General features: G+C 43.2%; 6 protein-coding genes and 1 pseudogene across 24 annotated transcripts; 4 read left to right on the top strand and 3 right to left on the bottom strand.

The window, feature by feature from the left end:
• Nucleotides 1-38,502: 38,502 nt before the first annotated feature.
• nupr1b (nuclear protein 1b) lies at nt 38,503-39,835 on the bottom strand. Of its 2 annotated transcripts, XM_020486189.2 has the most exons (3): nt 39,591-39,833; nt 39,232-39,369; nt 38,503-38,997 (listed from the first exon to the last, which is right to left on the bottom strand). In XM_020486189.2, exons 1-2 carry the CDS (start codon nt 39,688-39,690, stop codon nt 39,242-39,244), a joined length of 228 nt encoding a protein of 75 aa, XP_020341778.1. In that variant the 5' UTR covers nt 39,691-39,833; the 3' UTR covers nt 38,503-38,997; nt 39,232-39,241. The 2 variants fall into 2 exon arrangements, with proteins under 2 accessions (XP_020341778.1, XP_031682962.1); XM_031827102.1 differs by lacking the exon at nt 38,503-38,997 and having other exon boundaries at nt 39,231-39,369; nt 39,591-39,835.
• A 2,296-nt stretch (nt 39,836-42,131) lies between these two features.
• Nucleotides 42,132-50,328, top strand: LOC109893116 (SAGA-associated factor 29). 2 transcript variants are annotated; one of them, XM_020486174.2, is made up of 10 exons: nt 42,132-42,256; nt 43,970-44,043; nt 47,171-47,246; nt 47,745-47,817; nt 48,155-48,219; nt 48,360-48,489; nt 48,728-48,874; nt 49,026-49,061; nt 49,216-49,378; nt 49,639-50,328. In XM_020486174.2, exons 2-10 carry the CDS (start codon nt 43,978-43,980, stop codon nt 49,753-49,755), a joined length of 873 nt encoding a protein of 290 aa, XP_020341763.1. In that variant the 5' UTR covers nt 42,132-42,256; nt 43,970-43,977; the 3' UTR covers nt 49,756-50,328. The 2 variants fall into 2 exon arrangements, with proteins under 2 accessions (XP_020341763.1, XP_020341764.1); XM_020486175.2 differs by having other exon boundaries at nt 42,148-42,262.
• Nucleotides 50,329-58,568: 8,240 nt separating this feature from the next.
• nfatc2ip (nuclear factor of activated T cells 2 interacting protein) lies at nt 58,569-64,902 on the top strand. 2 transcript variants are annotated; one of them, XM_020486157.2, is made up of 9 exons: nt 58,569-58,883; nt 59,575-59,688; nt 60,056-60,110; nt 60,552-60,669; nt 61,278-61,361; nt 61,515-61,767; nt 63,162-63,306; nt 63,986-64,101; nt 64,321-64,902. In XM_020486157.2, the coding sequence occupies exons 1-9, from the start codon at nt 58,803-58,805 to the stop codon at nt 64,480-64,482; spliced, it is 1,128 nt and encodes a 375-aa protein (XP_020341746.1). In that variant the 5' UTR covers nt 58,569-58,802; the 3' UTR covers nt 64,483-64,902. The 2 variants fall into 2 exon arrangements, with proteins under 2 accessions (XP_020341746.1, XP_031682960.1); XM_031827100.1 differs by lacking the exon at nt 58,569-58,883 and adding an exon at nt 58,936-59,331.
• A 1,123-nt stretch (nt 64,903-66,025) lies between these two features.
• Nucleotides 66,026-97,333, top strand: LOC109893118 (protein spinster homolog 1). 7 transcript variants are annotated; one of them, XM_031827095.1, is made up of 23 exons: nt 66,363-66,647; nt 67,928-68,140; nt 69,701-69,903; nt 72,124-72,275; nt 72,408-72,474; nt 72,691-72,833; nt 73,106-73,258; nt 73,658-73,847; nt 74,877-74,942; nt 75,367-75,465; nt 76,174-76,342; nt 81,614-81,653; nt 81,872-81,903; nt 81,997-82,054; nt 82,173-82,222; nt 82,349-82,381; nt 84,282-84,324; nt 85,056-85,132; nt 86,356-86,373; nt 86,496-86,591; nt 88,144-88,230; nt 90,170-90,259; nt 96,134-96,485. In XM_031827095.1, the coding sequence occupies exons 2-23, from the start codon at nt 67,933-67,935 to the stop codon at nt 96,139-96,141; spliced, it is 2,082 nt and encodes a 693-aa protein (XP_031682955.1). In that variant the 5' UTR covers nt 66,363-66,647; nt 67,928-67,932; the 3' UTR covers nt 96,142-96,485. The 7 variants fall into 7 exon arrangements, with proteins under 7 accessions (XP_020341731.1, XP_031682955.1, XP_031682954.1 ...); XM_031827094.1 differs by having other exon boundaries at nt 66,365-66,647; nt 67,925-68,140; nt 96,134-97,333; XM_031827098.1 differs by lacking the exon at nt 88,144-88,230 and having other exon boundaries at nt 66,365-66,647; nt 67,925-68,140; nt 96,134-97,333.
• A 66-nt stretch (nt 97,334-97,399) lies between these two features.
• atxn2l (ataxin 2-like) lies at nt 97,400-118,567 on the bottom strand. 3 transcript variants are annotated; one of them, XM_020486125.2, is made up of 24 exons: nt 118,257-118,567; nt 117,869-117,975; nt 116,605-116,644; nt 116,308-116,364; nt 116,074-116,145; nt 114,879-115,062; nt 114,591-114,712; nt 113,652-113,743; nt 113,159-113,377; nt 110,622-110,929; nt 110,449-110,535; nt 110,219-110,344; nt 110,000-110,077; nt 109,830-109,891; nt 109,454-109,752; nt 106,963-107,029; nt 106,602-106,751; nt 106,410-106,473; nt 106,076-106,239; nt 105,728-105,860; nt 105,412-105,527; nt 99,419-99,601; nt 98,061-98,232; nt 97,400-97,971 (listed from the first exon to the last, which is right to left on the bottom strand). In XM_020486125.2, the coding sequence occupies exons 1-24, from the start codon at nt 118,275-118,277 to the stop codon at nt 97,913-97,915; spliced, it is 2,982 nt and encodes a 993-aa protein (XP_020341714.2). In that variant the 5' UTR covers nt 118,278-118,567; the 3' UTR covers nt 97,400-97,912. The 3 variants fall into 3 exon arrangements, with proteins under 3 accessions (XP_020341714.2, XP_031682953.1, XP_031682952.1); XM_031827093.1 differs by lacking the exon at nt 117,869-117,975 and having other exon boundaries at nt 118,257-118,431; XM_031827092.1 differs by lacking the exons at nt 117,869-117,975; nt 118,257-118,567 and adding an exon at nt 117,449-117,559.
• Nucleotides 118,568-118,831: 264 nt separating this feature from the next.
• Nucleotides 118,832-137,129, bottom strand: sh2b1 (SH2B adaptor protein 1). Of its 8 annotated transcripts, none has more exons than XM_020486130.2 (11): nt 136,894-137,129; nt 135,645-135,696; nt 132,809-135,001; nt 131,995-132,096; nt 131,656-131,747; nt 131,389-131,471; nt 127,203-127,349; nt 126,850-127,055; nt 123,140-123,314; nt 122,466-122,556; nt 118,832-120,527 (listed from the first exon to the last, which is right to left on the bottom strand). In XM_020486130.2, exons 3-11 carry the CDS (start codon nt 134,582-134,584, stop codon nt 120,506-120,508), a joined length of 2,694 nt encoding a protein of 897 aa, XP_020341719.1. In that variant the 5' UTR covers nt 134,585-135,001; nt 135,645-135,696; nt 136,894-137,129; the 3' UTR covers nt 118,832-120,505. The 8 variants fall into 8 exon arrangements, with proteins under 8 accessions (XP_020341719.1, XP_020341717.1, XP_031682949.1 ...); XM_020486128.2 differs by lacking the exon at nt 136,894-137,129 and adding an exon at nt 136,160-136,654; XM_031827089.1 differs by lacking the exon at nt 136,894-137,129 and adding an exon at nt 136,196-136,654.
• A 2,590-nt stretch (nt 137,130-139,719) lies between these two features.
• Nucleotides 139,720-141,418, top strand: LOC109893093 (heat shock 70 kDa protein-like; annotated as a pseudogene).
• The last annotated feature ends 1,928 nt before the right edge of the window (nt 141,419-143,346 follow it).

Below are 143,346 nucleotides of genomic sequence, written 5' to 3'. Positions count from 1 at the left end.
ATCAGGGTTGGTAACTGGCCTCACGGTCGTGCCCGATGTTGAGCTGGCCCACCATTGCACAGGAAGCCTGATGGGTCAGTCGATGGAGAGGCCAGCTACTGGTTGTGGACCGAGGTTGGAAGCTGGCCTCCCGACAAGATCAGTCCTCAGTCGTGAACTAGGGTTGAGCTGAAGGCCAACCACCGGCCGTAAGCCTAGGTTGTGCTGGCCCCCCTGCTGGCTGGCCCTTCATTGCGCAGGAAGCCTGGAGGGTGAGTCGATGGGGAGGCCGACCCTTGATCGTGGACAGAGGTTGGTAGCTGGCCTCCCGACAGGATCAGGCCCCAGTTGTGATCCTGCTGGTAGGGCCAACCCTCCAGCAGTAAGCCAAGGTTGTGCTGGCCCCTCTGCTGGCAGGGCCAGCCCCCGGTCGTGGGGTTGAGCTGGCCCGCCATTGTGCAGGAAGTCTGGAGGGTGACTCAATGGGGAGGAGGCCGGGATGGTGGTGGGTCAATGGATTAGTACAAACTTGCAGTACGGACTCTTTGTGAGGCAAATGTACAAAAGAGTGAAGAAGGATACCGTTTAAAAACTATGAGGGTGGTTGACCAAGCAAGCGGATTCATGTGAGTGAGGTGGGCTTGTGGCTAATACAGTAGGCTCCCGAGTGGCGCAGCAATCTAAGGCACTGCATCTCCATGCTAGAGGTGTCAATAGAGACCCTGATTCAATTCCAGGCTGTATCACAACTGGCAGTGATTGGGAATCCCATAGGGCATTGCACAATTGGACCAACGTCGTCCGGGCTTGGCCGTCATTGTAAATAATAATTTGTTCTTAATTGACTTGCTTAGTTAAATAAAGGTAAAATAAAATTTTAAAAAGAGTTCAATCGAACTCTACCAAAACAATGGAATTGCCATGGAAACGTGTGGGGAAAGAGCCGTGTGTGAAAGATGCCGGCCAGCTACATTAGCCTACATTTAGGCTATTGTTTATATGTGTATTTCACAATATGTTGAGGTAAATCAGAGTATAATGTTTGTATGGATGTCAACCCCAACACATGTCCATGTCATCAAATCAAATCAAATTTTATTTGTCACATACACATGGTTAGCAGATGTTAATGCAAGTTTAGCGAAATGCTTGTGCTTCTAGTTCCGACAATGCAGTAATAACCAACAAGTAATCTAGCTAACAATTGTCCATGTCATCGTTAGCTAAATGCGTTACAGTTAAACAAATTTGAGTACCACCACCGATTTCTGTATGCTAGCTATGCTAACCAGCTTATTTAGCAGTCACTTCTTCTAAAACTGAAACGGGACAACTTGTGCATTTTATACAGTAAAAACAGCCAAATATATCCAAATCGGACTCAAGTCACCACATTATGGGTCTGTTACAATACACCAATCATGACGGATTTGACAAATATCCACTTCGTTACATCAGATTTGTTGAATGTGCACCAATCTGACTCCTTTACCGCATCCATGTATGGAGGTTCTGCTCTGGTCGCATCCCAATATGAAAGTCGGTGCCCATATATGGAGTTCCTGCTCAAAAGCTGCATTCCAATATATATACATATTTTTATTTAACCTTTATTTAACTAGGCAAGTCTGTTAATTAAGAACAAATTCTTATTTACAATGACGGCCTACACCGGCCAAACCCGGATGCCGCTGGGCCTATTGTGTGCCATCCTATGGGACTCCCAATCACGGCTGGTTGTGATACAGCCTGGATAGGGAAGAACAATGCCCGTATATGGACGTTCCTGCTGTGGATTATGCTGCATTCATAGCCAAGTGGGAAGGTGGCATTTACCACATACGACTGGGAAAATCATGCCTCTCCAACTCGTATTTACTAGCGGTAAACTTGTCTATCATCCCTAAGCTCCGACTTCTCCCACATGCTGACCTCTGACGTCACCTACGAAGAAAAGGACCTCAGAAATAGACATGAATGATCCGTTCCCGAAAGAAATTGCAGAACGGCGTAAAGTTCTGTATTCAATCTTCCAGTAAAATAGATTGAAAGAGAAACGCGTAGAAACGCGTGATAACAAAATGTTCAGAGACACAAAGACTACTCTATGGCTATTCTAAAAATTACAAAGTTCTCATAGAGGTGGCGAATAATGGAACACACAATACTAGCCATGGTAGGGATTGTAATAACACAACAACAAAAAAACAGAAAAACAAATATAACTAATTGGAACACAAAAGTACTAATTCAACACGGTGGATATAAAAAAACAGCAGACAGAAGGCACAGTATGTGGGTATGTGTGGATGTATTGTGATGGAAGGTGTGATGTGTTTTTTGGTGTTTGGGAAAGTGTGGCATTAAGTGAGTGAGAAAGGAAATGGTTGCATATCCTTTCTCACTCACTTAATGCCACATTTTCCCAAACACCAGAAAACACACACACCACACTCTGAGCAGGGGTTGTGAGAGAGCTTTAAATTTTGTGCAGATGAGCGATATACATTTTATAATGAATTATACATCTTATTTATTTATTTATTCTCCTATCATGGTGGAACTGCATTTAAAAATAAATGATACATCTAATGTATTTATTTATTGTCCACAACCCTGTACACTAGACACCCACCTGAACAACTCAGATACTAAAGAGAAGTCCCGATCTGTTTTATGGGCCTGCTGTAAGCTGCCTGTACGCAGCCAAAATGCTGTCAGAGACCTTCTAGAGCAACACCGCCCTCTCAAGAGTCTTTCTGGCAGGGTTGGTCCTGCAAAGCCAGAGCCCCCTGATGGGAGAGCATAATATACAAGGATATTCTCAAAGCTGCTAATGAGAACGTTGACGACCTTGTTCCTAGCCGGTATGGATTCCGGTGGGGAGCCCCCACCCAGACAGTGTCAGTGCTGGCAACACTAGCTGCAGTAATCAAATCAAATCAAATCGAATCAACGTTTATTTGTCACATGCGCCGAATACAACAGGTGTAGACCTTACAGTGAAATGCTTACTTACAGGCTCTAACCAATAGTGCAGAGAAAAAAAAGTGTGTGTGTGTGTGTTTGTGTGTGTAGGTAAGTAAAGAAATAAAACAACAGTAAAAAGACATTTGAAAATAAGAGTAGCAAGGCTTTGTACAGACACCGGTTAGTCAGGCTTATTGAGGTAGTATGTACATGTGGGTATGGTTAAAGTGACTATGCATATATGATGAACAGAGAGTAGCAGTAGAGTAAAAAGAGGGGTTGGCGGGTGGTGGGACACAATGCAGATAGCCCGGTTAGAAAATGTGCGGGAGCACTGGTTGGTCGGGCCAATTGAGGTAGTATGTACATGTAAAACAGACTGTATATATAGTTAAAGTGACTATGCATATAAGATAAACAGAGAGTAGCAGCAGCGTAAAAGAGGGGTTGGGAGGGGCACACAATGCAAATAGTCCGGGTAACCATTTGGTTACATGTTCAGGAGACTTATGGCTTGGAGGTAAAAACTGTTGAGAAGCCTTTTTGTCCTAGACTTGGCACTCCCAATACCGCTTGCCATTAGGTAGTAGAGAGAACAGTCTATGACTGGGGTGGCTGGGGTATTTGACCATTTTCAGGGCCTTCCTCTGACACCGCCTGGTGTAGAGGTCCTGGATGGCAGGCAGCTTTGCCCCAGTGATGTACTGGGCCGTACGCACTACCCTCTGAAGTGCCTCGCGGTCGGAGGCCGAGCAATTGCCATACCAGGCCCGGAGCACACGTCCTGGTAATCCACCTGTCCCCGCATTCTTGTGAATGTTGACCTGTTTAAAGGTCTTACTCACGTCGGGTACGGAGAGCGTGATCACACAGTTGTCCGTAACAGCTGATGCTCTCATGCATGCCTCAGTGTTGCTTGCCTCGAAGAGAGCATAGAAGTGATTTAGCTCGTCTTGTAGGCTCGTGTCACTGGGCAGCTCACGGCTGTGCTTCCCTTTGTAGTCTGTAAACGTTTGCAAGCCCTGCCACATCCGACGAGCGTCGGAGCCGATGTAGTATGATTCAATCTTAGCCCTGTATTGATGCTTTGCCTGTTTGATGGTTCGTCGCAGGGCATAGCGGGATTTCTTGTAAGCTTCCCGCACCTAGAAAGCAGCAGATCTACCCTTTAGTTCAGTGTGAATGTTAACTGTAATCCATGGCTTCTGGTTGGGGTATGTACGTACAGTCAGTGTGGGGACGACATCCTCAATGCACTTATTGATAAAGCCAGTGACTGATGTGGTGTATTCCTCAATGTCATCGGAAGAATCCCGGAACATGTTCCAATCTGTGATAGCAAAGCAGTCCTGTAGTTTAGCAGCTGCTTCATCAGACCATTTTTTTATAGACCGAGTCACTGGTGCTTCCTGCTTTAATTTTTTATTGTAAGCAGGAATCAGGAGAATAGAGTTGTGGTCGGATTTACCAAATGGAGGGAGAGGGAGAGCTCTGTACGCATCTCTGTTTGTGGAGTACAGGTGATCTAGAATTTTTTTCCCTCTGGTTGCACATTTAACACCTTGATAGAGATTTGGTATAAATTATTTATGTTTCCATGCATTAAAGTCTCCGGCCACTAGGAGCGCTGCCTCTGGGTGAGTGGTTTCCTGTTTGTTTATTTCCTTATATAGCGGGCTGAGTGCGGTCTTAGTGCTGGCATCTGTCTGTGCTGCTAAATAAACAGCCACGAAAAATATAGCTGAGAACTCTCTAGGCAAGTAGTGTGGCCTGCAATTTATCATAAAATAATCTACTTCAAGCGAGCAAAATCTAGAGAATTCCTTAGATTTTGTGCACCAGCTGTTGTTTACAAATATGCACAGACCGCCCCCCCCCCTGCTCTTACCAGAGTGTGCTGCTCTATCCTGCCGGTACAGCGTGTATCCTGCTAGCTGAATATCCATGTCGTCATTCAGCTACGATTCCGTGAAACATAGGATATTACAGTTTTTGATGTCCTGTTGGTAGGATATTTGTGATCGTACCTCGTCTAGTTTATTCTCCAATGATTGCATGTTGGCGAGTAATATTGACGGTAACGGCAGCTTTCCTATTTGTCTTCTGCGGGTCCGGACGAGGCATCCGGCTCTTCTTCCTCTGCGTAGCTTCCTTTTGCGAATAATTGGGTTGTCTGCCCTGTGGGGTGTTCGGAGAATATTGTGTGAGTCCTGCTTGCTGCTGTTGTTGTTGTTGTTGTTGTTGAAAAAATGTTTGTCTAATCTGAGGTGAGTGATCGCTGTCCTGATATCTAGAAGATCTTTTCTGTCGTAAGATACGGTTGCAGAATCATTATTTCCAAAATAATTTCCAAATATTGTCGTGGCTGAATCAGAATTAGTTAGGTAACATTGATAAATAAGATTATTTACCTAATAATGCTTATGTGAGATATTTGTCATTAGGATGTTTTCTTTGGATAATACTGTTGGCAGTTGCATTTTCCTCTCTCTTCTCCAGGGCTTAGTCACTAGGGGCCCAGAGAGGGGAGAGGTCAGGCTTGTCTTCATATGTCAATATATCTGTTAAACCATGTGATGCTATGAAGAATATCAGAAGGGGAGGAGGACCGAATGGAGGCTTGTCTTCTTATGGGAATGTCCCCTCTGAGGTTGCCTTTATCTTGATTTAGTATATGACCTAAGAGGCTCACTGTCTTTTCTGATCTTGTCCAGGAGGGGTTGTATTTGAGATGGAAGTATCTAGAATTTACCAATGATATATGCCATTGGATGAGGTAATGGTTTGGTACTATGTTGTACCAAGAACGAGATTAGAACATTGTTTAAGAGACCAAACTGAATGATAATTTATAGTTAATGCTGTCTGGCTATGGGATACTCCTCTCTCAAGTAAAGTCTTCCTTTGTAATGTTCCTAAGATCTGTTATTTGTCATGGGAGTTGAGAGGGGTGTGTCTTGGCTATAAATGATACTAAGAATTGTTTTGTAAGCACTCTCAGAGAAATCATTTATAGACACTGAATTGATCTGAGAGTCACAGGGCTATGGTGAAGCTCATATATAATTAAAGATGGACTTTATAATATACTCTAACTTGTGTGTGGTTTGCTCTCTCAATGTTTAGTAATACAGGAAATGACCACGACAATATCGCAAAAAAAAACACATAATAGCACAATTGGTTAGGAGACCGTAAAACGGTGGCCATCTCCTCCGGTGCCATTACCCCATGGGGAGGGGGGTCACACTCGGACATTCAGAGAGGAGGCATATTATTGTGGCCCTGGTGGCACAAAATCATCAAAGGTCTGACTGCACGGAGATGCTAGGGAATATGGTCACAATGGGGGTCCAGCGTGTGTGTTTCAGAGGAAGGGGGTATATCTGATCTCCATCACCCTGGACATGACTTTTGCCCATTTTTGCAGGCCTTCTCATACAGCTGCAACTGGATATGCATTTGTAAATAAAGACCTTTCTTGAGTTGGGCTCTGGGATGGTGTAACTGTTGAGAATCTGTATTACAACTGGCCGTAATTGGGAGTCCCATAGGGCGTTGCACAATTGGGAGTTGCACAAAAGTTTTTAAAAAGTGTTGATTTAGAGGACAGAATGTGGTCGGATCATCACATAATTGGCAAAAATATTACTCTTACAGAATTTCCACATGGGTGAGGATATTGTAAATTTAATTGAAGCCTACCGGATGATAACTTGTTTTTAACTAGGGCAGACTCATTTATAACTGATCCCCCTTATTGTATTGGACACTTTTAAATGTGCCTTTAGAGGCCATGCATTTCAGAACTCATCTATAAAACAAAAGCAATTTTGGTCAAAAGAGTCCATACTAACAAAGGAAATTGAAGGACTAACAGTACAGATGGACAGCAATAAAGACTGTACCATAGAGGCTCAGAGTAAGGCTCAGAGGAAAAACAAAAGAAATGTAGTGACTTATTCAAGAAAGATCCAGTGTAATATATTATAATAAATAAAGTGAACTGGATAGAATATGTGGTAAAATGCACCAAATTATTTTTCAATCTTTAACATAGAAATGCTACCAAATTATTTTTTTACTGAAACTTGTTACAAATGATGGAGTCACTCATGATTCACCAAACTATATTTTGAAAGAGGAAGTCAAGTACTTTAAGAATATGTTTTCATTTCAGTCTCCTCCATCTCCACTAACCGAAGATAATTGTATGCATATTTTTTTTACTATTAATCATGTAAAATTAACCTCTGTACAAAAATACTAATGTGGAAGGCCAAATTACAGAGGAACTTCTTGATGCAATTAAGCCTTTAAGTCTGGGAAAACTCCAGGGCTGGATAGCATACCAGTGGAAGTATACCAAACTTTTTTTTATAAACTCAGAGGATCATTATTAGAATGTTTTCACCACTCCTATATAAATGGTAGATTATCGGACACTCAACAAGAAGATTGAATTATTACTGAAACAGGATATACATATAAAGATCCAGTCCATTTAAAAAACTGGAGGTCTCTTACACTTCAGTGTTGTGATGCAAAAATTATTGCTAAATGTTTAGTGCATAGTTTTTAAAAGGTTTTGTAAGATATTATTCATCCTAATCAAACAGGTTTTTTACATGCCCGATACATTGGAGATAATACAAGACAAGTACTTGAAACAATAGAACACTATGAAATATCGGAAAAACCAGGCTTGGTTTTCATAGCTGACTTTGAAAAGGCTTTTGATAAAGTACAACTGGAGATTATATATAAATACCTGGAATATTTCAATTTTGGAGAATCACTTATAAAATCGGTTAAAGTTATGTATAGTAACTCTCGGTGTAAAATAGTAAATAATGGCTACATCTCAGAAAATGTTTAACTGTCAAGAGGAGTAAAACAAGGTTGTCCACTATTGGCATATCTATTTATTTTTGCCTTTGAAATATTAGCTAATAAAATTAGATGCAACAATAATATTAAGGGATTAGAAATCCATGACTTAAGAACAAAAGTGTCATTGTATGCTGATGATTTATGTTTTCTTTTAAATCCACAATTAGAATCCCTCCACAGCCTCATAGAGGATCAGATACATTTTATAACCTCTCTGGATTAAAACCAAGTGTACTATATGACATATTGGATAACAAAATAGTGCTACTTTTACATTACCGTGTAGTTTACCAATAAAATGGTCTGACGGGGATGTGGACATACTTGGTATACATATCCTGAAAGAAAGAAATGAATAGAAAGTTAGAAAAAATAGATAAGATCTTGCTACCATGGAAAGGAAAATACTTGTCTATTTGTGGAAAAATCACCCTGATTAACTCTTTAGTCATATCACAGTTTACCTAAATGCTTGTGGTTTTGCCTAAACCTAGCAACCTGCTTTTTAAATACCATGAGAAAAACATTTTCAATTTAAATTGGAATGGCAAGATAGACAAAATAAAAAAAGTCTTATTCAGATAAGGCATATGAATTCAGATGGCAGAAATGATTAAATATTAAAGTATTTGACCTCTCACTAAAGAAAGCAGTCATACAAAAGTTGTACTTAAATCCAAAATGAATCTCTAGTAAATTAGTAAGTCGGAAGTTTACATACACTTAGGTTGCAGTCATTAAAACTCGTTTTCAACCCCTCTACCCTGTACATGACACAAGTCCTTTTTCCAACAATTGTTTACAGACAGATTATTTCACTTATAATTCATTGTATAACAATTCCAGTGAGTCAGAAGTTCACATACACTAAGTTGACTGTGCCTTTAAACAGCTTGGAAAATTCCAGAAAATTATGTCATGGCTTTAGAAGCTTCTGATAGGCTAATTGACATAATTTGAGTCAATTGGAGGTGTACCTGTGGATGTATTTCAAGGCCTACCTTCAAACTCAGTGCCCTTTTGCTTGACATCATGGGAAAATCAAGAGAAATCAGCCAAGAACTCCTAAAAAATATTGTAGACCTCCACAAGTCTGGATCATCCTTGGGTGCAATTTTCAAACGCCTGAATGTAACACATTCATCTGTACAAACAATATTACGCAAGTATAAACACCATGAGACCACACAGCCGTCATACCGCTCAGGAAGGAGAAACGTTCTGTCTCCTAGAGATGAAGGTACTTTGGTGCAAAAAGTGCAAATCAATCCCAGAACAACAGCAAAGGACCTTGTAAAGATGCTGGAGGAAACAGAAAGTATCTATATCTATACAAAAGTATCTATATCCACAGTAAAACGAGTCCTATATCGACATAACCTGAAAGACCACTGCTCCAAAACCACCATAAAAAAGCCAGACTATGGTTGGCAACTGCACATGTGGACAAAGATCGTACTTTTTGGAGAAATGTCCTCTGTCAGCATCATGTTGTTGGGGTGCTTTGCTGCAGGAGGAACTGGTGCACTTCACAAAATAGATGGCATCATCAGAAGGGGAAATTATTAAAACTTGGTCGCAAATGGGTCTTCCAAATGGACAATGACCCGAAGCATACTTCCAAAGTTGTTGCAAAATGGCATAAGGACAACAAAGTCAAGGTATTGGAGTGGCCATCACAAAGCGCTGACCTCAATCCCATAGAAAATTTGTGGGCAGAACTGAAAAAGCGTGTGCGAGCAAGGAGGCCTACAAACCTGACTCAGTTACACCAGATCTGTCAGGAGGAATGGGCCAAAATTCACCAAACGTATTGTGGGAAGCTTGTGGAAGGCTACCCGAAACATTTGACACAAGTTAAACAATTTAAAGACAATGCTACCAAATACTAATTGAGTGTATGTAAACTTCTGACCCACTGGGAATTTGATTAAATAAATCATTCTCTCTACTATTTTTCTGACATTTCACATTCTTAAAATAAAGTGGCGATCCTAGCTGACCTAAAACAGGGAATTTTTACTAGGATTAAATGTCAGGAACTGTGAAAAACAGCTAAGGTGTATGTACATTTCCCTATTTCAACTCTGTTTGTGTGTGTGTGTGTGTGTGTGTGTGTGTGTGTGTGTGTGTGTGTGTGTGTGTGTGTGTGTGTGTGTGTGTGTGTGTGTGTGTGTGTGTGTGTGTGTGTGTGTGTGTGTGTGTGTGTTTGCAAAAAAATTATGAGAAGGGATGCAGACAATTACATAGATGGATGCTACAATCTATTTGCAATATGAAAGCTGACCTACCCCCTAAAATATGTTATTTATTTAAATAAATAAATAAATAAATATACATAGCAATGCAGAATAGGAAAGATATGCAGAGATCAAATTAAATCTCATTGCCAAAACATAAGTCAGTGTAATACATTGATATTTTGTGTGCACATGACATGTTATTCTTGCTGATATACTGCGTTATGTTGCACCTATGCAACAACCACATTGTAATATGAATCCCTTTCCTTCTCTTTTTCAGGAGGACATTTCTGACATTTGGTGATCCTAACTGACAGGGAATTTTTACTAGGATTAAATGTCAGGAATTGTGATGTATTGGGCTAAGGTGTATGTAAGCTTCCAACTTCAACTGTACGTGTATGTATGTATGTATGTATGTATGTATGTATGTATGTATGTATGTATGTATGTATGTATGTATGTATGTATGTATATGTGTATGTATGTATGTATGTATGTATGTATGTATGTATGTATGTATGTATGTATATATACTACCGTTCAAAAGTTTGATGTCACTTTGATGTCAAGTTTGATGTCACACAATATCCTTGTTTTTGAAAGAAAAGCTCATTTTTGTCTATTAAAATAACATCAAATAAATCAGAAATACAGTGTAGACCTTGTTAATGTTGTTAATTACTATTGTAGCTGGAAACAGCAGATTGTTTATGGAATATCTACATAGGCATACACAGCCCCATTATCAGCAAACATCATTCCTGTGTTCCAATAGCACGTTGTCTTAGCTAATCCAAGTTTATCATTTTAAAAGGCTAATTGATCATTAGAAAACCCTTTTTCAATTATGTTAGCACAGCTGAAAACTGTCGTTCTGGCTAAAGAAGCAATACAACTGGGCTTCTTTAGACTAGTTGAGTATCTGGAGCATCAGCATTTGTGGGTTCAATTTCAGGCTCAAAATGGCCAGAAATAAAGAATTTTCTTCTTAAACTCGTCAGTCTATTCTTGTTCTGAGAAATGAAGGCTATTCCATGCAAGAAATTGCCAAGAAACTGAAGATCTCGTACAATGCTGTGTACTACTCCCTTCACAGAACAGCACAAACTAACCAGAATAGAACAAGAAGTAGGAGGCCCTGGTGCACAACTGAGCAAGAGAACAAGGACATTAGAGTGTCTAGTTTGAGAAACAGACGCCTCAAGTCCTCAACTGGCAGCTTCACTAAATAGTACCCGCAAAACACCAGTCTCAATGTCAACAGTGATGAGGCGACTCCGGGTTTCTGGCCTTCTAGGCCGAGTTGCAAAGAAAAAGCCATATCTCAGACTGGTCAATAAAAATAAAATATTAAGATGGCCAAAAGAAGACAGACACTGGACAGAGGAAGATTGGAAAAAAGTTTTGTGGACAGACGAATCTAAGCTTGAAGTGTTCGGATCACAAAGAAGAACATTTGTGAGACGCAGAAAAAATGTAAAGATGTTGGAGGAGTGCTTGACGCCATCTGTCAAGCATGGTGGAGGCAATGTGATGGTCTAGGGGTTCTTTGGTGGTGGTAAAGTAGGTTTTTTGTAAAGGGGAAAAGGGATCTTGAAGAAGGAAGGCTATCACTCCATTTTGAAACACCATGCCATACCCTGTTGACGGCGCTTATGTGGAGCCAATTTCCTCCTATGAACCAAAGCACAGCTCCAAACTATGCAATAACTATTTAGGGAAGAAGCAGTCAGCTGGTATTCTGTCTATAATGGAGTGGCCAGCACAGTCACCCGATTTCAACCCTATTGAGCTGTTGTGGGAGTAGCTTGACAATATGGTGCGTAAGAACTGTCCATCAAGCCGATCCAACTTGTGAGAGGTGCTTCAGGAAGCATGGGGTGAAATCTCTTCAGATTTCCTCAACAAATTGACAACTAGAATGCCAAAGGTCTGCAAGGCTGTAATTAATGCAAATGGGGGATTCTTTGACAAAGCAAAGTTTGAAGGACACAATTATTATTTCAATTAAAAATAATTATTTATAACCTTGTCAACTTCTTGATTATATTTCCTATTCATTTTGCAACTCATTCCATGTATGTTTTCATTGTCCACCCTCCCTCCCAGAAGCCTGGAAGGGATGAGAGAGCCAAGCCTATGAGTTCGTAGCCTCAACACCGCAGCACACACACACCAATTGATTAATGGACTGCTGAACATATATTTTTTTCTCTTGCTTTGTCTGCTCTTTTCAATATTATGTCTATCTCTGATAAGCTACCCAGGAAAGGGCTGAAAATAGCCCATATTAACATATGTAGCCTTAGAAATGAAGTTCATGAAATCAATAAATTGCTAACATCAGATAACGTTCATATATTAGCCATTTCTGAGACTCTCTTAGATAATTCATTTGATGATACATCAGTAGCAATAAAAGGATATAACATTTATAGAAGAGACAGAACTGCTTATGGGGGAGGAGTTGCTGTAGTATATTCAGAGCCATATCCCTGTAATGCTTAGAGAAGATCTTATATCAAGTGTTATTGAAGTGTTGTGGTTGCAGGTTCACTTGGCACATCTAAAACATTTTCTTTTGGGGTGTTGCTATAGGCCACAAAGTGCTAACAGTCAGTATCTAAATAATATGTGTGAAATGCTTGATAGTGTGTGGTGTAAACAGAGAGGTCGACTTTCTTGGGGACCTGAATATTGACTGGTTTTCATCAAGCTATCCGCTCAAGAGGAAGCTTCTTACTGTAACCAGTGCCTGTAATCTGGTTCAGGTTATTAATCAACCTACCAGGGTGTTTACAAACGCTACAGCAACAAGATCATCCACATGTATCGATCACATTTTTACTAATGCTGTAGAACTTTGTTCTAAAGCTATATCCATACCCATTGGATGCAGTGATCACAATATAGTGGCTATATCCAGGAAAGCCAAAGTTCCCAACAGCTGGGCCTAAAATAGTGTATAAGAGATCACAAAATATTTTGCTGTGACTCTTATGTGGATGATGTTAGAAATATTTGTTGGTCTCACGCTGCACTTGATGAATTTATGAAATTGCTTCTTCCCATTATTGATAAATATGCACCTGTTAAGAAACAGACTGTTAGAACTGTTAAGGCTCCATCGGTTGATGAGGAATTGAAAAACTGTATGGTTGAAAGAGATGGGGCAAAAGGAGTGGCTAATAAGTCTGACTGCACATCTGGCTGGCTTACTTATTGCAAATTGAGAAATGATGTGACTAAACTCAACAAAAAGAAGAAGAAACTTTAGTATGAAGTCGAGATCAATGATATAAAGAATTATGGAAAAAAACTTTGGAGTCCTTTACATGTAATTATTGGCAGAAAGACAAATTCAACTCCATCTTTCATCGAATCAAATGTCTTATTCAATCACAAGATCAATTGATGTAGCCAATTATTTTAATGATTATTTAATTGGCAAAGTGGGCAAGCTTGGGCAGGAAATACCCCTGACAAACAAAGAGCAATTATAATTATGCATAAAAAAACTAATAATGAAAGAAAAGGAGTGCAAGTTTGAATTTTGTAAAGTTAGTGTGGAAGAGGTGGAAAAATTACTGTTAACGACCAATAATGACAAACCTCCTGGCATTGACAACTTAGATGTAAAGCTACTGAGGATGATAGCTGCCTCTATAGCCACTCCTATCTGTCATATTTTTTATGTGAGCCTAGAGGAAAGTCTTTGTCCTCAGGCCTGGAGGGAAGCCAAAGTATTTCCGCTACCCAAGAGTGGTAAATCAGCTTTTATTGGTTCTAACAGCAGACCTATAAGCGTGCTGCCAGCTCTTAGCAAACTGGTCAAACAAAAAATTGTGTTTGACCAAATACAATACTATTTCTCTGTAAACAAATTAGCAAAATACTTTCAGCATGCTTATAGAGAAGGGCACTCAACATGTACTGCACTGACACAAATGACTGATTGTTGGTTGAAAGAAATTGATAAGAAGAAGATTGTGGGAGTTGTACTGTTAGATTTCAGTGCAGCCTTTATTATTGACCATAACCTGTTGTTGAAAAAACTTGTGTTATGGCTTTTCAACCTCTACCATATCGTGGATTCAGAGCTATCTATCTAATAGAACTCAAAGGGTTTTCTTTAATGGAAGCGTCTCTAATGTCAAACATGTAAAGTGTGGTGTACTGCAGGGCAGCTCTCAAGGCCCTCTAATCTTTTCTATTTTTACCAATGACCTGCCACTGGCATTAAACAAAGCATGTGTGTCCATGTATGCTGATGATTCAACCATATACGCATCAGCAACCACAGCTAATGAAGTCACTGAAACCCTTAACAAAGAGTTGCAGTCTGTTTTGGAATGGGTGGCCAGTAATACACTGGTCCGACTCATCTCTAAAACGAAGAGCATTGAATTTGGTAAAAATCATTCCTTAAATGCGAGACCTCAGCTGAATCTGGTAATGAATGGTGTGGCTGTTGAACAAGTTGAGGAGACTAAATTACTTGGCGTTACCTTAGATTGTAAACTGTCATGGTCAAAACATATAGATTCAATGGCTGCAAAGATGAGTAGAGGTCTAGCCATAATAAAGAGATGCTCTGCTTTTTTGACACCACACTCCAAAAAGCAAGTTCTGCAGGCACTAGTTTTGTCTAATCTTGATTATTGTCCAGTCATGTGGTCCATTGCTGCAAGAAAAGATCTAGTTAAGCAGCAGCTGGCCAAGAACAGAGTGGTTTTGTTCTTAATTGTAATCAGGCTCTATAGCCACTCCTATAAATACTATGCATGACAGTCTCTCTTGGCTAAGAGTCGAGGAGAGACTGACTGCATCACTTCTTCTTTTTATAAGAAACATTAATGTGTTGAAAATCCCAAATTGTTTGCATAGTCAACTTACACACAGCTCTGACACACACACTTATCCCACCAGGCATGCCACCAGGGGTCTTTACATTGTCCCCGAATCCAGAACAAATTCAAGAAAACTATTATATAGTATTATAAAGAGCCCTTATTGCATGGAACTTCCTTCCATCTCATATTGCTCAAATAAACAGCAAACCTGGTTTCAAAAAACAGATAAAGCAAAATCTCGCGGCACAACGCCTCTCCCCTATTTGACCTAGATAGTTTGTGCGTATGCCTTGGTATGTATGCTGCGTGTGCCTTTTTAAAAATGTATGTAGTTCTGTCCTTGAGCTGTCTAATGCTGTTCTGTATTCTGTCATTCTGTATTATGTTGCTTTTGCAACAGTTAATGGGGATCCTAATAAAATACCAAATAGCACACAGAAGAAGGCCACACAAGGAATGGATCAAACTAGAAACATCGGGAATGATCACGGAAAGAAGGGACCTGAAAAATAAAACAACAGACGTCAAATCACAAAGGCTAAAACAGAAATTGGAGGAGCAGTACAGAAAAATCAACACACACGTCTAAAGAGTAAGAAGAGTAAGAAGAAGAGACAAAAGGGCCTACCTGGAGGAGCTGGCATGTGCAGCTGAAAAAGCAAGCAGCATGAAACCAGCAAGGAACAGTTTACAAAATCACTAACCTAATCTGTGGCAGAAAATTCAAGTCAAATACTCAAATCAAAGACAAGCAAGGCAATCTCCTGACTACAGAAAATTAACAGGAAGCATGATGGACACAACATTTCAGAGATAAACATACCTGAAGCTGCTCCAGAAGATCTAGACATAAACCCACACACCAAATAATAAATCATCACAACCATGAAGTCATTGGGAAAGCTCTAGGTCCTAACAACCTCAATACAGAGCTGTTCAAAATTGAGTGTTGGCTGAAAACATCCTTCTTCCACTCTTCACTGATATCTGGATGAAGGGAAAGATACCTTCAGACTGGACCAAGAGGGTCATCATACAGGTCAAGGGCACACTATCCGATTGCAACACCTGGAGAGGCTTTTATCTGTTCCCAGCAAGATCCTTTGCAAGATTATCGTACAAAGGATGCCTTCAGCTATAGACAAAGTGCATAGGAATGAACAAAGCAGGTTTTAAGGGAGGAAAGAGCTGTACAGACCAGATCTTCACCCTCAGGAACATCATTGATCAACGGAATGAGTGGCAACGGAAACTACATAAACTTAATTGACTTCCAGAAGGCTTTTGACAGCATTCCCCGTGAAAGCCTATGGAAGATCTTACGGATTTATGGAATCCCCACCCATGTTGTTAAGAACATCATAAAACAGTTCTAAAGCGCTGTTTCATGCACTGTGGAAACGAGCAACATGAGCTTTGCTGTGAAGTCTGGAGTTTGTCAAGGTTGTGTGACGAACGGCCTTACTCTTCAACCTGGCGGTAGACTAGGTCATGTGGCGAACAACAGAAGATCAAGCAAGAGAAATACGATGGACCTTGTATTCTACTCTAGAAGACCTTGACTTCGCCGATGACCAATGTTTCCTCAGCAAATGTTAGGTCTTGTGAGCGCAAACTTGAATGTTAAGAAAATGTTTTGCAACTTCCGGCGTGCGTTTACAGTGAACATTGAGGCTGTACCCTTAAAGTTTTAGACAGTAGCCAATAGGCTATTGCGGCTATTTGATGATAATGTAGGTCTACCAACAAAACCAATGGAGCAGATCCCATAACATGTTCACATGGGAACAGCTTTTGATTTCTATGATATAGCCAACAGTAATTTATATGTGGTGTTCAATGCAGGTCTACTTTGCTTGAGCCTTTTAAAAGGTTTTTACATTTTGAAGGGCTCGACATTAATTACAGATTTTGTACTTGGTCTGTAACACCATGTTTCAAATATGCGACTGTAAATAGGTGATTATTACCATACAGAGAATTAGAAAATGTATGCTATTGGCTTATTTGCATATACAAGCCTGTCTCAAAATAAAACATTGCCCAATTAATTAAGACAGTAACACAGTGTTTTACGTGACTTGCTTTTCAAAGACAGCAATGAAATGTGGCCTGCATGTTTTGGGCTCTTGTAGGAAGCAGTAACACCTCATTTGTGACCTATACTTATCTATAACTGTGCTAATAACTGCTAACTATAAAAGAATATCAACAAATGTGCACACATGCGGCTCTGCGCTCTGATCTGAACTGATCAGAACTGATCTGAACTGATCTGAACTGATCTGATCTGAAAAGCGCATTCACTTGCTACCCCCGCCAACAATATCACTGACTAAATCTTGCAAAGTTAGCTTTGTTTTGGTTTGTTGCATTGAAAAGTGGCTGATATATTGTTGATTTGAACACAGAAAAAACATTGATCTATATAGTGAAGACTAATGGGCCAACTCAGTGTAGTTCAATCTCTTGCATCTCTGCACAGAATAGCATTTATTCTGAGCGGCATTGCTGATAACCTTGCTCTTTTATCACACACACCAACATCTACAAGATAAAACTGACCTGCTAGTCGGCCTGTTTATCAACTGCAGCAAGGAAAAGGTCATGCCCATCAGCATCAACACAGCAAAAGCAGTACAAATCAACAAACATGACCTGGAGTTAACCCAGCAATTCTACTTACCTTGGGAGAACCATATGCCATGATGGAGGCACCAGACATCTGTACCAGAATCAATAAAGCAAGAGCCATCTTTATGAATAAAGTCTTGAAATCCGGACAATATGGCCCAATACAAAACTTGAAATCTACCAGAGCTGTGTACTGGCAACTCTCCTTTATGGTTCAGAATGTTGGAAAATGACAGAAGCAGACCTGAAAAAATTATCTACCTTCCACACAACTCGTCTCCGGAGAATCATGCACATCTTCTGGCCAATATCAAACACCAACCTCCTTAGACAAAAGAAGCAGGAAGCCATGGATGCCATACTTAAGAAACAACGCTGGAGCTGGATTGGACACGTCCTGAGAAAGAGTACAGACTCTATCCCATTGGACTCCAGAGGGCAGACGTAAGAGGCGGAGGCCCAAGACAACGTGGCGGAGAACAATCGAGTCCGAGCTTCAACAGCATCAGCAGAGTTGGGGCACGGTGGAGATGGCCAGAGACAGAGAGAAATTGAGTGCCTCTGTTGCTGCCCTATGCACCAGCCGAGGCGATGGAGATGAGTGAGTGAGTGACCCAGACTGACCAGACGGTCAAAGTGCTGATGTGACGTCCACTTACTCCAGACAAGCCATCGCCATGGAAACAAGTTGGTCATAAAACATTCTGGAGTATTCCTGAGTCATTTGTTCATTATTACCCAGTGAATTAGGAACAAACTGAGGAGACACCCCCTGGCCAGAGGAGATAGAGGAGAGAGGAAGAGAAAGAGAAGAAAATATGAAGAGAAGATAATAAAAGGAGAAAGGAGGAGAGGATAGAGAGTGGAGAGAAAGGGGGAGAGGTAGAGAGAGAGAAAGAAAGAAAGAAAGAAAGAAAGAAAGAAAGAAAGAAAGAAAGAAAGAAAGAAAGAAAGAAAGAAAGAAAGAAAGAAAGAAAGAAAGAAAGAAAGAAAGAAAGAAAGAAAGAAAGAAAGAGAGGAGAGAGACAGAGGAGTGAGAGCAGTGAGTGTCTGATCACTGACATGTGTTAAATAAAGGTCAACTGCCCCTTAGGCCGTTTAAAACCAAAGAAGTTGGTTCTAAACAGCCTATGTGGCATCGGTATGAGTTCATTCTAGTGTCAAAATTGATTACAAAGGGTAAATAGTATAACTTTGGTCATAAAGTCAGTCTCATCCAAAACTGAGTTTTGTAAGGGACTGAAAGTTATTTCTAATCAAATCAAAATCAAATCAAATTTTATTGATTGTAGTAGGGGCTGGAATGTCACTGGAAGCTTTCGGAAGCCTAGGGATTCTTTAGCCAGCATGTGTATTCAATAAAAGGCTTTTAGTACTTTATATTAAACAGTTTAAGCGTACAGAAGTAGTCTGTATCTTCGTAAAGTAACCTACACGACGTGGTGTCAGAAGTGGCCACTGAAATACTTTGAAAAGAGTTCAGAGGACTGAACGCGGCGGAGGGAGGAGAGTGGCTAGCAGCGAGGCAGCACTATGGATTGCCAGCAGCAGACTGGCGTACACCAGCATGAAAGAAAGCTTTGAAAGATTTTTTGGTACAATTTTTTTTTTCTTTACGAACAAGCTAGTTTTAGTCAGAGGATGCAACAGGCAAATGAGACTGTAGACTCGTTTATCACATCACTGTATACATTGGCTGAAAACTGCAACTTTACGGGCCATTACATGAAAACGCTCACGAGGGACAGACTAGTTGTAGGTCTGAAAACAACATTGTCAGAGGGAATGCAGTTACACAAAGACTTGACTCTAACAAAATACACTAATATGGCGACACAATCTGAGGTAATAAAAAGACAACAAACTGACTTGAGGGTAGAGATAGTAGTGCTAGAAAAGCAATTACTGTGGATGCAGTGCATGCTGAAAAACGCTTCAAACAAAGTAAGTTCAAGAAAAAGGGAAAAGCACACACACAGAGAAAAAGTAAACAGGATGCACTTAGCGAGCAAGGACAGAAAATATGCTCCAATTGTGGGAAAACGCCTCATTCAGTGCCACAACTGTGGTAAGAGAGGACATTATGGAAAAGTGTGTACGTCAGGTATCGCAGTAAATGCCGTCTCAGTAGACAATAGTAGACTTTTCCTTGGCACAGTGAATGCAGGAGAAGACCCATGGTCCGTACGGATACAAATCAGAAATACCAATGTCAGGTTTAAGATCGATACAGGAGCTGACCTGACTGTTATACCAGAGGAGGTGTACAAAGAGATCACCAAAGAGGACAATGTAGACAATCTAACCTCTGTCAACAAACCACTGTCTGGGCCAGGGGGAGCTTGACTTAGTGTAGTTGGGGTAGCAAACAAATACATTTATGTAGTGAAAAACCTACACACAGCTTTAACTAAGCTGAAGTTAGTGGATAGGCTAGATAGCATAGGCATGGACACAGTTAAAGGAACATACCCCAAGCTCTGTGGTGGTTTAGGTTTAGTGCAGCAGCCTTACACAATTAAACTCAAGCCAGATGCCAAATAGTTCTCACTCAAGGTGCCATGGAGAGTTCCCCTGCTGTTGTTCCCCTACCGTTGATGGAAAAGGTGTAGGAATTGAAGCGAATGGAACAGTGGGACGTCAATACCAAGATAGAGGAGCCTACTGACTGGTGCTCAGGGATGGTTGTTGTTCCTGAGAAAGATGGTAACGGTTCGCATCTGCGTGGATCTAACCTCGCTGAATGAGTTTGTGTGCAGATAGAAATTCATCCTGCCAACACTGGAGCAAACACTGGGAATGTTGGCAGGAGTACAGATATTTACCAAGCTTGATGTTAACATGGGATTTTGGCAAATACCACTAACAAAGGAGTCGGCACACTACACTACATTTACCATTCCATTCGGAAGGTACTTTTTCAACCGTCTTCCATTTGGGATAGCCTACGCTCCAGAACACTTCCAGAAATAGATGAGGACGGAGTTGATGGAGGGTCTCGATGGAGTGGTGTGCCACATGGATGACGTGCTAGTCTGGGGGAGAGATCAAGCTGAGTACGACGCGAGAGTACACACAGTCCTGGAAAAAAGCCAAAAAGGTAGGCGTCACAAAAGTGCAAGTTTGGGAAAAGAGAGGTAAAGTTCCTCGGTCATATCATCTCCACAGATGTTGTCAAAGAAAAACCAGCGGTACTGGGGATGTGAGCAGCTGAAAGTGTTCCAGTGACTTTATCATAGGACGAGAGATTCTGAATGAGGCTCATTAAGTATTCTTTCTTCATCACTCATGTTCCAGGGAAGAGCCTTAAAACAGCCGATACGCTCTCAAGCGCAACTGTGTTGAACAGTGAGAGTAGAGCCGATGGTGAACTGCTGGAGGATACAAACACCTATATCGACACAATAATAGAGAACTTACCCACGAGTGATCACTTGTCTGCCGGGTTCAGAAGTGATGAGACACTGCATAGAAGGATGGCCGGACCCCAGCACACTGGACGGGGCACTAAAGCACTACTGGACTGAGAGAGCTCTGTTGATTGTGCATGAGGGTCTTCTGTTACAGGGCACTAGGTTAGGGATGCCATCTACAATGAGAAACAGTGTGCTCGAGAAAACACATGAGGGACACCAGGCAGTAGTCTAATGCAGAGAAGGTGCTAGACAATCAAGTATGGTTGCCAGGCCTTTGCAGTCAGTTAAGCGAGTTAGTCTTGCACTGCAGGGTGTGAGTCAAGGAGTGGACAAATGTCAGAGAGCCACTCATGCCAACCAAACTACCAGACCGACCATGGCAGAAACTAGGTGCAGACCTATTCACATTGAGTGGCACTAACTACTTACTGGTGGTCAAGTATTTCTCAAGATACTGTATGTAGACATAGCTGAGCTCAGTCTTTCGAGGTCCAAAGATGTCCTTGTACATTTGAAATCTTTGTTTGCCCGCCACGGGATAGCAGAGACGTTGGTCACAGATAATGGGCCACAGTTTTCAGGGATAGACCAGCAAAGCCTTCGCAACAGACTACGGTTTGAGCATGTGACGAGCAGCCTTCAGTTTCCCCAGAGCAACGGGGAGGCCGAAACAAGCCATTCAGACGGTCGAAAACCTGCTGAAGAAGGCTGCGAATCCATATCTGGAATTGCTTGCCTAGAGATCTTACAGGTCTGAGCAATGGATTCAGTCTAGCAGAACTAGTCGTATTACCTTACCAGCCACATTAGAGCCAGTACTTCCAGACTTCAAGAAAGTTCAACTCAAGGAAAGAGGGAAGAGGTGGATGGAAGCAAAAGGCTACTTCAAGAGACATTGGGTGAGAGACCTTTCCAGACTGTCACCAGGAGACAACGAAGCAAAAGCAAAGGGCACAGTGGCATCTCCACAACACAATCCCTGCTCTTACCTTATCAGCGAGCCACAAAGCACACTGGCACTCCGCCATCATTTGGTGCCTATGCCAGCTACAAAGAACAACTGTGAAGACAGCCAACAGTTGCAGCTACCTGAGGAGGACATACTGACATAAACTGTCAGGTCACACCTGCCTTTGTGAGAACAAGATCAGGCAGAGAAGTGATAAAACCAGAGATTTAATCTTTGACTGAATGAAAGTAACATGTATAAAAGTTGAATGTAGTGCGAACGGTTCAACATAAATATTTGTTAAATAAAATAACAGTGAAATGTTCACGTGATATACTGAGCTTTAGTAAAAAGCCAGACTAGGAACAGGTCTGTTTTACAAGGGCAGAATAACCCCTTATGACCTGCTGAGACAAAGGTACTACCACCCTTTGTTCTTCAGAAAGGGGGATGTGGTGTAATGTTAATGTTGAGCAGTGTCATAGGGGGGGCTGGAATGTCACGGGAAGAAGGCGGAAGCCTAAGGATCCTTTACATGCTGACAAGACCGGGCGCGCGTGTGTCCGCATGCGCCATTGCGCGTAATTTAATTTTGTCCAGTCACACCACACGCCATCAAGACACGAAGGTATAAATATAAAAACAAACTCTGAACCAACTATATTCATTTGGGGACAGGTCGAAACGCATGAAACATTCATGGCAATTGAGCTAGCTAGCTTACTGTTGCTAGCTAATTTGTCCTGGTATATGAACATTGGGTCGTTATTTTATCTGAAATGCACAAGGTTCTCTCTACTCTGACAATTAATGCAAAGATAAAAGGGTATACCCAGTTAGTTTATAGTAATCTCTCCTCATTCAGTCTTCTTCTTCTTTGGACTTTATATAGCGGTTGGCAACCAACTTTAAGGTGCATTACCACCACCAACTGGACTGGAGTGTGGACCTCAGTTCATATTTAAATCATCCACGTGGGTATATGCTGCTAAAAACCAATGAGGAGATGGGAAAGGCGGGACTTGCAGCACGTCACGCGTCAAAAATAGAACCAAGTTATATTTTAGTGCCTGGCTACGCAGACTCTCATTGACGCACACGAGCAGTTTGGATAAAATGATTGATTAACATGTATGTGTACATTTATTTTGCAATGCTACCTCACGTAACGCGAGCGGTGTGGTCAGCATGTGTGTTCAATACAAGGCTTTTATTACTTTATATTAAACAATATAAATGTACAGAAGTAGTCTGTGTCTTCATAAAGTAACTTACAAAAAGTATATACAGTATCAGACAAAAGTTTGGACACACCTAATCATTCAAGGGGTTTTCTTTATTTTTACCATTTTCTACATTGTAGAATAATAGTGAAGACATCAAAACTATGAAATAACATAAATGGAATCATGTAGTAACATAGAAAGTGTCAAACAAATCAAACTATATTTAACATTTTAGATTCTTCAAAGTGGCCACCGTTTACCTTGATGACAGCTTTGCACACTCTTGGCATTCTCTCAACCAGCTTCATGAGGAATGCTTTTTCAACAGTCTTGAAGGAGTTCCCACATATGCTGAGCACTTGTTGGCTGCTTTTCCTTCACCCTGCGGTCCAACTCATCCATAACCATCTCAATTGCGTTGAGATCGGGTGATTGTGGAGGCCAGATCATCTTATGCAGCACTCCATCACTCTCCTTCCTGGTCAAATAGCCCTTACACAGCCTGGAGGTGTGTTTTGGGTCATTGTCCTGTTGAAAAACAAATGATAGTAACACTACGAGCAAACCATATGGGATGACATATCGCTGAACAAATTCTGTTGTAGCCATGCTGGTTAAGTGTACCTTGAATTCTAAATATATCCCTGACAATGTCACCAGCAAAGCAATCCACACCATCACACCTCCTCCTCCATGCTTCACGGTTGGAACCACACATGTGGAGATAATCCATTCACCTACTCTGCGTCTCACAAAGACACGCCGGTTGGAACCAAAAATCTCAAATTTGGACTCAACAGACCAAAGGACAGATGGGCATCTAGGATATAGGGTTGGGCCCCGTTCCATCCTAATAGGACAATAAAAACATGATATATTTGTAATTTATTTTAAAATGTAAAGTTGAGGTCAGAAGGTTACATACACCTAAGCCAAATACATTTAAACTCGGTTTTTCACAGTTCCTGACATCTAATCCTAGTAAAAATTCCCTGCCTTAGGTCAGTTAGGATCAACACTTTAAGAATGTGAAATGTCAGAATAATAGTAGAGAGAATGATTTATTTCAGCCTTTACTTCTTTCATCACATTCCCAGTGGGTCAGAAGTGTACATACACTCAATTAGTATTTGGTAGCATTGCCTTTAAATTGTTTAACTTGGGTCAAATGTTTTGGGTAGCCTTCCACAAGCTTCCCACAATAAGTTGGGTGAATTTGGGCCCATTCCTCCTGACAGAGCTGGTGTAACTGAATCGGGTTCATAGGCCTCCTTGCTCGCACACGCTTTTTCAGTTCTACCCACAAATCTTCTGTTGGATTGAGGTCAGGGCTTTGTGATGGCCACTCCAATACCTTGACTTTGTTATCCTTAAGCCATTTTGCCACATCTTTGGAAGTATGCTTGGGGTCATTATCCATTTGGAAGACCCATTTGCGACCAAGCTTTAACTTCCTGACTGATGTCTTGAGCGCTTGAGAGCTTCAATATATCCACATTATTTCCCTCCCTCCTGCAGCAAAGCTGCCACCCCATGCTTCACGGTTGGGATGGTGTTCTTCGGCTTGCAAGCCTCCCCCTTTTTCACCCAAACATAACGATAGTCATCATGGCCAAACAGTTCTATTTTTGTTTCATCAGAACAGAGGACATTTCTCCAAAAAGTATGATATTTGTCCCCATATGCAGTTGCAAACCATAGTCAGGCTTTTTTTATGGTGGTTTTGGAGCAGTGGCTTCTTTCTTGCTGAGCGGCCTTTCAGGCTATGTCAATATAGGACTCGTTTTACTGTGGATATAGATACCTTTGTACCAGTTTCCTCCAGCACCTTCACAAGATCCTTTGCTGTTGTTCTGGGATTGATTTGCACTTTTCACACCTAAGTACATTCATCTCTAGGAGACAAAACGTGTCTCCTTCCTGAGCGGTATGACGGCTGCATGGTCCCATGGTGTTTATACTTGCGTACTATTGTTTGTACAGATGAACGTGGTAGCTTCAGGCATTTGGAAATTGCTCCCAATGATGAACCAGACTTGTGGAGATCTAAAATGTGTTCTCTGAGGTCTTGGCTGATTTCTTTAGATTTTCCCATGATGTCAAGCAAAGAGGCACTGAGTTTGAAGGTAGGCCTTGAAATACATCCACATGTACATGTACATCCAATTGACTCAAATGATATTAATTAGTCTATCAGAAGATTCTAAAGCCACGACATAATTTTCTGGAATTTTCCAAGCTGTTTAAAGGCACAGTCAACTTAGTGTATGGGAACTTCTGACCCACTGGAATTGTGATACAGGGAATTATAAATAAAATAATCTGTCAGTGAACAATTGTTGGAAAATTACTATCCTAACCGACTTGCCAAAACTACAGTTTGTTAACAAGAAATGTGTGGAGCGGTTGACCTACAGTGGGGCAAAAAAGTATTTAGTCAGCCACCAATTGTGCAAGTTCTCCCACTTAAAAAGATGAGAGAGGCCTGTAATTGTCATCATAGGTACACTTCAACTATGACAGACAAAATGAGAAAAAAAATCCAGGAAATCACATTGTAGGATTTTTAATGAATTTATTTGCAAATTATGGTGGAAAATAAGTATTTGGTCAATAACAAAAGTTTATCTCAATACTTTGTTTTCTGTAAGTCTTCACAAGGTTTTCACACACTGTTGCTGGTATTTTGGCCCATTCCTCCATGCAGATCTGCTCTAGAGCAGTGATGTTTTGGGGCTGTTGATAGGCAACATGGACTTTCAACTCCCTCCAAAGATTTTCTCTGGGGTTGAGATCTGGAGACTGGCTAGGCCACTCCAGGACCTTGAAATGCTTCTTACGAAGCCACTCCTTCGTTGCCCAGGCGGTGTGTTTGGGATCATTGTCATGCTGAAAGACCCAGCCACGGACAACACGCTGGTAAGACTTGACAATACGAACTGGCAACAGAAAACAGAAAAGACTGGTATAAATACAAGGGGATAATGGGAGATAATGGTGGGGGTGGAGACAAGCACAAGAAAGGTGAAAGATCAGTGTGTGAAAGGTGAAAGACCAGGGACGCCACCTGGTGTCCTACCCGGGCACATACCTGGTTGAACGGGTGCCATCGGCGGAACTCAGCAATAAGGGCTGAGTCCAGGATGTTCCAAGTGGGGACCCAGCACCTCTCCTCTGGGCAATAACCCTCCCAGTCAACCAGATACTCTTCCTGGGGTCCAGCAAAATTAAAGCAGCTTATACAATTTTAAAACTGGAAACTGGAAACCCCTGCCCAGAGGTCGAACACTCAGGAGGCGCCTCACCGTGTACGCCGGATGGCCATCGATAAGACGGGGGGGGATGGGCGGCTTCAGAAAACCTATCCATCACTGTAAGGATGGTGGTGTTGCCATTAGATGGAGGGAGACCAGTGTCAAAGTCCATGGATATATGGGACCAGGGGCGATGAGGAACAAGGAGTGGTTGAAGGAGGCTAGCCAGAGTTTGCCGTGGAGTCTTATTCTGAGCACACGCCATGCATGCTCAACGAATGTGTAGACGTCAGAAACCATATTGGGCCACTAAAAGCATTGTTGGAGGAAGGCCAGGTTTCAGCGGAAGCAGAGATGGCAGGTTAGCTTAGAGGAATGAGCCCACTCCAGGACCAGGGACCGAGCTAAATCTGGGACAAACATTGGGAACATTGGCTGGGAATGTTGCACCTTGCAGACCAGGCTCTCAACACCGCAGACTAGTGTAACTGCTAGACAGGAGGTAGTGAGGATGGACTCCGAGTCAGATGATGTGGCAACAGAACTGTACAGGTGAGAGAGAGCATCAGGGTTCACATTCTTGGACCCTGGGTCGTAGGAGATGGCTTGCCTGTCTTGAGTTGAGGCACTTTGTGGTGCGGAGATATTCTAAATTCTTATGGTCGATCCACACCGACAATGGATGTTGCGCCCCTTCAAGCCAATGCCTCGAATCCTCCAAAGCCATATCGACTGCTAGAAGTTTCCGATTTCCTACATCATAGTTCCTCACAGCGGGATTGAGACAATGGGTCAGGAAGGTACAGGGATGCAGCTTTTAGTCCCAGGCAGAATGCTGAGACAGGACGGCCCCCACTCCAACGTCAGAAGTGTTGACCTCTACCACAAACTAACGTAACGGGTCCGGATGGACGGGGGTGGGGGCTGTGGTGAACAGATGCTTCAGATTCAAGAAACGACCGGTCAGCAGCTGGGGACCACGTGAACGGAACCTTGGGAGAGGTGAGAGCAGAGAGGGGGGAGGCCAGGGTGCTGTAGTCCCGAATGAAGCGTCGGTAGAAATGTGAAAATCCCAGAAAACATTGCAGCTGAACTCTGGATGTGGGTTGAGGCCAATCAACCACTGCTCTCACCTTGTCAGGATCAATTTGAATGTTCCCCCTGCGATGACGTATCCCAGAAAGGACATGTCACATAGCACATCATTGACCAGAGCCTGGAACACTGTGGGAGTGTTGGTCAATCTGAATGGAGTCACCAGATACTCATAGCGCCCACTAGCTGTGTTAAAGGCTGTTTTCCATTTGTCTCTTTCCCATATCCGAACCAGATGGTACGCATTCCGAATGTCCAAATTCAAAAATACAGTCGCCCCCTGAAGAGGCTCGAACACAGAGGAGAAGAGTGGTAGCGGATAACGGTTCTTTACCATGATGTCATTGAGCCCCGGTAGTCGATACACGGGCACAGGGTTTTGTCTTTCTCCACAAAGAAAAACCCTGCGCTGGAAGGGGAGGACAAAGGACAAATGTTCACAACAGCCAGAGAGCCCTCAATGTACTCCTCCATAGCCTTGGTTTCCGGACCAGACATGGAATTGAGCCGCCCCCGAGGCGGTGTAGTACCAGGGAGGATGTCAATTGTGCAATCATAGGGTCGATGCGGAGGAAGAGATGCCACACGGCCTTGTTGAAAACCTTCCGGGGGTCCTGATACTCAGCGGGGATGGTGGAGCGATCCAAGGCTTTACCCAAGCCCACGGGAGAACGTCCAGGGGCAGGCTGCGCCGCCTTGAGGCAATGTGCATGGCAGAACTGGCTCTACCCCAGGATAGAACCCGTAGCCCAGTCAAACGGGGGGTTGTGCCTCTGGAGCCAAGACAATCCCAAAACAATGGGTGCATGAAGAGATTCAATGAGTACGGACTGCATGGACTCACTGTGATTCCTTGACACTCTCAGGTTGATAGGCAATTGATCCTCGTGCGATTGATCCTGCCAATAGTGCACCGGTTCAATGCTTTGGCATCCATGGGAACGGAGAGGGGTTGTGTGGAGATCCCCAGCTCCGACACCAGGGCAGTGTCCATAAAACTCATTGGCCCCAGAGTCCAGAAGCACCTGGAGAGATTTAGACCGGTCACCTCACAGAGGAGTGCGAGTAAAGAGAGATGGGAGACTCCCTGTATGGCTCACCAGCGTACTCATAACTACTGATGGGCCTGGGCTTTTTATTGGACAGGTGGATATGCAATGTCCCGAAGTTCCACAATATAGACAGCTTTAAGAGCTCAGTCTGCATGAACATTCTTCAGGGGATAATCTAGCCTTGCCCAGTTGCATGGGCGCCGGAGGAGACAAGGCGACAGTCCTCGATGATTCCGAGGGAACTCAGGTAACTTTGGATTCTCTTGGGAGTGTAGGTGTCAGGGACCTCGGAAAAACCGAGGCCAAACGAGGGTGTTCGGGAACAGACTTCCTCTCCCTCCTGCGCTCCCAAGCTCATCTTTAACCCTCTCCAATAATCCATGAAGGAAGGTGTTGAATAGGGACTCCGGATTCCAGGCATTCTCGGCGGCCAACGTGCGAAAGTCTACCGCGTAGTCAGCCACACTACGGGAATCCTGACGCAGTTGCTTTAGCTTCCGAGCCGCCTCTCTCCCTGACACCGGAGAATAGAACACCTTCCTTACCTCCGCCACGAACGCCTCCAGATTATGGCACACGGCGGTTTGTTACTCCCACACCACCATAGGCCAGCTACCCCCCCAGACATTAGCATTATAAGAGCGTTATAAGAACATTATAAGATACGCTATCTTCAAGCGATCTGAAGGAAACAAAGAGCGCTGCAGCTCGAAGATGAGGGAGCACTGGGAGAGAAATGCCCAGCATGTTTCAGGATCCCCAGCGTAGCACTCTGGAGGTGGTAAGTATGGTTCTCGGAGACCCTGGGTAGGAAGGGGAGAAGCCCCGCTAGTAGCGGGGTTACTGACAGTCTGGGCGGGTACCGTTGTGGCTTGCTGCCTATTAGATAGCCTGCAGAATGGCTCCAGTAAGGTGTGGAAGGTTTGGTCATGGTGTTCTGCCACAGTGTGGAATCCTTCCATAAGGTTCTGTAGCAACTCATTGTGTCTTCTAATGGTGGCTCCTTAAGAGGAGACAGTGTTGCAGAGCTAGTCTGAGTCTGCTGGGTCAGTCATGGCCAGTTCGTACTATCACGACTCAGGATATGACCCAGATGCAGACTCAGGAGGCGGTAGTACAGTTCTCATAATATTTATTACATAAGGAGACAGGCCAGGGCAGGTTGAGGGCAGGCAGAGATAAGTAAACCAGGGCAGAGTCAATGAGGTACAGAACGGCAGGCAGGGTTAGGACAGGCAGAATGCTCAGAACCGGGAAGACTAGAAAACAGTAAATAGACAGCCTCGAAAATGGGAAAGCACGCTGGTAAGACTTGACGGGACAAGATGAACTGGCAACAGACAAACAGAAAAGACTAGTATAAATACACAGGGGATAATGGGGACAAATGGGAGACACCTGGTGGGGGGTGGAGACAAGCACAAGACATGTAAAACAGATCAGGGTGTGACATCAGGTGCCAGACTTATTATGGACAGCTCAGTGGACTGATAAACAGTGCCAGTCTTGTTCTAATACATGTTGATCTCAGAAAGTTGATCTCTTCCCTTCTGAATTGGCCAATGTATTTTATAAATTCAGGACATTACATGTTAATTTTAAAATAGTATACATTTAACAAGTGTGAAGCAGAAAGTGAATATTCAACAGAAATTGGTAATAAATATATAGAGTAACATTGCTACGGTAGACTAAAATGCCATCTAATATGAAGAAAGTTATCTTGTTTGTTTTGTTTTTAAAGCTTACAGTAGGGGTAAAAGCAGAACATTGTTTGAGAGTGATCCGTGTGTATTAGCAGTAGTGATTGTGAGGGTCTTGCTATTGGGACGTCCTAGAAAGAAACAGATATGGAGACTAGTCAAAGTAACAAAGTTAATGGTAATATTAGTGTCTTTCAGATAGGACTCTAATAATGCAATATCTTAGTAATTTGAGTAAGTAAATGTTTCAATACAAGGTCACATGACGAACAGGGGCTTGAGTCTTGGGACATTATATTAGAGGCTGCCATCTGGTGTTTGGGTTAGAGAAACGCTTCCTCTGGACAAAAAGATCATAAAGAAGAATAAAATAAGTGTACTCACTGAACTCAAACAGTAAAGGACATTTGAATAATTGAATAAGATACTTTTTTGACAATTTCCATTACTCAATAGTTTGGGTAACACTAGTGATTTAAGTAAGAAGGTAATGTCATCTAAAACAATAATAGTTTCCATCACGTGGAACTGTGTCCAACATTTAAGTAGATCTCCAAGTAAATGTTTTTAGTAACGAATATTGGGCTGATAAGCCAGAACCTAGCAGATTTGTTAAACAACAGGTTTCAAATCAAATCCAATTTGATTGGTCACATACAAATGGTTAGCAAATGTTAATGCGAGGGTAGCAAAATGCTTGTGCTTCTAGTTCCAAAAGTGCAGTAATATCTAACAAGTAATCTAACAATTCCCCAACAACTACCTAATACACACAAATCTAAATGGGTGGAATAAGAAGATGTACATATTGATATATGGATGACCGATGGCCGAGCGTCATAGGCAAGATGCAATAGATGGTATAAGATGCAGTATATACATATGAGATGAGTGATGTAAGATATGTAAACATTATTAAAGTTGCATTGTAGTGACTATTGAGTCTCTATGTAGGCAGCAGCCTCTCTGAATTAGTGATTGCTGTTAAGCAGTCTGATTGCCTAGAGACAAATACAAAATAAAATAAATATACCTCTGTATTTAAATATACCTCTAAATACACCTCTGCTGTTTTCAACCAAGATCTCAGCAATCACTGCCTCATTGCCTGCATCCGTAATGGGTCAGCGGTCAAACGACCTCCACTCATCACTATCAAACACTCCCTGAAACACTTCAGCGAGCAGGCCTTTCTAATCGACCTGGCCTGGGTATCCTGGAAGGATATCAACCTCATCCCGTCAGTAGAGGATACCTGGTTATTTTTTTTAAATGCCTTCCTCACCATCTTAAATAAGCATGACCCATTCAAGAAATTTAGAACCAGGAACAGATATAGCCCTTGGTTCTCTCCAGACCTGACTGCCCTTAACCAACACAAAAACATTCTGTGTCGTTCTGCATTAGCATTGAACAGCCCCCGTGAAATGCAACTTGTTAGGGAAGTTAGAAACCAATATACACAGGCAGTTAGAAATGCCAAGGCTAGCTTTTTCAAGCAGAAATTTGCTTCCTGCAACACAAACTCAAAAAGGTTCTGGAACATTGTAAAGTCCATGGAGAATAAGAGCACCTCCTCCCAGCTGCCCTCTGCACTGAAGATAGGAAACTCTGTCACCACTGATAAATCTACTATAATTGAGAATTTTAATAAGCATTTTTCTACGGCTGGCCATGCTTTCCACCTGGCCACCCTAACCCGGTCAACAGCACTACACCCCCCACAGCAACTCACCCAAGCCTTCCCCATTTCTCCTTCTCCCAAATCCAGTCAGCTGATGTTCTCTCTCTCGGAGGACCTGAGCCCTAGGACCATGCCCCAGGACTACCTGACATGATGACTCCTTGCTGTCCCCAGTCCATCTGACCGTGCTGCTGCTCCAGTTTCAACTGTTCTGCCTTATTATTATACGACCATGCTGGTCATTTATGAACCTTTGAACATCTTGGCCATGTTCTGTTATAATCTCCACCCGGCACAGCCAGAAGAGGACTGGCCACCCCACATAGCCTGGTTCTATGGTTTTGTCCTTTCTAGGGAGTTTTTCCTAGCCACCGTGCTTCTACACCTGCATTGCTTGCTGTTTGGGGTTTTAGGCTGGGTTTCTGTACAGCACTTTGAGATATCAGCTGATGTACGAAGGGCTATATAAATAAATTTGATTTGATTTGATTCTGAAAGAGCTGCAAAATCTGGACCCCCACAAATCAGCAGGGCTAGACAATCTGGACCCTTTCTTTCTAAAATCATCTGCCGAAATTGTTGCCACCCCTATTACTAGCCTGTTCAACCTCTCTTTCGTGTCGTCTGAGATTCCCAAAGATTGGAAAGCAACTGCGGTCACCCCCCTCTTCAAAGGGGGGGACACTCTTGACCCAAACTGCTACAGACCTACATCTATCCTACCTTGCCTTTCAAGGTCTTCGAACGCCAAGTTAACAAACAGATCACCGACCATTTCGAATCCCACCGTACCTTCTCCGCTATGCAATCTGGTTTCGGAGCAGGTCATGGGTGCACCTCAGCCACGCTCAAGGTTCTAAATGATATCTTAACCGCCATCAATAAGAAACAATACTGTGTAGCCGTATTCATTGACCTGGCCAAGGCTTTCGACTCTGTCAATCACCACATCCTCATCGGCAGACTCAACAGCCTTGATTTCTCAAATGATTGCCTCGCCTGGTTCACCAACTACTTCTCTGATAGAGTTCAGTGTGTCAAATCTGAGGACCTGTTGTCCGGGCCTCTGGCAGTCTCTATGGGGGTGCCACAGGGTTCAATTCTTGGGCCGACTCTCTTCTCTGTATATATCAATGATGTCGCTCTTGCTGCTGGTGAGTCTCTGATTCACCTCTACGCAGACGACACCATTCTGTATACTTCTGGCCCTTCTTTGGACACTGTGTTAACAACCCTCCAGACGAGCTTCAATGCCTTACAACTCTCCTTCTGTGGCCTCCAACTGCTCTTAAATACAAGTAAAACTAAATGCATGCTCTTCAACCGATCGCTACCTTGACCTGCCTGCCCGTTCAGCATCACTACTCTGGACAACTACAAATACCTAGGTGTCTGATTAGACTGTAAACTCTCCTTCCAGACTCACATAAAACATCTCCAATCCAAAGTTAAATCTAGAATTGGCTTCCTATTTCACAACAAAGCATCCTTCACTCATGCTGCCAAACATACCCTCGTAAAACTGACCATCTTACCGATCCTCGACTTCGGCGATGTCATTTACAAAATAGCCTCCAACACCCTACTCAACAAATTGTTTGCAGTCTATCACAGTGCCATCCGTTTTGTCACCAAAGCCCCATATACTACCCACCACTGCGACTAGTACGCTCTCGTTGGCTGGCCCTCGCTTCATACTCGTCGCCAAACCCACTGGCTCCAGGTCATCTACAAGACCCTGCTAGGTAAAGTCCCACCTTATCTCTGCTCTCTGGTCACCATAGCTGCACCCACCCATAGCACGCGTTCCAGCAGGTATATCTCACTTGTCACCCCCAAAGCCAATTCCTCCTTTGGCCGCCTCTCCTTCCAGTTCTCTGCTGCCAATGACTGGAACTAACTACAAAAATCTCTGAAACTGGAAACACTTATCTCCCTCACTAGCTTTAAGCACCAGCTGTCAGAGCAGTTCACAGATCACTGCACCTGTACATAGCCCATCTATAAATAGCCCAAACAACTACCTCTTCCCCTACTGTATTTATTTATTTATTTTGCTCCTTTGCATCCCAGTATTTCTACTTTGCACACTCATCTACTGTCAAATCTACCATTCCAGTGTTTTAATTGCTATATTGCATTTACTTTGCCACCATGGCCTATTTATTATTGCCTTTACCTCCCTTATCTCACCTAATTTGCTCACATTGTATATAAACCAATTTTTCTACTGTATTATTGACTGTATGTTTGTTTTACTCTATGTGCAACTCTGGTCTGCGCATGTTCTGAGAACGCGGCTAGGGATGCCGTCTGGGCCAGCAGCCTTGTGAGGGTTCAAATCAAATCAAATCAAATCAAATGTATTTATATAGCCCTTCGTACATCAGCTGATATCTCAAAGTGCTGTACAGAAACCGAGCCTAAAACCCCAAACAGCAAGCAATGCAGGTGTAGAAGCACGGTGGTTAACTCGTTTAAATGTCTTACTCACGTCGGCCAAGGAGAAGAAGAATGGGGTCCAGCAGTCCTAGTTAGCGGGCAGAGTCGGTGGCACTGTATTTATTTACTATCCTCATAGAGGGCAAAGAAGGTGTTTAATTTGTCTGGAAGCAATACGTCGGTGTCCGTGACTTGGCTGGTTTTGTTTTTGTAGTCCGTAATTGCCTGTAGACCCTGCCACATACGTCTCGTGGCTGAGCCGTTGAATTGTGACTCCACTTTGTCCCTATACCAACATTTCGGTTGTTTGATTGCCTTGCGGAGGGAATAACTCCACTGTTTATTTTCTGCCAGTCCTCTTTCAATGGTTAAATGCGGTGGTTCGCGCTTTCAGTTTTGCGCAAATGCCGCCATCCATCCATGGTTTTTGGTTAGGGTAGGTTTTGATAGTCACAGTGGGCACAACATCTCCAATGCAATTCCTTATAAACTCATTCACTGAGTCAGCGTATAGATTTATGTCATTCTCTGAGGCTGCCCAGAACATTTCCCAGTCCGCGTGATCAAAGCAATCTTGAAGCGTGGATTCCGATTGGTCAGACCAGCGTTGAATGGTTCTAGTCACGGGTACATCCTGTTTGAGTTTCTGCCTATAGAAGCAAGATGGAGTCGTGGTCGGATTTCCCGAAGGGAGGGCGGGGGAGGGTCTTGTATGCATCGTGGAAGTTAGAGTAGCAATGGTCCAGTATATTGCCCGTGCGGGTGCAGCAATCAATATGCTGATAGATTTTAGGTAGCCTTGTTCTCAAATTTGCTTTGTTAAAATCCCCAGCTTACAATAAATGCAGTCTCAGAATGTATGGTTTCCAGTTTACATAGAGTCCAGTGAAGTTCCTTGAGGGACGTCGTGGTATCTGCTTGAGGGGTTATATATACAGCTGTGACGATAACAGACAATCATTTTCTTTTGCGTGTAGATTGGTAAGGAAATTTTTTTATTTAATCCATTTTAGAATAAATCTGTAAAGTAACAAAATGTGGAAGAGGGAAAGAGGTCTGAATACTTTCCGAATGCACTGTATAGTGTATAATACAACAGCAACATGTGCACAGACATACACACATGATCTCTCTAACACACTACAACATGCACTCACCATGGTCTCAGTGGTCTCTTTCAGGAATTTCCAATGGCTAGTTGCTAGGCAACCAGGGCAACTTCTAAATTCACCGGTAACTCCACTGCAGATGGGGGGGGGGGGGGGCACACCGTTTGGGCGAGTGTTCTCTTCTTTCCCATTCCTCTAAACCAGTTGATGTGATGATGCACAAGTCATGCAACAATCTGACAAATTGTTTATATATCTGCCTTTCTATGCATATTTTTAACCCCTGATTTTATATAAGCCTAAATCCTATTGGCACCTATGTCATGAGTGAGTGGAGGGGAGTAGTGAATTTGTGATTTCTCCTGTCGTTACACATCGAGCCTGAATAACTGACAAGTCAATGCATAGGCTATGTATTGAACAACTCTAATGGGATCTGGATCTGGCATGACAATGACAAGTTGGCTGAAGCAGAAACAGACCATAGCATCCAGACCATTGGATGCTTATCTTCTGTTAGCTTATTTATGTATGTATAATGCCAGAAACATCTATAATTCATCAACAAACCAATCACTTGTCCCAGACTATGGTTGCATTTACACAGGCAGTCAAATTCTGATATTTTGCCCAATGGCAAAACAGCTGATCTGACCAATTAGTGAAAAAAAGAACCGAATTGGGCTGCCTGTGTAAATGCAGCCTTGTCTTCTGTTTTTATCCGCTGTTAAGTACGAACATGAAATGAGCTAACATCTGTCTGTTTGTTGACAATATCTCTGTTTGTTTGATCATGCAAGTGTGTGTGTGTGTGTCTATTTTCAAGAGGCCATGATGGGGTGATTTATATAATCCGATTAGTTAGTATTACGCTGAGGTACACTCCCCGAAGACAGCAGGGGGAATTTGACAACTGTGTGTGTGCATGTACATGCAGTAAAAGGCTACAGTGTGTGTATATGAATGTATATTCCCCTGTGTTTCATGTATACGTGTTCATTACATGATCATGTTTTCATTTCTACTAATGGTTATTTTTATAAATATAAATGGGGCCAATGTGTGACACTGGGACCAACATTTAATATGATTTGAAACAAAAATAAAACGTATTGTCATGCAGTTAGACATGTGTATATACAGGAATTAAAATGAATATATGCAAATTGGCCCATAACTCTACCAACACAACATAGACCTAGCACTACACATTCTTTAAGCAGGGTTCATACAGACATTGTCAAGTCAAATGCAAGGACTTTAAGGGACTTTTTCAAGCACTTAATTGTACATTTCAAGGACCTCAATGTTATACAATTGTAAAATGTATATAATTGTACATATAGGACCTAATATAGAACCTCACCTCCCCCAAAAAGCATGCAAAAAGTATAAAAAATAAATTAAACAGGTTCCTATTTTAATGGAAGAATTTGTATGGAAAGCCAAGTTGAAGCCAGCATTAGATGTTGCCATCCACATAACAGAATGTGGTTTCACCGCAACAGAGGAGCACAACATCCTTCAATTGAAGCCGCGGGAAACAAACGAAAGTGGCCATGTCACTCACAAAAACGAAATCACGGTATAAGGAGTACTTTTAAATTGGCAACAATAATTACAATGACTTTTCCAAGTACTGAATTGAGGAAGTGTCTGATTTTAAAAAGGTAGGCCTATTCCAGTGTTTGCATTTCTGAGCTCCAAATTCAAGTAGGCTACTTCAAGCCCTTTGTATTGTTTAAAATTGCAGGTGTAACATGGAAAACAAAATGTATTTGACATGTTCTTTCATTACCAGATCATATTGTGAATAAACCCACTAGGCTATGTAATTTGTCATTATATCCAGAATAATTCATAGGAAAAGCGTTGGGTGTTGCACAATAGTTTATCCGATATTCACCCCCAGTAGACTCGTGTCCAATCCAAGGCACAAAAACATGTGAAAAAAAAATGACCTTGATGCTTTTTCTGTTAAAGCTAATGAGACCCTGCTGTAAAACAGATGGACACCAAATGCACATCCAACAAGTATTATGCATAATTTTTGAAGAACCACAATGACAGTATCGATTTAGGTATCAAGTAGTGGAGGCTTCTCAGAGGACAGGGAGGACCATCCTCAGTGTATTTAATAAAAAAATAAAAATAGTGAAACATTGTCAGATAAAACTATTAAATATTCACGTCACCAAATAATTGATTAAAACACTTTTGTATTGAAGGTAACCGCAACAGCACTGTATCTAATCAAAAGCTAATTGTCACACTTGTTAGTGCATTTGACAGCAAGTTTCTCTTCAATTTAGAAATAGGGAATTACTTTCAAAACAAGACAAACTGCCATGTAGGCTGTGCTGCCTTGAAAGGCATGTGATACTAACCGAATATAAAAACCTGTCCAATATAAACTCATTTCAGTGCAAGAGTAGCCTTCATTTTCAGATGAGATTCAAAGCACCACTTCAGTTATTCTCATTATCTATTTAGTTTAAACAGTTGAATGAGCAGTCATACACATTGCTTTTCTTTTGCATTTTTTGTTATTTGTCAAGGGCTCTTCAAATCGTCAATTTCTTGACAGTAATCCTTTGGCACAAATTTTCTAAAATAGCGCATTCCCAAAGAGAGGACTAACTTGACACAAATCTGTTCCTGCCACCTAGTGGCTTGTTTGAAGATTGCAGCCCATGACACCGTCCATGAAGACAAATTCATAATTAAAGACGTCCTCCAGTGATGTTGGAAAAGTAATATCCCAAGTATAAAGACAGTAAACTACACACACCAGAAGGTTAAAAAAAAAAAAAAAGGTTTAGAAAAATAGTGTTTAGGCTGCAAACTTCAAGGAATAGGGCATTCAAAGAGTTGGTTGGATGGAAAGTTGTGACGTCAGCCTCCCCCCTGCTATGTCGTGACTTACCTGGACCACCTATTGAGATGTGCCTTTTGTTAAGTAAATTGAGTTAAATGGACATGAAAAGGAGACTGGGGTACCACTTTACACCAAGACTTTTAATATATTTTATGAAAGCATTTATTTTCAATACACTTAAAAAATCAATACATTTTCAGAACCTCTTTGGTTTATAAAAACATTAAGCATCGTCAATTAAGACTTAAAAACAATACCACATTGATACTGAAAAGCGATGCAGCCTGCCAACACCCCCATTTACTCTCCACTTGCGTGGGAAGGTCGTTCAGAAGCCGCTTGCACAAGTAGTCTACATCACCTTCAGCAGAGATCTACCTATGAATGAGGTGAACAACCAATATGGGGGCCACTACCACCGACCGTACCATCAGTTCTATGAAGGAGAGGACTGAAATCTCCCTTCACTGAAGCTACAGTCAAACTCGTTGGCAGCATGTGACCCGTCCTCATATTCACCTCCCTCTACAGCAGAGTTCACCGTCTGCCTGCCCATTTGGTTTTGTCGCCAAAGCGGCCATGGTCGGTTGCCAGGGTTAGCCGTCCGATTTGTCCTGAACGGAAAGACAAATGCACTTTGGTTACGTTCTGCCTACTTGACCGTTTGCTACATGAGGGTGGTAGGAACAGACTACTGATATAGGATCAAAACAATGCCTTAAAAATAGTATTTAGTAGGCCAATAAGCATACAAACAAAAACAAAAATCACTGTAGATCAAATGTTGAATATTCACTTTCTCAAACTTTGTATTTAATCCCACACCTGAGGGGGGGGGGGGGGCTTACCTCCATTTACTCACGCCTTGGCTTTCTTTTCAGTGTTCTGAAGTTTCTCTACGAGCTTGCGCTCGTGGCCTCCGGGGTTGGGTCGGTTGGTATTGTCGCTGGCTTCCTTCTTTGACCGCCCCTTGCGGCTAGCGCCACCTGAAAACAGTGCGAGTTGACAGTTCAGATTGAGACTTTGAAAACAATAAAAAAACACACCCACTTGCCCCCAATGCAACGTCATAGCAGTCAACATGTGCCACTTACGACACGTTGAGGAGTTTGAAATGTATTTTATAATTCTTTGCGGTGACCATTAGTTGGTGGGCGTAATTTGATAATCCATTGCACAAACAAGTATAAGAATTACTGATACTTACATGTGTATTTTTCTGAAAGGTTATAGTATTCATATTCGTCATAGTGTTGTTCTTCAAAGTAAGTTGGCTCAACATTCTTCACGTCTACGAAGCTTGACATAGCGACTCTTCTATTGAACAGATAAACAGTAACTGAACACTAACTTTTCGCCGGACAGCAACAAAAACAACTTTAGAAAGCAGTTCTTTTCCACGGGTGTTTCTTTTTTTTCAACTCTCGAAATGAGTGGTTTATGCGCTTTCCCGTGTGCTTTATAAAGCATGGTCGCTCCTCCCTTTCTCCATGTCTCCCAGTTTTGTTATGAGTCATTGGCCCTTGCCTGAGTCTGTGAACGTTGCATGAGTTTTTGGTAAATGTTTGACGCCAACTTTCAATAAAATATGTCACTGTAGTTTAAGGTCACCCATGTTTGTTTATTTTCATCAGGTGCCCTTTATTGATTTAATTTGCTCTACATCTCGTGGTACATGTTGTTTTTCTCTTTATTAGTAGCCTGTTTGTATTTGTGTAACCTATTCCATTGCACAATTATGCTTTATCCTTTCTTTCTATTGGTAATCTTCCAATGGTCATTTATTTTACATGGGCAATTAACTCTTTTCTTAATTCTAAATGGACCTAGTTTCCTTCACTGACATGGTTTCTCTGCCCTATCAACTCCTCCCTCCTCGGAGACAAAGATTAGATTAACAATGTTTTTCCTTCAGTCTTATCAACACCTGTGGTTCAAAGCTCACACTTCTCACGTTTTCTAACAGCCCCCCTTTCTTTGCATGACCTCCATTTGTCTGTCAAGGCCAATCCAAAGGGTGCTTGAAGGTGAGGTGTGTGAATGTGAGCAGGGGGAACCAACTTTTGGTGACAATGCTAAGTTGTTCGACAGATTTTGATTGTTCAGTAGCCATGAAATCCCATTATGTGTGTGTTCTCACCTGTGCATGTTAATAGAGGGGAAAGTAAATGTATGTTGTACTGTAGGCCTACATAAAGGAATATATGTATATATGTGTATATATGTGTATATATATATATATATGTATATATATATATATATATATATATATATATATATGTGTATATATATATATATATATATGTGTGTGTGTGTGTGTCCTAGATAGAATGATTCAGACTGTAGTCATGACAAATAAACACATGACTGTCTGTATCTGTGAAAACGATGAGGAAAGGCCCTTCCCTCACATAAATATACTCATGTTCTGACGCTGTCGAATAAATTACAGGCCTTGAACCAGGAGTTATGAGTAAAACTTCTCAAAGTAGCCTCTTCTCCTAAAGCCTGGCTTGAATATTCCACAAACCAGTCCTTTTGGATATGACCTAATTGTTTTTGAGCAAGATCGGTTTGACGCAGGCGTACTGAAGCAGGGAGAGAGTTCTTGGCATGTTTTACTTCCCTCGCTGCCTCCATAAACAGTCATAAACAGTACTGTACTGGCCATAAACTGGAGTCAGAGCTGAGAGGGGCGGGGTGACATGTTTAGGCTTCACTCTCTCTTTCTCCCAGTCTCTCTTTCACTCCCACTATTCATATTTCTTACATTTGTGCTTGTTTCCTTTCAACGGCTATCTCTCAGCTGTCTAACAACATTCCTGTTTTTTATTTCACTGTTTTCTCCTTCTCCCCTTACTCTTTCTGTGACTCCTCCTTCCACACTTTCTTGGCATTTCTCAGTCATGTGGGCGCTCTGTTCAATAAATATTTGCTGAAATATGAGCTTACCCATATGAGCTGTGACTAAGCCTACACTCAACAAACTCACTGAACACACAAATACTCACACACACACACGCACACATTATTATAAACAGCACAGAGCGTCCCAGACAGTTTTGACACATGGCAGATAAGCCAACACTTATCTGCGTCTGTCTATGGTCCATTTTACGACCTCATTTTCTCTATGACAGTGTTGAATATTAACTTTTCAGTATCTCCACCTCACCACCCTGTGCCCCCCTTCCACACACACCCAACTAGTAATATCAAATATATACAATATATTGCTTTACATTAGGGCACTGTCTACCTAGCTTTACATTCATATTAGTTGTCTATTGAGTTTTGTTTTTAGTGATTGTTTTGCTGTTTGTGTAGCTGTTTTCTTCACCATTGTGTTTATAGCTGGTGTTTTTTTTTTCCAGAGGCCAAACCTCCCTCCACTCCCTCGCAGAATTCTGCTGACGGAACATTTTACACAAGCTTCAGAAAAAGAACAGAACATTACAGTCCGATTTAATGTGTTTACAAGAGAACGCCTCAAAAGAACTGTCTGTATGTTTCAATATGTAAACATTGAGGAGAGATGTTTGGAAGATGGAATGAAAGTTGTGAAGTAAATTACATGGGTTGTAAACATTTACTAAACGAATTCAAACAATTATATTTACGTGTGATTATTATATATATATATATATATATCATATTATATATATATATATATATATATATATATAATTATTATTTTTACATTAGAACACCCATATGGTAGAGAGAGGCCTTATTTGTATACAGCCTATGGCCGAGATGCAATATTGAAAGACACGTAGGACAAACATTTGGGGTAGTACGGTTTGTCCTCGTTGCCAGTCCGTAGTAGGCCTTGAAACGAATGAAAGCTAACAAGCTACCTAACTACCAAAGGTAAAGGTAGGGAATGTATAGTTCTAAACATGTTGTATAACAATTTACCAAAATGTAACGTTACTCCACAAAATAAACTGCGTTTGGCGGTTGATAAAAAGGAAAGATCACGTTTAAGTCATCATAGAAGCTAGCTAGCTAGCTATTTAGCCAGCGAAGCTAGCTTGCTAGATCTTTACAATTTAGCTGGCTAGCTTCCTGCAATATGTTTGTTCTGACCACGTTAGCTAACTTTTGCAGACAACTTGCAAGTACAAAGTAAATGTGACGTACGTTGCGAACAATAAAACTACCTAGTAATGTAACCTTACTGTTAGCTAGCTAGCTATGTTAGCCAGAAGATTCCAACCCTACCGTTATACTTGTTTACATTGAGCTGCACTGGGGTCAGAACGCAATCACGGTTAGATTAAAGGCCCATTGCAGTCAAAAATGTGATTTCCTGAGTTGTGTATATATATATATATATATAGATATTCCCACACGATGTAGTTGGAATAATATTGTGAAAATTATGATAATGGCTTTAGTGTATTTTTGCCTGCCTGGTGACATTACTAGGTGGTAAATTAGTTAATAGACCAATGGGCGGTATTAGGTTATGCTGAGCTGCCGGGCACGGATCTATGGCCCGTGACATGAATGGGGAAAGCGGTTAGGGGGGAGCACCCTTCTAAAATTGAGTAGTGATCTATGCCGGTCATGTTGTCAAAAAGGCAGCATGGTACATCATCCAGTAACATACATCTCTTTTCCATAAAATCTATGTTTGAATTTTCAAAAAAGCAATCACTTTTGATTGCAATCACTTTTGAATGTGAAAACACAGAATCCTACTCATTACTCCACGTGCTTAAAATACGTCACTTTTGTTTTGAGCCAACTTCGCCGTGGGCTTTGAACGGGGCACATGGCTCAGGCAGCTTGGTTAAAAAACAAATGCAATCAACATTCAGCCGTTGAATAACACACCTATCCGGGCGCCCAGGCCAGATAAATCGAATTCCCCCAGTAAGCGAGTGCGTTCCAAACCTCCCTGCTAATAATAGCTAGTTTTCCATTTTCCCTGCCCCACATAGACCACTCACAGACAGTCCTAACAAATCTGGCTAAAGAAATTGCTATTTGCTAATAAGCTATTTTTGTTTCTTGTTGACCATTTTAATTGAAAACAGCCACAATAAGGTACTTAATTGTTACCCAGAAGTTATTTGATATTTAGAGAAAAACGGCAGCATTAGACCAAAGTGATTCATCGAGAAGATTGAAATACTGCTAGCTTTCTGGCAAAACTGCCCTTTTTGTCCTCATGCTAGCTAGCAGTAGCCACCGCCACCATTTTGGAATGGTAGTGTCAGCCAATCAGCTCCTTTGTTGTCTAATGCAACATGTCATTCCATAATGGCTACTGCTGGATAGCATGAGCACGAAAAGGGCAGCTTTCCGGGGGAAAAAAGCAGTTGTTCAATCTTCCCGGTGTAACAGTTGGGATAATGGGGTAATTCGGAGTACAACACAATTTCTCATCCCCAGAGTCTTAATCTAACCATGATGATGTTCCGACCCCAGTGCAACTCAGTGTAAACAAGCGTAACAGTAGGGTTGGAATCTGCTGGCTAGCTATCATGTCTGCAAGGCATGTCTATCATGTTGCTGCTTAAACTCAATTGAAACTAATTTGATGAATTCATTTTGGACATTTCGTTACCACAGGCAAAATCATGTCGGCAGACACCAAAATCGCAGAGCTTTTAACAGAGCTCCATCAACTCATCAAGCAGACGCAGGTAAGTCTCAAACAATGATTGCTACGCCCAAGTGATGTTGTCATCAGGAGCACTGACCAGTGACTCAAGGACCACAGTGGAGGACGGTTATATGATAAATAGCAACCTAGCTAGTAATATTCACACGTGACTCCTATGGCTCATATTTTTACATCATACCATCATAGGGATTAAAGTCACATTTGGGAGTAATGTAATAGCAACAAAAAAAAATGCCCTGAAAACGCTTTAGTCATATCCCAGTTTACTATTTGCTTATAGTCTTGCCTACACCTAGCGAACAGTTTTTAAATTATATGAGAAAAAAATATTCAATTTTATTTGGAATGGCAAGCCAGACAAAATTAAACGGGCCTATTTATACAATGAATATGAATTCGGAGGGCAGAAATGATTAAATATTAAAGCATTAGACCTCTCAATAAAGGCTGCAGTCATACAAAAGTTATACTTAAATCCGAACTGGTTCTCTAGCAAATTAGTAAGAATGTTTCACCTTATATTCAAGAAATGTTCCATTTACTTAATTCTTGCAATGAACAGAATGTTATTTGTATGGGGGATACAACCTTCCCAGCTCTGCAGATTTTGCTGGGAAGAGGCAGAATCATGAGATCATTTGTTTTGGTACTGTCCATATGTAGCTTGTTTTGGGACTAATAACCACAAGATAACTAATATGAAAAATACTGTGCCCGTAAAACGTATAAGAACTTTTAAGAACTTTTTTGAAAGAGCACAGTTTGAAAGATATGACAAATAGAAATCAAACCGGATGGACATCAGAAATATATGGGAGAGGTTGAGGGTAGAGGAATGACAAGTTGAAACAAAATAAAATGTATAAAATAGACTGTGTCTATGAAATATATATAGTATGTATAAGCTGGAAAGACAGGCCTAAGGCACCAACATTGCACCAACATGGTTTAAATTAATCTAGGATTAACCCACCCATATGTGTTGTTGTTCACTCGTTTGCTCTAATTGGGGGAGGGGTGGTAGGGTAGAAGGGTAATACAGGAAATATCTATTTTTTAAAGATGTGTGTGTGTATGTATGTATGTGTATATACAGTGCCTTGCGAAAGTATTCAAATAATTTTGCACGCCCAATTTTTCAGTTTTTGATTTGTTAAAAAAGTTTGAAATATCCAATAAATGTCGTTCCACTCCATGATTGTGTCCCACTTGTGGTTGATTCTTCACAAAAAAATACAGTTTTATATCTTTATGTTTGAAGCCTGAAATGTGGCAAAAGGTCGCAAAGTTCAAGGGGGTCGAATACTTTCGCAAGGCACTGTATGTATGTGTGTGTATATATATATATATATATATATATATATATATATATATATACACACACGTGTGTACAGTTGAAGTCGGAGGTTTACATACAGTTAGGTTGGAGTAATTCAAACTTGTTTTTCAACCACTCCACAAATTTCTTGTTAACAAACTATAGTTTTGGCAAGTCGGTTAGTACATCTACTTTGTGCATGACACAAGTCATTTTTCCAACAATTGTTTACAGACAGATTATTTTACTTATAATTCACTGTATCACAATTCAAGTGGGTCAGAAGTTTACATACACTAAGTTGACTGCCTTTAAACAGCTTGGAAAATTCCAGAAAATGATGTCATGGCTATAGAAGCTTCTGATAGAATAATTGGCATCATTTGAGTCATTTGGGGGTGTACCTGTGGATGTATTTCAAGACCTACCTTCAAACTCAGTGCCTCTTTGCTTGACATTATGGGACAAGCAAAAGAAATCAGCCAAGACCTCAGAAAAAAATGGTAGACCTCCACAAGTCTGGTTCATCCTTGGAAGCAATTTCCAAACGCCTGAAGGTACCACGTTCATCTGTACAAACACTAGTACGCAAGTATAAACACCATGGGACCACGTAGCCGTCATATCGCTCAGGAAGGAGACGCGTTCTGTCTCCTAGAGATGAATGTACTTTGGTGCGAAAAGTGCAAATCAATCTATATCCACAGTAAAACGAGTCCTATATCAACATGACCATCGTTATGTTTGGAGGAAAAAGGGGGAGGCTTGCAAGCCGACGAAACCATCCCAACCATGAAGCACGTGGGTGGCAGCATCATGTTGTGTGGGTTCTTTGCTGCAGGAGGGACTGGTGCACTTCACAAAATAGATGGCATCATGAGGCAGTAAAAGTATATGGATATATTGAAGAAACTTCTCAAGACATCAGTCAGGAAGTTAAAGCTTGGTTGCAAATGGGTCTTCCAAATGGACAATGACCCCAAGCATACTTCCAAAGTTGTGGCAAATGGCTTAAGGACAACAAAGTCAAGGTATTGGAGTGGCCATCACAAAGCCCTGACCTCAATCCTATAGAAAATGTGTGGGCAGAACTGAAAAAGCGTGTGTGAGCAAGGAGGCCTACAAACCTGACTCGGTTACACCAGCTCTGTCAGGAGAAATGGGCCAAAATTCACCCAACATATTGTGGGAAGCTTGTAGAAGTCTACCCAAAACGTTTGACCCAAGTGAACCAATTTAACGGCAATGCTACCAAATACTAATTGAGTGTATGTACACTTCTGACCCACTGGGAATGTGATGAAAGAAATAAGAGCTGAAATAAATAATTCTCTCTACTATTATTCTGACATTTCACATTCTTAAAATAAAGTGGTGATCCTAACTGACCTAAGATGGAATTTTTACTAGGATTAAATGTCAGGAATTGTGAAACTGAGTTTAGATGTATTTGGCTAAGGTGTATGTACATTTCCGACTTCAAGTGTGTGTGTGTATATTTATATATTTATTTGCAAGGAAATATATGGGCAATTGGAAGTGATGCAGACAATTACATTGATGGTTAGCTACAATCTATCTGCAATATTAAAGCTGATCTACCCCATAAAATATTTTATTTATAACAATTTAAAAAAGATACCTAAGCAATGCAGAATAGGAATGATATGCAGAGATCAAATTAAATCTCATTGCCAAAACATAAGTCAGTGTAATACATTGATATTTTGTGTGCACATGACATGTTATTCTTGCTGATATGCTGCATCATGTTGCACCTATGCAACAACCACATTGTAATATGAATCCCTTTCCTTCACTTTTTCAGGAGGAGCGGTCGCGCAGTGAACACAACCTGCTCAACATCCAGAAAACACATGAGAGGATGCAGACTGAGAACAAGAGTGAGCCTCTACCTCGCCTCCCCACATTCCCCTTTGTCCATCAACACTGCAACACTATTTTAGACCTCTTCATATTATAGTTACACACCGTTTCTATTCATGTGTCGTCTGGCTAACTCTTTACCCCACACACACACACACGGTATGTTCTTCCAACCTCGTGGGGACCTAAAATGAATTTCCATTCAAAATCCTGTTTTCCCTGACCCCTAAACCTAACCCTTACTTGTAACCCTAAACCTTACCACTAACCTCTTATCCTAACCCTAATTGTAACCCTAACCCTAAACCCTAAGATTAAAATAGCCTTTGTTCTCATGGGGACGTGGGAGAATGTTCTTTATTTTACTATCTTTGTGGGGACTTTTGGGGATTTTAGATGCCCACAAGGATAGACAACAACACACACACACACAATATATACACACACACACACACAATATATATACACACACACAGAGTGTAATAAGGTGTTATTCTTGTCCCCATCTCCCCCAGCCTCCCCTTATTACCGGACTAAGCTGAGGGGACTCTACACCACAGCCAGAGCAGATGCTGAGGCAGAGTGCAGGTCGGTAGCCTACACTTGAAAAGGAAAAGGCGAGCCGCCCACTCTAGGAGCTCAGATGCAATAATTGAATAACCAACGTTTTGACAGACATGCTGTCTTCATCAGGGTAGCCTACACTGACATCCCTATGCCCCTTGGGGTGTCTGCTGATCTGACATGATAGGTTTGGTGTAAGCCATTTAATGTAATGTTTCCTTTCACCTATGCAACTGTGGTAGTTCAGTGATTAGATGTGTTTTTGTCTTGCGTTCAGAAATCATCGCCACCATGTGGAGTAAATAAGTACAGCTCCATTCCAAAGTAATAACTCAGGCACCACTCTCTCTCACTCCCACAGTATTCTTCGTCATGCCCTCGACAAAATTGCAGAGATCAAATCCTTATTGGAGGAGAGGCGAATAGGTAAGGGGAGTATGGCTGTGACTGAATTCTCATAATAGCCTACATCCTATTTAGGAAGGAGAGGAGACGAGGAGAAGCCACTGTGTACTATTGAGATGCAGCCCATGCTTCACTATCTCCTCCTCTCTCCTCTCCCCCAGCGGCTAAGATGGCAGGGGTGAACAGCGACAATGACCCCCCCAGGAAGACCATGCGGAGGGGTGTGCTGATGACACTGCTCCAACAGTCAGCCATGACGCTCCCGCTGTGGATCGGCAAGCCAGGAGACAGGTAGGGTCTGATGATTCAGTCTCTCTCCTGAGCCCTGTTCAGTACTGCACAACATAGCAAAATGTTTTACAACGGTAAATGAAAATCTGTGTTCTTATTGTGCACAGTTTAAGTTCAGTACCTCCCCCACTTTTCTTCCACCTGCCCCCTTTTTTCTGTCCTCCGTTACTATATTACTCCCCCCAACCCTAAACCCCTCCGCCCTTCCCTGTATCCCCCCTCTCCTCCTCCTCTCCAGTCCTCCTCCCCTGTGTGGGGCGATGCCAGCCAGCAGTGACTACGTGGCCAAGCAGGGGGACAAGGTGGCAGCGCGGGTCAAGGCCGTGGACGGAGACGAACAGTGGATCCTGGCCGAGGTGGTCAGCTACAGCCACTCCGCCAACAAGTAACTATCAGCAAATCAGCTCCAGCCACTGCTAGCCAATCAAGTACAGCCATATCCCACTGTTACCAATCAGCTACAGCCTTTAACACTTTTAGCCAATCAGCTTTAACACAGACTGTTTTGAGTTGTATTCTTCTGCTCTGTCCTTCAGGTACGAAGTGGATGACATTGATGAGGAAGGAAAAGAGTAAGTCATTGTCTTCATTTTCTATATTTCTCTTTCTACTATTTTGTCTTGTAGTACATTATATTTTATGCCCTGAAAATCTTACCTCGGATATGACAATTATCTACTCTACTCCCCCCCCCCCCCCCCCCATTCGCCCGTCCTCCTCCTCCAGGAGACACACCCTGAGCAGGCGGCGTATCATCCCCCTGCCCCAGTGGAAGGCCAACCCAGAGACGGACCCGGAGGCCCTGTTCAGTAAAGACCAGCTGGTGCTGGCCCTCTACCCCCAGACCACCTGCTTCTACAGAGCCCTCATCCACACACACCCACACCGGGTGAGACAAGGAAAGAGGGGGGGGGGGGCTGATTGATGTCATTTGAATACATTTTATTTGACGGCGAAACTACATGAAGCTTGTTCAGTTGGAGATAATGTTACTGTACACCAAACCCTGCATCCAGGCAGGCCCCTCGCTTGGCAGCTTCCCCTCCATCAATTCTAACCTTAATCATTAGTGGTGCAAATGCTAAACTGACCCCAAATCAGTGAACCCTGTTCTCTCCACTAACCACCATGCTCTCTCTGCCCTCTCAGCCCCAGGACGACTACTCAGTGCTGTTTGAGGACACGTCGTATGCAGACGGCTACTCCCCGCCCCTCAACGTGGCTCAGAGATACGTGGTGGCCTGCAAAGAGAACAAAAAGAAGTAAAGAAGAGAAGAGGGAGTCAGTCGAAATCAAGGGGACTGAAGATGCTGTGTAGACAAGTGTTTCCAACCACCCCTCTCCTCAAAATAACAATGGGCTCCTTACCCAAGCCACAACGTATGGACACACTGAGGGCAGGTTTGGGCAGCTATCTGTGAGGCTCAGTCAATCTAGGGAGTTGTATTGATATCCAACGGTGTGTTATCATGGCTCATCTGTTTGATCATCGTGAGACGTGCAGGATGTTCTGTGCTCTGTTCTGTCTGTATTGGCCTGGTGGTGACATGACTATGCTTCTTGTGGAACGGGCTATGCTGCATGTGTGATGTAAAAAAAAAAATGTACACAAAATGTTTTTTTGTTCAAATTTGTATGTTGACTATGGACACTGAGTAAGAATAAATGTTTTTTTATATATACAGTACCAGTCAAATGTTTGGACACAGCTACTCATTCAATGGTTTTTTCTTTATTTGTACTATTTTCTACATTGTAGAATAATGAAATAACACACGGAGAGATTATTCTGTATGTAACCAAAAAATTGTTAAACAAATTAAAATATATTACACATTTGAGATTCTTCAAAGTAGCCACCCCTTGCCTTGATGACAGCTTTGCACACTCTTGGCATTCTCTCAACCAGCTTCATGAGGTAGCCACCTGTAATGCATTTCAATTAACAGGTGTGCCTTGGTAAATGTTCCTTTGTGAAATGCCTCCTTAATGCATTTCAGCCAATCAAGGTAGGGGTGGTATACAGAAGATAGCTCTATTTGGTAAAAGACCAAGTCCATATTATGGCAAGAACAGCTCAAATAAGCAAGTAGAAACGACAGTCCATCATTACTTTAAGACATGAAGGTCAGTCAATCTGGAAAATCTCAAGAACTTTGAATGTTTCTTCAAGTGCAGTCGCAAAAACCATCAAGCACTATGATGAAACTGGCTCTCATGAGGACCGCCACAGGAAAGGAAGACCCAGAGTTACCTCTGCTGCAGAGGATAAGTTCATTAAGTTACCAGCCTCAGGAATTGCAGCCCAAATAAATGCTTCATGTAGTTCAAGTAACGGACGCATCTCAACATCAACTGTTCAGAGGAGAATGCGTGAATCAGGCCTTCATGGTCTAATTTATGAAAAGAAACCACTACTAAAAGGATACCAATAAGAAGACGAGACTTCCTTGGGCCAAGAAACATGAGCAATGGACATTAGACCAGTGGAAATCTATCATTTGGTCCGAGTACAAATTTGAGATTTTTGGTTCCAACCTCCATGTCTTTGTGAGACGCAGAGTAGGTGAACGGATGATCTCCGCATATGTGGTTCCCACCGTGAAGCATGGAGGAGGTGGTGTGGGGATGCTTTGCTGGTAAAACTGTCTGTGATTTATTTAGAATTCAAGGCACACTTAACCAGCATGGCTACCACAGCATTCTGCAGCGATACACCATCCCATCTGATTTGCGCTTAGTGGGACTATCATTTGTTTTTCAACAGGACAATGACCCAACACACCTCCAGGCTGTGTAAGGGCTATTTGACCAAGAAGGAGAGTGATGGAGTGCTGCATCAGATGATCTGGCCTCCACAATCACCCGACCTCAACCCAATTGAAATGGTTTGGGATGAGTTGGACCGCAGAGTGAAGGAAAAGCAGCCAACAAGTGCTCAGCATATGTGGGAACTCCTTCTAGACTGCTGGAAAAGTATTCCAGGTGAAGCTGGTTGAGAGAATGCCAAGAGTGTGCAAAGCTGTCATCAAGGCAAAGGTGTCCAAACTTTTGACTGGTACTGTACACATACATAAACTCAGCAAAAAAATAATTGTCCTCTCGCAAACTTACAAAAATATTTGTAAGAACATAATGTGTCCCTGAACAAAGGGGGGTCAAAATCAAAAGTAACAGTCAGTATCTGGTGTGGCCACCAGCTGCATTAAGTATTGCAGTGCATCTCCTTATGGACTGCACCAGATTTGCCAGTTCTGCTGTGAGATGTTACGCCACTCTTCCACCAAGGCACCTGCAAGTTCCCGGACATTTCTGGGGAGAATGGCCCTAGCCCTCACCCTACGATCCAACAGGTCCCAGACTTGCTCAGTGGGATTGAGATCCGGGCTCTTCTCTGGCCATGGCAGAACACTGACATTCCTGTCTTGCAGGAAATCACGCACAGAACAAGCAGTATGGCTGGTGGCATTGTCATGCTGGAGGGTCATGTCAGGATGAGCTTGCAGGAAGGGTACTACATGAGGGAGGAGGATGTCTTCCCTGTAACACACAGCGTTGAGATTGCCTGCAATGACAACAAGCTCAGTCCGATGATGCTGTAACACACCGCCCCAGACCATGACGGACCCTCCATCTTCAAATCGATTTCGCTCCAGAGTACTGGCCTCGGTGTAACGCTTATTCCTTCGACGATAAACCGAGTCCGGCCAGGCCAGACTCCGGCCAGTGACTTGTTTTGTCAGTCCTGTCTGGTCCAGTGACGGTGGGTTTGTGCCCATATGTGATGTTGTTGCCGGTGATGTCTGGTGAGGACCAGCCTTACAACAGGCCTACAAGCTCTCAGTCCAGCCTCTCTCAGCCTTTTGTGGACAGTCTGAGGACTGATGGAGGGATTGTGCATTCCTGGTGTAACTTGGGCAGTTGTTGCCACCCTGTACCTGTCCCGCAAGTGTGCTGTTCAGATGTACTGATCCTGTGAAGGTGTTGTTACACGTGGTCTGCCATTACGAGGACAATCAGCTGCCCGTCTGGTCTCCCTGTAGTGCTGTCTTAGGCGTCTCACAGTACAGACATTGCAATTTATTACCCTGGCCACATCTGCAGTCCTCATGCCTTCTTGCAGCATGCCTAAGGCATGTTCACGCAGATGAGAAGGGACCCTGGGCATCTTTCTTTAGATTTTTTCCAGAGTCAGTAGAAATGCCTCTTTAGTGTCCTAAGTTTTCATAACTGTGACCTTAATTTCCTACCGTCTGTAAGCTGTTAGTGTCTTAACGACCACCATGCATGTTCATTAATTGTTTATGGTTCATTGACCAAGCATGGGAAACAGTGTTTAAACCCTTTACAACGAAGATCTGTGAAGTTATTTTTACGAATTATCTTTGAAAGACAGGGTCCTGAAAAAGGGATGTTTCTTTTATTTTTTTATTTTTTTGCTGTTTACATACAGTTGAAGTCGGAGGTTTACATACACCTTAGCCAAACACATTTAAACTCAGTATTTCACATGATGCCATCTATTTTGTGAAGAGCACCAGTCCCTCCTGCAGCAAAGCACCCACACAACATGATGCTGCCACCCCCGTGCTTCACGGTTGGGACAATGTTCTTCGGCTTGCAAGCCCCCCCCCCCCCCTTTTCCTCCAAACACAACGATGGTCATTATGGCAAAATAGTTTCTGTTTGGCCACATTTCTCCAAAAAGTACGATCTTTGTCCCCATGTGCAGTTGCAAACCGTAGTCTGGCTTTTTTATGGCGGTTTTGGAGCAGTGGCTTCTTCCTTGCTGAGCGGCCTTTCAGGTTATGTCAATATAAGACTTGTTTTACTGTGGATATAGATACTTTCGGAACTGTTTCCTTGTGATACAGTGAATTATAAGTAAAATAATCTGTCTGTAAACAATTGTTGGAAAATGACTTGTGTCATTCACAAAGTAGATGTCCTAACCGACTTGTCAAAACTATAGTTTGTTAACAATACATTTGTGTAGTGGTTGAAAAACAAGTTTTAATGACTCCAACTTAAGTGTATGTAAACTTCAGACTTCAACTGTATATAAATACACACACACACTACCGTTCAAAAGTTTGGGGTTACTTAGACATTTTCCCGGAGTCGCCTCTTCACTGTTGGCGTTGAGATTGGTGTTTTGCAGGTACTATTTAATGAAGCTGCCAGTTGAGGACTTGTGAGGCGTCTGTTCCTCAAACTAGACACTAATATACTTGTCCTCTTGCTCAGTTGTGCACCGGGGCCTCCCACTCCTCTTTCTATTCTGGTTAGAGCCAGTTTGCGCTGTTCTGTGAAGGGAGTAGTCACAGCGTTGTACGAGATATTCAGTTTCTTGGCAATTTCTTACATGAAATAGCCTTCATTTCTCAGAACAAGAATAGACTGACGAGTTTCAGGAGAAATGTCTTTGTTTCTGGCCATTTTGAGCCTGTAATCGAACCTACAAATGCTGATGCTCCAGATACTCAACTAGTCTGAAGAAAGCCAGTTTTATTGCTTCTATAATCAGAACAACATTTTTCAGCTGTGCTAACATAATTGCAAAAGGGTTTTCAAATGATCAATTGGCCTTTTAAAATGATCATCTTGGACTAGCTAATACAACGTGCCATTGGAACATAGGAGTGATGTATTCTGATAATGGGCCTCTGTACGCCTATATAGATATTCCATTAAAAATCAGTCGTTTCCAGCTACTATAGTAATGTACAATGTCTACACTGTATTTATGATAAATTTTATGTTATTTTAAATGGACAAAAAAAATCATTTTCTTTCAAAAACAATGACATTTCGAAGTGACCCCAAACTTTTGAATGGTTGTGTATATCAATCAATCAAATGTATTTATAAAGCCCTTTTTTACATCAGCCAATGTCACAAAGTGCTGTACAGAGACCCAGCCTAAAACCCCAAACAGCAAGCAATGCAGATGTAGAAGTACGGTGGCTAGGAAAAACTCCCTAGAAAGGCTGTAACCTAGGAAGAAGCTTAGAGAGGAACCAGGATCTGAGGGGTGGCCAGTTCTCTTCTGGCTGTGCCGGGTGGAGATTATAACAGAACATGGCCAAGATGTTCAAACGTTCATAGATGACCAGCAGGGTCAGATAATAATAATCACAGTGGTTGTAGAGGGTGCAACAGGTCAGCACCTCGGGTAAATGTCAGTTGGCTTTTCATAGCCGATCATTCAGAGTTAGAGACAGCAGGTGCGGTAGAGAGAGAGTCCAAAACAGCAGGTCCGGGATAAGGTAGCACGTCCGGTGAACAGGTCAGGGTTCCATAGCTGCAGGCAGAACAGTTGAAACTGGAGCAGCATGACGAGGTGGACTGGGGACAGCAAGGAGTCATCAGGCCAGGTAGTCCTGAGGCATGGTCCTAAGGCTCAGGTCCTCCAAGAGAAGTGAGAGAATGAGAGAGAAAAGGAGAGAGAGAGAATTAGAGGGAGCGTACTTAAATTCACACAGGACACCGGATAAGACAGGGGAAATAATCCAGATATAACAGACTGACCCTAGCCCCCCGACACGTAAACTATTGCAGCATAAATACTGAGCTCTATTTGGGTACACATGAAAAGTGTTTTTAACATTTTGTTGGATTTACTAACGAGTGGTGAGTGGCTGGGAATCTTACACAAATCTTGTACAACCATATTGTTAGAATATAGAGTAGACTGTTCAATCTCTTTAATGAAATCAATCATTTTTCTTAAATGATTGAAGATGAAATATAGTAGTGTTTTTCCTTTGCCCCTGAAAGCAAGCACATCATTTGGTTCTAAGATGAAGCATCTTAATTGGGCTAATTAGAACCATAGGATAGTTCTAACGATTAACTTAGCCTTAAGATGTTTTTCGGAAACCAGGCCCAGAACAGAACAAAAGACAGTACAGCATAAAGAAGCACATTTGTAGGCAATGTCATAGCGACGTTGGCTAGCAAAGCTCATGCATAGAAACACGACAAGTCTAGCGATCGTCTCGTGCCAAACTGAGCATGTGCAGGCCTTCAAATCAATGGCACTCCTATATAAAGTTGTTTTTGACAAAAATGTCAGTTTGCACATTTCACGAGGTTGGAGTAATAACATGCGGTGGTGTAAAGTACTTTATGTAAAAAATAGTTTAAAGCTGGGGCGCAACTTTGGTTTTAAAAGTAGGGGGGACATAGTTATTACATAATTATTACTCCAGACAGCCTACCCGACCACTCGGAGGCGTCCGCATGGTCCTAAACCACACCGTTGCCTCGTTTTGTATCACAATGGCAAAACTAGGAGGGACAAAAATGCAATTTCGGAATGTGGGGGGGACATGTCCCCAGTGAAAGTTATGACCCTGCTTTAAAGTACTACTTAAGTAGTTTTTGGGGTATCTGTACTTTACTATTTATATTTTTTGACAACTTTTACTTCACTTACATTCCTAAAGAAAACAATGTACTTCTTACTCCATACATTTTCCCTGATACCCAAAGTACTCGTTATATTTTGAATGCTTAGCAGAAATGGACCAATTCACACACTTATCAAGAGAACATCCCTGGTCATCTATACTGCCTCTGATTTGGCGACTCACTAAACACAAATGCTTTGTTTCTGAATAATGTCTGAGTGTTGGAGTGTGCCCCTGGCTATCCGTAAATTTTAAAACACGAACAATTGTGCCATCTGGTTTGCTTAATATAAGTAATTTGAAATGTATTTATTTTATTTTTATTGAACCTTTATTTAACTAGGCAAGTCAATTAAGAATCAATTCTTATTTACAATGACGGCCTTCCCCGGCCAAATGGTAACCCGGACGACTCTGGGCCAAATGTGCGCCGCCCTTTGGGACTCCCAATCATGGCCGGTTGTGATACAGCCTGGAATCGAACCAGGGTCTGTAGTGACACCTCTAGCACGGAGATGCAGTGCCTTAGAACTGCAATCTGGTTTCCGCTCAGGTAATGGATGTGTCACTGCAACCTTAAAGGTCCTCAATGATGTCACCATTGCACTTGATTCTAAGCAATGTTGTGCTGCTAATTTTATTGACTTGGCCAAAGCTTTTTGAATCGGTAGACCATTCCATTCTTGTGGGCCGGCTAAGGAGTATTGGTGTCTCTGAGGGGTCTTTGGCCTGGTTTGCTAACTACCTCTCTCAAAGAATGCAGTGTATAAAGTCAGATCTACAAATCTTCTGTCTCAGCCACTGCCTATCACCAAGGGAGTACCTCAAGGCTTGATCCTAGGCTCCACGCTCTTCTTAGTTTACATCAACAACATAGCTCAGGCAGTAGGAAGCTCTCTCATCAATTTATATGCAGATGATACAGTCTTATACTCAGCTGGCCCCTCCCCGGATTTTGTGTTAAATGCTCTACAACAAAGCTTTCTTAGTGTCCAACAAGCTTTCTCTACCCTTCACCTTGTTCTGAACACCTCCAAACAAAAGTCCTGGGGTTTGGTAAGAAGAATGCCCCTCTCCCCACCGGTGTGATTACTACCTCTGAGGGTTTAGAGCTTGAGGTAGTCACCTCATACAAATACTTGGAAGAATGGCTAGATGGTACACCGTCCTTCTCTCAGCACATATAAAGCTGCAGGCTAAAGTTACATCTAGACTTGGTTTCCTCTATCGTAATGGCTCCTTTTTCACCCCAGCTGCCAAACTAACCCTGATTCAGATGACCATCCTTCCCATGCTAGATTACAGAGACATAATTTATAGATCGGCAGGTAAAGGTGCTCTTGAGCAGCTAGATGTTCTTTACCATTCGGCCATCAGATTTGCCACCTCCTTATAGGACACATCACTGCACTCTTATACTCCTCTGTAAACTGGTCACCTCTGTATACCCGTCGCAAAACCCACTCCACTGGTTGATGCTTATTTATAAAACCCTCTTAGGCCTCACTCCTCCCTGTCTGAGAGATCTACTGCAGCCCTCATCCTCCACATACAACACCCGTTCTGCCAGTCACATTCTGTTAAAGGTCCCCAAAGCACACACATCCCTAGGTCGCTTCAGCTAGCGACTGGAAGGAGCTGCAACAAACACTCAAACTGAGCAGTTTTATCTCAATCTCTTCATTCAAAGACTCAATCATGGACACTCTTACTGACATTTGTGGCTGCTTTGTGTGATGTATTATTGTCTCTACCTTCTTGACCTTTGTGCTGTTGTCTGTCCCCAATAATATTTGTACCATGTTGTGTTGCTACCATGTTGTTGTTATATTGCTAACATGCTGTGTTGTCATATGTTGCTGCCTTGCTATGTTTTTGTCTTAGGTCTCTCTTTATGTAGTGTTGTGTTGTCTCTCTCGTCGTGTGTGTGTTTTGTCCTATATTTATATTTGATTAATTTTTTATGTTTTATCCGCAGGAGGTCTTTTGACGGGTTTGGCCAGGGTAGGCCGTCATTGTAAATAAGAATTTGTTCTTAAACTGACTTGCCTTGTTAAATAAAGGTTAAATTATAAAAATTATAAAAAAAGACAGCTGCGGCACTCGGGAAATTATGTATACTTATTACTTTTGATACTAAAGTTAAAAAAATTCAATTACATTTACTTCTGATACTTAAGTTTACTTAAAACCAAATACTTTTAGACTTTTTCTCAAGTAGTATGTTACTGGGTGACTTTCACTTTTGAGTAATTTCCTATCAAGTATGACAATTGGGTAATTTTTCCACCGCTGATAACATGTTCAACTACCTAGGACATTGGCTCGAATCTAGGTTGTGCCTTTAGATTTTGAGAAAACGAACAACTCAGGAAGAACTTTTCACATATCTTATGGACTTCTCATACCCCAAACCCCGGCCTAGTCTGTTTGGTCTGTTTCGTAAGCGTTCCCAGAAGTCTTGCAATATTGCGCCTATGGGTTTAGAAACTCTGTGACATGCGATGACGCGTCCCTGGGTTTAGAAAAGCTACGACCACGTCTTCTTTTTTTTATCTTTTTTTTTTCTTTTTTTTCTTTTTTTTTTTCTTTTTTTTTTTATTAACAACAAATCAATACATAAAGCACATGAGGGAACACAAGCATACATAGATTACAAATAATAGACAATCGAGCTAGGGGGTACAATATCACATTACAATTACACAAGGACCTTAAGGGACATGCATATACTTACAATTCTAACTGCTTTTTTGTTAGTAGAGCATTTAACCGTCTTAAAATACAGTTCAATTTCTTTTTGTAGGGTACGAAAATGTGGTTTTCTGTTTGTAAATTTACATTTGTGTATATGAAATTTGTCTTCCACGTCTTCTTCCCAGAGATGATTGGTCCAGAATGAGGTCACAACCTCCCCCCAGAAAACACTGCGATTGGTTGGTGAAATCATCACATTGGAGGGAAACAATGGCTGAAGTGGTAAATATTTTCCAGGACGTCCAAAAGTAAAGATATCATCGATAAGCCCGTTTAGTGTAGAAAGCAATCTAGCACAAAAGTATGCAAACGAGTCTTTACTAGAGTAGACAGCTAGCTAAAACAATAGCGCGATCTGTGCTAGCATAAGATAGCTAGGTTTACTTGTGCTGCTAGCGTCAATGTTTATTTTCATCATTTGCGTGCTTAATATGCTATGTTTATGCTAAATTCTAACCAAGCCAGCCGCCCCCAACCGGCTGTTTTTGGGCCGATCAAACTAGACATGCTGAGTGAGATGGTTGGTGTATGGCAGGGGTATTCAAATCTTACCTCACGTGGTCCGGACTACTGCTTTGTTTTCTGTTCTACCTGATAATGAATTGCACCCATATCAGTCGCTGATTAGATGGGAAGAATGGAGAAAAAAAGCAAGAGAACTGGCTTCGAGGTCCATATTTTAATTTGAAGGGTGTATGGTGTCATCGATGAAAGTTTGCTAGTTTGTCAAATGTTTACAAGTTTATCCAACTTACAGTAACGTTAATTCAGCATGTAAGGCATTGATCAAAGTTTGTGTGTGTGTGTGTGTGTGTGTGTGTGTGTGTGTGTGTGTGTGTGTGTGTGTGTGTGTGTGTGTGTGTGTGTGTGTGTGTGTGTGTGTGTGTGTGTGATCTCCCCCCCCTTCGTTCAGAATTCTGACAGTGACAGCGACCTTGAGTCGACCGCCCCCGTGAAGCCTCAACCCAAACGGCGTCGTATCATCGACCCCTCGTCGATTACCACCGTGCCTATCTACTCGAACAAGGTGTGGCCCATAGAGATCCTATTAAATGAGTCATATTCCTGTTCCTATTTAATTATTCAAATTCTATGGTGTGAAGCTATTTACTACTCTGCTACTGGCATAGTCAATTCTATTTAAATTTGCTTTAATGATTTTATTGACTGGCAAAGTCTGTGTCTGTGATTCTCTGTATCAGTGTGTTGCCTGAGTGTATCAAAGTAGATTGATCCCATCCACACACATATTTGTATATGTACATCAACTGCTGCAGATGAACAATTGCAAAACTCCCACACAGATGTTTTGCCTTGCCAATGCAACGGGGCTGGGCTATTTGTAAAATCTATTTCATTACCAAATACGGGTCATTTTGTATTTATGTTTGTAGGTGAACAGCAGCTTACAGCTGAATCCAACTCTCTTCGCCTGTGATGTTAACGCAGGTATGAACTACAGACGGACTGACAGAGGCTACTAGTTAATGCTACTAGTTAATTCCTGTTCAATTCCTGTCTGTTGAACTGAACATGGAGTTTGATGGGTGGGTGTAATTTCTGGAACGTTCCAACAAGATTCTGTTACAAAGGTTGCAAGGTTGCCAACCAAGTAGTATGATCAATTCACCTCACCTTCACCTGCCGAATAGGCATCAACTCACCACGTAGCTTATTCTTAATGTTTGTCCAGAGACATTTTTCAGAATAAATGTGGTGAGTAAAAACTTTATGAAATAGCCCACTCCCTACCCGGTATCTTATTCGGCCGCTATACAACTTTCTATGCGTTATTGTTTGACAACCTTGTTATTTACAACGTTTTTGGAACAGATTCCTGTTGGAACGTTCCACAAATTATGCCCACCCAAATTTGATTTCTCTACCTAGGTGACAATGCAGAGGAGGTCAGTTTGTGGGCCAAGTCTCCACCCTCAAAGAAAAAGAAGCCAATCATCATTACCTTGAATGACTCAGAGGATGAGTCTGAGCCAGAGGACAAAGATCCGTGAGTTACTTGCTGCTAAAGGTGTACTCTGCCCTGCTTTCATTTACTGTGTTTACTGTATATGTAGCATGTTTTTGTACTACCCCAGGCAACCAGAAGGTGGCAGTAGTGTATTTAATTTGTATTTATGTACAATATTTCAAGTATGGTTTTAAAGCTGCAATATTTAACTTTTTTGGGGACTTGACCAAATTCACATGTAAATGTGTGTTATAGAGCTGTCATTTTCATGGAAAGCACTGAATCTGTTCTATGTGTACCATTTCTATGCTCCCTGTTCTTAAGTTTTGTTTTTGCGTTTTTTTTACTTTCAGTTTTGCACACCAACTTCAAACCACTGAAAATACAATATTTTTGGTTATGGAAAAGATATTTCACAGCGGTTTAGATGGTACAATGATTCTCTACACTATACTTGCTTATTTTGTCACACAAACTGAAATTAGGCAAACTAATTAGAATTTTAGCAACCAGGAAATAGTGTCCGATTTCTGCAAGTAGCCTTGCATGAGCTTTGGCTTGTGCGAGCCAGAGCGGCTCACAATTCTTAGTGTAGTAACCTCTTCCCCCCCCCCCCCCCACCCTCTAAAATACTCTCTCTCTCTCAGGGTAGACATCCGTTCCCCCTCTCCACCCCCACCTCCAGGCAGCCCTTTTGTCAAAGTATCCAATCGGGCCAATCGAAAGATTCTGTGAGTTGATGTTTTGTCTATGTCCGAGACAGAAATACAATGCCCTTTCAGTAATGCAATTACAATATCATCACCAGTCACTTTATCGGTCTCTCTTACGCCTGTCCCCGGTGGCTCTCTCTTTCTTTCGCTCTCTCTCACTCTCACTCTCAGAGAGATCAACAGAAAGCTAAAGGCTGTGGGCTCTCTCCTCTCTCCCGAGGCCAAGGAGCGGTCTGGACGCCGCGGCTGCCACTCCCCTCCTCTCACCGAGTACGACGATGATGATATCATCCTCGTGTCCCCAAACTCCCGGCCCAGGAGCCAGCCCCTCGCCCCCTCCCAAGATCACAGCCCCCTGACATCCAGAGAGATCGCCCTCAAGTTCCGCAGCCGGACAGACCTCTACAAGATCCCTGTGTTAACTGTAAGAATCAGGAAGAGCACCACTTCCTGTTGTGTCATAGTGATGCTCAAGTGAGTGTGTCGTGATTCAGGTAAAAGATGTAGGTTGTCATTAACAGGTTGGTCCAGGATCGGTTTTGGACATTAACTTCTAGGGGCCAGTTTCCCAGATTCAGAGTAAATCTATTCCTAGACTAAAAATCTCCTTTAACAGAGGATCATCTAGAGGATCAAAGAGGGCTTTTGTGTTCAATTCAGGCTGAATGTATGCTGAACAAAAATATAAATGCAACATGTAGAGTGTTCGTCCCAAAAGATCCCAGAATTGTTTCATACGCACAAAAAGCTTATTTCTCTCAAATGTTGTACACATTTGTTTACATCCCTGTTAGTGAACTTTTCTCCTTTGCCAAGAGAATCCATCCACCTGACAGGTGTGGCATATCAAGAAGCTGATTAAACAGCATGATCATTACACAGGTGCACTTTGTGCTGGGGGGAATAAAAAGCCAATGTGCAATTTTGTCATACAACATAATGCCACAGATGTCTCAAGCTTTGAGGGAGTGTGCAATTGGCATGCTGACTGCAGGAATGTCCACCAGAGCTTTTGCCAGATAATGTAATGTTAATTTCTCTACCATAAGCTGCCTCCAACTTTGTTTTAGCGAATTTGGCAGTATGTCAAACAAACCTCCCAACCACAGACCATGTGTAAACATGCCAGCCCAGGACCTTCACATCTGGCTTCTTCACCTGTGGGAATGTCTGAGATCAGCCACCCAGACAGCTGATGAAACTGAGGAGAATTTCTGTCTGTAATAAAGGCCTTTTGTGGGGAAACACTCATTCTGATTGACTGGACATAGTTCGACAGTGGGTGGGCCTGGCTCACCCACCCAAAGTGGGTGTGCCTATGCCCTTCCAGGCCAACCCATGGCTGCACCCCTACCCAGTCGGGAAATCCATAGTTTAGGGCTTAGTTAATTTATTTATATTGACTAATGTCCTTAAGTGAACTGTAACTCAGTAAAAAATTTGAAATTGTTGCATGTTGTGTTTATATTTTTGTTCAGTAGTTATGAAATTCAATTAGGAAAACTGTTACCTTGGCGACAGTGTAATTTTTATTGCAAGAATCAGGAGACTTCTGAGTGTGCCAGAACTGAGATCAGTTACAGCCGGATGTGAGCATTGTGATGAGTGTGACTGCTTTTTAATCCTGTGCGCCACAAGACTCTCAAAGCCTACTAAGCTAAAGCCTTTGGCGTTATTAACTCGCGGTGCTAACACATGTTTTCTGGTGTCAGGCAAGGTTACTCATCATCACGTTAGCTTAGCTAAGTGAGCCACCGCTACTACACAAGTACACTGGAAGTTTCTTCTAGTTCCTAACTTGAGGCTCTTCATTCCCAGACGGTGCCTCTGAGCAAAGCGGTGGAGCAGCTGTCAGTCAAGCTCAAAGTACCGCCCTCCCGCATCCTGTTACTGAGGAGAGACATAGAGCTTCCTGTCCACTCCACAGCCAATGAGCTGGGCCTGGGCATCGCTGACATCATAGGTGAGATGACTCATAGTGGCGTACATTAGTGGGATGCACACTTGGATGTCTCACACAGTCGTTACAATGGGGAAAGTGTTGCACCTCACCTTCTAATGCAGTGGTTCACAACTGGTGTTGCCTCGGGAAACAAATTGAGCCAGGTTGTCTGAGTCACAACCCAATATTAGCATTGCGTAAAAGAGTGCTTTTGTGCTAGATTGCTTTCTACACTAAACGATGAAATGCTATAGTCGCCAAATCTGGAAAACTATTTTTATGCTATATTGTATGTAAATGTAGCAATTTTATGACAAGGGAACAACATTCCCACCTGTTTCATTGTCAATGATAAAATGTTGACCACATTCTTGATGAAGAATGATAATAAACTGGTTTGAGACTCAAAAATCTACCAAAAATAGTGCTGCTAATAGCTCTATATTGAAAAAATCATAATCTGAGATTGAATTATATATAGATTTTTAAATTCATTATCATTTCTACATACTTTCTAGCTGATTTAAGTCGTTTAAGTTCAGACTGGAGTATAATTTTATTTCATTTTTACAGCCACAAGTTGAGAAACAGTGTTCTAATATAATGCTTCATAATTTAAGGCAGCAACTCCACTCTCAATGTTTGATCACAAACCCTCTTTTCTGTGCTGTTGTTTTAACTTTGCCCTCCCTTCTGTCAGACTGTGTTGTCATAGCAGCAGATGATAAACACGAGTCTGAGCAAAGTGGTGACATGCTCACTGTGCGACTGCAGGCCAAGGAGAAAGGCTCAGCACAGGAATATTCCCTACACAAAGTGAGCATTATCCAATGTTTCTCACAATTAAGAATTTGGGGTTGAGCACAAAGGTGTAAGGTTCAAGGGCAGAGGGAACAAAGCTGTTTGGAGTACAGCCTTGGTCTTAAACTCACCTTTTCTTCTCAACTGTTCATAAAGAATAGAAGGAACACAGTTCATCCTAATTCCCTTACTCTCATTTTCCCCTTCTCTCGCATCTCTCACTCTCTTCCTCAGGATGCCCCCCTGGGCTCCATTCTCTCCCAGTATGTGTCCAGTATGTCCGTGGATGCCAGACGCAAGGTGCGCTTCCAGTTTGACGGGTCAAAGGTCGTCCACAGCCAGACGCCCTCCCAGTTGGACATGGAGGACGGTGATGTCATTGAGGTGTGGGTGTAAACACCTGTGGTATTTTCATAGAGCTGTGGTTTTCAAACCTCTCCTCTGGGATCCCCAGACGTTTCAAAATTGTGTTGTAGCCCTATACTAACTCACCTGATTCACTTAGCCAAGGACTTGATTAGTTAACCATTTTAATCAGGTGTGTTAGCTGATATAGTTAAAATACATGAAACGGCTGGAGGTCCCCAAGGAAATGTTTGAGAACCCCTGTCATAGATGATTTAGTTGTATATGCGATGGACACAACAAACAAAAAAAGGATAGAAAGATGTCCCAGTGCAATGTTCTTTTAAGATGCACTTACTGCACTTGGTCCAAATAAGACTCTTCAATATTGCCACTGTCAATTTATGATTGTTTATTTACAAGATGTGTTTTGAACCGATTTTGAAATAAAAATGTCTCTGTTCAAATGAATGCACTGTAATGTTGTCTGAATTGATTTTAAATGGACCTGTACACTGGTGTGGTGAGAACTCAATCCGTTGGTATATGACAATACGGCACTTATTTCAAAGAGCGTTCCGTAATCATGCCCCAGTGAGCTGAGCTAGGCATGTTTCACTGTGACATGTTTTAGTGTGGAGAAATGCCTCTTGTGGTTATGCCTAGTATGTAGCCTAGTTATGCTAAAATATTTCAGACCAGTGTATTGCAGTTAATTTAATCTTTGACTTAACCACTCAAAAATATTTTACCTATTAACAGTGAAACAACAACCAGTCCCAGACATTTCACAATAGGACATACCAGAGGGGGGCATCATAGTAGTTAGGCTACCTACATTATTGGGATTATATGGTTACCACCAGTGTTTGGAATAGATTGTTGATTAAAAAAAACACCATGGGACGCCTTTTCACACAGATGTATTTGTCAAAGGTCCACGCTGGGTCTGTGTAAACTATGCGATTATATTGGAGACAGGTTTATGGCAGTGAATGTCATCTATTAATTTACTGTTATAGTATTTATAAGTAGCAGCCATATAACAGCAAGGGAAACTAATTGTTCTCACTTTGTAATCGAACATTCAGATTTGTCTGCGTGACTGCCGCTCTTTACCTGAATTGTTAAGATTTTCTTGTGATCACAACTTATTTTGCTCAAATAAAGATGGAAATAAATTGTGTTTCTTTAAAAAGATGGGCTTGGCTGACATGGACTTTTTCCTAGCCTTATTCTCCTTGTGGTTACCCAGCATTGTTGCTTATTTACCAGGTAATAATAAGTGAAAACGAATCAAGGACTGAAGCAATAGACTCAACGAGAGCTTTAAATAAATGCTGTATCTTTGAAAAGCTGGGCCTGGCTGACATGAATCGTACATTAATGGGAAAGGATCCACAGACACAAGAGGCTGATTATCTTTCTGCACATCTCTTTATTTACAATGCTGATTGCCATGGTTAACAAGACATTGAATGCTACCTGAATTGACTCATTGAAGTAACATAAGTAGGCCTACAGTATCACAGCGAGGTTGAACAGGTTGTTTGTGTGTGTTAGTCAGATGATCCAGTGTCCACAACAACACTATTGATTATTATCTAACCCCAGTGCATGTGGTGTACTATGGTCTTAGCCATGCTCTCACTAACCCGCATCTTTTCTCTTTCTCCCTTTCCGGAGGCCCTGAGACTGTCGCTGTCGGTGGGATCGAAGCGTTGGACCGTAACTGATGACACTCTGGCCTGACACCTGGACAAACCTGGCCCAATCTCCCCTGGCCCCCCTCTACCTTCCTGTTGCTGCCTCCACTGGTTCTTTCTTTGTGGATGTATTATTAAACTATTTACTTGTACTATTTGCCAATGAAATGTATTTTGGTTTTGCTATCTATTTAGTGTTCAGTCTCTGGTATCAGTTTCATTGTTGGTCGATTTCCAAGGGAGGTGGTGTTGTAATAAGTCATGTGAGTAAGGGGCGGAAGTTGGATACAATTTCAACATGGCTGCGCCGTGATGATTAAGAGTGCCTAGTTGCGCCTCACAAAAACAGCGTTTTACCTTCGTACGACCAGTTTTTCAGAAATGTTGACGCTGGTGTGTTTTTAGCTAATGCCACAAATCCCCAGAGCAGATCTGACATCAACACAGGACCCGAGACAGATATAAATTCGCGAAGACGCATCAATCCCGACTCATCACTGCGTTGACCAGGTAAACAATGACAAAAAGTAGCTCTGACTCACACAGCCACAAAGCTATTATGGACATATGTTACAAAGTATACGAGAGTCGGTATGATTACACTACTGGGTTGCTAGTTAGGGAATACAGTTGTTACATATTATTAACTAGCTAGCGTACTGACATTGATGACTGACCAAATATGTTAGGTAGCTTTAGTTTTGTAGCTAGCTGGCCAGCTAACAAGGCGATTGGTAATTGTTTACGGTGCCACTGGTTGCTAGCAACAAGCTAACCAATCAACGTCCCATGACTATAGGGTCGGAATAGCTAGCTACATAATTTGCTGTCCAGCAATCACGTAACGATAGCCAGCTAACTTAACGTTAACTACATGTCTACTTCTGCAACCTTACAAAAAACAATGGAACCCTGCTCAAACTAGATCAAATTAATATAGTCAACCATAATTGAAAGAACATCCATTATTTCTTGCATTCACTGTGTGTGTGCGTGCAAACAGTCTGTGATATTATCTAGTTTAACTTGCTAAGTATTTTATTTAGCCATCTGTAAACGGACGATGCATTTTAACCCTCTACTCTAGACATAGTTTTGTGGTTAATTATGCACAGTTTAGCTTGTTGTTTTGAAGAGGATGTTCGTGTATTAGCCTGCCTGTCAGCACAACTTGACCCGACAGTCTGGTGACCAGCTGGAGTTAGTCTTTGTCTGACGTAAAAAAACACTTGAGGAAATGGGGAAAACCATACAGAAACCAGACTCAAGTCGTAACTCATGGTTCTATCTATGGTATCTTTCATTACATGGGTTTCCTCATGTACTCTTTCTAAAAAAGCGTAAATTCTTGCTGATACAAATGCACACACACACACACACACAGTCTTAACACTGCGCACAGACACACACGCACATTCAGACACGTGCTGTCCATGTTCACATGACAGTAAGCTAGTTTCGTTGACGTACATCACAAGACTACATCGCTATACTCCCCCCTTCTCCCACATTATCTCTGACTGTCTTGTTCCCCTGGCTCTAAATGACATTACTTTCCCTTTAGCCAAATAACACAACCACACCACTCAAATTAGCTTTGGTTTTACAATGACACACTTTTGAAATGCAATTTGTGTGTCTGCCATTAATTTCGGTTTTTTTCCTCTTATTTTCCCTCCTTTTTTTTTGCCAGGACTCTTTGCACATGACTTCAATTTAACTCAAGGTGCCTACTTTGTTGAGCCAAAATGACCTCGTCATTCTGTTTCCTTCCTTAATCTCTCCAGCAGCTGTGATGTCTCTAGCCGACCCCACCTCAGACACCACGCCCTTCTTCTCCGATGACAGCGAGGCAGAGGGTTCAGAAGAGCCTGGTGCGGGGCCTAGCCAGCGCCGGGAAGAAGAGCCAGCCAGCGGAGTGTCCAGCTTGAGAGCGGTGTTCACTGTTATTGTCCTGTGTTTCATCAACCTGCTCAACTACATGGACAGGTTCACTGTGGCTGGTATTGACAATCTAACGTTACACCAACATTTACCTAACCCAACGCTCACCTAACATTTCTTTAAAGGGGAGCTACATATCATAAGTGTTTAGAAATAGATCCTCACCTTAAAGCCCCCAAACAGTCAATGTGATTCCCATGTAAAATAGCCTTATGTGTGACTTAAACATCAGTCATAATATATATATATATATTTTTTAAGTAGTTTTTCTCTCATGTCAGACTACAAGGAAGTCTGATAGAGACTGAGTGGGCGGGGAGCTAGTAGGCTGTAGGTGGGGAGCTCACCTTGACTGGCGGTTCTTTTGAAAACGCCTATGTCAAGCAGTGTTTTTTTAGTGAGATTATCTCAAACAAATTTGCTGACACACAAAGCAACTCAAACAACATTGAAATTGCATACAACATCCAATCCTGTCATACGTCATGGTTTCACTTTGGTTATTGTAAACAGCATCAATATAAATGTTGGCTATGTAATTCATCTAGCATGCCCGAATTGAATTGTCTGCACTGTTTATAAAGCTAGCTAGCTAATTCATCTTGGACAATTTCAGTTGAAACTTTACAGGGTGAGGTTTAGGCAGAGTTGCAAAGAAAAATACATATATCAGACTGGCAAATAAAAGATTAAGATGGGCAAAAGAACACAGACACTGGACAGAGGAACTCTGCCTAGAAGGCCAGCATCCCGGAGTCGCCTCTTCACTGTTGACGTTGAGACTAGTGTTTTGAAGGGTACTATTTAATGAAGCTAACAGTAAAGGACTTGTGAGGCGTCTGTTTCTCAAACTAGACACTTTAATATACTTGTCCTCTTGCTCGGTTTTGCACCAGGGCCTCCCACTCCTCTTTCTATTCTGGTTAGAGCCAGTTTGCGCTGTTCTGTGAAGGGACTAGTACACAGAGTTGTATCAGATCTTCAGTTTCTTGACAATGTCTCGCATGGAATAGCCTTAAATTCTCAGAACAAGAATAGACTGACGAGTTTCAGAAGAATGTTATTTGTTTCTAGCCATTTTAAGCTTGTAATTGAACCCACAAATGCTGATGCTCCAGATACTTAACTAGTCTAAAGAAGGCCAGTTTTATGCTTCTTTAATTAGAACAACTAACATAATTGCAAAATGGTTTTCTAATGATCAATTAGCCTTTTAAAATGATAAACTTGGATTAGCTAACACAACGTGCCACTGGAACACAGGAGTGATGGTTGCTGATAATGGGCCTCTGTACGCCTATGTAGATATTCCATTATAACCAGCCGTTTCCAGCTACAATAGTCATTTACAACATTAACAATGTCTACACTATATTTCTGATCAATTTGATGTTATTTTAATGGACAAAAAAATGTGTTAAGTGACCCCAAACATTTGAACGGTCGTGTGTATATTATGATAATTTCAGACAAAGTACAATCATGAATCTGTTTTGCTACGGAAGCATATGCCACTCCTAAAAAGCATGTTGTATTAGACTATCATAACCACAAGATATTATTTGGATAAGTCATTTCTCATATGTCGTAAAACACAGCTTTGTCTCTGTCTTGTTTAGGTGTTCTGCCTGACATTGAGCAGTACTTTGGGATCAATGATGGGAAGTCAGGGCTGCTCCAAACAGTCTTCATTTGCAGCTACATGTTCCTGGCTCCTGTCTTTGGTTACCTGGGCGACCGGTACAACAGGAAGATGATCATGAGTGTGGGCATAGGCTTCTGGTCCATCGTGACACTCGCCAGCTCCTACACGCCCAAAGAAGTGAGGGACACTTCCTAACTATCATTTTCAGCAGGGGTTGGAGCAAAAATTATTTCCCAATCGTTTAGTTCTGAACATAATCATTATATTTTGGGTTCCGATCCACTCTTCCGACCAGCAAAATAAAACCGGGTTGAACCCTAAAAAAGTTACGGTTTATATCATTCCTTTCCGTAGCTTTTTTTTTTTTTTTTTGCAGAGCAGCACCAGAATTTAGAAATAAAAACACGTCTTACCTTTTTGTAGTTAATAAATCCAATGTGAAACGTGACCTATAGTATCCTTAACTAGCATTGAAAAGGTTAACGTTACTCCATTATTCTCTTATTAAAAATCTCTTCTTTAAAAAAAAATACTTAATTTTTTTTTTTATCTCTCCCTGATTACCCTTGTAACGTCAGTTAGACTATACTTCCGAGGGGCAGGTTGGCTATACACACCATTGTAGCTGGCCGAGATGTCTTTCATAGCCTACAGATGAATTCGCGCCTACTCCCTGCGCGCACGGTAGACCTACCGTAGGCGATCGCCTTTTGTTGGTAATTCATTGAATGCCACAAAATAATAACCTGTTCATATTTACCCTATAAACAGTGACTTAACTTACTTTTGATATTACCCTAATAAAGTTAAGAACCTTTTGTGAAGGTATGGTATGGCTATTATTAGGCTTAGCTACAGCAGGCCTACGAAGGCAGTGCGCACAGACACTCTGACTGACAGTTGACCTTGAGATGAGGAATGTTTTAGGCCTTCCAGAGTTACTCCTATAATCGAATAATGTAATAATTCTATAAAATAGATTTGGATCGAAAATGAACGAATTCGCCTCCTGTACGCGTATATCTGTATAGGGAGTTGTAGCCATTTGACAAGTACCGGCAAATCTCTCTTTCTCCCGGTCTCTCTAGGGCTAAGCCTAAGCTTGGCTCCTTTAAATAATATATATTCATATTTTTTAAAATGCATAGTTCTGTGAACACCTAGGTCTATATGCATGCAATGGCCAGATGCATCTATTGCTCAAATCTCCGACCCGTGAGGTAGACAACTATTGTTTCAGGAAAGTAAAAAATAATGGACTATAAAGTTTGGAATATGTCGGAACACAACAAATTGTTTGTTTGTAATTTGTTTTAAGGACATGTAACTGTGGATGGTTTGGCCAATATTGCTTGTTTATTGATGGTGCTGGCTGCGCCCAGTTGGAGAATTCTTTCTCTCGGATCCAAACCAGCATGTGTCTGTTTTCCTCAGTACTTTTCAGAATGGCTCCGATTGACCTTTGGTCCATTCGGAAGGGGTCTCCGTTTTTGTAAAATAAATGTATGCTTATTTGGTCGGGTGGGAAAGCCACGGATCCATTTCGGGACGAATCCAACTTTTTGGACATGTGAAGACCTCTAGTTCCAAAACCCGGTTCTCATACAGTGTATATGAATTGACATCAAACTATCCGTCTGTGTGTGTGGCAACTCCTAAGCTCTCTCTGTCTGCCTGCCTGTCTGTCCTTGTGTGAAGAGATGTGAGCTAGAGTAAAGCTGGAGTACATTTTAAAGCTCCCGTCTCCACCGAATTATGTAAATTCGTCTTCAGTTTTAATGCTGCCCATTTTTTGAATAACCTGCATCTTGATTCCCTGGTGGCAGTTTGAGTTTAATGTTGAATATGTTAAATAAGAATGCCATTTTTAAATGTAAAAAATGGAGCAGTGGTCTAAGGCACTGCAACACAGTGTTTAAGGCATCACTACAAACCCGGGTTCGATCCCAGGCTGTGTCAGAACCGGCCATGACCGTGAGTCCCATAGTTCGCCCACAATTGGCCCAGCGTCGTCTGGGCTAGGGGAGAGTTTGGCCTGGGGGTCTTTACTTCGCTCATCGCGCTCTAGTGACTCCTTGTGGTGGGCTGGGCGCCTGCAGGCTGACTTCGACTTTTAGTCCAGTTGAATGGTGTTTCCTCCGACACATTGGTACTGCTGGCCTCCGGGTTAAGTGGGTGGGTGTTAAGAAGCGTGGTTTGGCGGGTCATGTTTCAGAGGACTCGACCTTCGACCTCTCCCGAGCCCTTTGGGGAGTTGCAGTGTGAATGTGTTGTCCTCAGGGCACCATTGAAAATGAGACCCTGGTCTCAATAGGCTCCCCTAATTTTAAATGAAAGTTAAATCTTAACCTGAAGGCATGTTCTTTTCTTCCTCCTCTCCCACATTCCTCCTGTCAGTATTTCTGGCTCCTGTTGTTGACGCGTGGCCTGGTGGGGGTTGGGGAGGCCAGTTACTCCACTATCGCCCCAACCATCATCGCTGACCTGTACATCAAGGAGAGGAGGACGCAGATGCTCTCTGTCTTCTATTTCGCCATTCCAGTGGGCAGGTGAGGTCATAGAACATAATAGAACATAGTAATGAATACATCTGTGTCCATCTTTGTTATTGGTCTTGGCTTATGTGATAGGAGGAGCGAATTGTGTGGTGAATGTTTGTTCCATTGTCCTTCCTTCCTCAGTGGTCTGGGCTACATCGTGGGGTCAAAGGTTGATGACTTGGCAGGGGACTGGCATTGGGCCCTGCGGGTGAGTTAACTAATCCCTGAGCTTTTGGATATTATACCTCTCAACACAAACGTTACTCTAAATACATGCACTTTCAACCATAAAGGGAATAATACACTGTAATACAAACATGCATATAAGCATGGTGGTACCTTTCATCTAACTCTTAAATTCAATGTGTCCATGTTTTAGTTACATCAATTATGCCATTTAAAATGGTGTCCCCCCCCCCCCCAGGTGACTCCTGCATTAGGACTGGTAGCGGTGGTGTTGCTGCTGTTCGTGGTGAAAGAGCCAAAGAGGGGTGCTATCGAGGCCCGACCGGAGCACACACTCCAAAGGACCAGCTGGCTGGGTGACATGAAGGCTCTTTGCAGGAAGTATGTCCGCCATCACAAGCCCAGTGTCAAATGATATCCCTCTGTAGAGCACTACCTTTGACCAGAGCTGAGTATCCTATCACATCCTATTTTCTATATTGTGCACTACTTTTGACTGGAGTTGCGTCTGAAATGACACCCATGTTCCCTATAATAGTCCACTATGTTTTGACCATATCTCTATAGCTCTGTATTCATTTCACAATTCTAATGCATCTTTGGTCCTATAGAATAGTTATCAAAACAATATCTTTGTGTGTGTCTGTGTGCAGCCCCAGCTTTGTGCTGTCTACGTTTGGCTTCACGGCAGTGGCCTTTGTGACTGGCTCCTTGGCACTCTGGGCCCCGGCCTTCCTCTTCAGAGCTGCTGTCTTCACCGAAGGGAGGCCCCCCTGCGTTAAGGGGCCATGCGACACCTCCGACAGGTAACACACAGACATCTGATAGGGAACACACACACACACACACACCGACATCCAACAGGTGACACACAGGAAGTAGGCGCTGAACAATGACACTTTATAATCAGTCAGGATGTTAAGGTATCATCAGGATCACAGGATAAGATTGAATCAGCACAACATCGTTGCCACTACTACACTCGACTCCTGATGACTGCAACGGCTTGAGATGACCGTAGGAGTCAGTGAATAGAGAGCAGCAGTAGAGAATAGACATCAAACTTTTGCCTTAAAAGGAATCCAGTTTATCAGGAAATTGTCAAAACCTCACACAAAAAAACCACACATGAGTCAGCAAGGGTAAACAAATGTCTCCCATGGAATGAATTGTTATGAACCTTCTCTCACTCTCTCCCTTCCCAGCCTATACTTTGGCATCATCACAGTTGTGTCGGGGATCCTGGGCGTGGCCAGTGGTGCAGAGGTCAGTAGGAGACTGAGGTTGAGGACGCCGAGGGCTGACCCCCTGGTGTGTGCTCTAGGACTCCTCCTCTCAGCTCCCTTCCTCTACCTCGCCATCGTCTTCGCTCAGGCCAGCCCCATCGCCACATACGTAAGTCAACACCCATCTCTCTCTCTCTCTGTGTGGCCGTGTCTGAATACTTGCGTTCTCAATAGTAGGCATTTTGGGTATGGACAATTCCACTTAGATTTGAGTTGCCTTTTATTGTCCCCAGTACAAGGTGTAATTAACATGCTGTTTATTCAGCTTATTCATATGCCACACCAGTCAGGTGGGTGGATTATCTAGGCAAAGGAGAAATGCTCATTAACAGCTATGTAAACAAATTTGTGCACAAAATTTGAGAGATACGCTTTTTGCACGTCGGGAACATTTCTGGGATCTTTTATTTCAGCTGATGAAACATGGGACAAGCACTTTAAATGTTGCGTTTATATTACTGTTCAGTATACATGCTTTACTTTCTCAGACAATTAGCTTTCATTTGGACACCTAATCTGATATGCTCCTAGGAACTTCTTGTTTGGTCCTTTTACCTGGAAATGACCATGTGCTAAGAGAGGTGAAATGTAGAAAATCTAGTTTGGTTTATACTAATTTCGGCTTTTCATCTAGTAGAATTTGCGACACAATATTGAGGGAGAGAATCGCTAGTGTTTGACGACAGCTGATACTCAGATATAGTGCCAAAATAAACAAATGGCGGTATACAATTCTTATTTACCATGATGGCCTACCCCCGCCAAACCCTCCCCTGACCCGGACGATGCTGGTCCAATTGTGCACCGCCCTATGGGACTCCCGATCACGGCCGGTTGTGATACAGCCCGGGATCGAACCAGGGTCTGTAGTGATGCCTCTAGCACTGAGATGCAGTACCTCAGACCACAGTGCCACTTGGGAGCATGTGTTGCTATCGGCATTCGATTTTTCTGAACAGGATGTAAATAGAATGTAGTATAATTAGTATGCAGTTTTAGTAAGACAGATTTTGGACACAGCCCGTCTTTCTCTCACACACACACACACGTGCACATGCTTTCCTCTCTGTTGCCGTTGTATCCCCAGTGTATGGTAATAGTAATGGTGGTCTAACCAGTTTTTTTTGTGTGTGATCAGGTGTTTATCTTCCTGGGAGAGACCTTCCTGTCTATGAACTGGGCCATCGTAGCGGACATCCTGCTGGTGAGTTCAGATGCATAACAATCCCCTATCTAAACGCAAGGCGGTTGTGCCCTATTCAATCAATGTCCATATACAGATGTTTCTCGTCAAATTAGTGTGATCTGTATAGAGCCCTGTTTCCCAACTCCAGTCCTCGAGTATCCCCAACAGTACACATTTTTGTTGAAGTCCCAGACAAAACTCACCTGGTGTGCTTGTCCGGGGCTACAAAAAAAATGTGTCCTAGCTGGATATAATGGAATTGGTTTCTGTTGAGGAATTTAGATCATGCCAAGACAGTGTAACTCTTTAGTGCACGTGTTTGACCTTCCAACCTCAAGGTTACCTTTGTATTGTGCCGATTTGATAAGATATGAAAAAACGTTTGCTAATTATCTTCTACCTCCCCTCTATCTCCCCCCCACTCTTCCTCCATCTTTCTCAGTACGTGGTGGTCCCCACGCGTCGCTCCACGGCTGAGGCCTTCCAGATCGTTCTCTCTCACCTGCTTGGAGATGCTGGGAGTCCTTATCTCATAGGCGTGGTATGTCTCGTGATTGTTATCACACACACACACACATACTACCGTTCAAAAGCTGGGGAGTACACAGCGTTGTACCAGATCTTCAGTTTCTTGTCAATTTCTCGCATTGAATAGCCTTCATTTCTCAGAACAAGAATAGACTGACGAGTTTCAGAAGAAAGTTCTTTGTTTCTGGCAGTTTTGAGCCTGTAATCGAACCCACAAATGCTGATGCTCCAGATACTCAACTAGTCTAAAGAAGGCCAGTTTTATTGCTTCTTTAATCATAACAACAGTTTTCAGCTATGCTAACATAATTGCAAATGGGTTTTCTAATGATCAATTAGCCTTTTAAAATAATAAACTTGGATTAGCTAACACAACGTGCCATAGGAACACAGGAGTGATGGTTGCTGATAATGGGCCCATGTATATATTCCATAAAAAATCTGACGTTTCCAGCTACAATAGTCATTTACAACATTAACAATGTCTACACTGTATTTCTGATCAATTTGATGTTATTTTAATTGACAAACAATTAGCTTTTCTTTCAAAAACAAGGACATTTCTAAGTGACCCCAAACTTTTGAAAGGATATATACATACACACACACACACACACACATGTACATACCTACACTTTTGATACACACACACACTTGTCTAAAGAAACAGAGTACGATCCTCATTTACTGTGTAACATCTCTTCCTCCATCCATCCATCAGGTGTCAGACTCTCTGAAGCAGACTGACTCGTACCTATGGCAGTTCCGCTCCCTGCAGCTCTCCCTCCTCACCTGCTCTTTTGTGGCAGTTGGGGGCGGGGCTTTCTTCCTGGCTACCGCCCTCTTCATCGAGAAGGACCGCCAACGTGCCACAAACTACGCACCCTCAGGTGAGAGGCTAAACTTGGAGTTACGTTTTTGCGCATGAGCCTCTGGTGAAGCCATGAATGCATGCAAAGTAGTAAAATTCAATGAGGGGCCTTTAAAAAAAAACTAAAATCTCTTATTTTACCAGGTAAGTTGACTGAGAACACCTTTTCATTTACAGCAATGACCTGGGGAATAGTTCTAGGGGATGAATAAGCCAATTGAAAGCTGGGAATGATTTGGTGGCCATGATTGTATGAGGTCCAGATTGGGAATTTAGCCAGGACATCAGGGTTTACAACCCTACAGTAAGTACCATGGGATCTTTACTGACCACAGGGAGTCAGGACACCCATTTAGTGTCCCATCTGAAAGACGGCACCCTACGTAGGGCAATGTCCCCAATCACTGCCCTAGGGTATTATATATTTATTTTAGACCAGAGGAAAGTGTGCCTCCTACTGGTCCGCCAACACCACTCCCAGCAGCATCTGGTCTCCCATAACAGGGCCAACCAGGGCTAACCCCGCTTAGCTTCAGAGGCAAGCCTGCAGTGGGATGCAGGGTACTATGCTGCTGGCCCAACACTGTTGCTCCTGCTAACTACAGATATGTGAGAGTGAGCATTGAGAGACTAACAATAGTTGAGAGCAACCAAAGATGAGACCGGTCGTGATGAGTCTACAGACCACATGTGATGTTAGCAGAGAGAGGCTAGCAACAGTTACAAGAAACTGCCAGGGCACATTCTGCTCATCTTGATAATCAATATACAATGCTTTAATTGTACTGCATGTTCTTTCCTTGACAGATGATGAACCAATTGTTGTACCCAAGAGCGGCAGGTCCACGAGGGTGCCAGTGTCCAGTGTTTTGATTTGAGGAGATAAAAGGGGCTTTGGAGGCTCCTGTGGAAGATGCTGCACCCTGATTGGTCCCTATTTGTGACCAATCGTGCAGCAGTGTTTTTACGACTAGGGTCTTTGATTGGACAATGCCCTATGCAGAGACTTTTATTTATTATTTGTAACATTTGATGTGATATGGTTTTTAATACCTTTATCTGCTGAGGAACACGGCAGAGTCAGAGCTGCCAAACCTTCCGCTCATAATTTCCTGGTGTTTTTGTAGTCACCAACAAGATATTCCACTTCTGATTGGCGTCACATATTGGCATGACAATATGAGACATAGTGACTTATGAGAGATGTATGCAGACTAGTAAACAGGAAGTCAAAGAGCCACATCAATGGAAGGCTAACCTCTGTGGCTGGAAGAGGTGACCAGATAGAAGAAAGAGGGAGCTTTAGAGGTGAAGCAACTTCTTTACCTGAGGGAAAGAAGGAAGCAGAAAAGCCTTTTTTGCGTTCTGATTGTGTGCACCCCCGTTATATGTCCTGTTGAAGCCAATGTGTCACAGGGTCACAGATAGGGGTGTCACTCTTAGACAGACACTCATCCTTTACTCCACAGGGACTATATCTCCACGGTAGAGACCTCTGGAAAACCGCCAGGATATTTTTCACCCAGCGCTCTGAGTGGTAACCACTACATCCCTACTACTGCTGCTGTGCTTATTGCTTGGGTCTGAAACACAGAGCTCTGATTGGCCACGGAATAACTACGGCCGGCCCATATCAAAGCCATTCCAACCAGTGCTGTCATCCTCCCGTCAACAAACTAAGACTGTAAATATGATGCTTGTCCGTTCAGTGTAACCACATACTACATACAGTATCAGACTGAGAAAAGGGAGTTTGCAGGCACAGGCCAGAGGTACCTGCATTGGACTTCAAACCCACCGATCAGTTGTTGCATTTTTAACAGATTAAGCCTAATCATGCTTGTTCTGTTTTTAAACCCGTTTGGTATATTATAATAATAATAACACTAGATTTGTCCCTCAGCGACCTAGAACGTGGTGGAGGGACAAATGTATGTTTCAGACAGGTCCAGAAGGTAATCTATGGTTTAAGACCTTTTTATTTTCTTCTTATAATTTTTTTTATTAGTAATTACTGGTGTTTTTATGGAATGATCTTGGGAGGTCAGGTGCACTTTGGGGTTTTGTGACCTCCTATAGAGGCACTGATGTCACAACGACCAGGAGATCAAATCAGGTCTATTACAGAGTGTACATTTCTTAGTTGTCTGAGGAAAATGAATATCCCTTTTTTAATGAAGGCGATTGTTACGTTCTTAAAAAAAAAGAAGGGTTATTTTGGAAAGTGAATCCTTAAAATAATTAGTTAAAGTTGCTAGTTGTTAACCTGATTTGAATTTGATGTAACCTTTCGTTGAAACATTAAACGATGAGAATGAACCGTTGATGAGATGACTCCTGGAATGATTTCGCTATGTATCTGCGCAGATGTCACTTAGTGCTTTGCAGAGGTGATAAATGTGTGTCTTTGAAGCTTGGATCCTGTAAGCCCATAGCCACGCTTTAATGAAGGGTTGTATACTCTGCTGCACAAATACACCAAGTGCAGCTGTAACCTCTCATTCAGCCTTTCTACACCTTTCCCTCTCTTGTCTCCTCTGACCTCCCTCTCACTTATTCCTCCCTTTTTTTTCAGTTATCTACAGTCTCTCTCTTTGCTGGAGAGTGAGAGAGGAGCTCACGGCTTCCTTCTGTTGGTGTGGTTTCCTGGGGGGAGGGGGAGCGAGGTAAAGCAAGTCGCTTGTGCAACGTTCACACTATTCAATCGTAACGCTGCTGTGAAACTGTGTCCAGAGCAGTTTGACATTTCTGAGTTCTTCTGAGAACTAGCGTCTTCTCAGAGGCTCTGGCAGTTAAACCAGGATGGTAAGCACTAAACGCTACCACAGAGGCACCCGGCAGCCATTTTATAAGTGTGGGTGCCATGCCAACCAGCTTTTCTGATGGCGGACTGCTAGAGGAGCATCTATAGTGGTGGAAACATTTCCCCTAAAATGATTCTGGAGAGAATAATATTGACTACACTGATTAAGATGGAAACACACACAGTGCTATAGGAGGCACCTGTCATGATTTGCCATTCCATGTCTGTCATACACTTTATCTAACTGACATTTGAGTTGACTTTCAGATTCTACATCCCTGACTCAAAAATAATGCATTATTACTGACAGCTCAAGTATTAGTTGACTGTAACTGATTATTGACTCGCATGGACCAAATGATAGCCAAGCGTCTGAATGTTGGCCACTTCTTATGCTGTTCTCACTGTTCCCTCTACAGCATAAACATTGGTCCAAATACAGACCCTTGGGGTACCCCGTCGTGGGATTTTGATTTAGATCTATAGGATGGTACATCTTTTGAACCATGAACTGAACATTTGTCAGTCCCTGTATTTTAATGTGCCTTTCAGGTCTCTCCGAGAAAGGTAGCGAGAAGGAGGCGATAAGATCAGAGGTGCGGTGGTGGGGAGAGGTGATCTGAAACAACATTGTGAGAATGCTAGAAAAGACACATTGGGGGAGGCTGAGATGACAGCAGGGTAGGAGAGTTGATGAGAAGAGTGAGGGAGGAAGGGAAGGAGGAGGTGACTGAACAGGTCATGCAGACCAAAAGGTGCATCGCGGAAGGCACCAATGTCAAGCTGCTATAGTCAAGGTTCCTTACAGTTAACTGAAAGGGAGGGAACTCAAGAGTGAACAAAAAGAACAGCTAGGAAGAGTTACATGTGGTAGGATAGGGATTTGAGCAACAGACAGAAGATCAGATGCATCCAAAATGGTGCATCTCAGTGTAGCTGACGACTGAGCTGGTCTAGGGATTGGATTGGGGTCAACTCGGCCCGGAACTCGACCTCCGGTTTAGAACCAGTTTCATTGACCACCTGGCAGATCATCAGCAACCTACGACCTAACGCTCTGTTGGAAATCTACACAACACATGCTGGTAAGAACTCCCTCCACTGATTGACTCCTACTTTATGCCTAGTTTCTTAACCTCTAGGTTAGTAGAGAATAAGCTAGAAGTGAAGAAGTAACTTGTTGATTTATTCACCTGGGTTGGGGTCAACCAGAAAGTAAACCAAATTCCACATTTTCCACTGTGAAAAGTATTGGAGTTTCAGTGTACTACTGGAATTGACCCCATCCCTGGTACTCAACAATGTTGATTAACCTACTATGAATTCAGAATGGAGACATGCTCACAATGTTATAGATATAAATTACTTTATGACTGAATCTGAATGTTCTTCAACGTCATGGCCACCTGCACAGGGCCCAGGTTTTCTGAACTCCTCAGGTTCAGCAGCTCTGTACTTTACCACCTAACTGGGTCTGAGCTAGCCCTTCAGATCAGCCGTCCCTCGCTCCCCCTCTCTCTCCCTCAAATCTAGACCAGTCTGAATTTGGCATAAAAGTCACCCTCCTCATGGCTCTCTCCAGGAGGAGTGTCGTGACACAAAATGCCAGCCCTATGGTACCACAACATAGTGTCATTGTAGTCGTGTCTGTTCTTGAGGTAGTCTTATTTTATGTGTCAGTGTTGCATGGAGTTTTATGTGCCACGGTACTGTAGATATTAGGTGACATACAGAAAGGTGTGTGATTTACACATACAGTGTGTTAAGAGTGTGCTGGTATTGTCTAACTTTTTAAAATGCAGGAAATCCATTTCCTGGCGTTCGGAAGCTGAACTGAACCGCTGATAGTGATAGTTAGCAAGAAAGTTAGAGACGGCGTGTGTGAAATGGAGAATCAAAAACCACAAGAAAGGAAAATGACATGATGATTTAACAATGACAACCACATTCCTATTCAGAGGTGATATTTTTCAAAAATGCTTTAACGTTAGGGGCCATTATTTTGTCTTGCACACAAAAAAAAACACTTTAAATTGAGAATCTCCATTTAACTAGCTTCTTATTCCAAGACTAGTCTTAAACTAGGTCAGAGAAGACAGCATAATAATGCTTTAATAGTGTCGTGTCAAAAGTGTCATCTAACTGGATGAGTTTGTTATTCCTGCAGACAGTGATGGAGGTGTCTGTGCAGCTGTATGCGTTGCTGCTGAGTGGAGCGGTCGCCCTGTCACTCATCCTGTTGACTGGCCTGTGTCTCAGCTGCAGAAGACACAACCTGCCTAGTAATACCAAGACTTCGTTACTGTACCTTTTTTGAGGGAATCAATAAAGTTTTATTGAATTAAATTGGGCTCTATGTAGTAAATGTTGTCGCTGTAAATGAAAGTGTTCTTCTCAGTCAGCTTAACTGGTAAAAAAAAGGGTTAAATGTCAATAATTTGAAATTTAAAAAACTCATTTAACGAACTTCATTTTCTTTCTCCTCAGCGTCCATTCAGCAGCATTACAGTGAGGATTACACTCAGCAGTAAGCACTTTTTCATTAAACAACGATTCAGTGCCTATTGATAAAAATGAAACCACATATTCAAAAGTTTGTGTGGCACTTGTAATATATGTCCGGTGCACTGTGTAAGTGTACCAGATGAGAGAACCAGAAGTGCGCCTGAATGTTTGCACAAATCTCCAATTGATATCCATGCATGTACAAACCTCTACCAACGCTCTGATTTCTTCCCCACTCAGCACCCTAGGATTTGGCTTGGCCCACCCACCATGTGAGTATGTGTGTGATGACTAAAGTTCTACCCAAATCTTTTCATGAAACGTCTTCAGAAAAATGGATGATGATGATGAACCTTCGTCCTCAGACAACCCCTCTGCTGCCACAAGCTGGGGTGCTCCCCCTTCCAGCCTTCTTTCACCCATGTGAGCTACCACACACACACACACACACACACACACACACACACACACACACACACACACACACACAATGACTCATATTACCCGTCAAGTGAAATGTACCTGCCTTTCTATCCCACAGTTCACCACAGATTGTTCTGAGACCGAACTCTGTCACACCGACTGAAAATGGTGAGATGTCTCGCTCTTCCTCTACATCAGATGTCTATTTTCTCCACTTGTTTTCTTCCTCCTTCCGCCGCTATCTCTAACGTCACAGTTCAGTTCCTTCTTAATAGTTAGCTTTTTTTCTTGCAGAGAGTAATGACGGCTATGAGAGTCCAAGAGATGGTAATGTGAACGTTAAATATCCTACCATGTTCAATAACACTGATCGCCTCAAACTTGTGTGTACAGTAACTGCTGAAAGAAGTTTTGAAAAATGGCACATTGCTCCTTAGGTGAAAATGTGTGTTTTATTGTCACATACACCAAATAGGTGCAGTGAAATGTATTGTTTTACATGGTCATCCATATGGAGCCAGGGTTAAGTGTCTTGCTCAAGGGCATATCGACAATTTTTTCACCTTGTTGGCTTGGGTGTTTGAACCAGCAACCTTTTGGTTACGGGCCCAATGCTGTAACTGCTAGGCTACTGTAACTGCCTACATGTGCACCTACTCGCATTCATTCAGATATTTGGACATTAAACCATTCATACAGTGCCTTCGGAAAGTATTCCGACCCCTGGACTTTTTCCACATTAAGTTTTCAGTCTTATTCTAAAATTGATTAAATAGTTTTTTCCCCCATCAATCTACATACAATACCCCATAATGAAAAAGCATTTAAATAAGTATTCCGACCCTTTACTCAGTACTTTGTTGAAGCACCTTTTGCAGCGATTACAGTCTCGAGGCTTCTTGGGTATGACACTACAAGCTTGGCACACCTGTATTTTGGGAGTTACTCCCATTCTTCTCTGCAGATCCTCTAAAGCTGTGACCGGTTGGATGGGGAGTGTTGCTGCACAGCTATTTTCAGGTCTCTTCAGAGATGTTAGATTGGGTTGAAATCCGGGTTCTGGCTGGGCCATTCAAGGACATTGATACTTGTCCCGAAGCCACTCCTGCGTTGTCTTGGCTTTGTGCTTAGGGTCGTTGTCCTGTTGGAAGGTGAACCTTCGCCCCCCAGTCTGAGGTCCTGAGTGCTCTGGAGCAGGTTTTCATCAAAGATCTCTGTACTTTGCTCCATTCATCTTTGCCTAGATCCTGCTAGTCTCCCAGTCCCTGCCGCTGAAAAACATCCCCACAGAATGGTGCTGCCACCACCATGCTTCACCGTAGGGAATGGTGCCAGGTTTTCTCCAGACGTGACGTTTAACATTCAGGCCAAAGAGTTCAATCTTGGTTTCATCAGACCAGGGAATTTTGTTTTTCATGGTTTGAGAGTCCTTTTGGCAAACTCCAAGTGGCCTGTCATGTGCCTTTTACTGAGGAGTGGCCTGATTGGTGGAATGCTGCAGAGATGGTTGTCATTCTGGAAGGTTCTCCCATATCCACAGAGGAACTCTAGATCTCTGTCATTGACCATCGGGTTCTTGGTCAAGACCTTTTTCCCCTGATTGCTCAGTTTGGCTGGGCGACCAGCTCTAGGAAGCCTTTTGGTGGTTCCAAACTTCTTCCATTTAAGAATGATTGAAGCCACTGTGTTCTTGGGGACCTTCAATGCTACAGAAATGATTTGGTAACCTTCCCCAGATCTGTGCCTCGACACAATCCTGTCTCGGAGCTCTACGGACAATTCCTTTGACCTCATGGCTTGGTTTTTGCTCTGTGCACATGCACGGTGAACTGTGGGACCTTATATAGACAAGTGTGAGCCTTTCCAAAGTATGTCCAATCAATTGAATTTATCACAGGTGGACTCCAAGATATGGAAACAGGATGCACCTGAGCTCAATTTTGAGTCTTATAGCAAAGGGACTGAATACTTATGCAGATAAGGTATTTCTATTTTTTTAATACATTTACAAAAATTCTATAAACCTGTTTTTTCGCTTTGTCTTTATGGGGTACTGTGTGTAGATTGCTGAGCATATTTTTCTATTTAATCCATTTTAGAATAAGGCTGTAATGTAACAAAATGTGGAAAAAGTCAAGGGGTCTGAATACTTTCCAAAGGCACTTTATTCTCTGACATTATTGATTGACAGCCATGTGTGTGTGTCTCTCCTATCTCTGTTCTATAGAGTATGTCAACGAGGACAGCTATGAACAAGGATCAGGCTACCTGTGAGTATTAATTTAATTTAAACAAATTACACTGAGTATACCAAACATTAGGAAGACCTTCCATATATTGAGTTGCAACCCCCCTTTTCCTTCAGAAGAGCCTCAATTCATTGGGGCATGGACTCTACAAGGTGTTGAAAGTGTTCCACAAGGATACTGGCCCATGTTGACTCCAATGCTTACTACAGATTGTGTCAAGTTGTCTGGATGTTCTTTGGGTGGGTGATCATTCTTGAATCACACAACTGTTGAGTGTGAAAAACCCAGCAGCATTGCAGTTCTTGACAGAAACAGGTGTGCCTGGCACCTACTACCATACCCCATTCGAAATGGCACTTAAATCTTGTGTCTTTCCCATTCACCCTCTGAATGGCACTCATACACAATCCATGTCTCAGTTGGCTCAAGGCCTAAAAATCCTTCTTTAACCTGTCTCTCCCCTTCATCTACACTGATTTGAATTGGATTTAACAAGTGACATCAATAAGGAATCATGGAATTCTCCTGGATTCACCTGGTCAGTCTGTGTCATGGAAAGAGCAGGTGCTCTTAATGTTTTTTATACTCTGTGTATACTGTATGTCAATGCCTCACTGTGAATGTTACACTTTGCATTTCCAGGACTTCCTGGGAAAAAAGTGGCAATTGTTACTGTGTAGACTGTCTTCTGTGGCTATAGAGTACTGGAGTCTCTTGGGTTTTGTGTAACCTCTTCTCTCGCTCCTTTATAGAATGGTGTTACCATCAGTTCTTCCTGGGACTGGGTCTCTGCGTCATTCCAACCAATGTCTAAGCTCCCAAAGCACAGGTAGGTTAACGTAGGATGGAGAGATGACTGACAATGAGTCATTACTATAGCCCTATTCGGACGGGATACATTTTAATGGGGGAGCTCAGGAGATAATTACAGGGGCAGTTTGGTAACGTCCACTGGAAAAAAAAACGGACATATTGGGGTAATGGTTACATAACCAGTGGTGTAAAGTACTTAAGTAAAATTACTTTAAAGTACCACTTAAGTTGTTTTTTTGGGATATCTGTACTTTACTATTTTATATTTTTGACAACTTTTAATTCATTCCAAAATAAAATGATGCACTTTTTACTCCATACATTTTCCCTGACACACAAAGGTACTCGTTACATTTTGAATGCCTAACATTCATCAAAATTGTCCAATTAACACACTTATCAAGAGAACATCCCAACTGCCTCTGATCTGGCGGACTCACTAAACACACGTGCTTCATTTGTAAATGATGTTGGAGAGTGGCCCATGCTATGCAAAAGTAGAAAATAAATTGGTGCTGCCTGGTTTGCATATTATAAAGAATTTGGAAGAATTTCTACTTTTACACTTAAGTATATTTTAGCAATTACATTTACTTTTGATACTTAAGTATAGTTCAAATCAAATAATTTTACTCAAGTACTATTTTACTGGGTGACTTACTTGAGCAATTTTCTATTTACTTTTACTGAAGTATGACAATGTATACTTTTTCCACATAAATGACATTCTAAAGTAATACTAGTCCTGTGCGAATAGGACTTTAAAGACACATGGATATTACAAAATACATGAACAATAAAACATTTCAGTTGAAATCACAAGTCCAATTCATGACAGTATGTAGATTAGGAGACTGAGTTTTTGTTGATTATGGGCTGTATTCAAACCTTATGGCAGAAGTTCAGCTTTACAGCGCAATTGAAATGTAAAGGCTATGTTCCCGCTTTGGCGAAAACTGCATTCAAGGTGAACGCTTCAAATGACCGTAACATTTCTAGTGCCTAATCTGGAACGCTTCAGCGACGCAGCTTGAATGGAGCAGTCATTTGAATGGATATGTTGCGAGCAGCAGCATATTTATTTCCTCATTTCAGTTTTTGTGAAGCACATGTACAGACCATTTATACAGAGGTTTAGAAATCAGGAAAAGGCATCTTGATGGGCCACGAAATATTACTAATAAAATGCTGTCTGGATTATTCACATCGCGTTCATATGATATGTCAATGTGGAAGCAGACGAGGACAAAGAGCAGGGTGAGTGATGCAATAGAAATCCGTCTTCTAGGTTTATCAGTATAAACATCACAATGCTTTTTAGACTGGAGTGTACATATACAGTATATACCTCAATCCTGTGTGTTTTTGTGTGTTCACAGAAAACAGTGGCGCGGTTATGAAAATCAATATGAATGTCGACGTGGGAAAGAGTGATGACAGTGATGACGGCAGCAACGACTATGTCAATACTAAAGGTATGGCCCACATTGGCACATTGAATAGGATCTAACTTTTCAGGGATGTTCCTGATTTAAATCGGGAATCCCTTCTTTTTTGACAGTTGTAATAACCCATGGAACTCTTTATGCCTTTTAAGGGAGTGAGCTCTTTAAAACGGATTATTAACCCAGATTATCATCCCTGTGTTTTCGAGCGATATTAGAGTTTAACAGGTGCTGCACCGAGTGTGGGTATGAACATGGGAACAAATTGATGCTTAAAGCGAACCCAGGTTGTTAGAAAGTTTTGCTAAATTATTACTAATAAATAAACATACCTTATTTACATAAGTATTTATACCCTTGCTATGAGACTCGAAATTAAGCTCAGGTGCATCATGTTTGCATTGATCATCCTTGAGATGTTTCTTCAACTTCATTGGAGTCCACCTGTGGTAAATTCCATTGATTGTTTGGAAAGGCACACACCTGTCTATATAAGGTCCCACAGTTGATAGTGCGTGTCAGAGTAAAAACCAAGCCATGAGGTCGAAGGAATTGTACGTAGAGCTCCGAGACAGGATTGTGTCGAGGCACAGATCTGGGGAAGGGTACCAGAGAAATTCTGTAGCATTGAAGATTCCCAAGAACAGTGGCTTCCATCATTCTTAAATGGAAGGAATTTAGAACCCCCAAGACTCTTCCTAGAGCTGGCCGTCCAGCCAAACTGAGCAATCGGGAGAAAAGGGGCTTGGTCAAGGAGGTGACCAAGAACCTGATGGTCACACTGACAGAACTCTAGAGTTCCTCTGTGGAGATGGGAGAACCTTCCAGAAGGACAACCATCTCTGCAGCACTCCACCATTCAGGCTTTTATGGTGGAGTGTCCAGACGGAAGCCTCTCCTCAGTAAAAGGCACTTGACAGGCAGCTTGGAGTTTGCCAAAAGCACGTAAAGGACTCTGACCATGAGAAACAAGTTACTCTGGTCTGATAAAACCAAGATTGAATTCTTTAGCCTGAATGAGGATTGAGGCAAAGATGAACGGAGCAAAGTACAGAGAGATCCTTGATGAAAACCTGCTCCAGAGCACTCAGGACCTCAGACTGGGGCGAAGGTTCACCTTCCAATAGGACAATGACCCAAAGCACACAGCCAAGACAACGCAGGAGTGGCTTCGGGACAAGTCTCAATGTCCTTGAGTGGCCTAGCCAGAGCCTGGACCTGAACCCGATCAAACATCTCTGGAGAGAGACCTGAAAATAGCTGTGCAGCGACGCTCCCCATCCAACCTGACAGAGCTTGAGAGGAGTAATCGCTGCCAAAGGTGCTTCAACAAAGTACTGGGTCTGAATACTTACGTCAATGTGATATTTAAATGTTTTGTTTTTAATACATTTGCAAAATGTTCTAATAACCAGATTCTGCTCTGTCATTATGGGATATTGTGTGTCGATTGATGAGAGGGGGGGGGGCTATTTCATCCATGTTAGAATAAGGCTGTAACGTAACAAAATGTGGAAAAAGTGAAGGTCTGAATACAATTTCGAATGCACTCTATACCTCAATCCTGTTTGTGTTCTCACAGAAAACAGTGATGAGGGCAATATGAATGTCGACGTGGGAAAGAGTGATGACAGTGATGAAGGCAGCAACGACTATGTCAATACTAAAGGTATGGCCAACATTGGCACATTGAATAGAATCCAACTTTTTAGGGATGTTCCTGATTTAAATCAAGAATCCCTGCTTTTTTGGACAGTTTTAATAACCCATGGAACTCTTTATGCCTTGGAAGTAGTGAGCTCTTTATAAACGGATTACTTTATTACTAACCTGGATCGTCATCCCTGTGTTTTGAGCGATATTAGAGTTTTAACAGGTGCTGCACCTAGTTTGGGTAAGAACATGGGAACAAGTTCATGCTTACAACAAAGTGCTATGCACGTAGCCCACAGGTGAATGATCTTTTTTGTCACATATCAACCTTCCTAGTGCCATACTTCTCTTTTTAAAAGATAACGTGGACAGTATTGTGCCAATGAATTGATAAATTGGCAACTATGTCAGGTAATTAAATGTCTGCATAGGTTACAGTTCATGGTTCTTATTGATATGCATTAATATTTTGACTTTCTCCAAACTGAAGGCCATTAGGTCCGTATTAAACTATCCCTAGATGTGAAATATCTTCATGTCTAGCAGAGCCTTCAGACTACCGTCATAATGGTCAGTTTTGAATGAGGGGGGGGAAATAATTACAGGGGCAGTTTGGTAAAACTAATCCAGTCCGAATTGTCCAATGGAAACACTGAAATTCTGGGGAAATAATTACATAACCAATAATAACCAGTAATACTAGTCCCTTGCGAATAGGGCTTTTGTGACATCTTGTGGTTGAATGCTTTTTCTTAGTTTTTTATTGATATCCAAATAACACTTAAACACATGGATATTACAATATATAAAAATAAATATTCAGTTGAAGTGATAAGTGAAATGCATGATAATACAGTGCCTTCGGAAAGTATTTAGACCCCTTGACTTTTTCCACATTTTGTTACATTACAGCATTCTAAAATTGATTAAATGGTGTTTTTTCCTCATCAATCTACACACAATACTCAATAATGACAAAGCAAAAACAGGTTTTAGGATTTTTTGCTAAATTATAAAAACAAATCTAATACTTTTGTAAAATCCCTTTACTCAGTACGTTGTTGAAGCACCTTTGGCAGCGACTACAGCCTCGAGTCTTCTTGGATATGATGCTACAAGCTTGGCACACCTGTATTTGGGGAGTTTCTCCCATGCTTCTCTGCAGATCCTCTCAAGCTCTGTCAGGGTGGATGGGGAGCGTCGCTGCACAGCTATTTTCAGTTCTCCAGAGATGTTAGATCTTGTTGAAGTTCAGGCTCTGATTTTCCAATCTCCACAGAGGGACTCTGTGAGAGTGACCATCGGGTTCTTGGTCACCTCCGTGACCAAGATCCTTCTCCCCAATTGCTCAGTTTGGCTGGGCAGCCAGCTCTAGGAAGAGTCTTGGTGGTTCTAAACTTCTTCCATTTAAGAATGGTGGAGGTCACTGTGTTCTTGGGGACCTTCAATGCTTTTTTTGGTACCCTTCCCTAGATCTGTGCCTCGACACAATCCTGTCTCGGAGCTCTACTGACAATTCCTTCAACCTCATAGCTTAGTTTTTGCTCTGACATACACTGTCAACTGTGGGACCTTTATATAGACAGATGTGTGCCTTTCCAAATCATGGCCAATCAATTGAATGTACCACCAGTGGACTCCAATCAAGTTGTAGAAACATCTCAAGGATGGTCAATGGAAACAGGATGCACCTGAGCTCAATTTCAAGTCTCATAGCAAAGGGTCTGTACTTACGTAAATAAGGTATTTCTGTTTGTTTATAAATTTGCAAACATTTCTACAAACCTGTTTTCGCTTTGTCATTGTGGGATATTGTGTTTAGATTGAGGAATTTATTTATTTAATACATTTTTGGAATAAGGCTGTAAGGTAACAAAATGTGGAATAAAGGAAGGGCCCTGAATACTTTCCGAATGCACTGTGCATATACCTCAATCCTGTGTTTGTGTTCACAGAAAACCGTGACGAGGAGGGCAACATGAATATCGACGTGGAAAAGAGTGATGACAGTGACGAAGAAGGCAACGACTATGTCAATACTAAAGGTATGGCCCACATTGGTACATTGAATAGAAAATAACTTTTCTGGGATGTGATCTTTCCAGGTTAATCAGGAATCCCTGCTTTTTTTTTGACAACCCCTCTCCCAACTCTTTATGCCTTGGGAGAGGAGTAAGCTAGTAGCCCTTTATGAAGGGATTACTTTATTACCAACCGGAGAATGGTGTAACAGGCAGGTAGTCGCAGCTGCACTCAGTGTGTGTATTGCGGCGCATTCCAATACTCTGATACCAATAGGTACCCAAGTGCTACACCATCTGGTAATGTGTATGTGTGATGTTAATACCACATTCCTTCCCTCTTAAGATTTTAATATTAAGTCTCCACAAATAAACCTAATCTGAAATGGTTATTTTAACAAACAATTATTTTAATCTTATGTACTCTACTGATCTAAACAAGTCAGTCATTTTAAACAATAAACATGACATTTCACAAGTTCACTTTTATTTTCACATGCTTGGGTAACTAAGTATTTAACTCTTGAGTCTCTTTTACTGTGAGTCTTTTAAAAACAATTTATCGCAGCTATTTTTTTATTTTCTTGTTCAGAGTTCAGTCTTTTAAGCAGCTTGGAAGCTTTGCGTGCCTCTGTGGATGACGTATACTAGGGGTAGTGTTCAGTATTTGACTCTGAAACGAGATTCTCCTCTTGGTGAACTGTTTCCTCTGTTATGGTCTCTGTCTGTGGAATGTGCACCACAGAAGCACTTGGATAGCTAGAGAACAGCCTGTCCTCTGCCGTCACAACTGGTAACTCACTTGTTGTTCCATCCCGTCTGGCAAGAATCTGATCGACATGTCTGCAAACCACCTTACCTTGTCGGAAACAGGACAAGTAGCTGAGTCTATAAATCCAGGAATCCAATTTCCCACAACTGAAATTTCTGATAGACAGGGTTCCCCTCAAATTTAAGCCCTTGGTATGTTTGTCATGGTTCTTTTTCTGTCGTAGGCCATCTTTAGTAGTGGTGGATGAAGCAGAACTAACCTGATACACATCCATCCCTTTTGATTATCAGGAACATTTCCCCCATGAATGGCCCTGTGTAATTTATGTGCAATCTTCTCCAAGGTTTCTCTGGAAACTTCCATGGGTGGAGTGGAGCTGCTGGTGCCTTTCTGTGTTCCTGACACGTGTTACATGTCTTGACTAGATTGTCTATCTCCTGGTCTAGTCACCATAAATAACTCCTAGCCAAGGCTTGATACGCGAGACCCCCTGCTGTAGGGTTAGCCTGGGGTGCTGGCTGTGGAATAATCACTAGTGCTCCCCACATAACACAACCATCCTGTACACTCAACATTGTTTTCCCGACACTGTATGGTATGAATTCAGTCCCTTCTGTTTGTTGTGGCCATCCCCTTACTACATATTCTCTATCTCTAGACAGTACTGTGTATTTACTTGTCCAGGATCTCCCTTGCTCTGCGGTCACGAGTGCCGTGTCCACGCACATCAGCACTCTGTCCTTTTGAGCTGTTATGGTGGGTGTGTATCGCAGCGGAAGACTGCTCAGGGCATCTGCATTCCCATGGTACTTTCCCGATGAAGCTCAAAAGCAATTGCTTTTGCATGTGAAAACACAGAATCCTACTCATTACTTCAAATGCCGGGAGGCAGCCCGGTTCCAAAACAAATGCAATCAACTTTCATCTGGTGCAAAGGCGAAACCCCCCCCCTCCGTAGCTAAATCTAACCCTTTCCCTAACCTTAACCTCAGCCTCCTAACTTGCCACATGAATTATCCGAACCTGCTATGTAAACAAATCTGTGTCCAGAAACCATCCGTTTCATAACACCGGAACTGACCAAGGGCAGTTATCAATTGGCATTTCCTGATATCAGGGAACACCCACATCAAGAAACACCCCGAGTTGTGGTCTGCAATTACACCATATTCTTTCCAATGCCTCTTCTCCTATGACGTAGTAATGCCCCTCTTCCACATCTGTGCGGCGTCACATACTCCTAAGTGTTATGTTCCAATGACACCTTATTCCCTAATATAGTGCACTACTTTTGATGAGAGCCCTATGGACCCTGGTTAAAAGTAGTTCACTAGAAAGGAATTAGGATGCCGTTTGGGACACAACCTTATTCTCTACTCATATTTGATAGAAACTGACCTATCCTCCCATAGCCATTACTATATGTTGTCCTGATCACATCCCTGATATTATTAAAGTGGAACTGACAACGTTTTTAACTACTTTGCAGATATGAAAAAAGCAGACAATCATATCAGTAAAAAATATCAGATTCCCAGTGTGCGCTTCAAAACCAACTTTTGAAAAGAGGTTTTAAAAATAGGTTATATTTAACTCAAAATTCCATGACATACAGTAAGGTGTTATTGACAGAATAGATGGATGCAGTTCAATGCATCCATCTATTCTTATTGTTGTCTATCAACAATAACAAGCCACTGGGATCTGACAACTTGGATGGAAAATTGCTGAGAATAATAGAGGATGTTATTGCCACTCCTATTTGCCATATTTTCAATTTAAGCCTGCTGTGTGCCCTCAGGCCTGGAAGGAAGCTAATGTTTTCCCCTACCTAAGGATAGTAAAGCCCCATTTACTGGCTCAAATAGCTGACTAATCAGCTTGTTACCAACCCTTTGTAAACTTTTGGGAAAATGGTGTTTGACCAGATACAATGCTTTTTCACAGTAAACAAATTGACACCAGACTTTCAGCACACTTATCGGGAAGGACAATCAACAAGCACAGCACTGATTAGCTGAGAGAAAGATTGGGGGGCTGTTTTGTTGGACTTCAGTGTGGCTTTTGACATTAATCGATCAGTCTATTTCTGGAAAAACATGTGTTATGGCTTTACACACCCAGCTATATTGTGGATAAAGAGTTACCTGTCTAACAGACACAGAGGGTGCTCTTTTTAATTGAAGCCTCTCCAACAAAATCCAAGTAGAATCAGGAATTCCCCAGGGCAGCTGTCTAGGCCCCTTTTTTTCAATCTTTACTAACAGCATGCCACTTTGATTAAAGTCAGTGTGTATATGTATGCGGTTGACTCAACACTATACAAGTCAGCTACCACAGCGACTGAAATGACTGCAACACTTAACAAAGAGTTGCAGTTAGTTTCAGAATGGTGGCAAGGAGAAGTTAGTCCTAAATATTTCAAAAACTAAAAGTATTGTATTTGGGACAAATCATTCACTAAACCTTGTAATGACTGTGGCCCTGGATTGTAAACTGTCATGGTCAAAACATATTGATACAACAGTAGCTAGGATAGGGAGAACTCCGTCCATAATAAAGTGTTGCTCTGCATTCTTAACAGAACTATCAAACGAGGCAGGTCCTTCAGGCCCTAGTTTTGTCGCACCTGGACTACTGTTCCGTCATGTGGTCAGGTACCACAGAGGGCCTGAGAAATTACAATTGGCTCAGAACAGGGCAGCACGGCTGGCCCTTGGATGTGTACAGAGAGCTAACATTAATTATATGTATGTCAATCTCTCCTGGTTCAAAGTGGAGGAGAGATCGACTTCATCACTACTTTTATTTGTGAGAGGTATTGACATGTTGAACACCGAGCTGTCGGTTTGAACTACTGCCACACAGCTCGGACACCCATGCATACCCTACAAGACATGCCACCAGAGGTCCTTTCACAGTCCAAGTCCAGAACAGACTATGGGAGGCGTACAGTACAGCCATGACAACATGGAACTCTATTCCACATCAAGTAACTCATGCAAGCAGTAAAATTTGATTTAAAAAAAGATAAAAATACACCTTATGGAACAGCGGAGACTGTGAAGCAACACAGACACATGCATACAAACACACGATAACATACACACGGATTTTGTGGTATAGATATGTGTTAAGAGTAGGGGCCTGAGGGCACACAATATGTTGTGAAATCTGTATTAATGTTTACAAAAAGGTAATACTGCCTTAATGTTGCTGTTTCCCAGGAAGAGTAGCTAATGGGGATTTATAATAAATACATGATTAATATAATTCACCAATCCATTTCTTGGTAGTCCAAAGAATATTGCTGTCAGGTTGTAAAATCACAGCTGGCCTGATACATTGTTTGCTGCCTCCACCCATTTGGGGTGCACTGTTTCATCTTCAATTACTAAATATTTGGAATGAAAACGGACGACTGTAACTAGGCTTGGAATGTTAATACAATCAAACTAGCAAGGGCAATGATCACGTCAGTCATAATGTGACTAAACGGCTAGCACACAAGTCCCGCGGGCCGAAAAGGTCTCACAGGCATTTATAAATGAATCAACAATAGTCATTTACTTAAAGAAATTACAGCGTGATGTGCTCGCATTAGTGAATTCAACTTCAATTGCCCTGCTTTCGTGTGTCCCGTTTACAGCGCGCAGTGGATGGAAAGTGTACAGACACATGCTACAGTCTACACATGCCACTAGCTAGGCTACTAAAATGCTGCAGTCTGGCTTCGGTATTGAAAGCTTAACAATGATTAACCAAAAACAAAACCTGCAATAAATGCATCCACACATCACTTGTATGTTGAAAAATACAATAATTTTCGTGACATTTGATCTTATACAGTATGTATAATACTTATGCTCCTATATGTGATACATGTAGTATTCACATGTTTACTACATGTCATACGTAATGTTACCTTATGCTCATGTGTGACACACAGTATTCACTTTTTTTATTACATATTGTCCTTTTGTCACAATACATGTTACGGGAGCATAATTTCAGTGCTACTTGTAGTCATGGTAATAAAATTGAACAAACACAAAACTACATTTAATCCTATTCATTCTTTTCGTCACTTCTCAATTCAGCCATTTTACTGTTTTTATGCCGTTCCCACTTGTTATTTTGTTGCAGCCGGGAAGTGCTTCATGACATCGTCTGTGGAGGTAAAGCAAGAGATAGGGGTTGGGTTCATAAAATTACATTTACATTTTTTTAATCCATAAAACCCTTTCAGATTTAGTTAAATAAGAAATCTACCAAATAATGCCATATTTGCAAGCATTTCGCCACACCCGCAATAACATCTGCTAAATATGTGTATGCGACCACTAAAATTTGAATGGCGCTGCACAAACATGAGACCGCTGTACGAAAACGAGGAAGTGGACAATCTTGTTTGATTATCAGTCAAATTAACAAATGTATAAGAACATCGAGTGCACCATACAGCAATGCTGCATCCAACAAAACCATATTTGGAGTTAAACCTTTTCATTAGGGTCGCAGCGTATTATGCTTAGCAGCAAAGGCTGGACAAATATTTAATGTTATATGCATCCTATGTACATAAGTGGACATTTTATAAAAGTCCCATTCAGTTGTCAAAACGTGGGTTGGGACAAGCAGGCTACTTACTATTCCCCATTTATCAGTACGATTCTGATGCCCAACTAGCTGAAAAATGCGTTCTAATGATCTAAAGGCACACTTGCCTTGAATGATGGCAGGCCAGTGTGGAAAACGAATTTGCATATAGGCCTTCTGATTGGCTGTGGTGCACGGTCCGCATAGACTGGTCCTGGACAGGACAGATGTTTTATTTACTGCAGTGACTTAATTGTTAAACGCAAGGCTGCTTTCCCACTCTATATTGCTATACAATTTTCAAATGCCTTACTATGAAAGACCATATCTAAGTGCTCTATTGTCAAATTTACAACAGTGTCATTCCTGGTGGTGTATATGAACAGATTTGAATAAGATTTCATGTTGCAAAAACACTACCATTTTTAACTGCTAGACCATCTAATAACCAAGCAGGTGGGTGATACCATTCTGAAACTCAGCTTTACATAACAAAGTTGGTACTAACTTGTTTTTTTCCCTCTTAGATATGTGAAGCCTCCCCATCATGTAGCGGATTCCGACGGGAGGGAATTGATGAGTCACTTGACTGCTGGATTTGAGTGCAACCAAGTATCAAAGGGAAGACTACACAGCGTAACTAACATCTACATAGGGCTTCTGCAATATGGACAAGAGCACTGTGCAACTCACTGCTGTGACTGAAACTTTTCAAAAGACCTTAATCTCATCCACCAGGCGTCTCTCTCCGAACTACGTGGTAATAATCAAGGCCTAGGGAGGACATGTTGTAAAATTTATTGTATGACTTGTAGGACAAATGCCTTCGAACACCTCTTGGTGCCCCAGCTGCTTGTGAGCTACCAGCTATAACCATAAATTTTTTTCTTTAAGCTCTTTCCTGACTATTAAAGAGAAGATGACAGTGGGGAAAGATAAAGGTGGTGTTGAAGGGCAGTAGGCCGGATTTGAACCCATGTTGACATGCCGACGGCTGCGGCATTACCTTTTTCAATGTATGGATTTGCTGACAACTCCTGAGAATGTTCGTTCTAGTTTACCCATTTTCTCTTAAATGTATTTCTATATATATATATATATATTTTTTTTACTGTGGAGTCATGTTAACTACATTCAAATCTGGTTTTATAGTTGAAGTTCTTTTTGTCACTATATAAGAAATGCTCTGCCATAATCTATAGCCCTATTCGGACAGGATTAGTGTCACTGGGGGGAGCTCAGATCACATTAATTTCAGTCCCATTTTAGTCAATCCCATCCTTAAGGTTGGGTCCTCTGTGAATCATCATCCCTGTGAGGGATATTAGTTTAACAGGTGCTGCACCTGGTTTGGGAACAAATTGATGCTTAAAACACAGTGCTATGCATGTAGCCTAATGTTAAATTCTGTTTTGTCACAACTTTCCTAGTGCCATACACGTCCGGTAATTAAGTCTGCATAGGTTAGTTCATGATTCTTATTGCTATGCATTATTTTGACTTTCTCTGAACTGAAGGCCATTAGGTCAATATTAGGCTGTTCCAAGATGTGAAATATCTTCATACCTAGCTAAGCCTCAATTTTGAATGAGGTAAGTTATAGCAGACTTTCTATACTAATTCTGTGCAAATAGGGCTTAAACCATTTGTTATTGGGTGATGTGCCATAGTTTACGGTGAAATTCACATGCTTGTCATACCTTTTAAATAAATCTAAATGAACAAGATTATTTTTCAATCATTTCACCTTCGCTCTTGCACAGAAAATAAAAGTTCTGGCGGCATGAGGTTGAGTTTAAAACTTTATTTTTGTATGATTTTTCAATTTTTTTGTATTTTAATAGTTTCATTATTTATTAATGGTTACCTGTAAAAGGAGGAGATGGGGAGGAAGTAGGTCAGGTTAAAAGGGAGAAAGTCTCATTGTGATAACTCCTATAATTCTCTGCAGAGTCTCTTCAGTCTGAGACGATGCTTTTCGCCATGTCAATCCTCTCAACTGAAATGGATCCAGCTAGCGAGGACGACTCTTTCATAAAAACAAAATAAGTCCATTTTTTTCTCCGTCCCAGAAAGGGAGCCTTTGATGGGCTCTCTAACTAAAAGGACTCTGGGTAAAAAACAAGTTGCTTATTTTGTGGGCGAGAGGAGAGTGGCGGCGGTGGTTCCAGAAGGGGGCTTCAGTTCAGACCAGTTTAGCCGATCAGAGAACAACTTGATTGGGTCAGTCAAAGACTGGGGGCCTCAGCTTCCCCTCCCCCTCTTCCATCCTGTGTCCTGCTTCTTCTGTGGTGTAGGTAGGTGTGTCAGTTTCCAGGGGGATGGAAGGAGAGCTGCTGGGTGGGGTGAGCCTGCACCTGTACAGCTAGAACACAGAACAGCAGTCACTGGCAATCTGTAAATGTAAAGCTAATTTCTATTGGAGATGTAGCTCCATGACTTGAAGTTACTTACCCTGTGGGTGTTGGATGTAGTAGTGTTGGTGCGCCCCCTGTTGGGGGGGAGGGCCGTGCTGCTGGGCGGAGCCTGGGCCTTGCTGTGGGGGCGGGGCGTAGTGCAGCATCATCTGGGGCGGGCCGTGGCCTCCTTGGTGGTGGGGGCCAGACATACCTTGGGCAACATGGGCCTGGAGAAAGAGGGAGCGAGATGGTGTCATCCCTTTCTTAAAAACCATATTTACATTCAAGACTAGTGATCTACAGACTACGGCGCTAGAAAGATTCAGAGCGCAACGCAGTACGTGAATGTTTTCCGCCAAAATGGGTGGTTCCTTGTAGAACGCCGTCCTACTTTCATTGTTGCCGACTTTTTGGAGCTCCAAATCTGACCATGTGGGGGCAGTGTTTAAAAGCTCTAACTGAACACGACAGACTTGACTAATCATGACGTGGTGTCAGAAGTGCTTCAACATCAAATATAAGACAGGAGTGATTATTTCACAGAATATAAAAATGTTCCTCACTGTCGGTTTAGAGTGACCAAAAGTAGCTAACAGTGTTCTCCTGTCTCGTCATTGAGCAGAGCCGTAGTTATTGATACCCAGACTTAGAGCCGCTGTGCGCAGGGAGCGAGTGACAGGAGCAGCTAATGGATTTACTAATGGAGGAGGTTATTTCGGGCAGGGCCGGGTCCTTACATTTGGCAGAAGCAATCGGGCCTAGGTAGGGCCTGAACGTCGCAGGCATGGGTTGGGCTCTGGCTTAAAGTTATGCAGGCAATGAAGCCGTTGCTTGGTCTGATCTACATAGGCTACGCAAAGTAGCATTTTGCATTGATAACCAACAATCTCTGACTGTGTGGATTCTAAGGCAACGTTTTTTTTAAACAAAGGTATTTTGTTGAAGTAATAACTGATTCCAGAGTATTTTGAAACAGTAAAAACAGCTAGTAGCCATGTGCCTTTCCTCTGATATACCACTATTTTTTGCTGATATGGGAACAAGTCTCACTAGTCTTGAACTTTAAAGCAGCATATCAAATTGAGATGTAGGTTACACTGGCAAGTATAACAACTATAATATACTATCAAGGGAAGACTAACGTAACTCTTCACCGCGAATGGGAGTCTAGGAAACACGGACTGGTGAGGAAATCCCATTACTAGCTGTTGTCCACTGCTCCCAAAAAAATCTGACTCCACCCACACATGTAGATCAACGGCGTCAAGCTTGTATCAGCCTTACGTAATTGAAACAAAAATACTTTGACTTGTGCTACATCTGTTGTATCATTGTTTGCTTAGATCTGTTACTCTCTCCTCTGGCGAGTTGAATGTATGTGGGCTGTGGGTCCAGAGTAGTCTGGTGTTTTACCTGTGTGAGCTGTCCCAGGCCGGGGTAGTGTTGGGCCATGGGCTGGTGGGTGGGCAGGCTGTAGCCCTGCATGGGGTAAGAGGCCTGGGGAGAGCTGTGGCCAGGGGGCATGTTAGGGGGTGTGGGTGCTGGCAGGGGCCCAGAGTGGTACATGGACTGGGGCTGGGGGCCTCCCTGGCCCGACTGAAGAGGAGAAGACAAATGTGTTAGGAAATCACATACTTGTGATACACAACAATGAGACAAACACTATATTCTCTCTCACACACAAAAACAGTAGACTAAAAACAGGCTGGTCAGGATAAATAGGCAGTGTTTTAGCCAGCCAGGTGCCTCTAAGGAGCTCCAGTTTGGTAGCCTCTGGAAACACGGATTCTAATGCCTTGATTCCATGCCATATTAAACTATCAAGTTTACCTCCCAGATTGGAAAAATGTGTTTGTGTAGAAAGACTTTAAAATGACAATGTATGAATTCAGTTTGTTAGTTTAAATGATCAGGACTATTTTCTAGGAGAACATTCAGCATCTTGAGATTAAAGTTATTAACGGTTTTACTGCAAGATATGAAGTGCCACACCAACCTTAATCTGTTTTTTAATTAAATGTAATTTAAATTAAGTAAATACCCCACATTAACGTAAACTCAGTGTTTTATAATCCTGGTCCTGGGGACCCAAAGGGGTGAACATTTTGTTTTTGCCATAGCAGTAGACAATCATCTTTGATTTGAGTCAATACATTTCTGAATATTGTTGGATTCCATGAGGGTCTTAATGATCATATTTGGACCAGAATGAGGCTACTCCCCACTACCTATTGCTGCAGTGATGATTCACCATCTTCATCTGATGTTTTCATCATTTACAGTTTCTGCAGTTAATCAACAAAAAGCATTGGCCTACCAGTAGCCTATGCAAATTAGGGAGCCAAATGAACTGATGCAATTTGATAGTATACACCTACTGACAACAGTCCCTCAGTCTGGCAAGCCCCGACATCCTACGAAAGGAAACCTAGGAAATATTTTGTTTTACTTGTCCCGATGCAATGAATGGCAACGGGATATAGATCGACTTTATTCAGTCAGTCAGTTCGACACCTTTTATAAACTAGTCAACACTTGTTCAGTTGTCAACCAAAGCACATTAGGCTAAATAGCCTATGCGCCATGACGCTGCGTGGCTGGCTTCGTGAACAAAAATAAATTCATATGCAAGAAAACAATTACACAGTGGATTCAACTCATCATTACCATTTACATTACATGGGACATGTAAATCCACGAGCATCATGCCTTCTCCGTGTAAAGACATTTGAATGCAACCAACCACAGCGCACACAAATTGTAATGGCAGGCGGGACAGACAGCAGACTGCGTTTACCCATCATCGCTCGCTTTGACTCACAGGCGCCTATCCTATCAATAGATCGCTACAAGATCCATATTGTTCATTCTAGCGGGACAGGGCTTGACGGACTAGTGAATTGAAAGTTTTAAATGACAAGTAGCCTTGTTAATGAAGAGGAAAAAGTAGACTGTTGAAAATTTGTCTAACCGGCTGATTAGCCAACGGACGGTGCTAATGGAAAACACTGAACAGGGAGGGGCCTTAAAGGCTGGTAAAATGTCTTCCAGTGATTTTTGAACTTTTCCTGTTAAATAAATATTCCAAGTATAAATACAGTAAAGTACCCACTACTAAAGGGTAGATATATATATGTTGAGTAGGGCAGTAGGGCATTGAAGGAGTCGGTCTGATAGTGGAGCTTGTGGAGCAATAGAGAACAAAAAGAGGAAAGCCCACCCTGCCACTTGTGCCATGTCATGAGGAAAGCTGGACCACCTATTGAGATGTGCCTTTACGTAAATCAGATGTTCATTATTTAACTAGGCAAGTCAGTTAAGAGCGCATTCTTATTTACAATGACGGCCTAGGAACAGTGGGTTAAATGGGGCAGAACGACATATTTACCATGTCTAGTAACCTTTCGGTTACTGGCTCAACGTTCTAACCACTAGGCTACCTTTGTAAAAAATGTATTTCACCTTCATTTAACCAGGTAGGCCAGTTGAGAACAAGTTCTCATTTACAACTGACCTGGTCAAGATAAAGCAAAGCGACAGGAACAAACATACAGTCAACACAGAAAAGTCTATATACAGTGTGTGCAAATGGCGTGAGGTGGTAAGGCAATAAATAGGCCATAGTAACGAAGTAATTACAATTTACCTGCTGCTCCTGTTGAGAGGTGAAGATTAGGCACAAGTGGATTTTGCAGTTCGCCTTCAAAATAAAAGTACGACAATACTACTATTTTTATTCATTTGCACCACTGTCAATGGCATACTTTTATTTTGAAGGCAACCCGCAAATTCCACTTTTGTGCCTAATCCTTATTGTGGCTAGCTTCACAACACACAACAGGGTCAGGTCGAGCCTTACTAGCTGGCTGCTTATAACGTTAGCTTTGGGCAACAGGGTTAAGTAGTTGGCTAGCTATTAATTTCATTTACTGAAGTTCAATTTCAATAGGCGAACAACAAGTGGCAACCAAGCTACTTACTCACAAGGATTCCTAAATCATTGCTAAGAATAATGAAAATTACTGCAGTTTCTACTGGGTAACGTTACCAAGCTAAAGCTAGCTACCCCAGAAGTTGCGTTTGAACAAATTATGCTTTATTACCAACGCGGTGTTGTAAACACATCGTTCGTGGCCGGTGTTTGTAGACTTTTGTACAGCTTTGACAGTGCTACTGTATCTTTTTGGACACGCAAAGACCCAAACGGCGTTCCATAGCATGTATGTCGTGGAGCTAATAACAGTGACGCCATTACTCTATTCTCGCTGAAATGTTGGTACTCTTTCAAATGACTGCTCGATCCACACAGCAGACATGGTGGGCTAGTTTAGGAATGCTGTGTTGGAAGTATAGTGCATAATGTTACGTGGCGTCACATGCACTTACGTTATATCGGTTTTGCACATCGCGTTAAACTCGACACCGGCAGATACCGATGTTGGCATTTTTAGCTAATATTGTCCGATTACGGGATGTTCACCGATACTACTTTACGTTCATGAAAACAAATATAAATCTCAGCATTTGTTTGACTGTTGGAGGGAACAAGGCGAGCCATGTGCGCTCTACCAAAAAGATGCTACTTACTAAATAAATCACGTGGTTAATCCAAAATCGGAATTAAAATTATAATCTAAAAGTTACAATTTAGCTAATGTAAGGGCATTAGCCCCTGTCATATGGACACATATACCGTGATCCATTGACAGCTAAAGAAATTAGTGCATGGAATTCAGATAGGTCTACTGCTGCATTGGCCTGTAGGCTATAACTTTCATCGTCAACTTAGTAAAATACATAGTCCTAAAGCCGACAAAAACAGTTAAGACATATCCTGATGAAAATACAGGTTCTCTCTACTCCGCCTTTCTATCGGTCTTGATTTGAGCCATCACTAGTGAAGTTTAACAATGTATCAACTAGCCTATTCCGGGCCCTCAGTTTCCAGAGCTCGTGACAGAAGGACTTTTTTGAATGTTTCCACTGGATATCTGATCATGATAAGCAGATTTATAGAAGCGCAGTTTATTAGTGGTGTAAGTGGTGAGTTAAGACAATCAGACATCCCCAACTGAGCACTTTGCTACATTTGTGGGTAGCAGGCCGGGTAGGCCTATGTGTGTGTGTGCTCTGGCGCGTACTCCCTCAACATTATCAGGACAGAAAAAAACAGACATGCTCATTGCTCACATGGAGCACTCCAAACAAAATACAAAATGTTTACTAAACTTTCTCACAAGTGTAGCAGGTTGTGAAAAGTAAATGACATACATGCATTACATTTTTTTGTAACCAAATGACGGGGATTAACGGTACATTTACTAGGCTCACTGGTTACATATGTAACGGGGAATTGATCAAAATAAACAAATGGCCAACAATTCACACAATGTGCAAGAATTGGCGGGAGACAGCTGAGCGCATGCATTCTGGAGAGACGCCCATATCGTCACCACACAGCCCTCTCCTTGTCTTAACATTTTACATTATACTCTAGACACATTATCTTTACACATATTTTAGCTATTCACCGACTGCCGCAACTTAATAATCATCTAGTTCTACCACGCTTGCAGCCCAAATAGCCATAGCACCACACAGCAATTTTTTAAAAGAAGCTAACCGATACTCTGTGGCTAAGTCATGCTCTCTGGTGAAGTATTTTGAATTATTTTATTTAGAATGGAGTAACTATATAATTTTGGCAACATCAATTTAGGGGTACAGTGCACCCACAAACCTTCCTTTCCAATTGGCTGGAACCAGAAATGTGTATATAATGATGCACATGTCTCCGCCCTAATAGAGAAGCACTATTTTTATTGAACCTTAAAATGTCAGTTAAGAACAAATTCTTATTTACAATGACGGCCTAACCCAGACAAGGCTGGGCCAATTGTCCGCTGCCCTATGGGACTCCCAATCACGGCCGGTAGTGACGCCTCTAGCACTGAGATGCAGTGCCTTAGAACGCTGCGCCACTCGGGAGCCCCTGCATGAGTCAAAATGGTTCCAATTGTTTTTCCACCATTCATTTTTCCCATAATGCCATTTAGAAATACTTAACATTGACGTTTTGATAACTGAAAATCTCTAGGACAAGGTGACTTACCACCAATATATTCGCCTGTATTTACCCCCGCCAAAATGAAATGTTAATGTGGCTATCATAAAGAACTACAAATGCCATGATCTGGATGAGACTGCTGAATCTAAAAAGAGACAATCTCTGGATTAACTATCTAATGTTAGCTAAATGTAACGAATAAATTGGTTACATTTCTTTAAATTGACAATTCTGTGAACCGTCTTGTGCAAGTTTCACATTGACACAATACCTGTGTGTCAGGTGTCAGCTAGAGGTGACGTGCAGGAGATTGCGGGGATTTGTAGTCTTCCATGATGTCTACTTTAATGCTAATTAGCATTTTCCAATCAGAGTAAAGAGAACCGAATATATTGATAAGTCACCTTGTATGAGAGAAAAGTCATGGCAGGTTAAGCAAAACAAAAGCGATTGGAACCATTTCCCTGTTTGACCGCTAGGTTTTATGGGAATGACGACACTGTGGGGCTTTATGCAGTTGACAACACATACTGAGAGAGGGGTTGCCATTTCGCTCGCTTGGATGCTATATCTGAGATTGATGTCTCTGTCAGCGTGCGTCTCTGTGAAATAAAATATCAATATATAATTTGGATGAGCGAGGTGGTACAGGGTAGGGTGGGCCAGGCCCACAACACCAGCCCTGACTAAGCCGAACATCTGAACAGATTCTCTCTTCAATCAAAATCTCTCAAGCCACCAGTTCTGGTTATAGACCGCAGACGGAAAAAACCCTCTATGGGCTTTGCTATCACAGAAGCGATCAATAGCAAAGATCAGAGGTGCGCCCTCTATAAATTTCTGTGGACAGCAGTAGTCATGATATTTCTCTAAAAACAGCCTTTCTTTCCTTGCTTGAGAACTAAATGAGGGAACAGGTCAAGATCGGATCATGGAAACACGTTTCCGATTCTGGAAGTAACGTGTAAAAAGACTAATCATTAAAATAATCTGATTATGTAAAAAGTACATTTACATAAAGCCCAACACTGCTGGAGCGCCACTTTAATTACAGGTTCCTCACAGGAAACATGCAGAGATACCGACAAGACAGAATCTGTCCTACACCATTACGTGAATCGCTCTCCCCCCCGCACACACAGCCTAGCGGTTAAAGCGTTGGGCCAGTAAGCGAAAGATAGCTGGTTTGAATACACGAGCCGACAAAGTGAAATCTGTCGATGTGCCCCTGCTTCAGGGGCGCCGTACTACCATGGCTGACTCAGTAAAATAACACATTTTACTGCACCTATCAGGTGTATGTGACAAATCAAACACACAGCTGGGCCTGTTGGTTTACCTGTCCGTGCCCAGGGCTGGGGGCAGTGTGCTGGGGAGGGGGCTGGCTCCCAGTAGGTGTGCTGGAGGGCTGCGGAGGGTGCATGGAGCTAGAATGGTGGGAGAACTGCTGGGGAGCTAAGACAGATGAAAGACTAACTTGAACCTGAAGTTTTTGGAATCAAACAATTTACAAACCAAAGAGCCTTGAACAATGACAGTCTTAGAATAAATTGTATTGATGCGACTGCATGTAAGCAGGACGTTGTCCTGTACACGACTAAAATGATGAAGTCTTGCTGAGTGGACTTTTAAACAGAGACAGTGCGTTATCTTACCATACATGGTCTGTTGTGGTCCCGGGGGCCCCTCTGTCTGTCCGGGGTACTGAGGGCCTGGGGGGCCCAGAGCCTGGGGGTGGCCTGCCTGAGTCAACATCCTGGCCCCACCCTGCAGCATGGAGTACACCGGCTAGAGAGCGAGCGAGAGGCAAGGGATAAAGAACGAAAGAAGGACAAAAAGAGTGAGATAATGATATGAACAAAACATTATTTAAAAAAAATCCTATGCAGGTCAGGCTTGTATTGAAACAAAACCTCCATCCACAACACATTCTGGGTCTCCGGACCTATGCTGTTATAAGCGTGGATAAGTACTAGCGCCAGCACCACTAGCACAATAGTTACCTGTCCGGGGTAGTGGGGCATGCCCTGGATGACCTGACTGTACTGCAGGTAGGCCTGGGGGTAGGGGGAGGCCACCAGGGGAGGGCCTGCTGCAGACGCTGCAGCCTGGAGCATCTGGGGCTGAGAAGAGCCGTGGTGGTCCGGACGAGGGCCTACCACCTGGCCTGGGGGGGGGGGGGGGGGGGGGGGGGGGAGAATTAACATAGTGATCATAACTAATTCTCTACTTGTTGATTTAAAAAATGTTCCCCAGTTGCTAAATTAAAAAGTGAAAGGTTAGGACAGTGTTGCGACCAACCTATTGTTTAGACAACACAATGGTGTGAGTGTGTACCTTTAGCTCTGGGATACTTCCCCTGCTGGACTGTGGACATGGTGTACTGATACATCTGGGGAGGCTGGGAAACAAAGGGACGGTTAGACCCCAACATCGTGTGTACACACACACGATTTGTTTTTGTCTACACCCCAGACACACGAATGCTTATTTTTCAGAGACCAAAGTCAAACACAGGCTCAGTCCTACCTGTACAGAGTGTCCCTGTATCTGTACGGGGGAGAGGTAGGACAGGTAGGGGGTGCTGTAGATGGCCTGTTGTCCTGGGGGGGGCTGGAGCACCACGGAGGGGCTGAGAGGAGTGGGCCGCGGGGGGGTGGGGGCTGGGGACGGCTTCACCTGGGGAGGAGAGAAGGTGCACGGTTTAGGTTGGTTTGTGAGATAAAGTGTGTGTGTTTAGTTGAACAAATCACACACACAGTTACATTTGTGTGTGAGTTGGTGTGAACATAGTTGAACTCCTGGCCAAACAGGTTGTTGTGAGAGAGAATTTGTTCTCAACTACTTCCCTGGGTGTGTGTGTGTGTGTGTGAGTGAGAGAGGGACAGACCAGGGTCATGGGTGCCTTGAAGACGAACTCTTTGGCGTTGGGGTTCAGCGTAGACTTCTTCACCTGGCTAAAAAAAACACACAAGGAGAGCGAGATGACTACTCCAAATCATCTTTCAAATCCCTTTTCCATACATCCATCCTCAACACGGTGACTACCTTGCCCACCTGAGCATGGGGCTCACTTTTGACTTAACAATATGTTGATACAGTGCTAAGTTATATACGGTATTGTAAAAATCCATACCGGTATTCATGATATATCACCCAGATCCTGCATAATACCTACAGATGGGTGTGTCAACACATCTTATCAACACTAGGGGTGTACGGGTACTATTGGGGTGTACGGGGACCTCTGTTCGGTCCGCATTGTGAACCTGTACCCTTCTTTGTGCGTTCGTAACCAAGAGGGAAAGGGGAATTTACCACATACGACTGGGAAAAACCCACTTGAACATTCCTCAAGCTGGTAATTACTAGTGGGGAAACTCGTCTATCATCCTGAGCACCCACTTCTCCCACATGTTGACCTCTGACATCACTTATTAAGGAAATGGTCTGGAACCGCATTTTCGGCAGATAAATGCAACAAAACATTGTTTGTAAAAAGCAATCTATTAATGTGTTTAAACCATTTGTTTACAAGCACGATAGCTGGTAACTTCCCACCTCCCACATGGTTACAAACGAAGCATCGGAGTAAAAACTTGAGGCCCAACATAACAATCCAGTCAAAACAGACAATACCAGGAACATTGTGAATGACATTACATTTTCTTCTGTGACCCCCCCAACCGAACCATGGATTTGGTGAACCGTTAAACCGGATAAAGCGCTAAATAACCTTCAGTTAGTGCTAAATACGGCTGCTAGAATCCTGACTAGAACCAAAAAATTTGATCATATTACTCCAGTGCTAGCCTCTCTACACTGGCTTCCTGTCAAAGCAAGGGCTGATTTCAAGGTTTTACTGCTAACCTACAAAGCATTACATGGGCTTGCTCCTACCTATCTCTCTGATTTGGTCCTGCCGTACATACCTATACGTACGCTACGGTCACAAGACGCAGGCCTCCTAATTGTCCCTAGAATTTCTAAGCAAACAGCTGGAGGCAGGGCTTTCTCCTATAGAGCTCCATTTTTATGGAACGGTCTGCCTACCCATGTCAGAGACGCAAACTCGGTCTCAACCTTTAAGTCTTTACTGAAGACTCATCTCTTCAGTGGGTCATATGATTGAGTGTAGTCTGGCCCAGGAGTGGGAAGGTGAACGGAAAGGCTCTGGAGCAACGAACCGCCCTTGCTGTCTCTGCCTGGCCGGTTCCCCTCTTTCCACTGGGATTCTCTGCCTCTAACCCTATTACAGGGGCTGAGTCACTGGCTTGCTGGGGCTCTCTCATGCCGTCCCTGGAGGGGGTGCGTCACCTGAGTGGGTTGATTCACTGTTGTGGTCATCCTGTCTGGGTTGGCGCCCTCCCCCCTTGGGTTGTGCCGTGGCGGAGATCTTTGTGGGCTATACTCAGCCTTGTCTCAGGATGGTAAGTTGGTGGTTGAAGATATCCCTCTAGTGGTGTGGGGGCTGTGCTTTGGCAAAGTGGGTGGGGTTATATCCTTCCTGTTTGGCCCTGTCCGGGGGTGTCCTCGGATGGGGCCACAGTGTCTCCTGACCCCTCCTGTCTCAGCCTCCAGTATTTATGCTGCAGTAGTTTATGTGTCGGGGGGCTGGGGTCAGTTTGTTATATCTGGAGTACTTCTCCTGTCCTATTCGGTGTCCTGTGTGAATCTAAGTGTGCGTTCTCTAATTCTCTCCTTCTCTCTTTCTTTCTCTCTCTCGGAGGACCTGAGCCCTAGGACCATGCCCCAGGACTACCTGACATGATGACTCCTTGCTGTCCCCAGTCCACCTGGCCATGCTGCTGTTCCAGTTTCAACTGACCTGAGCCCTAGGACCATGCCCCAGGACTACCTGACATGATGACTCCTTGCTGTCCCCAGTCTACCTGGCCATGCTGCTGCTCCAGTTTCAACTTCCACCTGACTGTGCTGCTGCTCTAGTTTCAACTGTTCTGCCTTATTATTATTCGACCATGCTGGTCATTTATGAACATTGAACATCTTGACCATGTTCTGTTATAATCTCCACCCGGCACAGCCAGAAGAGGACTGGCCACCCCACATAGCCTGGTTCCTCTCTAGGTTTCTTCCTAGGTATTGGCCTTTCTAGGGAGTTTTTCCTAGCCACCGTGCTTCTACACCTGCATTGCTTGCTGTTTGGGGTTTTAGGCTGGGTTTCTGTACAGCACTTTGAGATATCAGCTGATGTACAAAGGGCTATATAAATAAATTTGATTTGATTTGATTTAAACCCCCTAATCAACACTACTACATATAACAGATTAACTGGGGGTATTAGGTTGACTTAGAAGTAGACTATTGTACTACACTGTGGAATAATGTACTGTATTGCACTGTTCTTCGGTCACACTTACTCAGCCACGCCCTCCACTCGCTCGCCGCCCTCCTCGCTGCCAGGGGTCCTGGCTGGCTGGGGTGTCCCTGCAGCCTGTCTGTCTGGACCTGATGACTGAGAGGTGGTGTTGGGGGCTGGAGAGGGGGTAGGGGTGGTAGGATTCGGGGTGAAGGAGGACCCCTCTCCAGTCTGGGGGTCCTGGGAGGGGGTGTGGCCAGGGGCGGGTATAGACTCGGCTGTGGTGGCGGAGTCTGATGGGGAGGGCTGGGCGGGCTCTGAGGAAGTGGGGCCAGCAGAAGGGGAGGAGCTGGGCTGGAGCTGTGGAAGAGAGCGAGAGTGTCAGAATCAGATAAGACACATGGGGTCGCACACATGGACACGAGACACACACTTACCCTGAACTCTTTGCCAAATTTCCGGAGCTCCTCCAGCTGTGTTCTCTGCAGGACTGAGGGAACTGAGAGGGAGAGAGAAAATCATGGAGAGAAAAAGCTACTTTTCAAAAGACCTGAGATGAGTGGAAGGACAGGGACCAGTCAAATGGAGAGGAAGTGAGAGAGCTAACCTTTGCCGCTCTTGCCGTCCTGAGGGCTGGCTGGGCCTTCTGTCCTCTCCTTAGCCGCTGAGCTCAGGATCTCATTCACTGAGAGCGAGAGAAAAAGATAGCAAGAGACAGATGGAGAAATAGAGGTAGAAAAGGGAACAGAAATCATAAATTATTCACAAAAGTAACTTCAATAGAACAATATATAAGAATAATATTGTAGTAAATCCTCCTCCTCACCATCCACAGTGAACAGAGGGGTGGGCCCAGAGGACTTGGGTGTTGCCGAGGCGATCGAGGAGGAGGAAGTGTCCAGGTAGGCAGGGCCAGCCAGAACGGGGTCGTCTAGTTTTGGAGAGCGAGAGACTGCGGGGAGAGAGAAAGAAGGGAAAAGTGAGGGATGTGAATAATCTAGAATATGAGTGGTGGAAATATGTTTGTGTGCACTTTCAGAGGAGGTGTGTGTGTACCTGCAGGTGAGGACTGGGAACTTGGGTTGCGCAGAGTTCTATTGGTCTGTACGGATCTCTGGGCTTTGGGAGAAGTTCTGGATGACACTGATGCACAGGAAGAGTACACTTAAAACTCAATATACCCAAAAACTCACACTCCCTCAAAATACCCAAACAGACAGAGGCCTTACCTCCGTTGACAGAAGAGCGTGAGGCATCGGCTAGAGCTTGTGGGTGAGAGATGGAGTGAGGGATCGGGTGAGAGGAGGAAGAGGGGGTAGGGCTACTGGGCTGGGCCGGGGGGCTGGCTTGGGACTGGTGGGGAGAGTAGGCGCTCCTGACGGACAGCGGGCTGCTCCTATCAGAACCCTGGGAGGGCCTAGAAGAGCCGGGGACTCCTGTTCGACTGGGTATTGGACCAGAGGCTCCGCCCCTCAGGCTGCTGGGGGACACACCCATCTCCCTGGCCCTCTGGGGAAGAGGAATGTATTTACCCTCCCTAGAGAGAGAGAAGTATAAAACGCAACAATTTCAAAGATTTTACTGAGTAACAGTCAATTGAAATAAATTAGGCCCTAATCTATGGATTTCACATGACTGGGAATAGAGATATGCATCTGTTGGTCACAAATAAAATAAAAATAGAAAAGGTAGAGGCGTGGATCAAAAAAACACAGTATCTGGTGTGACCACCATTTGCCTCATCTCCTTCGCACGCATAGAGTTGATCAGGCTGTTGAATGTGGCCTGTGGAATGGTGTCCTACTCCTCTTCAATGACTGTGCGAAGTTGCTGGATATTGGCAGCAACTGGAACACACTGTCATACACGTTGATCCAGAGCATCCCAAACATGCTCAATGGGTGACATGTCTGGTGAGTGTGCATGCCGAGAAAGAACCCGGGACATTTTTACCACCTTTTCTCCCCAATTGCATGGTATTCAATTGGTAGTTACAGTCTTGTCTCATCGCTGCAACTCCCATACGGACTCGGGAGGGGCGAAGGTCGAGTGCTATGCGTCCTCCGAAACACGACCCAGCCAAGCCGCACTGCTTCTTGACATAATGCCCGCTTAACCCGGAAGCTCGAACCAGGATCTCTAGTGGCACAGCTAGCACTGTGATGCAGTGCCTTGCGTCACTCGGCAGGCCTCCTGAACTGGGACATTTCAACTTACAAGAATTGTGTACAGATCCTTGCATTATCATACTGAAATATGAGGTGATGGTGGAGTAAGAATGGGCCCCAGGATCTCATCACGGTAATCTCTGTGCATTCAAATTGAAATCAATAAAAATGCATTTGTGTTCATTGTCCGTAGCTTATACCTGCCATACCATAACCCCACCACCACAGGGCACTCTTGACATCAGCAGACTGCTCGCCCACACAAAGCCATACATGCTTTCTGCCCAGTTTAGTTGAAACCTGGATTTATCTGTGAAGAGCACACTTCTCCAGCGTGTTACAGGCCAACAACTCTGGTGGACATCCCTGCAGTCAGCATGCCAATTGCACACACCCTGCACGCACCCAAAAGTTTGGGGTCACTTAGAAATGTCCTTGATTTGGAAGGAAAAAGCAAATTTTTTGTCCATTAAAATAACATCAAATTGATCAGAAATACAGTGTAGACATTAGTAATGTTGTAAATGACTATTGTTGCTGGAAACAGCTGATTTTGAATGGAATATCTACATAGGTGTACAGAGGCCCATTATCAGCAACCGTCACTCGTGTTCCAATGGCACGTTGTGTTAGCTAATCCAAGTTTATAATTTTAAAAGACTACTTGATCATTAGAAAACCCCTTTGCAATTATGTTAGCACAGCTGAAAACTGTTGTGCTTATTAAAGCAGCAATAAAACTGGCCTTCTTTAGAGTAGTTGAGTATCTGGAGCCTCAGCATTTGTGGGATCGATTACAGGCTCAAAATGGCCAGAAACAAAGAACTTTCTTCTGAAACTCGTCATCCTATTCTTGTTCTGAGAAATGAAGGCCATTCCATGTGAGAAATTGCCAAGAAACTCAAGATCTCATACATAGCTGTGTACTACTCCCTTCACAGAACAAGGCAATCTGGCTCTAACCAGAATAGAAAGAGGAATAGGAGGCCCCGGTGCACAACTGAGCAAGAGGACAAGTATATTAGAGTGTCTAGTTTGAGAAATAGACACCTCCCAATTTCTCAACTGGCAGCTTCATTAAATAGTACCCGCAAAATACCAGTCTCACCGTCAACAGTGAAGAGGCGACTCCGGGACGCTGGCCTTCTAGGCAGAGATCCTCTGTCCAGTGTCTGTGTTCTTTTGTCCATCTTAATCTTTTATTTTTATTGGCCAGTCTGAGATACGGCCTCTTCTTAACAACTCTGCCTAGAAGGCCAGCATCCAGGAGTCGCCTCGTCACTGTTGACGTTGAGACTGGTGTTTTGCAGGTACTATTTAATGAAGCTGCCAGTTGAGGACTGGAGGTGTCTGACACGTGCCATTGGAACACAGGAGTGATGGTTGCTGAAAAATGGGCCTATGTAGATATTCCATTAAAAACCAGCCGTTTCCAGCTACAATAGTCCTTTACAACATTAATGTCTACAATGTATTTCTGATCAATCTGATATTTTAAATGGATAAAAAAGTGCTTTTCTTTCAAAAACTAGGACATTTCTAAGTGACCCCAAACTTTTGAACGGTAGTGTATGTCTGCGATTCCCTTTCGGTCTCACCTGCTCCCGGCACTACTCTGGAATCCAGGGCTGCCCCTCTCCCTCCCCTCATCCCTCTCTCGGACCACGGCGCTGTACTTGTCCTCCTCGCTCTTATCGTCGTTCTCCAGGTTGGTGCGGTGACGGTACTGGGGGCTTCCCTCGATCTCATTCGCTAGGCGGGCCGCACGTGCCTCCCGCTGCCGGAAGCCATCTGAGCTGCCCCTTTCCAGGGGAACACTGAATGGGGAGAAAGACAGAGATAAGACTTCCAAGGTCATTCAAAAATATGAGAGAGAAAAAGGGAGATGAATGAATGAGGCTGTGTTCACAAAGGAAGCCCAATTCTGATATTTTTTTCACTAATTGGTCTTTTGACCAATCAGCTCTGAAAAAGATGTGATAAAGACCAATCACTGGGGGAAAAAACAACACAGAATGATACTGAGTTATATAGACAGTGACCTGATCATATTCCACAATCAGAATAAGGAGCTGAGGGGAGAACACTCACGTGTACATGGAGAGGCTGGAATCGTAGGTGGACGTGACACCATATGTCTCCTCGTTAAACTTGAACATTTCGCTGGCATCCCAGCCATTAGACTGACAGAGACAGAAGAACCGTACGGTAAGTGTGTGCCTATGTCTAACCAAGTGCGCGTGTGTGAGCGCGGCAGTAACCAAGTTTCCATCCAACCATTTCATGCAGATTAATTACTTGACAAAAAAAATGTAAATAAAAAAATCCTAAAAGGCCTGATAGCTAACTTGTCCTATTGTCGACAAAACCATTGTTTGGTCGGTGAAATAGATTATGCCATAAACGCTATTGTGCAACTATTGAAATAATAACCATCATGTCAAAATAAACTTGGGAGTCACGCAATGATATGTTAGGTTCTTGTAACCTACTACCATCACGGCGTGTGAAAGCATGAAGACTTTACAGGCAGATGAAATAAGTTATGAACTTCCCATTGTGGGTAAGTGCACGGTGAGATTCAAGAAAATGTCCAATAAATATTGAGGGTGTTATTTGAATGCTGGTGACATGATGATTGGCTGCCATTATCAAATAAAAATGATCTTGCTCTTTCCCATATCAGCAAACTTGTCTCGAGAGCATGCACTAAAACCAGATTGGGAAAGTTTGCTATTTACCACAACAGATCGTGTGACAAAACCATCGGTGGAGTAAAACATGTGATGGAAACCCATTGAACTTCTGTTTATCATTTGTTACATGGAAAATGTAGCGCAGGTGTTTATGTGCACTAGGTCATCACGCAGTTGTTGCTGATAAATAAATAAATAAACAAGTCTTTTTGATAGAAACCCAAATGAGGTTTGATTTTTTGTTATACTGCAGATTTTAGAATCTGTTAACATATTGGATGGAAACCTAGCTACTGTGTCTATGCATTTCTCTGCGTGTGTGAGCGCGCCTCACCGTGTCAGTCTCCAGGTCGAAGCCTTCTCCATTGCTGTCGCCTCCGTCCCACCGCTGCAGCACCTTCTCCCGGTGTTCTCCGTTCACCCGCGATGAGCTGATTGCTGTATCTGTGAAAGCATCTACAAAGCCCCAACTTGAAGGTATAATGGGTCATCTACTAGTGGTACATAATGATACACACACACACCCTCCAATCTGTCTCATTCAGTTCCACTGCTTACTTAAAACACACATCCTTATCTTGTTTCAGTCACACTGACAACACACTCTCTCTCACACACTTACCTCTGATGGCGTAGTTGAGGTCCACATCTCGGCAAGTCATTGTGACCAGGTCGCCGGGGCTGAAGATCATGGTGTCTGTGATCTCCTCGATCCTGGGCAGAGAGGGTGGCAAGCCTCCCCCTCCGTCTCCATCCGCCTCTCCTCCCTCACTCCTCTTGTGGACCGCGTCGACCACCAGCTCACACTGGAGAAAAACACATTAGGACCACAGATGAACCAGAGGTTAAGTGAAGAGTGGCTGCAGGCAGTGGTCAATGTGACCTGTGGGTGTATTCCTTACGCTGCAAAATGCTGTCGGTTGCAAAACATAAGACGTTTTGCAACGAAAACTAGTTTCTGTCGGACAATTTCAAGTAGGTCCCTCCTGGTGTTGCATGTTATACCGAACCTTCAGTAGTTTTTCAAAACTAGAACACGAAAAACTGAACTATATTTTTTGTTACCTTCGGTACTTCTGTCAAATGTGTCTCACGGATCAAGCGTGTCTATCAGCACAGCCGACCTCTTATTATAGTGTGCACTGTGCCTGCTCCACTTACTCATTGCTAGCCTGCACTGGGAGTCTGGGCTATATCATGTTAGCTCCTCACTCATGCTGCACACAAGTTAACACACTTTAATAATGCGACACGGCGGCATGTAGAAATGTTGAAACTGTTGCTTACTGTTCGTAAAACAATGTCAATATAGGCTAGAACACTTTACAATGCAAGAGGATACCAGTAGCTTCCAGCTATTATAGGCCAACTTTCCTTGCTAGCTGACAGGTAAAGCTAACATCAATTCACTAACCCAGTACTTTGAACTATAGCGCAAACCATAACGCAAAATATGCTGATTTGAAAGTTGATTGCCACAAAAAACGTTATCCATTCTCTTATTTCAGTCTCTCTCACAAAGATGATCTATTGCCTCGGCGAACTGACTGTGCGCCTACGGGCCGTCCCCCTCTTGCCTCGTGAATGGCGTCATTCCTACACCGCTCTGATTCAGAGGAGTTGGGTAAATGCGGAAGACATTTCAGTTGAATGCATTCAGATGTGCAACTGACTAGGTTTTGTAACAAATCCGACTAACGAATACACCAGAGATCAAGGTGAACATCTGACCACAACCATGTTTCCAGGAGCGGTCTATAACGTGTCGGTATGCATTACACTCCTGTATGGTCTAATACAAGGTAGTAGACAATTACCCTTGAGCTGAGGGTCTTGAAGATGCCTTCATACACATTTCCACTCTTCACTCGGACGTCACAGGTGGAGCCCTTGATGGATAATAATAAATGGTTATTGGTCATTTCATTATGATATACATTAGTAGACAGTTGTCGACAACTTAAATAGTGCACATTAGGGCATAGTGTATGTGCTGCATCAAAGTAAGGCACCATGGTGGTCCAGGCCTAATCGACCAAATGAAAACTCACCACTACAGCTGTGAGATAGTGAAGCATCCTGGTGTTGTTGTAGACACCTTCAAATACCTGTTGTAAACAAGCATGTCTGACTTCAGAATGGCATGGACCTCTATTTTCAAAGCTCCAAAAAAATGTGACTTTACTCTAAACCCAATTTCCTTTAAACATTTTAGAGTTTACAATAGTGCACTAGTATGGAAGCAAACAAAGAGAAAGACAACCTACATTATGTCATCAAAAGGGTACTAGGCTATGCACTTCTGTAGTACATGCTGGATAGCCTACATTTCATGATATATGACTTACGGGAGAGGACTGAGATGGCGGCTTCATTGTATTTCTTGTCCTGAATGTGAAGAGAGAACATTAGCAACAGACAAGACAAATGGGTGTAGCTGGCTCCGGGGCAAAATGCTGCAACACAAGAAGCGGGCCGGCAGCTGCACCACTTTCAATGTAGCTAACTAACATGCAAACTTGCGAGGCATTATGGACACGGAATAATTTTGCGTTGATCAAATGTGGACTTTTTTAGACTGGTGGTCCTCGATCTGTCATAGGACTGCATGAAGCTAGCTAGATGATCTAGAAGACCCGTATATGCAGCCGTAGGGCAAGACTTATCACGGTCACGAATCCGTGCCGACGCCGGTGATCTACGTTAGCTAGCCCTGACATTTGGTGGGGGGAGGGGGAAACAAGCTAGCCCCGAAGCGGATCGTGTTCTGTTCTCCATTACAGTGCCGTACGACATTGTTTGCGAGGCTTAACCAAAACAATTGTGTTGACACAAGCTGGCTAACTAGGGTTAGCTAAAAACTGAAGGCAACGTTAAAGCGATGTGGCTAACAGTGTAGCTCACGTTACCTAGCCATAGCCAGCTAACGTGCAACTATTTTAGCTAAAGTAATCTGGTAACTGGCTAACAATTGAGTAACTGGCAAGATGGTCAAAAGATCAAAAATCTAAACATTAGCTTGTTTATGTGCAATACAATAACTAGCTGATGATTGTCTAGTTAACGTTAGCTAGCAAGCTATACAAGACAGCTAGTAAGGAGGAAACCAACTGCAAACTGGTAAATAATGTAAGAATTTATAGATATCGAGAGAGACGTTGAATACAATAAATAATGAAAACGTATGAATACTTTTTAGTCATGTGCATCCCTGTTACTCCGCAGTCTTGTTGATTCTGTGAAAAATCACACGACTTGACAGGCCAAACAAAATCTAAAGCAAATGCTTAAAAACACAACAAAAACACGGATAATCCCCTCCCCACAGAAAGTGAATGGGCATATTGGCGTCAATCAAAACGTATCGTCTATTTCATTGGTTCGGACAACGGTCAATCATAGCAATGTCGATTTAGCAGAACCTCTGTGCCCATTGGCCCGCAACCCACATCAATTATATTTACTTGGTTCCAATTGGCATAAAACGTCGATTTAAAGCCTCCATTGGACATGGGCACGCCCACTGTAATCCTCGTATTGACCGGTAAACCTTTACGGATATGTGGCAGATCCCCGGACTTGCTTGACGACAGTGGCCGAACATGTGCTTACCTTCCAGGCACAGCTCTGTTGGTATTACTCCCGCTGATATGAGGGGGTAAACCGGCTGGCCCTGCCGTTCCATTGGAGGTTTTTCGTCCGCATGAACCGGGTTGTTGCTGGTGTGACACGTGCCAATAATTACACCTCAAGTAACAATTGTACGGATTAAATGTGTCTTTAGTCTACTAAATAGTATTTGACATTACCAGACTGGCTACCTCGCTAGTGTACAATTAAGTCAATGAGGACACCATCGATAAAGATCACGTTTGCTAGCCAACTTTTAGCTAGCTGCTAACAAATATCGAACCAGCTAGCTAGCTAGAATGGATACACACAGAAACCAATACAAGTAGCAGCAAGTGACCATTAGCAACTTGACACAACTACAACTCACGTTCTGTCGACGAAAAGACATTGCCTCTTCGGAACTCAATCGATAGTTTATCTGACTACTGTAGTACAGCCCTGCACGCTATAGCTAGCTAGAAGAGCAAGCAGTAATGTCCCTTCTGTAGCTAAAACTGAGCACGTCGTTTTCGTTTCCTCTCCGTAGATATACTCTTGCGTGTGGCTTACTCCGATTGCATGTCATTTGTAACTTAAACAAATTCTAAAAGTCGGGGAAAACAAATTCGCCGGTTTGGCACCACAAAGATGCTGTAGTCTGCGCGTGGCTGACTGGGTTGATGGGGGCGTGTACGTGCGCATTCACAAATTAAGAACGTGCACGCGCTAAACAGTTTAGACCCCAAACTGCGGTCATCACTAGTTTCCAACCAAACCCCGCCTAGATCTAAAATGTATCTTCTTAAAATCTGATTTTAAACATAACCCGAACCTTAACCCCATTTCTAACCGTATGCCTAACCATAAATTATGACCCCAAAACTCATTTTTGTTTTCATGATTTTTTTATGATATAGCCATTTGACTTTGTGGCAACCCAAAACTACAAGAATTACTGGAACATTCCTTTACATCCTTCCCCTTTATTCAGTAAGAAACAATTACAGTGAACCAAAGCAACAACACACGAGGCCAAAAACTTTCAGTATAATTATATTATATCATATCATTTAATTCAATGTTGTACCTGAAACTAACCACACAGGTTGGACAAAACCCTGCCCACCGTCAACACAAGGTCCCAGCAAAAGAGAGAGCGACAGAGACAGAAAGGCACAAATAGAGATCAACATTTGAAAAGGATGAACAGGGGGATGGGGGTAAGATGTGTAAAAGATGACAAAGCTCAGAGTAGAGGACAAACAGAAGAAGTGAAGGTATAAACAAAGAGGAAGGAGGGGGATACAAAGAGAAAGAAAGAGGCACTGAACTGAATGGCAGAAAGACGGACATGGCCACACAACCCAGGCACAGGTTGAAGGAGTACGACAGAGGTGATAACAAAGAAAGGCACAAGTAGAAAAATGTCCCCCCCCCCCCCCCTTATATTTTTCTTATTTTCTATTTCTGCACTTTAAAATTAAATTTGGATGAGGTCCAGGAGGAGAGGACTGTATGAGCGTGAGGGAAAGACTGAGTATGAGGCTTAGGAATATTTTTAAAAGGCAAACAAATTTCAACTGAAATAACCGAATGGGGGCAGGAACAAGTGTTACGCAATTACAGAGTAAACAACATACAATAAAAGGCATTTAAAAAATAAAATTAATACTATTATTTCCGACCATCATCATTATTTCCTTTATCATTATTGTTAATCATATCATTATTATCAATAACAAAGCATTTTTTTATGTGAAGGATAGATATAATCGCTCTCTACCTCTGGCCACTTCTCTACCATTAAAGAAAACCAGAAAATGAGTGGAGAGAAAAAGAGAGACAGAGAGAAAGAGTGAGGTTGAAAGAGTGACTGAGGTATATGTATCCTGCCTGCCGGTTCTAGCCTAGTCTCTTTGCCACCTAGTAAGTATATGGTTGTCCTCCATCTCTACCTCTGAAAGTGTACTGCTGGCCAGTAGAATGTCTGCAGGATATTGAGGTATGGTACTGCTGGGTTCAGAGGATATCTCTCACTACCTACATCCATAAATGGATTCAAAAGTCTACAAAAAGCGTACCGAGAGGTGTACCAGCAAAAAAGCTTATCTCGCTAAACATTAGTGTTACCTTTACTTACTGTACCTTTACTTAGTGTACCTTTACTTAGTGTTGTAAGGTGCTCCCATCCCCTCTCTTCTCTTTCACCCGTTTTCTCTTTCTCTCCATCTGGCTGAATCTCCCAGAATGCTTGTGTTTTAATAGTGTTAGTACGTCCTTCTAACCCCTTCCCCTCAGTCTCGTAACAAAATACAAATACTGGTTATGAATGGCTATGACTCCCGCCTCCTCCACTCTCCCTTTCGCACAAACACCCCCCTCCCTCCTCAGAAGAAGGAGTACTGGTTGTCAATGGCTCTTGCCCTCCCTCCTTCCCGCTCTTCACCCTCCACCCCCTCCAGTTGGCGAAGAGGAGCTTCCCTCTCCTCCCAGTCCTCCGCTCCTTCACCTCCTCCTGCAGTTGCTGCAGTTCCTCCCCCACCTCCTCCCAGCTCGGCCTCGTTCCCTCGTTCCTGGGGTGGGGTTGGGGGTGGCGGCCGGCCGGGGGGCAGGGGTGGAGGAGGAGGCTGGGGGGGGCTACGGGGTCTGCTGGTCAAGTCTGGTGGGAGGAAAGAACAGCCGAGAGAGAAAAGCAGAGAAAGAAAGAGTGGTAAAAGGTGTAAATAAAGGAGGGGCGGGCGGGGGACAAGATAAAAAGGTGACATTTCCAGAGAGCGAGTGGTGAGAAGGGAGAAGAGGAGGAGGAAGAGGGGGAGAGAGAGAGTGAGTGTCATGGCCGCGACGTCTGTGTGACAGGTCCATGTCATGGAATCAGTCGAGACACACACAAACACACTGTGCGCTCACATACACACCTCGTTCCCGTCTATTGAATACATTTAATGTAAAACACAAAACAACGCATCGTCTGAAAATGTTCTATGAAGATTCTACATGACCCTAAACTTTTTAGCAGATACAACATTCTATAGCAGAGGTGGTCTCTCAAGTCATTGCTCTAGGGGTGATCTGTGTTCTCAAAAATAATCTATGGTAGGTCCAGTTCTAGATAAGGTTAGTACAGACTAACTTCACTGGAAGACTGAGCAGTACACTGAGGTGAATGGCCACTAGCTAGCTCTACACTCGCGCTATAGTGCGTTCCATCGGTTTCTCTCTCTCGCCGGCCGTCTCTCTCTCTAGGTCCCTCTCACTGGCTAGCTCTCTCTCGCTGGCTAGCTCTCTCTCGCTGGCTAGCTCTCTCTCGCTGGCTAGCTCTCTCTCGCTGGCTAGCTCTCTCTCGCTGGCTAGCTCTAGGTCTCTCTCGCTCTAGGTCTTTCTCTCGGTTTCTCCCTCTCTCTGTCTCTCTCTCATGCTGCCTCTCTCCCGCCATCATTCTCTCTAGGTCACTGTCTCTCTCACTCTAGATCTCTCTCGCTCTCGCCATCTTTCCCTCACTAGGTCTCTCCCAGTCTAGCGTTCTCCTCTCTCTAGGTCTCTTTCTTGCCGTCTCTTTCTTGCCGTCCCTCGCTCTGGGGGTGTCTCTCGGTCCCTCTCTCGCTCTGGGTCTCTAGCTCTTTCTCTCGGTTTCTCTCCCTCTCTGTCTCGGTCTGCCTCTTTCTCATGCTGCCTCTTTCTCGCCGTCTTTCCCTCACTAGGTCTCTCCCAGTCTAGGTTTCTCACGCTGCCTCTCTCTCTTTCTTGCCGTCCCTCGCTCTGGGTCCCTCTCTCTGGGTCTCTCTCTCTCGCTCTCTCTGGGTCTCTCTCTCTCGCTCTCTCTCGCTCTCTCTGGGTCTCTCGCTCTCTCTGGGTCTCTCTCTGGGTCTCTCTGGGTCTCTCTCTGGGTCTCTCTCTGGGTCTCTCTCTGGGTCTCTCTCTGGGTCTCTCTCTGGCTCTCTCTCTCGCTCTCTCTGGGTCTCTCTCTGGGTCTCTCTCTCTGGGTCTCTCTCTCGCTCTCTCTGGGTCTCTCTCTCGCTCTCTCTGGGTCTCTCTCTCGCTCTCTCTGGGTCTCTCTCTCTCTCGCTCTCTCTGGGTCTCTCTCTCTCTCGCTCTCTCTGGGTCTCTCTCTCTCTCGCTCTCTCTGGGTCTCTCTCTCTCTCGCTCTCTCTGGGTCTCTCTCTCTCTCGCTCTCTCTGGGTCTCTCTCTCTCTCGCTCTCTCTGGGTCTCTCGCTCTCTGGGTCTCTCTCGCTCTCTCTGGGTCTCTCTCTCGCTCTGGGTCTCTCTCTCGCTCTGGGTCTCTCTCGCTCTCTCTGGGTCTCTCTCTGGGTCTCTCTCTCGCTCTGGGTATCTCTCTCTCGCTCTGGGTATCTCTCTCTCTCTCTCTCTCTGGGTCTCTCTCTCTCTCTCTCTCTCTCGCTCTGGGTCTCTCTCTCGCCGTTGCCATCGCTTGAGGTCGCTCGAGGTCTCGGTCTGTCTCTCTCGCTAGGTCTCGGTCTGTCTCTCTCTCGACGTCTTTCTCTGTAGGTCTCTCCCCCTCTTGCCGTCTCTCTCTCCCGCTACGTCTCCCTCCCTCTCTAACTCGGTGTCTCTCTCTCTGTGGAGTCTGGTCTCACTTACACACAGTCAGAGATGGGGGTTGATGGAGAGTCAGGGTGGCGCGTGGTGATGACATCACAGACTGTGGGCCGGCTGCCTGCCCTGTCCCGGCCTGCGAAGAATGACCCAACGAAAACACAATAAGAGACAGCCAATCAGAGCTCTGGAAGGCACGGGGGTGGGGGGTTGGAAAGAAGGGTGTAGAAGGAAAGGAGGTAGAGTGCTAGGGCCTAGGGACATAGAGGGTAGTAGGGTCTAGGGGTTGATTTGGATTGGTGTGTGTGTGTGGGGGGGGGGGGTGTATGGGTGGGAGCATCAGTGCAAATTGATGGGAACAAGCCATGCGGAGCCACTCCAGTGTGTGTACGTAAGCATGCATGCTGTAATGGACACAGGATGAGGATGCAAAGCGGCCAGTCTTATGTTATAACGACATTGACAGAAACATCATGTAGTGGCCATGTTTTAGCACACACAACATTACTTATGGCCTGTACACATATCTTCAATGGGATGATACACACGCACACTATATTGATTCACTGACGTAACAGCATAGAGTAACCCAATCATAATGTATAAAACACATACACCGGACATACAACACCCAAGATGTGCCTTTAGAGGCCAGTGTAAAACCAATGTCGTTTCATCCTAGTGGAATATCCTGTGACCTTTCACCCCTGACCGGTTACCTGGCTGCCGGACGGCGGTGGCGCCCACAAAGCTGATGAGAGTGACGTCCGAGGCACCCCCAGACTCCAGGGGGATTGGGTGCACGCGGAAGTGCTCCAGCATGTCGAATATGGACTGGAACCACAGGTGCTGCACCCGGCACTGGCCGTCCTCGTTCAGAGACAAACGCAGGTGCTGCAGCGGAGAGGGAGAGAGGGAGAGAGAGAGGAGAAACAAAAGAAGGGAGAAGAGGGGGATATGGGTTAGCTTTGGGTGCTACTTAGCAGGTATATCTCCTAACATGGTACAGATGTTTCCCCTACCATTTCACATACAAACACACTGGTACTTTTCAACACACACGTAAACATCAATACTGTCTTACTCTCTCTTTCACACAAGGACAATAAAGGAGGAAAGTTGAATAATATTCCACCATCTCCGACGCTCGTCGTAAGTGGCAAAGCTTGCAGACGATAGCGGATTACAAAGGGAAACCCTGACTGACAGACTGACTGTCCCACTTCTGCTGCCAGACCACGTACTGACTGAGTAGTATTAAGGATCTTCCTTCTCTCAAGCGACACGCATGAGTTGCCTAGCGATGCAGAACTCCAAAAAACGAGCTAAATGCCTTTTATGCTCGCTTTGAGGAATATAACACTGTGCCTTGCGTGAAAGACACCTGCAGGACAACAACTCTCCCTCGACGTCAGAAAGACCATGGAGCTGATTGTGGACTATAGGAGAAAGAGGAGTGAGCACGCCCCCCCATTCAAAGGGCTGTTGTGGAGTGGGTCGAGAGTTTCAAGTTCCTTTGTAACATCGAGAGCATTTTGACTGGATGCATCACCACTTGGTATGGCAAATGCGTAATGCGCTGCAGAGGGTGGTGCGGACAGCCCAGTACATCACTGGAGCCAAGCTCCCTGCTATCCAGGACCTCTACATCAGGCGGTGCCCGAGAAAGGCCAGAGAAATTGCCTAAGACTCCAGCCACCAAAGTCATGGACTGTTTACTCTGCTACCGCCCAGCAAACAGTACCAGAGCATTGGCTCTCAAGAAGAATAGGCTCAGAGACAGCTTCTTCCCCCAAGCCATAAGACTGCTAAATAGTCAAATAATGGTACCCATACTGACTGCAATGCCTGTGTATGTAAACTCCACAAAAAAAGAAACGTCCTCACTGTAAACTGTGTTTATTTTCAGCTAAATTAACATGTGTGAATATTTTAAATGAACATAAAAAGATTCAACAACTGAGACAAACTGAACAAGTTCCACAGACATGTGACTAACAGAAATGGAATAATGTGTCCCTGAACAAAGGGGGGGGGGGGGGTCAAAATCAAAAGTAACAGTCAATGCAGCGGGTGGCCACACTAGATACTAAGTACTGCAGTGCATCTCCTTCTCATGGACTGCACCAGATTTGCCAGTTCCTGCTGTGAGATATGTTACCCCACTCTTCCACCAAGGCACCTGCAAGTTCCCAGACATTTCTGGGGGGAGTGGCCCTAGCCCTCACCCGCCGTTCCAACAGGTCCCAGACGTGCTCAATGGGATTGCGCTACGGGCTCGTCGCTGGCCATGGCAGAACACTGACATTCCTGTCTTGCAGGAAATCTCACACAGAACGAGCAGTATGGCTGGTGACATTGTCATGCTGGAGGGTCATGTCAGGATGAGCCTGCAGGAAGGGTACCACATGAGGGAGAAGGATGTATTCCATTGAGATTGCCTGCAATGACAACAAGCTCTGTCCGACGATGCTGTGACACCGCCCCAGACCATGACAGACCCACCACCTCCAAATCGATCCCCGCTTCAAATGAACAGGCCTCGGTGTAACGCTAAATTCAGTCGACGATAAACACGAATCCGACCATCACCCCTGTATGTAGCCTCACTACTTTCATAGCCTCGCTACTGTATATAGCCCGTCTTTTTATTGATGTTTTATTTCTTTACCTACCTATTGTTTACCTAATACATTTTTTGCACTATCGGTTAGAGCCTGTAAGTAAGCATTTCACTCTAAGGTCTACCTGTTATATTCAGCGCATGTGACAAATAAACTTTGATTTGATGAGACAAAACCGTAACTCGTCAGTGAAGAGCACTTTTTCCTGTCTGGTCCAGCGACGGTGGGTTTGTGCCCGTAGGCGATGTCGTTGCCGGTGATGTCTGGTGAGGACCTGCCTTACAACAGGCCTACAAGCCCTCAATCCAGCCACTCTCAGCCTATTGCGAACAGTCTGAGCACTGATGGAGGGATTGTGGGTTCCTGGTGTAACTCGGGCTGTTGTTGTTGCCATCCTGTACCTGTCCCGCAGGTGTGATGTACAGATGTACCGATTCTGTGCAGGCGTTGTTACAAGTGGTCTGCCACAGCGAGGACGATCAGCTGTCCGTCCGGTCTCCCTGTAGCGCTGTCTTAGGCGTCTCAGTATGGACATTGCAATTTATTGCCCTGGCCAGATCTGCAGTCCTCATGCCTTGTTGCAGCATGCCTAAGGCACATTCACGCAGATGAGCAGGGACCCTGGGCATCATTCTTTTGCAGTTTTCCAGAGTCAGTAGAAAGGCCTCTTTAGTGTCCTTAGTTTTCATAACTGTGACCTTAATTGCCTACCGTCTGTAAGCTGTTAGTGTCTTAACGACTGTTCCACAGGTGCATGTTAATTAATTGTTTATGGTTCAACGAACAAGCATGGGAAACAGTGTATAAACCCTTTACAATGAAGATCTGTGAAGTTATTTGGAATTTTACAAATTATCTTTGAAAGACAAGGTCTTGAAAAAGAGCTGTTTGTTTTTTGCATGTATACACACACACACATACACAACCCACACACAGAACACCTACACGCAGACTGACAACACAAACATAATTTGCTGCTGCTGCGCTGTTCTTTATTTTACTCTTATTATCTACCCTGATGCCTAGTCACTTTACACTGCCTTCATGTATATATCTACCTCAAGCAACTCGTACCTCTGCACTTTGATCTGGTACTGGTACTCCCTGTATTTAGCTCCACATTGATCTGGTACTGGTACTCCCTGTATTTAGCTCCACATTGATCTGGTACTGGTACTCCCTGTATTTAGCTCCACATTGATCTGGTACTGGTACTCCCTGTATTTAGCTCCACATTGATCTGGTACTGGTACTCCCTGTATTTAGCTTCACATTGATCTGGTACTGGTACTCCCTGTATTTCGCTCCACATTGATCTGGTACTGGTACTCCCTGTATTTCGCTCCACATTGATCTGGTACTGGTACTCCCTGTATTTCGCTCCACATTGATCTGGTACTGGTACTCCCTGTATTTCGCTCCACATTGATCTGGTACTGGTACTCCTTGTATGTAGCCCCACATTGATCTGGTACTGGTACTCCTTGTATGTAGCCCCACATTGATCTGGTACTGGTACTCCCTGTATTTCGCTCCACATTGATCTGGTACTGGTACTCCCTGTATTTCGCTCCACATTGATCTGGTACTGGTACTCCTTGTATGTAGCCCCACATTGATCTGGTACTGGTACTCCCTGTATGTAAGCTCCGTTCTTGTGTATTATATTGTATTCCTCTTGTTACTATTTCAATTTTAAAACTCTGCATTGTTGGCAAGGGCTCGTCAGCAAGCATTTTACATTAAAGTCTACACCAGGTGACAAATAAAATGTGATTTGACACACACTCTCCTGTCTCTTGTACCTTGGCCTTGCCCTGGAAGTTGAAGGTGAGGACGTACTCCCCGCGGCGTGTCTCGCTTTGGCGCACAAGGAAGACGCCGTGGCTGGCTGTACCCCCTGCCAGCACAAGCTGGGCCGCCTTCAGGCGCGACAACGTCCCGTGGAACCACTGGCACTCGCTCAGAGGGTGCTCCACCGCCTCCGCCACATCTGAGAACAGGAAGGAACCTGGGGAGGTGAGGAGGGATGAGGGGATGGATGAAAATATTAGACCAAAAAAGAATAATAATAAAGTGTCACCAGACCTGCCCTGTACATTCTGGTGTATATGCGTGTTTGTATGTGAGTGCTTTTGCGTGTGTGCTAAGGCTTCACCTGTGGCATCTGGCGTCTCCGCAAATGGTGTGCCTAGGCCAGCTCCACCCACGCGTCCGTCTGATTCGTCCAGAGGGGCGCGGGGCGGTAACTCTGGGGGGAGAGGGTCCATCAGCGGGGAGGAGCCGCCCACACCGCCATAACACACTGCAACAGGACAGGAGCAAAAACATCAGTCCTATTATTTATTTAACCAGACTTATTTTACTTTCAAACAGCAACGAAACATTGGACTCAAGAGTTAAAACAACTTTTTTCGTCTCGCTTTCTGTATCAGGTGTTAAGTGATCCAACTGTATATTTGTAAAGCTGCAAAAAAAAAAATTGTGAAACGGGGAAATCATCACACAACAATCCCAAATGGGCTATTCGATCCTATCCTGTGCAGACATATTTGAAAAGATGGGATAGGTAAGGAATATGGTAGTAGCTCCCCCTTACCTTATGCTACAGGTCTGCTGTTTGTATATTCTTACAGATTAAGTGTCTAAGGCAGTGGTCACCAACCTTTTCTGAGCCAAGTTCACTTTCAAAATGCAAGCCGAGATCTACAGCTCAGAACTGTTTCTAAACATATATTTTGTTTTAAATGTAAGCCTATGCAACATTTACCAAATAAAAACAGTTCTGTAGGAATAAGGTTTATTGCAGTAGGCCTGTAACGGAGGCCACCCTAGCAGTGGAGGTTTCAGTGAGAAGGCAGACACTTCGATACGGGGAAAACTCAGAATGGAGGGTGTTTATTTACAGCGCTGAGGTGGAGCAGCTGGAAAACTGTACACTATGTAAATCAAAAATCACAAACATAACAATAACTGGACAAGAACATACACTGGAAAATTAATCAAATAAAAGGTTGAGCTCCAAAGAAACCAAGCTTCAATCAATAACTGAAATTATAGCGTTCAGCCAGCACGGCAACCAATGAAATGACAGGGTTTCAAGTACAATTCCCATCAGGCCTCACCTTGGACTGTGCAATTTTAGACTAATCATAAATCAATGGTAACAATTACCTTACATAAAGGCCTGAACAGCACAATAAACATGCACTGAACAAAAATATAAAACGCAACATGTAAAGTGTTGGTCCCATTTCTTGAGCTGAAATAAAATATCCCAGAAATATTCCATATGCACAAAAATCTTATTTCTCGAAATGTTGTGCACAATTAGTACCCTGTTAGTGAGCATTTCTCCTTTGCCAAGATAATCCATCCACTTGAAAGGTGTGGCATATCAAAAAGCTGATTAAACAGCATGATCATTACACAGGTGAACCTTGTGTTGGGGGGGCAATAAAAGGCCACCCTAAAATGTGCAGTTTTGTCACACAACACAATGCCACAGATGTCTCAAGTTGAGGGAGCGTGCAATTGGCTTGCTGAACGCAGGAATGTCCACCAGAGCGGTTGCCAGATAATTTAATGTTCATTTCTCTACCTTAAGCCGCCTCCAACACCTCTACATCCAGCTTCTTCACCTGTGGGATCATCTGAAACCAGCCACCCGAACTGAGGGTCAGTACAACCAAAGAACTTCTACACAAACTGTCAGAACCTCGTCTAAGGGAAGCTCATCTGCATGCTCATTGTCCTCACCAGGGTCTTGACCCGACTGCAGTTCAGTGTCGTAACCAACTTCAGTGGGCAAATGCTCACCTTCGATGGCCACTGGAGAAGTGTGCTCTTCAAGGATGAATCCCAGTTTCAACTGTACTGGGCAGATGGCAAACAACGTGTATGGCGTCATGTGTCGCCGAGCAGTTTGCTGAACATTGTGTGCCCCATGGCAATTGAAGGTGATTAGAGTGAGGATGAATTAACTGTGGTGGCAGGTGCATTGCTGACTGCTGAGAAGAAGTTGAATATAGAGAGAAGTGGTGTAGTGAGGAAGGTCAGCGTGAAGTCCATCCATGATGGAACCTTGGCGAGAGTTAGGACCGCCGAATTCGGGCCTTGTCCTGAGGATGATTCTGGCCCAGTGGGAGTGAGATTTGTAGAGCGAATGGATCCTTGTATTTTGTCTGATCCATATGTGGTGTCAGGTTGGGGACTGTTGAGTTGGTGAAGTTAACTCGGAGTGGACTCGTGATGATGTATTGTGTTACATTCACCCAGAGGGAGTGGGTGCTCCGCATTACGCGATTAGGGACAACAATTAGGACTTGCTTTGCAGAGCAGGGTGCCGTTGAAAGGAGTGATAACGGGGATGGCATTAAGTGTTGAGGAGGAGCAGTTGAAATGGAAGATTCCCACCGTTTGGTGAGTTGTAGATTTGGTGGAGAGCGTGGGGAAACGGAGAAGACAACGTCTGTCAAGCTGAGTTTTGATGCAGTCTTTGCCAGATAAGGTCATGGTAGGAAGTGTCAATTACCCCTTGAGAGCTTTTGTTCCAAAAATAAAATAGTGTTTTAGGTGTCAAGTTTATGGGCATGTTGCAGCAGTGCGTCGGAGGGAGCTGCCTTGATGTGCGAAAGGAGGGCATGAGACGAAGGAATGTGTGGTATCGGAGGAGAAAGTAATACATGTTAGTTGTGTGGGTTCCCATGGAACTGGAGTTTGGAGGTGTCCGGTGAGAGAAAGGGACATTTGAGGTAGCCAGGGTTAGAGTAGTACAGAAAGTGTCATATCCCGAAGCAGTGAAAAGAGTGGTAGAGGAAGATGGGGACCCGGGTGAGGGATCCTGAGAGATGGGAAGAATATGTGCTTCAGTACAGTGGACTAGCATTTATTGCCTTGGTTGTTAATTGTACTGCAGAAAATCACAGAAAATAGAGGTGGAAGAGAAGTACGTTTTATTGCAGAACAGTTGTGGGGGGTGTTGAGTGGTAGTGTTCTGTCCTCTCAGACCGTTGGTCTGAAGTAGGACTAGATAGGGTTAAATAGTGGAATGGGGTGGTGGGTTTTGTAGAGAGGGCTAATAGTTGGCTGGGCAATTTCCCGTTGTCTCAATTGTTTATATTACCATATCAAATAATTGAATGTAGGTAGGCCGTGGATGGCCTTACACCGGTACAGTAGGTGGCGGTGTATGCACCTAAAAGTTGGATGCCATCTGACAACCAAATCCCAAAGAAGAAGAAGCTCCGTTTGACCCACCTCCCGTCTCAGCAGGAGCATGACAGAGGAACAAACATTTCACAGGTAGGCTACGTTTTTTTAAATAATTATTTTACATCACATAATGATACCGAACTCTGTGCACTTCAATTGTAACACTGATAAGAAAAGGCATGATAAGAAACATTACATGCAGTGCAACAAACAAATGGCTGCTGCCAAAACCCAAATGAATCGCCGGGGGAACTCGCAACCTGCGTTTCGCTCTACAGGCTACATCGCCAGCGCCAAAGGACAAGGCATCATACACATATTATATTCAATAAAGGAATGTGCATTTCATAAACCCACAAACCGTTTCCATGTCTGGTTGTATCTGCATCTGATGGTCAGTCTCAGCGGATGGAGGGGAGAGCGAGAACAGCAGAGGGTCTGCCTCTCACGGTTCCCCGATCTCTCCTTTTCCTCCGGTGAGACTGACCAGAGAGAGGGGGAGACAGTCTGATGACCAAACTCGAGTCACACCGCATTATTTCTGCCTCATGCACAAATTCATGTTGCTCCTATGACCAGAGAAAGTGAATTATTAGTCGACATTAAAATAGACACGACGAGCCGTTAATAATAATAAAAACCCCGGTCCTATCGATGCACGTTTTCTATGTTTTGAAAAGTGTTGAATCGTAAAAGCAGCAGCTATTTGCTGTATTATTTGACAGTCTCTCTGGTCAGGGTTTTAAAAGTCATTAAAATCCCATTTAGGCCAGTATCAAACTTTGCTGCGGGGTAGTGGAAGCTACTGGCACGGTGATTAGAGATATCCGATTGGCCAGCGCAGTAGGCGCACCTCATTTAGCACTACAGGTCGGCTGGGTAGGCAGAGTTTGGTCCTTCAGACAAATGAAATGAAGACTTTGCACAGGGCTGCCGAATCAAGTGCATCTACCGCCAACGGCTCAAGGCAACAAAAATACATTTTAAAAAAGAGGAGCGCAAAGAAATGTTCGGCGATCGACTAGGAATGACTAGTTGACTAGGACCGCGATTGACTGGTTGGTATATACTGGTCTAAGAGTAGTAGCTTGGTGAGGTGTCTAGGGGTCGATTTGGGATGCCCCACTCACCTTGAGAGAGGCGGTCACTGAATTCTGGCATTCCACTGATGTCCATGGGTCCCCCACACACAGCTTCTATGTCCTCCTGTTCACTGTAGAGTCAAGATACACAAAGCTTGCTCTACAGTAGCTGGGGTGTCGCTTCTACTTCTGCTGACCTCATCAATATTTGACACGCATATATATGGTCCCTCTTAACTCTCACTGACTGCCCCCCCCTCCCCACCCCAATCACTGACTTAAGAGTTCTTTCAACTTAACACACAATTTGCTTACCTGATACATATACCATTCCTGATGTCACTCAACCAAGCTCTCATCTGCACAGCGTCTCGCGTCTCAATCACATACTGCACCTGTCCCTCCAACTGACAGAGAGAAAGATAGGGTTAGCGAGAGAGTGACACAGGGGTGAGAGAGAGGGGCAAGAGAAAGGGGGGGGGGGAAGAGGGGGGTGAGAGGAAGGAGAGAGAGAGAGGGCGAGAGAGAGGGTGTGAGAGAGCAAAATACAAGTCAGTCTACAGAGGCAAGATGAACAGGAACTGACTACCTGAACAGAATTTACTGAGAGAACAAGAAAGGGGAAATGAAAGGATGGACAGAGCAGAGCATCACCTGAAGGAGGAAGGTGTTCTCCTTGTCAGGCACCTCCAGGGCTGTGGTGCTCCTCACATCCACAATAGAGCAGCATGGGATAGTCAGCCTGGGCTTGGAGGACTGAGACAGGGGGACAGAGAAGAACATTGAATAAGACACATCTGTGCTTTCAGAGAAATTGTGCAATTTTCACAATGCCTGCCAATGACATCATTCATCTCCAAGCATTCCAAAGGAGCATGTTGATAGGTTGTCATGCCTCAGTGTTACATCAAAGATACACAATCTACCCCGACGGCCCCCACCCTCTGGGGAGCCAGGCCCAGCCAATCAGAATTAGTTTTCCCCACAAAAGAGTTTTATTATAGACAGATATAAGTTAACGTGGCCAGGATAACAAATGACTATGAGGAAATTAAATCGAAAATGGGAGAAACAAAATAGTTTAACCCAATAAAGATTTGAATTAAAATGGTGTACCTTGTAAAGAATAAGCATTGCTATATTGCACATAAAGTTTTAATATTTTTGTCACAAATAATGCTATCAGTATAATGTAGTACAATTACAAATGTGAACTTTATCTTCCAATCATTTTATTTCTCAATATGGCAGTGTTATCTGGTGGGAAATTAAACAAAAACTGTGAAACTTGAAAATGCAAACTGGAGTATTGCGTTTATATTTCATCATTTATGTTCACATGAAAATACAATTGCAAACTTATTAATGTATCATTATCAAAAAAAAAATTGGGGGGGGCAGCTATATACTCCAAACATTAAGAATATCTTCCTAATATCGAGTTGCACTGAACATGTGTCTCACTCACTTTAGGCGGGATGAAGAACTCCAGATAGTACTCCTCGCCGCGCTCCCCCTCCTTGTCCCTCTCCCTCAGGACCAGTCGACACTTGTGCCACCGACCACCCCTCCAGCCCACAGTGCCCCCAGGGACGAGAGGCTGCACTGCAGCTGTCTGAGCGGCGTTAGCGGTGGACGAGGTGTTGTTTAAGCCAGTACCAGCGTTGTTGTGTTCTTGTGTGCCGTGGTGCAGCAGGCCGAAGGAAAAGCCAGGGAAACCACCGTGGCTCCCGGCAAACTCATCTGGCATGGAGGAGCTGACGCTGACTCCTCCCTCCCTCACCAGTCGGCCCGTCTTCCTCGGGGTGGCGCTGCTGCTGCTGCTGGGGGGCAGGCCGGAAGAAGGTGACACCACGGCTGAAGTGGGTGCCGAAGAGAGAACGGGGGGCGGGGAGCGAGACAGACGCAGCTTCTCCAGCCGGTGGCTCCACTTCTCCTTCTCTCCCCCCTCGCCATTGCTCCGCCGGCGGTCCCGTGCCTCCGATAGCGAGAGGGAGGTGGCACTGCTGGAGGAAGACGGGGGCAGGGAGGAGGAGGAGGAGTGGGGGAGGGAGAGGGGCAGGGAGAGGGAGACAGGCATGGAGGAGGTGGGTGTAGGGGGCTGAGTGCCAGAGTTCCTCTTGGAGGAAGAGCCGGTGCAAGCGTCCTGGACCCCCATTGTGTAGCTGTAGCTGGAGGGCAGCTGGGAGGAGCTCTGGGGGGAGTCGCTGGACGAGCTGCGCCAGTGCAGGATGCCCCGGACACTGCCCCGCACGCTGCGCCCAACACTCCGCAGAGAGAAGCGCTTCTTCAGTTTGGTTTTGGACTGGCTTCCTGCCGAGGCCGGGGTGCCATTACCTTTGGAGCGGGGAGGAGTTGTGTCGGAGCAAGGGGAGGCAGGCGTTTGGGGCATATGGGAGGGGTCTTCATTGTCCAAGCAAACTTCCAGCTCCTCCTCCCCCTCATCTGGCTCCACCTCCTCCTCCATGACCGTTACGCCCGCCCAGCTGTCCTCTTCCTCGGCTGTCGTTTCTCCATTTCCTGGGCCGACGCCAGTGAAGTGTTTAACAGTAACTGGGGCACCCCTCTCTTCCCGCCTGCCGTTGTTTCCTCCTCCCACTGAGGAGGAGCAGGAGGAGGAGGAGGATGGGGGGAGGACCGTTGTGACAGCATAGGAGTCTTGAAATTGGTCCCCACTTCTGGTTTCCAACACCAGTCGTGTGGAGGCAGGCTTGGGCAGGGCTCTCACCGGGTTGGCTGGGGCACAGGGGTGGTAGGAGGCTCCCTCGGTGACAGGAGGGGGAGAGACCGCCTCCTCTTCCAGGGAGGTGGCGTCTGATTGGGGGGCCCAGCTCCCCGCCTCCATCCCAGGGGCTGTACCCAGCGCCCCGGCCACCCCCTCCAGTTCGCTCTGGAAATGTCGGACAAAGCGGTCAGTGAAGCGGCGACAGAAGGCGGCAGCAGAGTCGGGGGAGTAGTGAGGGTTCTCCAGGAGGAACGCCCGGAAGTGGCGGGCAAAGTCCCCGGCCGCCATGCGGGCATGCAGCTCACAGAACTCCGTCCAGCTCAGGCAGGGGGAGGGTGTGGGGGTGTCCGACAGCGAGGAGGGGTGAGGCTGGGCCAAGGGAGGGGGCAGGGGGGGTGGCCGAGGGAACATGGGCAACAGGGAGGGGGATGGAGGGGACGGAGAAGGGGAGGGTGAAAGGGGCAGCGGGGAGGAGTTGGCTGCCCGCGGGCTAGGTGGGGTTAAAAGAGAGCCGTTCATTCTACCAGGAGGGCGTGAGGGGAGGGGGCTGATTGGCCAACTAGCTGGCTGCTATTTGGTTTATCACTTAAGGTTAATTAATGAAACCTGCACAGCTCCTCAGGGCTAATTTACAAACGGGTGGGAATTCAAGTACCGTACTATGCCAGGCATAGAGTAGATTCACCCCCATTTAAAACCTTCAGCTAAAAGACTACTGTAACACACTGATGAGCACAGACTGAGACGAGGTAGAAATATAGGGGGTCTGTCTCTGTGCAACATGCTTTCATACATTTAAAAATATCTATGATAAAAGACAGGGTAAAATCGGTGTAAGGGAGGAGGTATAAGACAGAGGTGAGGTAAATAGGTGAGGTTCACAAGTGGCCGCCCTGCTTACGGTCCACCACACATCCACAAGAACACAACTGCAGCCTGTGAAAACAATACAAGCACAATCAATGGTGATACATCACATTACCTGTTACATATATTCTCCAGAGACATAACCAACTCTAATATGATTTACAATATCTAATCAACTGTTACTAATACAAATACCCCTAGCACCGGTTGCCACCTGTAGTTGTTGTCTGTTGGACTAGTGGTCACAACAGTTGTCAGGTTTTTTTTAAATTGAGTCAATGCTTTACATCCATAAAAACAAATTGTTAAGCAACCCGTTTTACTGACAACCCATTCAATTAGCTAGCTAGATATCTTCACATAACGGTACTAGATGTGGTAGCTAGATATGGTGAAGAACCAAATGGTTGCTTGTGAGACATCAACTGATTTGTCAGTGTTCAGACAACTAGTGGTTTAATCACTTTCCCACACTGTAGCAAAGCCAAATATAGTTTGGCATAGCTAACTAACTACCTTACTGGCAACAAAATAAATAAAATACCTTGTTGGCTAGATTATTGTAACTAAACAACTGACTGCGTATGAAACCCGTTAGCTAGCTAACAACATTACCCAGCTAGTTTGCAAACTGGCGCTGGATGTAAACAATCCAGAGAGCTTGGTTAGTACTGACGTTACTGGCTAACGAAGTTAGCTGGAATTCACAAACCATTGTCGGCCTAGTCAGATACTCGAGGCCAATGCTTGATGGCTAAAATAACCTAAAGGAGAGGAGGAGAGACAGTTAACTAGATAGCTGATATTACGGAGTAATGATAGTGCATGGACATGGTAAAATGACACACAGTGAGGTCATGTTAGCTTAACTAACGTTAACTAGCAACAAGAGCCAGCACATCGCGTGATAAACAATCTAGTTAGCGTAAGCGATACTGAGCTAACTAGCGACCCATCAGTTAGCTAGCAACGCCATCCATCTTAACAGAACCATGTTAGCTAGCTAAATAAAAAGCACCAGCTTGAAGCAGTTAGCTAAGTAGCTAACTAGCCAATATTCAACAATGTAGCTAAAATGTAAGCCTAACTAGCTGTTTTAATTAAATAACAGCGGTTTAGTCAGCTAATAGTAGCGAGATATTGTTTGTTATAGTAGCTACCTAGACTATGGCTATTATCGTTGAATAAGGGGTGCTAGCTAATTGAAGTAATGTTATGTTTACCCACTTGTACACGCTTGTCTTCAAAATAGTGTCCACTTACAGTTAGCTAGCCTCCCATACTTGCTACAGACAACAGGCGAATCGCTAGCTAGCTACCTAGATATTATTATTAGCTAGCCAGCTATTAATAAAACAACTCATTTAGTAATCTTGCGTTGGCTTACATTAGAATTGTAATTTATACGCGCCAGCGTTTTATACAATTCGTTCATATATCCTCGATATAAATATAATTTTATAACAGTTGTTGCTAACGTGAATATTTCTGTGCTCCCTATCTCTCGCGATATAGTGGGAGAGAGCGGATGGGAAGGGAAAGTCGACTAGCGAGGAGGGTGGCAAGCAGGAGGAGTTGCAGGGACTACGTTTGCAGTCAGGGTACTTGGGTGGTGGAAAAATGGAGGGGCACTAAAAACAATCACCACCGTCTGTGAATTGTATGAGGCGTAAATGAACATTTGTCTCATACTGAGCTACTAGACTTTCTGTTTAAAAATGCATGAATGTTTTACAACAAGCCTATATAAATTGCATAGAATAAAATAAATATATATCCTTATGGAGATGAGTAAATCATTTATTTCAAACTAGCTGAATAGATCCGTGATTACTGTAGTATGCCGACATGCAGCCGTTCTGTATCAGTGGCCACATGAGCATATAGACCTACTGCTGTGTTGGTGTTGTCTCTATAGCTTGATTTCAATATTGTGTTGTTTATACACAGCGTGTACTTACTGTCAATTCAGGTTCCACCCTTTTCTTCGTCTTCTATGGTATTTCTCTTTCATTTCACGAGCATGTGTTTAAAGGTCCAATGCGGATGTTTGTTTTTTTGTCTCAATATTGATTCTTTCCAGGTAACAATTAATTTCCTTCCTGTGATTGTTTCCAAATAAAGTTTTCTAAAATAGACGAATGGACTACAATAGAGTAGAATATCATTGAATAGACTAAAATAGAATAGAGAAGGATTAGCCGGTGTGATCATAATTTGTCTTTCATTAACAAAATGTACACTGGAAAAAAAGAAGAAAAAAAGTATATTCCCTGTAATCTGTCGAGAAGTAAGGAGGGACCTAACTAGTGGTTGTTTATAGAAAAAAATTACCTTCAATGCCATTTGTACTGTAGGTTCTATTTCTTTCTATCGCCCTCTCTCTGTGTCACACTCACTCACTCAATTATCTTCCAATAAATATACAGTTGAAGTCGGAAGTTTACACACACTTAGGTTGGAGTAATTAAGGCTACTTTTTCAACCACTCCACAAATGTCTTGTTAACAAACTATAGTTTTGGCAAGTCAGTTAGGACATCTAGTTTGTGCATAACACAAGTAATTTTTTCCAACAATTGTTTACAGATTATTTCACTTATAAATCAATGTATCACAATTCCAGTGGTCAGAAGTTTACATATACTAAATTGACTGTGCCTTTAAACAGCTTGGAAAATTCCAGAAAATTATGTCATGGCTATAGACGCTTCTGATGGGCTAATTGACATAATTTGAGTCAATTGGAGGTGTATCTGTGGATGTCTTTCAAGGCCTACCTTCAAACTCAGTGCCTCTTTGCTTGACATCATGGGAAAATCTAAAGAAATCAGGCAAGACCTCAGAAAAAAATTGTAGACCTCCACAAGTCTGGTTCATCCTTGGAAGAAATTTCCCAACGCCTGAAGGTACCACGTTCATCTGTACAAACAATAGTACGCAAGTATAAACACCATGGGACCATGCAGCCGTCATACCGCTCAGGAAGGAGATGCGTTCTGTCTCCTAGAGATTAACGTATTTCGGTGTGAAAAGTGCAAATCAGTCCCAGAACAACAGCAAAGGACCTTGTGAAGATGCTGGAGGAAACAGGTACAAAAGTATCTATATCCACAATAAAACTAGTCCTATATTGACATAACCTGAAAGGCAGCTCAGCAAGGAAGAAGCCACTGCTCAAAAACCGCCATAAAAAAGCTAGACTATGGTTTGCAACTGCACATGAGGATGAATATCGTACACTTTGGAGAAATGTCCACTGGTCTGATGAAACAAAAATAGAACTGTTTGGCCATAATGACCATCATTATGTTTGGAGGAAAAAGGGTGAGGCTTGCAAGCCGAAGAACACCATCCCAACCGTGAAGCACGGGAGTGGCAGCATCATGTTGTGGGGGTGCTTTGCTGCAGGAGGGACTGGTGCTCTTCCCAAAATAGATGGCATCATGAGGGAGGAAAATTATGTGGATATATTGAAGCAACATCTCAAGACATCAGTCAGGAATTTAAAGCTTGGTCGCAAATGGGTCTTCCAAATGGACAATGACCCCCTGTTACGGATACAGGATACCTTGTGTGTGTATTTATTTTCTCTCCCCCTCACTGGGTGGACCACCCACTGTATTTTTGGTTAGTTAGTTAGCTGTTGGTGAAGTAGGCTAGTCTAGCTTAGGGGTGTTTTTGGATACTTATTATTTCTTTCATTGGGTCCAGCTCAGCCCCTTTTCCTGCTCCCCCCATTACTGTGTGTTTTCAAATAAACCATGAGTGTTTGACGGTAATTTAGTTGTCTGTGGTTATTTTCGTCCAATTATAATTTGCATGAGTTATGTTACGGGTCTCGTTACCATCCCCCCCCTAGACTGTCTGGACAAAAGGGATTCGTAACACCCCCAAGCATACTTCCAAAGTTGTAGCAAAATGGCTTAATGACAATAAAGTCAATGTATTGGAGTGGCCATCACAAAGCCCTATCCTATAGAAACTTTTTTATCCTTTTAATCAACACAAGAGAATACAGGAAACTTCTGGTTTCATTATTTGTGTGGGTGAAGAAAGCAAGAAAAGACCAGAGCGACTTTATAGGCTACTGCCCTATTCCTTTCAACGAGACCTCTACAATCACAAGTAAGTAAGTAACTTCCAGTAGCCTATTTTTATATGCATGACTGTTGTAAACTTGAGCTATATAGCACAATTAAATACATTGACAACATTGACAACAGTGTTGTTCTGAGACGCATTCAAATACTATTTATTGTATTTCAATTACAAGTGCATTTTTTCTTTGAAAATACAATTAGTTGTATATTGGAATGCATTTTGAAATACATTTGGAAAGTATCAGCATGGATGTGAAATTACTGAAATACACATATGAGTATTTTCAAATAAAAAATATTTAAAGACTCCATGCATTTGAACCCAGGGCTGTTTGGTCCAATGGGTATTTGAAATGTATTCATAAACTAGTTTCATATAGTATTTGTAGGAAATTATTAGAAAATACTTTCAAATATTTCAAATAGAATTGGTTGTTTCGGCCCTATTATTTGAAAATACAAAAATAAACAGAAAATAAGCCTTTAAAATACAAATACTTAAATACGCATGTATTACTGAACTCCGGGTTTGGTTGTTATTCAAGTATATTTAGGCTAACACCTCTGTTGGTGGAGATTGACACTACTTGCTCCTAGGTTTTCGTAGGTTTTAGGTTTTCGTAGAATAATATCAATTTCTAAAACCTTCTTTCATTCTTTTGTAGGCTACTAACTCCAAACCATCAAGATGTCATCAGCTAAAATCCTGTCTATCGGCATTGACCTGGATACTACCTACTCCTGTGTGGGGATGTTCCAGCATGGCAAAATGAAGATCTTCGCCAACAACCAGGGCAACAGGACCACGCCCAGCTATGTGGCCTTCACAGAAACCGAGAGACTCATCGGTGACGCAGCAAAGAACCAGGTGACCATGAACCCCAACAACACCGTTATCGACGCCAAGCGCCTCCATGGTGCTGGTAAATATGAAGGAGATCGCTGGGGCCTACCTGGGAGAGAAGGTGTCCAACACAGTCATCACAGTCCTCGCCTACTTCAACGACTCACAAAGACAGGCCACTAAGGACGCTGGGGTGACCGCTGGGCTGAACGTGCTGAGGATCATCAATGAGCCCACAGTGGGGGCAATCGCCTACGGAATGGACAAAGGCAAATCCAGGGAACGCAACGTCCTGATCTTTGATCTAGGCGGGGGCACCTTTGACGTGTCCATCCTGACCATCGAGGATGGGATCTTTGAGGTGAAGGCCACTGCTGGGGACACTCACCTGGGTGGGGAGGACTTTATCAACTGCCTCGCCAGCCACTTCGTGGAGGAGTTCAAGCGGGCTCTGAGGGGGCTGAGGACAGCCTGCGAGAGGGCCAAGAGAACCCTGTCCTCCAGCTCCCAGGCCAGCATTGAGATCGACTCCCTCTTTGAGGGAATCGACTTCTACACCTCCATCGCCAGGGCTCGTTTTGAGATGTTTCATTGGAACCCTGGCACCTGTGGTAAAAGCTCCCAGGGACGCCAAGATGGACAAGGCCCAGATCCACAACGTTGTCCTGGTCGGAGGCTCCACCTGGATCCCCAAGGTCCAGAAGCTACTGCAGAACTTCTTTAACGGCAGAGAACTGAACAATAGCATCAACCCAGACGAGGCGGTGGCCTACAACGCTGCCGTCCAGGCGGTCTTTTTGTCTGGCGATAAGTGTGAAAACGTCCAGGACCTGCTGGTGCTAGACGTAGCTCCCCTGTCCTTAGGCATCGAAACCGCCGGAGGGGTCATGACCGCTCTGATCAAACGCAACATCACCGTCCCATCCATCCAAACAGACCCAGAGCTTCACCACTTACTCTGACAACCAGCCCGGGGAAGAGAGCCATGACCAAGGTCAACAACCTCCTGGGGAAGTTTGAGCTCTCTGGAATCCCCCCTGCCTCATGAGGAGTCCCTCAGATCGAGGTGATTTTTGATATCGATGCCAATGGCATTCTGAATGTATCAGCACGGGAAAAGTGAACAAGATCACCAACGATAAGATGTGGCTCAGCATAGAGGATTGTGCAGGATGCAGACAAATACAAAGCTGAAGACGACGCACAGAGGAAGAAGATGGCAGCCAAGAACTCCCTGGAGTTGTACACCTTCAATATGAAGAGCAGCATAGAGGATGACAACATGAAAGGCAAGATCAGCGAGGAGGACAAGAAGAAAGTGGTGGACACGTGCGACCAGGCCAATTCCTGATTGGAAAACAACCAGCTTGCAGACAAAGAGGAGTATGAGCATTAGCTGAAGGAGCTGGAGAAAGTGTGCCAACCTATCATTACCAAGCTATACCAGCAAGGAGGCATGCCCAAAGGTTGCTGTGGAGATCAGGCACTGTCCAGCTCTGGTGCCAGCTCCTAAGGCCCAACCATCAAAGTAGTTGACTAAAGTGAGGGACTTGTATAATGGACTATTCAAAATGCATTAGTATCACTGCATACGTTTTGCTATTCAAGGAATACCTTGTACTTATATTGATTTCAACTGGTTGAAATTGTAATGACTTTTTATGACTCAGTGCTATTTAGGAAGTGCTTAATATATTTGTATTTATTATGGATCACCATTAGCTGCTGCCAAGGCAGTAGCTACCCCTCCGAAACTAACTGCAGCTTTTTGTTAAGCATTGCAGTCATTTCAGTCGCTGTAGTAGCTGACATGTATAGTGTTGAGTCATCTGCATACATAAACACACTGGCTTTACTCAAACCAGTGGCATGCCATTAGTAAAGATTGAAAGCAAAGCAAGGGGCCTAAACAGCTACCCTGGGGAATTCCTGCTTCTACCTGGATTAAGTTTGAGAGGCTTCCATTAAAGAACACCCTCTGTGTTCTGTTAGACAAGTAACTCTTTATCCACATTATATACAGGGGGTGTAAAGCCATAAGACAAGTTTTTCCAGCAGCAGACTATGATTGATAATGTCAAAAGCTGCACTGAAGTCTAACAAGACAGCCCACACAATCATTTTATCATCAATTTCTCTCAGCCAATCATTAGTCATTTGTGTAAGTGTCGTCCTTGTTGAGTGTCCTTCCCATTTTTTCCAGAATTTACTAAGGTTTAGTAACAGGCTGATTGGTTGGCTATTTGAGTCCGTAAAGGGGGCTTTACTTTTCTTGGGTAGCGGAACGACTTTAGCTTCCTTCCAGGCCTGAGAGCACACACTTTCTAGAAGACTTAAATTGAAGATGTGGCAATATCGTCCACTATTATCCTCAGTAATTTTGCATCCAGATCGTCAGACCCCGGTGGCTTGTCATTGTTGGTAGACAGCAATACTTTTTTCACCTCTTCCTCACTGACTTTACGGAATTCCAAAGTACAATTCTTGTCATTCATAATTTTGTCAGATACACTTGGATGTGTAGTGCCAGTGTTTGTTGATGGCATGTCCTCCCTAAGTTTATTTATCTTTCCAATAAAAAAGTCATTAAAGTGGTTATCAGTGGGTAATATCAGTGGGTTTTGAGATAAATGAGCCATCTGATTCAATGAATGATGGAGCCGAGCTGGCTTTTTCCACAAAAATTTCATTTAAGGTGCTCCAAAGCTTTTTACTATCATTCTTTATATATATATATATTTGTTTATATTTGTTTCATAGTATAGTTTATTTTTATTTAGGTTAGTCACATGATTTCTTAATTTGCAGTACGTTTGCCAATCAGTTTGGCTGCCAGACTTATTTGCCATACCTTTTGCCTCATTCCTCTCAACCATACATTTTTTCAATTCCTCATCAATCCAATGGGATTTAACAGTTTTTACAGTCATTTTCTTAATGGGTGCGTGCTTATTAGTAACTGGAATAAACTGGAATAAATATGTCAAGTCCAGCATCTGGTTGCGCCTCATTACACACTACAGACCAGCAAATATTCTTTACATCATCAACATATGAATCACTACAAAACTTATTGTATGACCTCTTATACACTATATTAGGCCCAGCCTTTAACTTTGGTTTGCCTAGAAATGGCTATTATTTTGTGATCACTACGTCTTATGGATTTGGATACGGCTTTAAAGCAAATTTCAGCAGCATTAGTAAAGACGTGATCAATACATGCTGATGATTTCATTCCTGTGCTGTTTGTTGATACCCTGATAGGCTAACTGACAACCTGAACCAGGTTGCAGGCACTGGTTACAGTTTGAAGCTTTTTATTGAGTGATTTTATTGATGAAAGCCAGTCAATATTTAAATCCCACAGAAAATATACTTCTCTGTTGATATCACAAACATTATCAAGCATTTCACACATATTATCCAGATACTGACTGTTAGCACTTGGTGGTCTATAGCAGCTTC

The sequence above is a fragment of the Oncorhynchus kisutch genome, linkage group LG6, assembly GCF_002021735.2.
Source record: "Oncorhynchus kisutch isolate 150728-3 linkage group LG6, Okis_V2, whole genome shotgun sequence".
Lineage (NCBI taxonomy): Eukaryota > Metazoa > Chordata > Actinopteri > Salmoniformes > Salmonidae > Oncorhynchus > Oncorhynchus kisutch.
The sequence above is the reverse complement of the archived record's forward strand: the minus strand, read 5'-3'. Positions and strand labels throughout refer to the sequence as shown.

Coding starts and splice junctions, on each gene's coding strand:
- nupr1b (XM_031827102.1), bottom strand. CDS start 39,690: ATGTCAAGCTTCGTAGACGTGAAGAATGTTGAGCCAACTTACTTTGAA. Junction 39,370..39,590: donor CCTTTCAGAAAAATACACAT/GTAAGTATCAGT, acceptor CACTGTTTTCAG/GTGGCGCTAGCCGCAAGGGG.
- LOC109893116 (XM_020486174.2), top strand. CDS start 43,978: ATGTCGGCAGACACCAAAATCGCAGAGCTTTTAACAGAGCTCCATCAA. Junction 48,875..49,025: donor TACAGCCACTCCGCCAACAA/GTAACTATCAGC, acceptor TCTGTCCTTCAG/GTACGAAGTGGATGACATTG. Junction 49,379..49,638: donor TCCACACACACCCACACCGG/GTGAGACAAGGA, acceptor CTGCCCTCTCAG/CCCCAGGACGACTACTCAGT.
- nfatc2ip (XM_020486157.2), top strand. CDS start 58,803: ATGAGGTCACAACCTCCCCCCAGAAAACACTGCGATTGGTTGGTGAAA. Junction 58,884..59,574: donor GGGAAACAATGGCTGAAGTG/GTAAATATTTTC, acceptor CCCTTCGTTCAG/AATTCTGACAGTGACAGCGA. Junction 59,689..60,055: donor TGCCTATCTACTCGAACAAG/GTGTGGCCCATA, acceptor TTATGTTTGTAG/GTGAACAGCAGCTTACAGCT.
- LOC109893118 (XM_031827094.1), top strand. CDS start 67,933: ATGTCTCTAGCCGACCCCACCTCAGACACCACGCCCTTCTTCTCCGAT. Junction 76,343..81,613: donor CACAAACTACGCACCCTCAG/GTGAGAGGCTAA, acceptor CTTTCTCCTCAG/CGTCCATTCAGCAGCATTAC. Junction 84,325..85,055: donor GAACAAGGATCAGGCTACCT/GTGAGTATTAAT, acceptor GCTCCTTTATAG/AATGGTGTTACCATCAGTTC.
- atxn2l (XM_020486125.2), bottom strand. CDS start 118,277: ATGTCTTTTCGTCGACAGAAC. Junction 110,930..113,158: donor CAGAGTAGTGCCGGGAGCAG/GTGAGACCGAAA, acceptor CTCTCTCTCTAG/GGAGGGTAAATACATTCCTC. Junction 109,892..109,999: donor GGACGGCAAGAGCGGCAAAG/GTTAGCTCTCTC, acceptor TCTCCCTCTCAG/TTCCCTCAGTCCTGCAGAGA.
- sh2b1 (XM_020486130.2), bottom strand. CDS start 134,584: ATGAACGGCTCTCTTTTAACCCCACCTAGCCCGCGGGCAGCCAACTCC. Junction 127,350..131,388: donor CAGTGACCGCCTCTCTCAAG/GTGAGTGGGGCA, acceptor GTCCTGTTGCAG/TGTGTTATGGCGGTGTGGGC. Junction 123,315..126,849: donor ACTTCCAGGGCAAGGCCAAG/GTACAAGAGACA, acceptor TCTCCGCTGCAG/CACCTGCGTTTGTCTCTGAA.